The sequence below is a fragment of the Protopterus annectens genome, chromosome 4.part0 (assembly GCF_019279795.1).
Source record: "Protopterus annectens isolate FY-2018-M chromosome 4.part0, PAN1.0, whole genome shotgun sequence".
NCBI lineage: Eukaryota > Metazoa > Chordata > Ceratodontiformes > Protopteridae > Protopterus > Protopterus annectens.
In genome coordinates, this window is record NC_056733.1 from 429843501 (window position 1) to 429987679 (window position 144179).

Consider the following 144179-nt stretch of genomic DNA (forward strand, 5'->3'; position numbering starts at 1 on the left):
GGTTTTATTTTTATTTTTTACTAACAAACAAAGCATGACACGCTATGACCTACAACTATAGAACTATATTTAAGAAAACACTTTCATCTGAGCTTCATCAGGTCCATCTAACAGAGTGGTTTCCACTTTGATCATTGAACATGCCTCCTTTTATGAGGCTACCACCAGACTTTATTATTTATTCTGTTTGATAAACATGTAAAATGAGAAGCTGTATCTGTATCAGTCAAATATTCCTTGGAACCAAGTATGAAAGCTTTATTACAGAAATTTTTCCAGTCTATCACATGTAATATGAGAGGCTGTGCCCACATTTCTGGGGTTCATTATCTCCTGCCATATAATATGAAAGAGTAATATTGTCTTGTATAACAAAAAAGGTTTACAGTGTCTGTTTATAAGAAGCTGATATATATTATTAATGTGACCAGCCCCCATTCTTCTTCTTTTTGATAAAGACAGCCCTTTTATATGCATGTGAGGTAGTTACCTAAAGCTACACTAAGTGATTCCTATTTTTGAACAGTAGACATATCCAGAAAAATAGCATACAGTAGCAAACAAGTCACAATGCTCATTTATTACAGAGCGCATGGGGGTGCACAAGTAGGAGGGAAAAAAGTAAAAAGTGAGTAAAGTTGGAGACATCAGAACCTTTTATGTGGGCTTACTGTACCTATGGTATAAAAATACTTCAAGCGGTGAACTACAGAGTACACAAATACTTTTAGTAATGAAAGAATCTTAGATCTTCTTTGAGCATAGGTAAATTGTGCCTATGGTGTAAAGAATATAGTAGTGTGGAACACTGCCCTGGAACAACAATTTGCATTGTTGGAATTGGCTACTTGTTCTTCCACCTCCCAGAATTTCCTCCAATGGAACCTTCCACTATTGTCTGTAACTGCCTTTAAATAACTGACCTGTTGAATGTAATGTAGTAGAACAGGAATACTCATCCATCTACCTGATTAACTGAATAAACCACTGAAAACTTCAACAAGGTGTCTTGAGAGAGAGAGAGAGAGAGTCTCCTAGGTCTGCTAGCTAAAGTGATTTTATCTGGACCAGTCCTTTATACTCGGTTTCTTGTTAGTTCTGTCACCCTCTAGGTCACAGGTGGGATACCAGACTTAACTCAAGCTCTCTGGATTACCTATGTTTTCTGTTCATCCTTGGCACCCCCAAGGAATTATCCACTCAAGAGAATCACTTTAAGGAGATCACCAGTGATATGGAAATGGTAAACTCAAGACTTAAAAACCTTCTGAAGACACCTACCTGGGTAAACGTAACCCCGCACACAGAGCATGATGTCCATACAAACAGCTCAACAAGGGGCAACATGAATCATGAATCTACAGGCAACTTTCTCCTCATTGAGAAACAACTAAAAAGACTTAAAGGACTATACTGGGAAGAAATTTACCTAAAGAACAGTACTGAAAAAGATCTTATTCCTAGGGGACTAAACATGTTGAAGAAACCCACCTGGAACAACATGGAGGAGGACTTAATTAGAGAAAGGGACACAGTTTAAAGGGATGCTAGTCTGATGCCGATTGGGATCTTCCTTATACATAACAAAACCCAGCAGGTTTGAATATCAGCAGCATAATAAACCTGGAGAATATATGCAATGACAACCCTGACAACCCTAACTCCACTTCTAGATTTTTAGATCTTGGAAACAGAATCATTGATTTTGAAAACAAAGTTAAGGAGAAGAAACTGCAAAAAAGCAAAAGGGACCTAAGGGACAAGGAGGAACCACAAAACCATCATTCTTCAGTCTAGAGAAGGAGATACCCAGCTAGACACAGTAGTGGGAAACATTTTGGAAGGCAATGGAAGCATGGCAAACTTAACTACCTCCTCACACATGATGTTGGAACACAAGACAGCCTGAACACACACAATGCTGACAAGAAAGATTTGGAAGGAGATAGCAGGCAGGTATTTCACAAGTGTTACCAGGAACTTGGACCCGACTTAGGTTCACCCAATACCAACATGAGGCAACAGGACATGAGGAAAACACCACAGAGGGAAACACACACCAACCAAAACCACCAGACCCCAACAGGATGGCACGCAATGGAGCAGACCTTCACACCAACACAGAGGTCTCCACAAGGGCAACAACAACAGAGGAAAAGGTCCTGAAAAGGAGCCAGGGAGCTGAGGGATTTGGAGAGATTGGTACAACAGAAGGGACCCACCAGAACCAACAATAAAAAAGGACTACGATCGGGAACCACTCGACAAAACTACTGACTCAGCTAAAGCAAGGAATCTTAGGCAAGGGTCTGACTTTTATACCTTTTAACAGAAGTAACTTGGAGGAAACAGTGATAGATGTTAAACTGTCCCTGGGATTCAATAAACTCTGTGTTGGCTCTGTGTAGAGCTTACATGGAGTGTATCCGTGTACATGGCCACTAAGTGTCATCAGTAGCACGTACTGCATATTCATGATGCGCATAGTGTCTAAGTGAGGTTGTGTGGCACATACCAGCACAGTGGCTGCAAAACTTTGAAAAACAGCACGGATAATGAATCCGTGTAAGCCTCTATGGTCTGTCCACATCACAAACCACCAGAAGAGTATGCAGTCAATTCTGCCATCCCAAATGACTATTTGAAATCCACAAATCTAATCCCATCTTGTGTCCTTTTATTTTATTTTTTTTTAGTCTTCCTGCATGCTTGTGTGATGGTCCGCAGCACTTCCAGATGCTTATCAGGTTTGCCCAGCAGGACCACCCATGTATCAGACATGACCCAGACTTCTAAAAATAGAAACAGGATGCTTTCAATAAATATGAGTGTACAATGCTGTGCAACATGCAAACCCACTAAGCGGAGCTGCTCTATGCTCATACATTGGAAGACATAACAACTAGTAAAACAACACTGATGATATCACTTCCCTTGTGGTGACATACCTTATGTGTTGGACTAAAGTGCAGATGGTCCTGGATTCTAATACAGAGAATGCATTCTGTTTTTATATGATGGTTTGACATTGTAGCATATCCAAATAAACCAGTAATTTAAAGAAATAACTGTGAAAGTGTCTTGGTGATGGTGTTTGCTAGTATTTTTGAAAAATGTGCATGGTGCTTAGCATCTTACAAATATCAGTTTGGTTTTATATAAATATTTATACACTACAGGGTTTGGCAATACTAAGCGGCGTGCACCATTTTTAAATGCATCAAACTGTACAAAGTGCACACCCTCAGTAAGCACAAGTGATGGGAAGCCATGGTATTTAAAGGACAAATACTGTGAATTGCACTTTATACATTGAGGTCTGACTTGTTTAACAATGGCTGGAGCAGGTGAAGGTGTGTATATTAGAGCACAGTGCTGGGGTGTCCAGGAGTCCAAGGTTTTTATTGAGTTCCTGGTTAGGGATCATGGCCGATGCCTGTTGCAGGAGGACTATACTGGCACCCAAAACAAAGTGGAAGCCTGAGATAGTTTGGCAAGTGCACTAACCAGTGCAATTGGTATCCCCCGCACCAGTGAACAATGCTGTCATCACTATGATGACCTCTGTAGGAGAAAGAGGGATACCCTTGATCAGTGGCTCAGGGACTGCCAGCAAGGGAACACCCCTGTGATGTACAAGTATGATTTACATGTTTTACCTGAAAATAGTCAAGCTGGCTATGGTAAAAACTAGTATTTATAATTGCTTTTTCTTTTTCCTTTTTCCACAGCTGCAGAAGAGAGAGCCTTGAATGTGAGGTCCCATGCTAGGCAGCTGGAGATGATGAGACAAGCATGTGGTAAATAAGAATAATTATATAAAGCCCTCTTATTGCAGTCTTAACAGTTATGGATGGATTAGTAGCTATATTATACTTTGTCATGATTTTGGAAATGCATATCTGTCATCTTTTAATACTACTTATATCTGCTGAAAATACAGATTTAAGAATCACTGCTTGTGGAACGTTGTGGGGGAGACACAGGCAAGTCTGGACAGAAAAATGGGGAAGGTGAGGAAGCATTTGTGGACAGAAAAGACATACAAGTCAAGGATAGGGTCGGTGAAGGACATGAATGGGGGGTGAACACCTTGGTTGGGGTAGGGGAATCTCAAGCCTATGGACATCATGTTTGGTGACAGTGAGAATTAAGTCCCCATGCAATGGACTGTCATCACTGTCACCTGACTGTGCCAAAGGCTACTGTGTCTGACATTCTGCATCTCTTTGTGTTATTCATTATGAAGATGGAGAGCAGTGTCTCCACTCAGCATAGCTATGCACCAGTCGTGTGGTGCACAATCATATGCTCCAAAACTGGCAGTTCAGCTCAGGTGACAGAATTACCCCCTAGCTCTGTTCCCAGAGGGAACCACAGGCCTATCATCTGAGGCAGAACTACCTGAGGATGCAGGTAGGGCAGGGGCTGCAGGGAGGTGGCTTCCAGGCTGCAACCCATAAGTACTGGGCCTTGGTGCTTTAGCCGTGGAGGGAATGAAAACATTCCAGGGGATCTGTCCTAGCTTGCCATGTTGTACTAATATGAAATAAAAATAAAATTCAAAAAATGAAATACACAACACAAAATAATATACAAAATAACATTTACATAAAAAATAGAAACTAAGAATTATAATAGAAAATATTAGAAACATAATATAATAATGATATAAGAGTTCAAAAACTGTAGCAAAGGAACAAAAGCCCAGATGGGAAAAAAAATGAACAGAATCACTCTGATTTAGAGATAAGACCAGATTAGAAACTTTATTGTAGACAGGAACTCAGGTATAATACAATGTAAAACAATCCATGCATTATACAAAATTTTTTACCAAATGAGCACAAATTATGTATGAGCATTATGCTTAAAGTATGATATTACAAAATTTTATGTATTTATGTATTGTTTCAAGCTTCTTCATGTATTTATTTATTCACTCACAAAATATTTCTTGTTGATGTTTCTTTTTATTGATATTTCACATGAGTCAATATAGTTGGAGTGGTATTTTTTAATTGAAGTTAAGTTAATTAAAAAAAATTTTGTTTTAAATGGTGTATTAGTTTACATTGTTTTACACCTGAAGAAGGAGTATTTTGCGGAAAGCTACAGGTGTCTTCCTGTCCAGGTCTGTTCCTGTTTACTACAGTTATTGGCATCTGATAATAATGATATAATGATACAAAATGAAAAATAAAGAAGAGATGGGGTGGGGTGAGAGAAAAAAAAGTAAAGAACATTAGTAACTGCACAGGTAATATACAAAGCTCTCTACAAATAACAAACTATATTATTTTACATTTTACTTATAACAATAACAAATGGTAATAAATACCTTTATTCTATTTAATACTATCCTATTGTTAACACAAGCCACTATACTACAGATCAGATTGCATCCAGCAAACATTCATGCTTGCATATCTTGAACATATGCATGCTGCATATACAATGTTTACATTTGACAGCAGGCTATCTGGGGCACAGGTATAGAGGTCTTCCCTTCCACTGCTATCATTATGAATACATAACAGTACTCAGTGTTAGTGCAGACAACCTAAAACATTATTGCAAAGAGCTGCCCTTACATTTGGGGAGTGTGTTATGTGAACCACAAGCAGTGACCATCTGCAGCATGCTCTTGGTGTCCCTGGTGTATAGGTAATGATTTACATTGCAATAGTTATGTCAACTGAAATGTGCCCTGTATACTTTGAAAGTGTAGTTTTCTAAATGACAGCACCTACCTACTCTGTAATACTGGACTGTTGTTTTACTAAACATACTAATGCATTCACAATATTGAGCTACAATGGGAGAATGCATACTCAACAGTGATACAAGTGTGTAGCACAATAACCTGAATTTACTCCTAATGCAAAAATGACAGTACTGTTTTGAAGCATACACACCTCTTGCATCTCTCATCCTTCTTAGTCTTCCCTCACAGGCTTGTACATTTTGTATTTTCTCTGCATTAACTGTGGGAGTAATATGAACACACTAAGATCAGCAATCAGAAACAGATGCAGCTGCTTCATCATTCAAGCAGTGCCTATAAGTGATACTCACACATCTGTGGAGTGCCATCAGTCCTACATTTATCCATCCAATGTTCGAGAGTATCCCTCTTCCTCATCCTGAGGTCTCGGTAATGATTTCTACACTGTTCGCCAGTGTGGGGGATACCAGTAATGGTGGATAAATCCCAGGCCAAACACTTCCATACATCTGATTTGTAATATGATCCATGATAGTGCTCCTGCAACAACCAAGGACCATAATCATTCAATAGGAGTTCAACAAACACTTTGGACTCCTGCACACACCATCTTTGAGAAAGAAATCTTAAAACTTCACCCTGAATATCAGCCATGTGTAATGCAGACAGACACCAATGTACAATGTGTTATCCCACCAATTGTAGTTATAACAGATACTGAGAATGCGGAACATCGCAATATACAACATTTGAAAATGGTGCTGACTGCTTTCCATTGAGCAAACACAGGCAATGTGCTTGCGTGAGGCTAATTAAACGCAATATGTGAAATTATACAGATATCAAGAAAAAAACTGTCTCATCCATCATGAAAATACTTATTATATATGAGATACTTAGTCAACTACTAACATTTATCATGTGAAGTGGGACACCATCAAAAAGGTCAGGATTCTGCCATATTACAGCCCTGCACCTTAGCTATGACAGTCCTACACTCACAGCTGCTCCCAAAACAAGAATGAAAATAGACATGTCTAGGAGTCATTGCATTGCTAACTATTGCAAGGACACATTACAAAAAAATAAAGCTACATTCCTTGCATTTGAACCCAGGGCCATCTGAACTTAAAAGTGCACTTAACTCCTTACAACACATGAGAAGTTGCATAGTCTCTGGCTACATTTATATTTATTGTAAGGTTTATGCAGGTTCAATATAAGAAAATGATGTGATAACATGCAGAAAAAAATCAATTTATGATATATACAGTCCAATTTGTTAGTCTAGAGGGAATATGCATACATAGGTGTGCAATCCAGATCAACATACGATCTAGATTCATAGAAATGCATGACTGTCTTAAAGCTGTTGTTCTCACATACATCACTGTAGAAAGCAGTTAACAGTCATTCAGCATGCAAGCAACTTCAACAGGGAATGTACATTCATTTTGAAATAGTACATGTTAGATGTACATGTAGTTAAATGTGCAACTTGGAATATGATTCACTTATTCCTTACACAGGCTGTTATGATTCTTATTTTCAAATATACAACACAGTCTTAACATGTGTTCTTTAGTCAGTTAGCAATCATTGGACCAGTACTGTGGTACTGAGCGTGTGGTAAAACAAGTCTATAGTATTGCCTTTACAATGCTGAAGGATATTAAATGGGAATACGTTATTTAGTCACCAAATAAGCAAAGCCGTGTTAGCTAGCATGAACAAGCATTAACTGTTATTTTGTGGTTGTGGATCACAGGAATCCACCCCAATGTGAGCCTTTGAGATATCCCCAGAACACACATCTTGAGCATTTGGGAGGGGGGCACATATGAGATTCGTGTTAAATGGCAGGTTTGGCAGCACACATGTGGCTGATGATACACATACTGTTCAACATGACTTGTCAGTAGACTCGACCCTGTTCCTCACTTCCTGTTGTAATTTGTACATGACTCAAATGTAAGGCACACATTAATTTAGGAGAATGCGAGGCATTATACAACTGTAGCATTCTTCAGAAAATATACTCAGAACTAATGTGTACATTTGCCATGTTGTAGCATGCCATGCAGTGATATTTTGAAGATCATGGATGGTGATGCCTATAACACATCAAGTATGCCCCCTGCAACTCTGTGAAATGTCCAAATGACTAGGAATAGCATTTAAACACATACCTTACTTCCCAATGGGATGGGTTCCTGCACTTGTCTCTGTCTTCAAGTCAATACTGAGAGAGGTTACTCAGCTCCTCCAGTGTCTATGTGTCCTGCAAACCTTACACCTTCTCTGTGCATGGCTATTGCCAGCAGCAGCAGTGTCTTCAGTCTGTATTACAGACAGATATATTCCAAAAGCAGCAGATAATAACAAGCTATTTTTACCAGCTTTGTATCTGTACTCAAGTATTTTCTCACTCCACAAAAAACAAAACTAAAAAAGGAAATGGAGACAGCATGAATGCTTTTACATCTTGTGGACTAGCTCCACAGGATTGGCTGATTATCATCCAATTCAGCTGTGTATGGTGTAGTTAGCATCTCTGAAGCACAGAATAGCACACATGCAATCAATTATTGATGTACTCCATTACAGAAAGATAAATGAATAGTTGGGTAAACTGATGTGGATGAGAGTTAGTATATGATTGTAACCCATATACACATTTTGTCGGATTCACTTATATTTCATCAGTGGAGTATTTCACTCCATCAGGTATGTATTCATCTTGTAACCTACATAAAGCATATGCTGGAATGTAGATAACAATACATGCAAAGCAAATCTCAGTGCATTTCTTAGAAACATACTCATTACATGGCCTTCTTTATCAGCAATCTGAGAGGTTCAGAGGATGTAAGGTAGGCATAAAGTATAATGTTGTGTGCTAACTATGTACACATTTGATGAAAAGATCCTTTGTTAGTACTGTTAAAATTTCTCCATTGTTTCCTTAACAACATTGTTCCTGACCCTGTATTTTTTTTTTTTACTTGGGGGGTGTGGAGAGATATGAAGTCAACAGGATGGACTGACTGAGTCACACATATGAGCAGGTGCATCACAGAGCTATAGATATGATCCACGCCGCCAGGAAGTATGCAGCTGAAGTGGCACGTGATCTTGAGGTCACTGGTGGTGGGCCTTCAGCAGAGGATCCCCTCAACATCACAGAAGAACTCCTGACAAATATTGCAACTCAGGAAATCTCCCAGAATTCCAACAGCCAGTATGTCCTTGATGTGGGTGCTATTCCTGCTACTGAAGAGAATCGTCCAAGTAGGCTGTGTTAGATCATCAGTAGAATACGTTTGCAGTCATTCTGTAGATATATATATATATATATATATATATATATATATATATAATGTGTGGCAAGTTGCTTTTTGGTGGGCTGTAATTAAGATATACACAGGACAGATCCCAGTAATGCTTGATTCAATATGTTCTGGATAGTGGGTGCCACTCCTGCATCACATGTGGGGCTGCCAAGTATGCTTTGTTACATCATCATTAAAATACTGCTGCATTCTGTCATAAGTGTATAGTTGTGTCAAGCTGTGTATGTGTTGCTTTGGGGTATTTCAGATAGCTGCAGTTTTATGCTCCTTTAAAGGATGTTAGCCACATTCCCGATAAAATTTGTTTGAGCGTGCATATAGATGAGTAAATGTATTAACACCTGTTGTACAGTTAATTGTGTGGTGCTGTTGCCATTATGTCTTACTTTAATTTTCCGAGGACCATCAGGGATTCAACGTGTAAGGGCTGCAGCAGTTGGTAAGTGCACTACATTTTTGTCTGTAATGTATATATATATATATATATATATATATATATATATATATATATATATATATATATATTATATACAATATATTCCCACATATCTGCTATAATGTTCTCTCAGGCCTGCTGTATGTATTTCAGTACTGTTTGTATAGCTGTCCACTGCACAGATTTTTGCTGATTGTCAAGGATTGGTAATCATCTTTCGGGCCTGTATTTAAGATCATTGTAATCGAATGTCAGATTACTGTGACATCAGTAATGATAGCAAACCTTAAATTATATGACACAGATCCCACATTCAAACTGCATACCCTTCAGATATGTCATGGTGAAGCAAAACATGTTATTCCATCAGTTGTGCATGTTTCATAGGTTCATAGGTTCATAGGTTCATAGGTTGTTACTAGGCTATTGACCCTAGGGCCTATACAAGCCTAGCCATGGCAATTCCCTGGCTATTTCTTCCCAAAATATTTATTTCCCTGGTCCCCTGTCTAGCAGGGTGACTGATGTGATCCCCGGGGTAAATTTCCTATTTCCCATCCAATCATCAAGGTTCCTTTTGAAAAAGTGGATATTTCCCTATTTGGTGCTGTCCGTTTATTTGATTTATTGTGTCCATTTGGGCCTTTGCACTTGCCATCCGGGTGAAGGTTTTCAGTTTGTTTCTTGGATTTCCTCACTTCGCTGGTGGCGTTTGGGGTGTGCACATTTTGTGCTTGGTGTTCTGTGCTTTCAGGCATTTCAGTGCACCTACTTGATGGATATTTATGGATATTGGCCTTTCATCAATATTTTATTATTTGCCAGTTGGGTAAATAATGGATACTTCTGGTGTAAGGGTTATGTTATTATTTAAGACCATTTGGATCTGACTGTTTACTGTATGTACTTCTTTCATGAGGAACATTGGCATGCCATGTGGTTGGTACCATTGGTGCATCGAGGATTGAGTTATGTTTTTTCAATTTTTGAGTAGTATGCCTATTGTTTTTCTGCATACTCTATCGCATGGATGAAGATTTCCCATTTTTTATGATTACAAGGGCGTTTGTTTTGGCAATGCCTTTTCTGGATTAGGGAACCATCTTGTTTTCTGTAGTGAGGTACAAGCTATATTCTTTTCATCAAGAAATGCACTAAAATACATTGGTTCTTCTATATCGTGAATACCGCACTTGTACTTTTATGACTAAGCAGCCTATGTGACTTTTGTTACTGGGTTTTTCTATATCATGGATACTGCATTTGATGTACCTTTATGACTATGCAGCCTATGTGACTTTTGTTACTGGCGACATATAACCTCATGAACATACACTTTTTGATATTTTCAGATCCTTTAAGGGTTTGAGCAACATATTTGTTTTTTGTTTTTACGCTTTTTGTGATTTTTAAAGTCGCAGAAAAGTTTATGGTTTTTGATGTGCTTTTGACTATTATATTTCCTTCAGCCATCAGAAAAAAAAACATTATTACTGGCTTTTCTAAATTGTGGTTTACTTGGGGCTCAGTGACTATGCAATGACTATGCAGACCATGGGAATTTTTCTACAAGAATTATTGTGACCTCGTGAATATATCTTTTTCATATTAAGATATTTTCAAGTGTTTCAGCTATACTATTGTTTCTTTATTTTCTAATTGTAAGCAAGATATTAATATTTATGGAAGGTTGGTGTGTTTTTGCACACAATCTTTGCTCGTATTTTTGAGAAAGGTTACATATGTAGTGGCACTTGACTTTTGAAATCACATACCTGTGTTTATGTCTTTAATGTTATACATGCTATACTTGTTTATTATTAGTCCAGGTTCTATGGATGTTTAGGGGACACTGGTCTTTTTGTACTAAGGCCTCAGTTTTATATAATTTCCTTAAACTATTAAGGTGTTTTTTGATCATGATTCACATTTTGGTGACTACCTACATGATTTTTGTTAATTTCATTTAGTTTTATGTCAAATTGACCATTTGGGCTATCTACTTATGCGTACACCTAGTTACACCATTAGGAGTTTGCTCTAAAAAGTAATTGGGTGTTTTGTATTATACAAACAACAGAAATTGGTTATATAACATGGATCTTTTAATTATTTTAAAGGAGGACATTGACATGTTTTAAACTAACAGGATCCATACACAAGTGGGGAATTCTGAAACTAGGGACAATTACAGCTGTAAAGCCTTTTTTGATAATCTTTTTAAAAATATGAAAGCTTTAAGGTCATGTGTGTGGCATGTTAAGCTTTTCAAAGCTTATATGGAAAAAGGTATTACACCTCTGGGGTTAAGAATTAGGATTAAGCCCCGTGTGGGCCAACCAGACCCCACTTTGCTCACCACTTGGTCTAATACACAACAGAATTCCTCCATGGAATTTGTTAAAATGCTACATTCATTTTATAAACTTAGAGTTGATAGTCTTATTTCAGATGTTACCAAAATTTGTCAAGAGGCCACTAAATTTGAAAATTCACCTCTATATAAGGAACATCTTAAAAAACTCAGTGGTGATTTGTTAAATTTTGAAAAAGAATTAAGGGAATGGAAAATCCATAAATACAACAGAGACTGTCGGGATTACAGTGAGGGTCGACCCTTTGAACCCAGAAAGAATGTTAAATTTGCTAGGAAAGAGCATTTTACCCCAGGGCAGAAACGTAAAAGGAAATCCATTTTAAAGACACCAAATAGTGAAACATCAGGGGATGAAGGGTCATCCCATAGAGATACAGAAATGGACACTACCCAAACATCACCAGCACATAAACATAGCCTTTCTAATGAGAATATAATGAGTGTGGACCCTAACCCTTTAGGGGGAAGAGAAAACGGGGGGGGGGGACATAAACGCAAACCTAAATGTCATCTCAGGTTTAACGCTTCAGAGCATGTTACAACTTCTGGAACCCAAGTCGATACAAACAATGTCATAAATATTTAATCTGTGGTGTTATCTAAGCTTGAATATGTTGCATTAAATAAAGGGCTTAACTTTATCCCTGGCTTTTTTGTTTCAGAAAGCAGTTTTGTGGAAGATTTGTTGTCTTTCTGCAGATTACTTAAATTGTTTTTTAAGGATTCTGATGATACCAGAGGCTCTAATGAGGCTGGTTTCAGGTTTCATCCTCCTAATTTTATGCCACCCATGAACAAACGTAGAAATTTTTCAAAAATGTATTCTGAAGGAGTTGCATTTTGGTGGTGATTTTCTGGATGCTTTGTTACCTAACAATTTAAATCTGCAGGAAATGTCAACTTTAAAGAATCTTTATAATAATAAAAATTTGTTTGTCATTCAGGGGGATAAGGGAGGACCTACAATCGTTATGGATTGGTCTAAATATGAAGCTGAGGCTAATAGACAACTCCAGGATGGCAGATTTTACACGATTATGCTGATGGACCCTACTGTATGATTTAAAGTTGAAATTGACAATTTTCTTGATACAGCCGTTGATGAGGGCATTATTGATGATAAAACTTATCATCTTAAGGTAAAGGAGCCAGTCCCTCAATTTCTGTATTTACTCCCTAAAGTACACAAGAGTTTGAGTGACCCTCTGGGGCACCCGATTGTTTCAGGAAAGGGTTCATTAACTGAACCTGTATTGGTGTATCTTACTAAGTATCTCAAACCCTTGTTAACAGCTGTGAGGGCCAGAATTAAGGATACCACCAAATTTTTAAACATCATTAGTGACACACAATTGGATGTTAACTGGCTTCTTTTCACTTTAGATGTAACTTATTTATACACCAGTATCCCTCACTGGGCTGGTTTGATGGCCTTGGAATTTTGGTTGAATGAACTAGCCCTTTACAGCCCTGGGTTCAACACCTTCCTATTATGTTTGAGCATGTACTGACAAAGAATGCGTTTTATTTCAATGGTATCTGATATCTCCAGATGAAGAGTACGGCTATGGAGGCTTCTTTTGCCCCCATTTATGCTGACCTATTCATGGGTTATTTTGAACACATTATGATTTATGATAATAATCACAACATTTGCATGGAAGAAATTGATATATGGAGGTGTTTCTTGGATGACTGCTGGATGATATGAAAATCAGATAAATACTTGCAGGAATTTTTAGAGTATCTCAATGACAACAAATGGGGGATCAATTTTACAGTTAACTATGACAAGAAATCTATCTCTTTTCTGGATGTCATGGTAAATAAACAAGCGGATGGTACTCTTACTAGCTCTGTATATAGGAAACCCTTTCATTCTAACTCTTTGTTACATGCATCCAGCTGTCATCCAAGACACATTATTAGAAACATTCCAAAATCTCAATACATGCGTATTCGACATATTTGTTCTAGGGAGGATGATTTACTATGCTACAATGTTGATCTTACAACTAGATTTATCCAAAGAGGGTATTCTTCAATCCATTTGTCATCAGTTATGAATCAAGTTGACAAAATGCCCAGACATGAATTGTTGACACACAATCAACATAAATCTGGAGATGCTACCAATATTAGGTTCATAACTACTTTTGACAGAAGCACCCAGCGATTGGTTAATCTCGTACAGAGACATTGGGATATTCTATTAGTGGATGAACATCTTGGACAAATTTTGGATGATAGGTGTGCATTTTCTTTTCGAAGAGGGGTCACCTTTGGAGGTCACTTGAGTTTTTATAAATGTGTTTCCCTGCCCAATATTAAGTCCCAATGGACTCTGGATGGCACCGCTTTGATGGAGTGTTTCCCTTGTGGTCATTGTAGCTTTTGTAAACATGTGGTAAAAGCCAAGGAGTTTAGCAGTAAGAATACACCACGGGTCTTTGAAATTAAATCGTTGACTAATTGTAGTAGTGACGGTGTTGTTTATTTGGCCATTTGTAATTGCTCTGCGTTCTATATCGGACAAATGTCCAGACCAATGAAGCTACGCATTTCGGAACATCTTAGTAATATGAGAAATAAGGTCATTACCAATGCTCTATATAAACACACCCTTGTGCAAGGTACTGCTTGTTTTCGCTTCACTATCATTGATAAAGTAGGTGGACACAAATTTATTAAAGCCAGATGGCATGAGATGTTAACTAGGAAGGAAAAGGGTTGGATAATTAGACTTGGTGGACTTTTTACACCAGGTCTAAATGAACATCTGTAGGAAATTTTCAATGTTTCATGCATCATTTTTGCTTTTGTATGTATATTTGTTGTGATAGGGTTATTTTTTATTGGTGGAATGTATTTGTTTCAAAAAAATTTTTCAGTAGTTCTGGTGTATTTAATTAATTATTTATGAGCTACTGTATGTCATTGCTTATCTGGTGGTGCTCTAGTTATTTATAAGTAGGTAGTTTTAACCCACTTCTTTTTGACATAACTAGGAAGGAAAAGGGTTTGATAATTAGACTTGGTGGACTTTTTACACCAGGTCTAAATGAACATCTGTAGGAAATTTTCAATGTTTCATGCATCATTTTTGCTTTTGTATGTATATTTGTTGTGATAGGGTTATTTTTTATTGGTGGAGGGTATTTGTTTCAAAACAATTTTTCAGTAGTTCTGGTGTATTTAATTAATTATTTATGAGCTACTGTATGTCATTGGTTATCTGGTGGTGCTCTAGTTATTTATAAGTGGGTAGTTTTAACCCACTTCTTTTTGACATTGATAAAGGCTCTTTTGGGGCCGAAACCAGTCTGTCTAGTAAAAAGTGGATATTTCCGCATTTGGTGCCAGCCGTTTCATTGTGATGACCAGGTTTAGATCCCTGGAGCATGTGGCTCTGAGAGATTGGGATTTCTTTAAGTGTAGCATGTCCAACAGCTCTGGGTTTAACATGGCCTTGTATGTTAAGCAGAGATTGCCTCTGAGTAGGCGATATGCAATAGAATATAGCTGGAGTTTTTTTAGATGGTCAGTATAGGGCATCTGCTTTAGGCCTGTGATTCTTTTAGTGAGGTATTTCTGTGGCCTTTTCAGTTGTTGCAGATGTCTTGTGAGGTACATACCAAAGGGGGCATTGTTCTCTATAATGGGTCTAATGAGGGATGAGTACAGTGGGACAATGACCTCCTTTTTTCTGGATGACAAGACCTTAATGATGAGGTGTGTCACATAGAAGGATTTCCTGACTGTTGTGGTGATGTGGCTATCGAAGGTGAGACCACTGTCCACCTGTGTCCCTAAGTCCCTTATCACACTTCCGGTGTTTAATGTACTGCCACTTATGTGGTAATTCATGGGTACATGTTTTTTTCCAAAGGGGATAACTATACATTTTTTGGCATTTAGGTTGGGCCCATGGCTCTGGCACCAAGCATCTGTTTCTCTAAGGCCCTTTTGTAGAATATCCACATTATTTGGGGATTCAGTAATGGCTCCCAGTTTGCAGTCATCTGTAAACTTTGTTATCCAGAGTCCTTTAGTGCTGGCCTGTATTTCAGAGAAGTAGATGCGATACAAGAGCGGTCCCAGGACTGAACCCTGAGGTAAGCCACTTGTCACTTGTCTGGAGCTGGATTTTGAGTTGGCTACTTTTACAGTGTGGGTTTTGTCAGTAAGCCAGTTGGCAACCCATTGAGTGATGTAGGGATTAATGCCCAGCTTAGTACGTTTATCTATGATTCCAAAGTGAGGGATGGTGTCGAAGGCCTTGGCGAGGTCCAGATAGGCTGTGTGGACCACCTTACCCTCGTCCATGGCTCTGGAGACTGATTCGAAGAAGTCAATCAGGTTGAAGAGACAAGATCGGCCCTTTATGAAACCAAACTGGGTGGGGTCCAGTGTTTGAAGGTTGCCAATGTCTTTGTTTATAAGTTCCATGATAATGCGTTCCATGGCTTTGCAGATCAGGCTCGTCAGACTGATGGGACGATAGTTCCCGGGATCCAAGGTGGATTTCCCCCCTTGTGGAGTGGGAAAACTGTAGCTGTGCGCCACTCATTGCACACGAAGCCTAAGGTGAGGCTATGATTAAACATGACACGTAGGTGAGGTGACAGTTCATTTTGTAGTTCATGTAGTACACAGCCCGGGATGTCGTCTGGTTCCATGGATGCTGTATTCTTAGCTTTGGAGAGTGCGTTTTTTACCTGTGTGGCCGTGATTACCGGAATTTGGAAATCTTTTGGTATTGAGATGGGCCCTTTAGGGAGTGATAGGGGGTGAAGTTGGCACTGAATCGATCTGCCAGGATATTGGCAATATCCTTGGGATCAGTATATTTAATGCCATTCTGTTGTAACTCAGAGCAGATCTGACTATTGGCATTTAGATACTTGACATAACTATAGAATGCCTTGTGGTTGTCCTTGGAATCTTTGGCAATTTTATTTTAGTAACTAATTATGTAGGATTTTATGAGGGATCTCAGCTTCTTACTGAGGCTGTTAAGGGAGTATTTTGCATCCTGGGATTTTCCTCTTTTCTGTAACGGTTTCTTCCTTCTGCTGTATAGTTTGTTTATGGCAGGGGACCACCAGATTGGTTTGTAGGATCATATTATGTAACATTTGTCCATATTCTTTAGCCTTTGTACAACCACTATTTATGGCTTTGTCTACACTTCTTACTGTAAGTGGTTGACAGGTATAAATGTCTGTAATAGTGACAGCAGTGTAAATGGCAGCATAGTAGTGCAGGTATTAATATTGTCCCCTTTTTTTTATCTATTACAGGTGAACATGGCAGTAGTTCTGTGTCCCCTGCACCACTGCATCACCTGATGTCAGTGTCTTATCACAGTCTGATGATGATGGGGGTTGCAGTGGCTGAATCTGACACAGAAATTGACATCCAGCACCCACACTCAGGATCCCCAAACACAACCAGTATGCCTATGCATATCCAGTCCACTGATGCCACACATATTGGACAGTTGGAGGGTGAGGACATAGACCAGTGAAGTGTGGCTATCATGGCTTCAGTGTCTGTTGCCACTGTCCCTAAACAAACTGTTGGCAAGTTGCCACACAAGCGGATTGATAGAGGTGCTAGACAGAGGCCTGCTGTCCCTCCACCGCCTGATGCAGGTGTGTCTTCACATGTCACTTGATGTATGTTTAGGGCCATAATGGAAGCACAGGCACATTCAGAACATCACTCCAGGAGAATGCTCAGGGTTTTAGATGCAGCACAGTCTGACATCCGTGACTCCCTCCACCATGTTGTTGATGCACTGGATTGGTTCAATAGCACGTATGAACAGGATATGGCTGTGAGTAAGTGCACAGCACCTGTCATGGAATGCACATTGTCTGTGCTGGAGCATCTGTTGACAGGGGAATGTTGACCTTGTGGGCGTAGGTTAGCAACTACATCTGCTGAGAGCCAATAGGACATGCCTGATCAAGCTCCAGTAATGGTAGTATAGCTACTGCTGCATCAGAAAGTGTGCTGTCCACACGAAGACATAACAGGCCATGGGGTTGTGGTCCTAGCCATTCCTGTGAAGGGAAGATGTCCAGCAAACATCAGTCACCCTCAGGTAGTAGTACATCATCTGACATTGGGCGTGGAGGTGCCAGTGCAACTCCTGGCAGAGCCAGTTCTCATGGATGTGGACAAAGATAATGAACTGTCAGCTCTACCATGCATGGCTCGCAGCTGTTTGACATAAAGACACGGAGGGCAAGCACTGGACATGGCTGTGGTCATATAGACACTCACACACTAATGTCACATTGAGGGCACCTACTGTCACACATGCTACATTTACATGTTCCCTGTTGGCTGCTGCCCTTACTGACTCCCTCACACACACACACACACACACACACACACACACACACACACACACACACACACACACACACACACACACACACTAACCTTTTGTGTCAGCCTAGGCCTCCTGCACCCCCCAAAAAACACCCTGTGCAAATGATGACTGTGCCACATCCCTGTTGCCTGTCCTTTGGCTTCAGGGATACTAAAGATATGCGTCTGATGTACTAGCTGAATACCTACATTTAATATGTATTTCATATGTCCATTTGTGCTGTTTTCCTGATAATTGTAACTGTCAGTTATAGTATAGTTAGCCAGTTAGACAATTGCTAGCATAATAATTCTGCACCCCCAAAAACTACCCTTTGCAAGTGATGACTGTGCCACATCCCTGTTGTCTATCCTTTGGCGTTAGGGGATACTAAAGGTATGTGTCTGATGCACAGGGTGACTACCTTCATTTATTAATGTATTTTCTATGTCTAATTGTGCTGTTGTCCTGATTGTTGTAGCTGTCTGTTATATTGTAGTTAGCCAGTTAGATACTTGCTAGCATAATAATTCCTCTACTTTCTAGTTGATGCTTTTATAAGGCTTGCAAAGTCAGTCAGTGATGTGTCTCATTAATATATCTAACCTTCTTTTTCAGGATTCTTTAATGCTAACTTACGTGTGCACATCAACTCATTGGATTCTGAGCTCTGGACTGTATGTCAGTACTGCAGACAAAGCTCAAATTAGTAATACAGTATTATGTTTTGCTTTTTTCAAGCACATCATCATAAGTTCAGAGGCTAATAGGCTGTGAAAATGGTATTGTCCTGATGGTGTTTCAAACTGCAGTCGATACATCATAATATGATATGCAATGGCATATGTAATGCATACCCATGATTGCTACAGAAAGGGCCACCCATGTCCAGAGTAGAATCAGCAGTGATCCATGGCAGATAACATGTTCACTTCAAGTCTACCAGCCTGTGCTCAAACAGGTTTATGGATGTGCTCTGCTTGAAATGGAATCCTAATTCAGATGAGTGACAACGTTTGAAACATGTATGTATATACCCAGCATGTCCTATGTATGTCCTACTGTACATTGAGGTCCACAGAACAGGTGGCTGTGGTCTCATATGACTTAAGGATGTGCAGCATATTCATCTCATTTGGCCCAAAGATAGCCATGTAATGCCTACATAGTCTGGCTCAAAGCTATATATCTGATACTGCATACACTGACAGCTACTTCATTCTGCCCACAGAAGAGACATGCTTAAGACTCTCTGATGTTTTTTTACTCAGAGATGTTTATTTTTATTTTATTTTATTTTATTTACATTTGTTGACCGGGAGTGTCTGACTGGATGTAGGTCCATTTTCAGCGGAGGCGCGGGGAGAAAAGCTCCACAGTTAAACTATACAGACAGTAGTTACATTGGATTTACATAACAATTAACAAGTTGATTAACATAACAATTAATTAGATAGTTACAGATGAAGAACATAGTACATCAGTAGACAACTAGAATCTTTATCTGCGAAGTACATAACAGACATTAACAAATGTTACAATAAGAAGTTCCTGCTGTATAATAAGTACTAGGCTTATGAGCATCTGAGCTTGCTATAATCAAGGTAGTTAGTGGGGTGGAAAGAAAGGTAGTGGTTGGATGGGTTGGGTGATATTAGAGTGGGAGTTGCAAGGGCATAGCCAGCATGTTTTAGGTGCTTTTAGTAAAGTTTTGAAGTGGGTGCATGATGGTATGGAGGTAATTGTGGGTGGGAGGGAGTTCCATAATTTGGCTATGGTGCAAGAGAATAGTGCTTCACCAGCAGTGTTACTGGCTTTAGTGATCTGCAAGTGATTTTTGTTGCTGGCTCTTAGTGGTCTGGTGGTGCGATAGGGTTGGAGTAGATTCTGGTGGGATGGGACATTTAGTGGATGATTTACTAGTTTGTGGGTGAGTGAGAGTTGATACCATTGAAGGAGGTGAGGGAGTTCAAGCCAGCCCAGTTCAGCAAGTGAGAGACAGTGGTGACTATGGTAGGATGCCCCTGTGGCAAATTTGGCAATTTTGTTGTAGCAGGTCTCTAGCTTGTTTATATCGCATTGCCTTAGGTTGGTATATATTGGGGGGGGGGCATAAAGTAGGGTGGAGATAAGATGGGAATTTGCTACTGAAATCTTTGCTGCTTTGGTGAGAAGTTGCTTATTTCTGTATAATGCTCCTAGTTTTGTGTGGACTTTTTTATGGTCATGGATATGTGAATGTCAAATTTTAGTTTATTGTCTATTTCCATTCCTAGCAATTTGGTGTGTTCTGTTGGGTGTATAGTGGTGTTGTCTTTTGCTGTGATGTTAAAGTGAGAGTTGTTTTGAGTATGTTTGGTGGGTTGGAAGATGAGTGGTTTAGTTTTGTTTGGGTTGAGTATTAATTGGGCATTGGATAACCAAGTTTCAACAGAGGAAAAGGCTTCCTGTGTGACTTTTTGCAGTTTGGGTAGGGATTGGGCTGAGCAGATAATGGTTGAGTCATCTGCGTATTGTATGAGTGTGCCATGTTTGGTGGCAGAGGCTAGATTATTGGTGAAAATTGAGAAGAGTAGGGGTCCAAGGATGAATCCTTGGGGAACCCCTATAGAGATAGGTAGTTGGGGAGATATGTCATTCTGCCATACAATGGATTGTTGGCGGTCAGACAGGTAACTCTGAAACCAATTGGTGACTGGTTGAGAGAAGGATAGGTTATTGAAGACAGAGATGAGTTGTTTGTGTGGGACCATGTCAAATGCTTTAGATAGGTCTAGGAAAGTAGCAGAGGAGAGATAGCCATTGTTTTTATGCTGAAGGATAGTGTTAGTAAAGGAGAGTAAGGCAGTGGTGGAGCTATGGTTTGGTCAGAAACCATGCTGAATATTTGAAAGGAGGTTGTTAGTAAGGAGGTAGTCTGAGACCAGAGAGTGAATGCATCTCTCTAGTATTTTGGAGAGTGAAGAGAGAATAGCTATGAGGCAGTAATTGGTTAAATCTGTGGAGAGTCCGCCTTTGTAGAGGGGAATTATATGTGATACTTTCCATAGTGTGGGAATGCAACTTTCTGACAGAGATCGGTTAATCAAGATGGATACTGGGTAGGCCAGAGCATCAGCTGTGATTTGTAGGTATTCACTTGGGAGGTTGTCTGCTGCTAATTTGGTGGGCTTAAGTTTAGTTAAGAGTTTTTTTATGTTGGAGGTAGGAACAGGAGAAAAAGAGAAGGCAGTGGGGAGATTACTAGTTGAAGGTGTGGGTTGGAGGGGAGGGCGGTTATGTTGTTTAGCTAGTGATAGTATGGTTTGTGTGAAGTGTGTGTTGAATGAGGTAGCAATATTTTCGGAGGAGTGAGTGATGTTAGGAGGAGGGGTACTGACTTTACCTGGGTGGAGGATGGAGTTTATGGAGGACCAGAATTGTTTGGGGCTGTGTTGGAAGGAGTCTAGGGCAGACTGGTAGTATTTGAATTTGTCCTGTTTTATTAGCTTTTTGACTCGGTTGCGTAGTTCTAGGAATTTCTGTCTAGTTGAGGGTGTTTTGGTTTTGTGCCAGTGCTCCCATGCTTTATCCCTGTTTCTCATTTCTGACTTAGTGGTTTTCTGTAGCCATGGGGAGGGTTGTGCTTTGGTTCTGGAAAGTCTTATGGGGGCATGGTAATTAAGGATGCTCAGGAAGGTAGTATTAAAAAATTCAACTGCATCATCAAGACTGAGGTACTTTAGAGGATGCCAGTTACATTCTTTGAAGGATGAGATGAATGTGAATGGGTTAATGTTTAGTTTTTTACATTTTTGATGGTAGATGACAGATTTAACTTGTTATAGGTATTTTTTGAGTAGGAATGTTGGGGAGTGATCACTGATGCTATCTGATAAGTAGCCTGTTATATATGACTGGGGGCTCATACTGACTAGTATCCAATCCAGGGTAGTGTGCTTGCTGGAGTTTTTATTTATCCTGGTTGGTGACTGGACTAGATGGGTGAAGCCATGAAGGTTTACATGATGGGTTGGATGGTTGCCAGAACAGGACTGCCAGTCAATATTGAAATCACCTAAAGTTAAAGTTTCTTGGGGGAGATGGTGGGTAGACCAGCTGAGGAGGTTTTCTATTGGAGGGATGTTTTGTCCAGGTGGGAAGTAGCATCCAATTATGTTGATGGTTTTGTTTTGGTTTATTTTGAGTTTGGTATATATTATTTCTTCATTGCCTATTTGTGGAGCTGATGATTTTAAGATCTGGATGTTTAGATGCTGTTTAAATATTATAGCTACACTGCCTCCTTTCTTGTTTAGTCGGTCTACTCTTAGTATGCTGTAACCGGTTGGGAGGATTTGCTCAGTGGTAATGTGAGGTTTTAGCCAGTTTTCTGTCAGGATGACTATATCTGAGGAGTACAAGTCTATGGTGGCATGGAGTTCATGGACTTTTTTGGGTATTCTTCTAATATTTAGGCTTAGTAGAAGGAAGTCACTTGGCTTTCTATTGGCTGTGATATGGGAGAAGTTGTGGTTTCTAGTCTGATTATGAGGATTGGGGTTGGAGATGGTAGGGCCAGGGTTGGGGTGGATGTCTCCACTTAGGGCTAGTTTTGATGTGCATGAGGTTATTAGTTTTCTCAGTTTTTGAATGTTTGTTTATTAGGAAAACTGTATGATATGCAAGAATGCATGCAGTGAGCATAGGTAAGGTATGCTTGTACATGTTAGCTGAGGAGGAGTGATAGTGGTGAGAAGATGGAGTAGGTAGTGTTGGGTTTAGTGCTGTGGTTGGCTATTGGAAAGATGGGAGGGGTCTGATGTCTGTCAACTTCCTGCAGGTGTCTGGGACAATACTTACCAAAAGGAGGATTATATGCATTAATAGGGCTGATGATGTCTGTGTATAGGGGATTGATAACATTTTTGTCAATGTAATGCCTTTCCTAATCAGATATAAGATAGAGAGTGCTTTCGTCCCCACATTGGATCACAGTTACATACATTTGGCAGTCGACATGTGCTCCAAGGTATATTAATACATAACTGGGGAATGCTGTACTCTATTTTTTTTTTAAATAAGCAGGAACATATATTAACACAGGACATGGTGATTCCTGTTTGTGCAGTTGTTATAACACCCATGGCTTTGTCAGCAGTTATTAGTGGCAGAAAGATGTCTTGCCACACAACCTCTGCTTTCTTTTGGGCCTTTTGATATGTATATGGTGAGCAAGGGGGAGACAGCACTGACACATCTGTTACCACACAGGTGACAGCTCAGCTGTTTTTAGGTGAGGTCTCCCACTTTGACTGAGTATTGTTGGTCTGTGATCCGATTTGAAACCCACCTGTTAACAAAAGGTGTGATATTCACCTTGGTTAGTTTCTCATTAAGAACAAATGTTGGATTGCATTGAAGTGCCTGGCCAAGGCAAGATAGGATGAGTGCACAGCCTTGTATATGTCTCTGCTCACAGTCTGGATTTCCCACAGATTTTGCAGGCACAAGCTAACCATGAGAACAGCTAACTGGAACAGATCTACCGTTTGGAGGTCACATATGTCCTTTTTGTGAGATGCATGCATATTGTTTCCATTGCCTTAAAGCGAATGTTGAATACAGTTATGGGAGTATAATTCCATTTGTATTTTGCCTAGCCTACATTGTGTGGGTAGGAAATGGCTGCTGTATTCCATTCATTGTGGACAACAGCAGTACTCAGACCATGGATGAATATGGTGCCTAGTGGAGTCACTCACTGTTGCAGCACATGAAGAACACAGTCCAGAATGTCATCTTGTCCCATGGATTCCGTGCTACACATATTGGAGTGAGCAACTTGCTCTTTGTAGATACCATGGTATGGAGGTGATGATGCAAAAATATAGTGTTGTGAGGGGGAACACTTTACAGCCATCTGTGTCTGCTAGCAGGTGTGCAATTTACAGTGGGTCAGTGTATGCAATACCACCCAGAATTACAATACACATCCAAGCAATATATTTTATTTTGCAGATGTAAATGATGACATGCTTATGGTTATGCCTGGATTTGTGTCATAAATTATTAGCATAGCTGTTTGTTAGAAAAATATGTATTAGTGTATGTATTAGTAATATGCTTAGTACATTTAAGGTTTGAAAAGGGTTAACACATTTACTCTATTTCACACTGCATAAATCTGTACAAACTGCAGAAGCTTTCCAATCTTGTATTGTTATGAAATATGCGCAGTTATAATCTTTGCTTATGCTCTGGAAATTTACAGGGAAGCAGATAATTTCTGCTTGTGTCAGGGAAAATAATAAATAGATGTATCACTTGTATTAATGTTATGAGATTTAGACAAGGAGTTCTGCTTATGCTGTGAGAAAATACACAGCTGCAGAAACTATTGATAATAAGAACAAAGACTGCTTGAAAATATGAACTGCAATCAGCGTTTACTTGTGTCTAAGCTAGAAAAGTACCTTGAAATGTAACACATGTATTAGAACTACACAATAGAAGCTAATAGCAGGCTAAAGCCCCCAAGGTCAGGTTGTTTTTCTCAAATGTTTTTCATAAATCCAGTCGTGTCAGCAGAAAATCTGAGTAACATCTGCTGTAGAACAATACAGAAAGTTGTGTTTAATTATGTCAACTATAGAAAGCAATGTTTTGTAGAACAGTATAAGAACAGCATACTTCCTGTTAGTAGTTAGGCAAAATCCTGTATTTGCATGTTTTTGTCTCCTTGCAGCAAGTAATTAAATGCCATATCTGAACCTTGCGTGACTTGGTCTTTGAAGTTTTTTCCTTTGACACTGTTATATGAGATTTCTTCAAGATGTCTCATTGTTTAGGGTGCACTGAGGTGATTGGGTTCCCGGACCATTTTGACATGTTGAATTTGTAAACAGCAGCTTCTGTCACTTACTGTAGACTATAGTAATGACAGACATACACCAGTATGGATTGTATTTCCTGACAGATCTGTCTTTGAGCATATCAGGCAAGGCTGTGTGTATACATTTGTGTAGATTTGTAGACAAGGCATTAGGGTGTAACTTACCCCAGCTGTCAGTGTTCTTTGTGGAAACATGAACTTGGCTATTGAGTATTGCATCACTTAGGAAGATGTAATTACCTTGGGTGATGTTTTTGAACATGAGTCCTCCCTTAGGGAGATCATTAGATATTCCAAACTCTACACATACTGTTTTATGGTTGGATTAACAGCGCAGGCACTGCACATGTGTCATTACATTGTTCAGTCATATTGTTGAACAGGTCTGACATATTATAGACCCTTGTGGGGTGGTGCAACATTTCTTCCATGTCATTTCGGTTTGCAAAATCCATTTATGTTTGTGCAAGTGAGTTTGTCCTCCTATAACTATCCACATGAGGCATTATATGCACTGGTTAAAAAATCATGTCAACTAGTCTTGCAGGGGGAACAGATGAAAGCTGATAGGTGAAAATGGGATGTTTAAACCTGTGATCTGCATAGAGAATGATAAAAGGAGGGGTATATGTGATCTGAGTGGTATTTCTGGGGAGTACCTATGTTGTGTACATTCTCAGGTCCTTCTTAAGGTGGATCTATAGTTCTGTCATTAATCATTAAGTGTTTTAATTGCTGCTTGTTATGTAACAGAATGTATGACAACTAGCTAGAGCTGTTGGGGATCTGCTCTGCAACATAGCAGCAGCTGATTTTATTGGAAAATAATTGTATTGTCACTGCACATAAAACACAACAGAGCATGCAATACAATGAAACATTGTTAAAGCTCACATTAGGTCCAGAAGTAGTAAGCTTAAATAGAGACACCTACTATACATACTTGCCAGAAGTGTACAGGTATGATTTCTATAAAAACAAATGTCATCCTAATGTTCATAGTCATCTGGCTACTACCATTATGGGTTGCCACAGCACATCATCTGCTTCCAGTCCTCCTTTCCTCTGCATCCGCTTCTGTCACAATAACCACCTGCCTATCCTTGATCACTGCATCCATGAACCTAATATTAGGCCTTCTTGTTTTCCTCTTATCTTTCCACTCCATCTTCAGCATCTGACCCCAAACATACCCAGCATACCTCCTAAGCACATGTCCAAAGCAGCGCAATCTCACCTCTCTGGACTTGTATCCAAACCATACAACCTTGTGCTGACACTGTAATATATTGATTACTAATCCTGTCCATCCTCAGCACACCCAGTGCAAATCCTAACATCTGGAACTATTCCAGCTCCTGTTATGACTCCTGTATTTTTGTCAGTGCCACCATCTCCAAACCATATCACATAGTTGTTCTCAGAACACTCTTGTAGACCTTCCCTTTCAGTGTTATTGGTACCCCTCTGTCATAAATCACTCCTGACACTCTTCTGTACCCACTCCACCATGCATGCACTGTCTTCTTCACCTCCCTTCCACACTCAGCATTACTGTGAACTTTAGCTCCCAAAAATTTAATGTCATACACCTTTGCCAACTGTACTTCCTGCAGTCTCACCATTCCTGTATCCTCCCTCTCATTCACAGACATATATTCTGTCTTAGTCCTTATGCCATTCATTATTCATCTCTGTATAGCATAACTCCATCTCTCCAAGGTCTCCTAAATATGTTCTTTGATCACAATATTATCCACAAACATCATATTCCATGGGGTCCCCTGCATGATCGCTGTGTCAACCTGTCCATCAACATTGCAAAGAGATGTCATGATGTTTCTGTATAGCATGAAAGGAGTGTCACTGTTGTCTGTCTTATATTGCATGAGGTGACATGTACCTGTCTGCCACACCATGTGGGATGTCCCTCCTAGTAAACATCTGGTACAGCCATGATGTGTGCCAGATATGGGAGTCATGATAACTGCCAGGGTTGCCAGCACACACATTTAAGATAATCCTCTGGGCTCCCTACCTAATTCTGACCTTCCAAAAATACTATACTCAATAGATCAATACTCGAGATTCTCCAACTATAAATTAAACTTAGAGAAATCAACCATCTTTCCCCTGAACTCTTTTTGCCGACTACCTACCTCCCCCCCAAAAATCAAAATGAATCATTATTTACAGTACCTCGGTATTTCCTTTCACCAAGACCCCAACCAAATACATTTGAACAATATCTCCAAACTACGATCTAACATCCAACAAGATTTGAACAGATTTCTTGTCAAAGCTGCTATAATCAAAATGAACATTCTACCTCTACTCTATGTTTTTAATGCTTCTAATATAATAATTCACAACAATTGTTTTAATATTCTCCACTCATCTTTCTCCAAATTCCTATGGTCCCCCAAATAAATCAGAATTAGCTATAATAGACTAACTCTCCCAAAAGACAAGGGTGGCTTAAATCTACCTGACTTCAAACTCTATTACGATATTATCAATAGTAACAAGATAGTAACAGTAGCTGATTATGCTCCTAATTCATCTACCTGTTCCCATACATGGATAAAATTATACTATAATTATATTAAAACATTCAGCTTTAACCTCAAAGCTCTCCCCTTTCTGAATACAGAAACTCTGAAAAACTTCAAACTACAATCAATCATTACGCATAAAATAACTATTCTTCAGAAGGTTTTCAAATCTCTAAAACTTTCCATTGCTTTCAATACCTTGCAAACACGCTATCTCAACCCCAAGGTTAAACTGAACAACAAAATGATCAACCTTGATAAATACCCCCTAATCAGAGAGCTAACTATAACAGATCTCTTTCCTCTCAGAAATAATTCACTATCTGATATAAGGCTACATATGTCTCTCCCCAAATGTTATACAGTCATCTTGAGACAAATCCTTGAACTCTGTCGTGATACCTTGAAAGACACCTCTTTAAATCTAAATGATATTAAAGCCTGCAAATCCATATGGAACCTCCTTTTGCATAAGAAGAAAATGATTTCTAATTCATACAAACTTATTTTTTCTATCCGAAGCCAAAATTAAATGTTTTCAAACTACTGGAAAGACCAAGATCCCTCTATTTCCCCTAACCAAACTTCCTAAGCTATTCAACTTTCCTTGAAACTTAATCCCCTTAAAAAACTTAACTGTACCCAACTTATGATCTTAAATAATGCGTACCTCACCCCCTGCTATACTTTCTAAAATCTATCTCTCCTCCTCTCCCCTCTGTCCCCATTGTACCAATCACAAAGCTGACTTGCTCCATAGTTTTTTGAGCTGCAAATGCTGTTATAGACTCTGGTGCTCCCTTAGGGTAGCATTAGAAAAAAAGAGATATGGGAAAATGACTTTGTCTTAGAAATTTGCAATATTACATATCCTTCCTACAGGATTATCCAAACTTCAGACTCGTATCTTAATAACACTCTTTTCCCTTGTCAAACTTTATATCACCCTTAACTGGAAGGATAGATCTCTACACACTTGTGAATGGATTTAAACAACTTGCTACTAAACACTTACTTGCCCACAAATATCTGAAATACAACCAAAGACTTAGTACACACTTTACTGAGTATTGGTATACTTTATTTGACCTCATTCTACCTTAATCTCTGTTAACTTATTTACCTTGTTGGACATAAGGTGTATTTGTAAATAGTTATTTGTTGTATATAAGTCCATATTACTTTTATTGTTTTGGTTGTGCATTGTCTATTACCATCGTGTATTGCATTATTAAAAATTGTTAATAAAAGCATCTTAAAAAAAAAAGAAGATGATCCTTTGGGCATTGCACATGGCTTGGCAGTTGATGGAGAGGTATCCCTTGTGGTTAATGTAGATTCTACCCTGCTCACCAGGTGGTGCCTTGACCTGTACACTAGTGCAATCTATGGCACCCAGGACTTCAAGGTAGTGTGCTACATGCTAGAATTGTTGCATATTGCTGGTTCTTTCCTCTGCAGTGAGGGGAAAACATATGTGGTCACTGGCATGTATAAGCATAGCATCCAGGAACTGCTGGAGTATCCTGGATGCTGATGCCTGTGACACTCCCATAATGCCCCCAGTTGGTCTTTGAAAATTACTTGTAGCTAATATTCTAAGGGCTACACATACATTAGTTTCCACTGGGATGGGTTCCCCTTGGTTGGCTCTGGCTCTGAGATGAGGCCAACAGAGCTCACAGAGTTCTTGTAATGTGTCCCTGTCCAGCCTGTAGCACTCTACAATCTCCAGCTCATGTGGCACATGGTAGGTCACCCTAGGCCTGAGCACTATTCTCCTTCTCGGCCTAGGCCTATTGTCATCAGCACCAGCAGCATAGACATCAGCCTTGAGCACCTACAGATGTAGAATTGCTACAGCAGCCCCTTGCATTATGTTAGTTAAAAGTTCCAAGTCTCTACTCCAATGTTGTTGAAGTATCGAGGGAAAATCAGACTATAGGCTGTATGCATACTTTATACATTTCTTGATTAGGACCACCATCTGGTATTGGCTGCTTTAAATGACATTCACCTGCTTAGGGTATAATTGACAGGATTTAGAACTCCTGCTGCAGTGTGCTTTGTTGCACTCTGCACACCGATGTGCAGCAGAGTGCAGCTATGCACAAGGACAGAAAATCATGTAAAACATTTAATAATATCATCCCTATTGTCATGATATGTACAGAATATGCTAATTTTGGATAATTGCACTTCATTTCTATGACCTACAATGCCAGCACAGTATTATTAAAAGTTGATGTAACCCGTACTTGAACCCAAGGCTAATTGTACCCTAGTCCAACACCTAATAGTCATCATCACAGGACTAGAGGAGATCAGTTGAGTGCAACCCCACTTACCGGGTTAGCGAGATGCTCAGAAGTTGTCATCCATGGAAAACACACACATTTAGGAGTTTACACAGAGTGTAGAACCCTACATTTCCCTGCTTTTTGTGATTCAACAAATCCACTCATTTTTGCATCATTTACATAACTATACCAACAGCCTGCAAACTACATTAGCCACGTAAGCTGGGCAACAGCACAGGTGCACGGATTTAAAAATAGAATGCAGGGTATTATTGTAATTGTTGTGACAATATATCATACCAAACTTTGAAATTAGATTTGCACTATTGCTTTTAAAACATTTTGCACGTAGCGGTGCATTGTGCAAATTTATGCTAAAATAAAAATTATAACATTTATAGTGATTTTACACTTATTCCTGATCTTTTTGGACATCCTGGGCCAGTAAATGCCTGCATTTACTTTTTTATGGGCATTCTGTCCATATTTCAGGCCTTTTGTATATCATTGCTTCTGTGTAGGCTCCTGTACATGGAAATTTTTTGCCTACATTTCAACACAGACATGGAGCATACACAGTTGTGTGTATGGTTGTTGGATCGCTCCACTATATTGGTTTGCTTCATTAGCATAAAATTCATCTACTTATGCCAAAATTTACATGCCACAAAACTTTCTGTTGGTGCACGTGAATGTGCATGCTGGCATGCCTCTACACGGAGTTTACTGAATCTAAAATCCACTGTGCCCATGTTCACATCGTGCAGTGATGCGAACATAGGAAAAAATGACCACATAAACTTTATTGAATTTGTACCTGTATGCGAGGAACTTGAATCTCAAAATATTTTTCAGTGACAAGGATAAGGATGGAAGCAACACTGATAGAAATGACAATGGTATAAAATAGAAAAAGCCCAGTGACCTTTGCCCCCTATGCACTCCACCCTCAGTGCGTATGAGAGCAAATGTAAGGCTGATATCTGCAGGTCCTTTGTTAAATTACCTAGGACGAAGTTATACAACATTAGCAAAGAGGAACTGGATGCTCTAAAAAAATCTGAGCAGAAATAAGACTATCAGGATCATGAAGGCAGATAAGGGGGAAGGCATCTTAGTCACAGATACAGCTACTTGTAACTGCAAGATTGAAGCCATGCTTGACAATAACAGGTTTTACAGTAAGTGTGATTTTAACACTGTGAATCTGGCTATAATAATTTAAGACAGCATCTAAGAATGCTACATGAGGATGACTGACTAGATGCCAAGCTTTTTGACTTTTTGTTCACTCCACACCTAAAAATACCACAGCAAGACCTCCGTCAACTTTTTAGACATAACCATATCCAAGGACACTATAAAACAAATGCATCTCCAACAACCTTTTCAGAAAACAAACCAGGATTTGTATGTTGCTGCACAGTAGAAACATGCATCCCTGATCACAAAAAGAAATGTTATAAATCTCAGGGGATGCAAATTGCACGTGTCTCCAAAAAGCTTAGAGATTTCATTACAAATCTAATCAGCCTACACCAAGAATTCCTGGATAGGGGATACAGGAATAGATTACTAAACTCCATCCTCAGCCCCATCAGAACTTTAAAAGAGGTGGATGACCACATTTTGAGGGACCCCCAAGGAGACTCCTAGGGCTCAACAGAAACCAACACTGGGATCCACAGAAGGACAAAAGAAAAAGAAGCATGGCACTCATTTTTACAGCAGATTGTAAAACAATCAGAAAGAGCATGATTGACAGCTGGGTAATGATTATAGACAATAAACAACTGGAAAAACTGCTAGGACCTTATCCTTGTTTCGTATTTAAGAGAGCCGGGAACATTAGGGACTGGGTGGAGTGCAAATTCAGACTGGAGGAAGACAACAGAGGAACTTACTCCTTATGCCCCCCTTTATGCACTTACTGCAAATATATGAGCAACAAGGACTACTTTTGTTCAGTACTCAAGATTAAAATCAACAGCTGGTAATTGCAACACTGCTTTTGGCTGCAGCTGTTTTTATATTGGGAAAACTGAACAAATTCAAAATCAGGTAAGCACACCACCTGTCTGACATCAGACTCCACATCCTCAGAAAACAACTAGCAAAGCACTGCTGTGATTTCCCAGAACATGGAGGTTTACATTTCTACAACTTGTACAAGCTTACTATGGGTCCACTCGAAGGAAACAAGAATGGGACCTTGGAAAAAATGGGGTTGTGCTGGCAGATCAGGCTGGACACCCATCACCCCATCTGGTCTAAACTCAAGCATTTCCATTAAAAGTGTGCTTGCACTCAGGAAACTAATCATAAATCATATAGCTAAAATACCTAACCCAGCATTGGAACATAAACTGCTAATTAACCCAAATTGCTGCTGCTAATATGAAAAAGTCAGTCAAGTAATTACATTTGTAAATCACTGAATCTACATTACCATGGTTTATCTAGTACACTAGTGAAATAGAAACAAGTCACATTATAATTTGTGCATGTGTGTATATGTGTGCGTGTGTGTGTGTGTGTGTGTGTGTGTGTGTGTGTGTGTGTGTGTGTGTGTGTGTGTATGTGTGTGTTCATGTGTGTGTATGATCTCTAGATGTGTTCAAATCTATAAGTAACTGACGAGGTTTGAAACTTTTTTTTACCTCATGATGTGCACAAACCTAAACATCAACTTTCAGTTATTTGAAATTTTTTTTTTGTTACTGATTTGGGACTTAGGTCCTAAGAGTGAGAAAAGGTGGCCAAACTCTAGCCTCCCAGTTTGATTGACAGCCAACTCCCATACTGATTACACTAACCTCTTACATCACCAAACCCCACCCTGAGCCCCATGGCACCACCCCTCTCTCAAGGAATTGGTTAACTACCATTCCACCTGATCCCTCCCAGTTTCTAGACCTTTATCTAGCCAGGCACAGAGCTATCTTGTCTTCTTTTGCACTAACTTTGCCACCTGGAATTGAAGAGAGGAAGAATTTGAACAGAAAGCCCTCAGTAACTCCTAGACTCAGGAAGAACCTCAACAGTGAGCACCCCAGACCAGAGTGCCTTAAAACCATGCTCTGGGACCAAAAGGATTCTACCTCACACTGCAGCTACCCCACAGCAACCACATATAGATTCTGTAGCCACTAGGCCTGCATTTAACATTTCTATAACCTGCAGTACAATGAAAACTGTTGTTCCAGGGCAGGACTCCACATTGCTATATTATTTACACCATAGGCACATTGATTTTATCAGGGCATCAGAGTAGATGGATATTGTCTCAGTTATGGAACCACCACTTGCCAATACTGGTCTGTAGGGAGAATTAGACATTTACCTCATGATGTGCACAAAGTTAAACAGCAACTTTCAGTTATTTGAAATGTTTTTTTTGTTTTGTTTTCTGCTACTGATTTGGGACTTTGTACTAAGAGTGAGAAAAGGTGGACAAATTCTAGCCTCCTAGTTTGATTGACAGCCTACTTCTATAGTGATTATACATGCCTCTTGCATCATCTAACCCCATCCTGGGCCCCATGGCACCACCCCTCTCTCAGCAGATTAGTTTACCCTTCTACCTGATCCCTCCCAGTTTCCAGCCCTTGATCTACCCAGACACAGAGCTATCTAGTCTTTTTTTGCACTAACTTTACCACCTGGAGCCTGAAGTAAGGAGGAATCCGAATGGAAGAGCCCTCAGTAACTCTTAGACTCAAGAAAAAGCTTGACAGTGAAGATTCTAGATGGGAATGCCTTAAAATCATGCTTTGGGACCAAGAGCATTCCATGTCTCACTGCAGCTACCCACAGCAACCAGGTATAGATTCTGTAGCCACTGAACCTGCATTTAACAACATTTCTATAATCTGCAGTACAATGAAAATTGTTGTTCTAGGACAGAACTCCACACTGCGATGTTATTTATACCATAGGCACATTTTGCCTATGCTTAAAGAAGATTTGCGATTCTTGGGTTTACTAAAAGTGCTTATATACTCTGCAGTTCACCACTTGGTGGATTTTTATACCACGGGCACAGTAAGCCCACAGAAAAGGTTGTTATTCCCTTTTTACCTTTTTCCGCCTACTTGTGCACATCAATGAGCTCTGTAATAAATGAGCACTGTGACCTGTTTTCTACTGTATGCTATTTCAGTGGATGCGTGTACTGTTCAAAAATAGGACACCTAGTGTAGCTTTAAGTTGGGTTGGATGTTGTCGTAATGGTTAAGGTGTTTACCTCACAGACAAAGTACAAGGTTTGATTCTCACCCTTAAGGGAAATTGGCTAGGCTTAAAATGGCCTGCAAGGGCAGCTAGCTTAGTAGTTACCTATAAACCTATAAAGTGACAACCTCCCTTGCATATAAAAAGGGCTGTCTTTACCAAGATGAAGAAGAATGGGAACTAATCATATATATGAGCCTCTTATTAGCAGGCACTGTAAACCTTTTCTTGTCATACAAGTGAATATTAGCCTTTCATATTATATGGCAGGAGATAATGAACCCCGTAAAAGCAGGCACAGCCTCTAATATTACATGTGATAGACTGGAAAAAGTTCTGCAATAAAGATTTCATACTTGTCTCCAAGGAATATAAGCCCCACTGATGCTGGAACAGACTCTCATTTTACATGTGTTACAAAACAGACTAATAAAATCTGGTGATAGCTTAATAAAAGCAGGCATTTTCAATGATCACTTTGTTAGAGGGACCAGATGAAGCTCAGGTGAAAGTGATTTCTTACATATAGTTCTATAGCTGTTGCTGATAGTGTGTTGTCATGCTTTGTTGGTAAGCTAAAAATAAAAATAAAACCTTTTTGCTAAGAATGAGGTTCCACAGGCTGCTGAGCTGGTAAACCCTCACTGGTCTTTCAGAATTGGCTTCTTGTTCTTACATCTCCCTGAGTTTCCTCCAATAAGCTCCCACGGAACCTCCCACTATTGTCTTTAACTGCCTTTAAATAACTGACCTGTTGAATATAATGTATTAGAACAAGAACACTTGTCCATTTATCTTCTTAACTGAATAAACTACTGGAAACTTCAACAATGTGTCTTTATTCCTCCCACAAGAAGGGTATCAGAGAGAGAAAGTCTCCCTAATCTGCTAGCTAAAGTGATTTTATCTGGACTAATTCTTTATACTCAGTATTCTCATTATGGGTAATATATAATTACTGACCATGGGATGTGAAGGCCAGTCTATAACCCAATGGGATAGGGTATTTTGATCACAAAAAGAGAAATGGCTAGGCTTAAAGTGGCCTGCAAGGACAGCTTGTCTATTACTTAATCATGAATCAATATGACAATAGTCAGAAAGAAGCAAACAATAAAGGGTTAGACTACAGAGAAGACAGGATATTGTAACTTTCTATAGCTAATTTGTATTTGCATGATAAGCAATACAAATGCCAGTGTATGTGCAACTATAGTATTATTTTAAAGATATAAGTAAATATGCAGAAATAGGCCTAGGCACATGCAGACCAGCATACCCATATCTGCATACTCACAAAAGATTATTGTACACATTCATATAAGCACATTCTTGCAAACATAACCATATTTTCAAAAGATGTGAAGGAGAAATATTTACTTCGATTAGCAAAAGTTAGATTCAATAACTGCTCATAAAATGGTTTTCATTTATATTCACATCATGTTCTACCATAATAACATCTAGAAGGCTTCTTTTCATTTTCCTCTTAACAAATCTGTTTTCTAAACACAATGCAGTCAGTTTCCTTCTCTCACAACTACTTTGTTTTCCTAACAAATGCTTTTTCTTATGCTTCTAAAGTTTAATTAGTTAAACCTAACAAACAAGTCCACATGTTCTTCACATGTAAGGCTTGCGACTTACTGGCCTTACCAATGTATGCATTTTCCATGTTCCATAGATGTATAAGTATATCATATATACATAGATAGATAGAGAGATCGATGTGTAGATGCACATACACACACACTCTCTTTTATAGCTAGATAGCTAGCTAGCTAAATAGATAGGTGTGTGTGTGTGTGCGCGTGTGCGCGTGTGTGCGTGTGTGTGTGCGTGTGTGCGTGTGTGTGTGTGTGTGTGTGTGTGTGTGTGTGTGTGTGTGTGTCAGGACTGATTTTGAAAACTTTATTCAGTAAAGAGATGTGATTATAAGAGGAATTCAGCATCTTAAGAGTGGATGGCACATAATGTACTTATCCCAGTTTTTCAAAAGTTAAGTTTTATGATGAGGTTAGACATAGGAATGAAGGCCAGGCAGAAGTAATATCTAAGACGTTTGTAGGATGCAGTGTGTAATGTCCACAAGTTCTTCTGTAAAGCTTGTGCTTTCTCATTATCTTATTTTCTTTATAAAGAACTTCTGCACTTTGCCTAGTTGCATTAATTGAACATCTGAGCAGCTACTGACCATGCAGACCTATGAATATTTAATATGTGAGAGATGTGTCAGTAAATTAACTGTATGGCCAAGCAAAGTACTTTTGTTCATTTATTTACTGTGTGCAAATATTGTTCTACAGTTTCATGTTTGTTTTATCTGACTGCCTCCTTCTGTTGTAACATGCTTTCGGCCCAGGTTATAGCAAAAATGGTTTTGTGACCAGTTCAAATAACTGGTTTGTAATTAAAAATAAACAAAATTACTTTGTGGCCACATCATTTGGAGCTGTTTTGATGCAAGATGACTTTAAAAGCATCACAGCCCCATCAAATAAATGAAGGTACTTAAAATAATGTAAACACCAAAATTTCAATGTCACTAGTATCAAAAAAAAAATATTGAAAAAAAAGTGTTGACGATGAAATGCATATGCTCCGAGGCATAACCTAAAAGCATGCAACTAAAAAACAGTGTTTTGAGGAGGGGGCAAGCTCCCCTGCACTCCCTCTTGCTAAATGTGTATTCTAGTTCTGAGATTGCCGAATACCAATGAAAAAGCATATTCCCCAACTCTGGTAATGTAGTGATCTCGGAGAATTATCGATAAACTGTTTTTGTCAACCTCAGAGTTTCAGTAAAACAGCTGTTGACAATAACATCAGTCTATTATATTAATGTATCCTATATATATATATATATATATATATATATATATATATATATATATATATATGTATATTTAACATTTGTTTACTCGTAAAGTCTGACTTGGAACAAAGCCAATTTTTCAGCAAAGGCCCGGGAAAAAACACTCCAAATACATCTTTGTAATGTGGGAGGAAACCCACACAGATGCAGGGAGGATATGCAGACTCCACACAGAAGGCACCCCAGCCAAAAATCAAACCAGAGAACCTCTGAACCTATGAACCTATGAACCTCTTGTTGTGGGGCAACAATGTAACCACTGCACCACTGTGCTATATATATATATATATATATATATATATATATATATATATATATATATATATGGGTCTACTTCATTTAACTGAACGACCACATCACGGACTTTCACTTCGCCGAGATGGAAGGACTGACAAAACAGAAGACCAACATCTGGAACAGTGACTTTCCACACAAGGTAAGTATCCACTTGGCCATCTCAAAAACAAAATATAAACTGAACAAAATTAAACTCACCCATTTTGGGAGACTTCACCCCCCACACCCCCCTAACTAAATATAGCAAATCCAAGATCACACTACCATGGAGGTAAGGGGCAAAGTTCAACAGGATGGCCATGGGGATACTTATCTCAAGTGAAAGGTCAGTTTCTGGATGTCGGTCTTTTGATTTGTTGGTCCTTTCATCTCAGTAAAGTGAAAGTCGGTGATGTGGCCAGAGACCATATGATTGACTTTCGAAAAGCTGACCATGGGGAACTGCTATCTCTGTACAGTGCGGAATGGGAAAATTTCCTCTTCTGCACTATAGTGCGATCTCGGAGTTGGTATATTTAAGTTATGGGGGGTGTGGAGGGTGGAGCCCCCCCCCACAGGGGGTGCATGGGGGAGTGTTTGGTGTGTGTTATGTGTTTATTTTACATGGTCGGCTTTTCAAAAGCTGATCATATGGTCTCGGCCATATGAAAGTCGACTTTCTGAAGAGTCAACCATGTAAAGTAGACCCATATATATATATATATATATATATATATATATATATATATATATATATATATATACATATGCATACAAATATTAAAAGCATGGACATTAATGCCCTTCTAGGTCTTAAAAATGCCTAAACCAGTACTTACTTTAATGCAATTTGGTAGTCTATTCCATGCATCAGCTGCCTGCTCTCTCAGAGAACCAATTCATATACTTTTGTATGTCTTAAATCTTCTACATTGGATGTCTGATGATTCTGTACCACTTTTTAATAACCCCAAACATTCCCAGATGTAGTTGTCTCTAAACACCTGAATAAGATATTCTCTAAAATATATTTATGAGACACTGTACAAGTTCAGATATTTTAACCTTTCATTAAAAACTTAAATTTTCACATCCATGGATGCCCTTGGTATATTTCCACTGTACTAGTTCCACTTCACTCCTGATTGTTTTCTTATAAGGTTTCCATGTTGTCATTCCATACTTAAGTTTGGATCTAATGTAACTAACACGCAATGACTTAATCATTTCTGATTTCCTAGACTTTATAAATCTTTTTATACAACCTATAGTTCTATAACTATCATGAACTATTTGGCTGATATGATTAGAAAAAACTCAAAGCTGGATCTACCCATATATCCAGATCCTTAAACCAATCTACAGTTTCAATCACTGTGTGCTGTATTAAATTTTCACCTTTCAATTTTTGTGTCCCAAATCACATATGCTTAGTTTTTGATGTATTTATCAGCATGTTATACTCCTGTGCCCAAATGGTCAATTTAGCCAAGTTTTTTTTGCAGATATTCACTATCTGTAACACACACAGACTGTAGAAAACTTCAGATGAAAAAGATAGAGCTGAAAGATACAATCTAAACAAGTATAGGCCTAGGACAGAGCCCTGTGGGACACCATGATTGTAGCCAAGAATTTCACCTGTCTAGTTGCTGTATGATACTTGCCATGTCCTATTTGTAAATCATGCAGCTATCCATCTTATCAAAAGTACATCAGTATTTAGTTGATCTAATTTATTGATCAGTGTTTATGTATGACCCTGTCAACTGCTGAAGTTAAATGTATATAAATTGCATCACAGCACAATTTTTCAGTCATCATAGCTGTTATTTTATTAGTATAGAACATTATGTTACAGGTGGTTGTTGTTGTGTGTCTTTCAGCTTCTCCCGGTTAGGGGTTGCCACAGCGGAACTCCGGTCCGCTAATGATTGGCAGTAGATTTTTATGTGCCGAGTTGCCAGCCCTGACCCACTACCTTCAATGAAGGTATGCCCATTCACGCATATCCCCAGACAGAAGACGCTCTAGCTGAGAATCAAACGGGACAATGTCTTACTGTTAGGTGACAGCGCTACCACAGCACCAGCATGTTACAGGTGGTAAAAGATCTATTTTCAAATCATGCATACTGATATATGGTTTCTAGTCCCAGCCTTTGAAGTTCTGACAATAACTTATTCAGTATTACCTTCTCCATTACTTTTCCACAACATGAAAGTTGACATAAGGGTCTGTATGACTCTGGGTTGTCCTCCTCCCCTTTCCCTTAAAGACAGATTTAATAAGTGCATGTCTCCAACCTTGAGGAACCTCTCCATATTTACACAACCTAGTTAATATAATGGCATCTCTTTTTTTAATTTCTCCAAATCTTTTGGGTTTCTATTACCATGATGGGAATGGACTCCATTCCTAAGTCAAAGTATGATTAAAATTCATGAAATTAGTATTGTTTCACTTTTTGATATCAGCCAAAAGTGCTCTTTGTAGCACCCATAATGTTTCCAGTAATTACTCTGTCTGCAATTTGTATGGAGTTACATGTATTGGTAGCATATCTAAATATGATTGTAGATTCTTTTTTAAGACCCGTTGCTCCTACTACTGTTGGAACTATCTGGTTATCTTTCTTCCACATTGCTCTCATTTCTGCTTGCAAATCCTGATATTTTATGACTTTGTGTCTCTCTGTCCGCAGGACACTGTAGTCACTGGGTGTGGCAATTTCAATGATCGATGCTACTTTTGTCTTCTTTTATTGGACCACTATATCTGGTTTCTAGCAACTATCTTTTGAACTGCTGGTAATGGATGATCCCATGTGATGTAGACTTCATCATTTTCTATGATGCTTTGTGGCTCATGTTTCAAGTGTTTTTCAGCCAATTCAGTACCATAATGTTTGCACAATTCCCAGTGTAACAGTCTCGCCACATTATTATGCCTTTCTGTATACCATTAGTATGTCGCAGCCAGCAATGAGATGTGCAACTGTTTACAATTCTGTTTTATAAAACCTACATTTTTTTGTTTCTTCCACATGTTCAATGGACTTTATAAGCCAAAGTGTACATAGCCCACTATCTTGCACCGCCAATATAAACCTTTCATCTCGTGGCTCAAATTCATCTCTCCTTAACCATTCCTGCATTCATTCCTAATCAACATGAGATTCTTCCAGAGATTTTCTATACTTGTAACTATATTTATGCATTTTCCACATTTCTTGCCTTCTCATCTGATCCTTCACCTTATATTATTTCTTTTGTTTTTTGGCACATTCAGTTGCTGCCTATTTTTTATCCACTTGTGGTTTAATTTCCATTCCTGCTTGACACCGATATGCTTCTGCTAGCCTAAGCAGGGAAGTCATCTTAGATTTATTCTCCTCATGATTCAAAACTTTCACTACATTTGGGTCTTGTGAGGTCACATATGTGTGGAGTCAGACAATTGCAGATTTGTACATGTAATCATTTTCAAGGTGACAAATCCCTCCTTCAGAATGGAGAATATATAATCTTGTTCTGCACTGATTTTTATAAATCATTTGGTGAGCATGAAGCATCCTTCTTGTTTTCCTTTCTAATCTATCCAACATGTTTTGGGGCCAGTCAATCACTCCAAAACTGTAAGTTAGGACAGGAAGAGCAAATTAGTTTATAGCTTGGATTTTGTTTCTAGATGTCAACAGTTTTCAGGATTAATTTAAGTCTTCTAAAGTACTTCTTACTAAGTTTTATTCGCATTTGTTCATGTTTTATTGTTGATCCTTCATTAATTCCCAAATATTTATGCACTCCCTTTTGCTCAAGTTCTTTTATATCATATTTTTGTCCCAAACTAATATTTTTTGATGCTACAGTTTTCTTTAAAGGTTGCTTTTGCACATTTATCACGACCGAATTACATTCTTATATCGTCTGAAAAAGTTTTGACAGCTTGCAGTTGTACTTTCAGTTCCTCATTGGATGAGCTATACAGTTTCAAATCATCAACAAGGAGAAGATGAAAAGTCTTTACAGTTTGTTCCTTTCTAGGAGCCAAATTATAGCCATGGCCTAAGCTTTTAAGTAGACAGCTTAATGATATAAGGACAAGGCAGAATAGCAGTGGTGACAGAGAGTCACCCTGGAATATCTCCCTATGAATTTTTATCCCTAGAATAATAATTTGTCCTTTATCGTAGCTTAATTACAAAGTGGTCTGCCACTGTTTCATGGTCATTGTAATGCAGTTGATCAGTGTAGGGTGTATCTTATACATTTTTAAGCAGCACTCTTTTATCCATGAATGTGGGATAGTATTGAATGCTTTTTTGTAGTCAATCCATGTCATACTTAAATTCTTCCCCTTTTTACAGTTCTCCACTATGACTTTATTTAACAGCAAATGATCCTTTGTTCCATATGACGTTCTTTATTGCCCTTTTGTTCTATTGCCATAATTGAGTTTTCTTCTAAATGACTATAGACTCTGTCACCATCAATTCCAGTGTATAGTTTATACGGCATCGGAAGGCAAGTTATTGGTCTACAAATTTTAGGGTAGCTTGCAGGTTCATTCTCAAGTAGGAGCATTGTTTTTTCCTGTTGTTAGCCAGGTTGGTGTTTGTTCAGGGTGTGTATATAAATATGTCTTACTCATAGCTAAATCTTCATGCAAAGATGTTAATTCTTTTAACCAGATGTTATGTAATGCACCTGGGCCTGGGTTTTCCAATTTGATGCTTTTCTTAAATTTGTTTCAATCTCTCTGGCTGTTACTTCATCCCATTTCATATTCTGTACCTTTGAACTTCTTATTCTTTCTTTTACTTCTTCTATTAATTTAGCATCTTTGTTATGTTCCACAGGATCTTCATAGATAACTTCTCCAAAATGTATCTATTTCTTCTTTTTTGGTGGTCTTTCAATTCCTTTTAACTTATTTCCCAATACTCAATAAAACTTTTTTGGGTCATCAATAAATTGCTTATTTTGTACTTTCCCTTTATATTTATTTTTGTATCTTCTAAGTTTTTCCACCAGTGCTGAGATTTTTCGTATATTTGTGATAGTGCATGATAGATCCTGATCTGTTCTAATACTGGGCATTGCTTTTATCACATTTATCTTCTAATTATTTTTGATAATCTGTTCCCTCTTCTATACTCTTCTAACAGTGACACTTCTTGTCTTAGTTGTTTTATAGTTTTCTCTATTCAATACTTCCATGATGGTATTCAATTTCTTCCCTTTCTCTCCCTCACTACCCTGTGTTCCTGTGGTAGAACTTTATCAGTTATTAATTTAGCTGCACAGTAATATATCCTGTTTACTTTTGTTATATCACATGGGTCTCTATAAGCAGTCCTAATTATTGTGTTCATTTTTTTATCAAAAGTTTGACATTTTGGGTTTTATTGACCTTCTGCAGTCTATTTCTTTCATTGATCTTAATATGTCTATCTATCTCTATTAAGTCAAGTCCCTCTTCTCTTAGCTTGTTTTCCATTTCCTGCAGGCATTCTATAGAAAGTTCTATTGCATCTTCCTGTGGCACATTCTTTTCAATTTCATCCTGTGCCATCCATTGCTCTGTCATATGGGAACTCACTGGCCTATCACTCCTCAACATTAACTGTGTCAGTTTTCACAGTTTCCTGTTCCTTCCCTTGCCATCCAGCTTCACATGAATGTTTATACTCGTTTCCTGTGGAAGGCTCCAAAATATCTTCATATGGCACCTGACTAATTGCTTCCCATTCTACTGATTTCTTCTTAATTTGGATTTCCATTTCTCTATCTTTTTGTGGTGCTTTCTGAACTAGATTTTCTACACTGAATCCTTCACTTTGGAGGTACTTCATAACCTCAGTTTCGATTTTTTTAACTTTTCCATTGCTGACCTCCTTTTCTACTTTTCCTTTTTGCCTTCTTATTTTTTGGATTGTAACGTTTTCTTTGTCCGAATTCCTTTGTCTGTATTTCTCTTCAAATATCTTTGGTACTGCTCTTTTTGTATTAATTGGTTTTGCTTTCTCCTTTGCATAGAAATTAGACAATATTACCCCTCTTTTTCTTTCCCATGTCCACATTTCTTCTTCAGACATCTCCTGATCTTCCTGATTCTCCTTACTTTGGGGACTTGTTCCATCATGCTGTGATGTATCCTGTGATAGACCTTCTACATCAAATCCTTCACTTTGCAGGCACTTCAACTTCTATTTTTTAACTTCTACTTTACTAATCTGCTTTTCTACATTCCCTCTTTGTGATTTTTTTATTGTGAAAATTTCCATGTCTGGATGCCTTTGCTTGTATTTCTCTTCGAATATCTTTAGGGTTGCCTTTTTTATGTTGATTAAGCTGGCTTTCGCCTTTGCATAAATTTTGCACCATATTAAATCTCTCTTTCTTTCCCATGCCCACATTTCTTTTTTATACTTTTCAAAAAAATCTAGGTATTGTTGTTTATATTTTCACACTTCCGCACATGCTTCTTTTTCCAAACAGATCAAAGTTTCTTGGTCTATATACTGTTTTTCAAAAATATGTTGTATTAATGACCACACATTTTTATTTGAAGCTTCTGACAGTTTTTTTGTGGAAGTATTTTTCTTTCCTCTAATTTATCTCTTAATCTTTTTGTATATCTTGTGTCTGGAAATTCTGGGCTTTTTGCATAATAGTAATAGTAACAATACATAATTTCTTTCTCATGCTCAATAGTCCACTCTGTTGTCTTCATGGCTCTTCTTTGGCCTATCAGTTTTTGTGAATTTTGTGGACTGGTACTTCCTTCTACAACAGGGGGGGGCATCCTTCCCCTGGGACTGGCCTTGCCCCATTGTAGGAATGTTTCTGTATTTTGAGGATTCTACACTGTCATCTTTTCCAGTCCTGGCACCGGTACACCTACCAGGATTGGGAACTTTTTTATCCTGGGACTTCTGCACCCAGCTATCTTTTTTAATTTTTGACCTACTTCTATCCATGATATATGCTATATAAATATAGTCTATATATCAGTGTCGCCTTGGTGAAATTTTGTAGAAAACAGGGTCCATCTCGTGAAGATACTCACCAAGACTTGAGGATGAATTCAATTTCAACACTACTACTCTCCTTTGCTTGCTGACTTTTCATCTCTCCATTAGTACCATAAGGTAAGTTATTGCTGAAGTGTTCTCAGATCATTATTATTAATTCCACCTCCTTCCTGTGCTTTGTTTGTATCCAGAGTTCTTTTTCAGTATAATCTACTTTGGTTTCAGCATCTGAGGTTGCCTGGATGCCACTAGGACAATTTATCAACCCCTTTGTGGAATCAAACTGTTTTTCATAAAAATTTGTAAATATATTTGTAATCAGTTGTGCCAGAAAATAAATTTTAGAATCTACACACAGTTTATCAATTTGTATGTTTTTACTCCTTCCACAATTTACAAATCTATAAAATTGTTTTCTATTATGTTCAATATATTTATATACATTTTCTTCAAAATTTTCTTGATCTTGTCTCATTCTATGCTTAATTTGTTGTCCAGTTTGTTTATTTCAGTTTTCAAAGTTGTAGTTTGACCTCTACTCACTTTTTTATACTTCTTGTATCTCATCTTAATCAAGTATGTCATTCTTATAGAAAGACATCCTCTTGATGTTGTGTGCCCAGATCCTAATGTTAAACATGTTTTTGATTTTTTGCATTTAAACAATTTCTCTTTCAAAACTTTCCACATTCTTTCTGCAGTGTTTCCACTGAATGCATCACTCCAATTAGTTTTATATAGTGACTGTTTTGCTTCCATATAATCTATTGTTAATTTTCTGTGCATTGGTTTAAATTTTAGTCTGGCAGAATTACCTAGCACCAAATAATTTTTATAACTCCGTAATCACTGCACATCACTGATGATAAAACTTGACATGAAGTAAGAGTAATTTCTTTAGGAATACAAACAATGTCTAGTAGGTTCCATTCCCTGGTAATTTTTTTTTTTTTTGCAATCTGAAGCAATTGTTGTTCCTGAACATATGTTGTGAATAATGTCCTTACTAATGTTGTATAATGAATATAAATCCAGTCTGTTTCTGGTAAATTTAAGTCCCCAGCCACTATTATTCTTCCATCTTGTGTTTCGTGCAAGAAATGTATGAATTTCTTTAGGTCATCAGCACTTCACTTTGGTGGTCTATGCACTCCAACAACTGTTATATGGTTCAGGGTTGTTTTTATTGTCAAACTTACACAATCTATACTACTGGTGTTGTCACTGAACATGTAATAATCGCAGTTCTCATAATTATCTTTAATCCCTTTCATTGTTAAAACACCTTCACCTGATTTTTTGTTAGAATATCTTTTTTAGTAAAAACATTTATAACCTGACATTTCAGTTTTGCAGTCATTGTTCCTTAACCATGTTTCACAAAAGATAACAACATCTATCTTGTGGAAATATAGGACATTTTCCAATAACACTTTATTATTAATGCTCCTAGCATTACAAACTATCAAAAATGCATTAAATGTTGCCATCTGTGAACTGTTACATTTGTGACCTGGCAAAAATCCTGCCTTGTGTTTGTTAAATATCACAAAATAGCTGCTGCAAACGTTCTCTTCCCTGCTCTTGTCAAGTGCACTCCATCCTGTCTGAACACTTGTATGACCATAATTAGGCTCAGATGCTCTACACATTTCCATTTTTTAAAGAGGGACATTTTTTCATGTACATATTTACCCAAAATATCTTTTCATTGACGGTGACATGACTCTCATTTCTATATGTGATTTGTGAAAAATATATCCTAACACCTGTACAAGCTATGCTATCTAAGAGGGGTGTAAGTTCCCTAGTAACAGTCAAAGAGTCCTTGAGGATGGGATCATTTGTGCCGATGTGATTAAAAACAGATCCATTTTTCCTTATATTATGGTGTTCTAAGGCCTGCCTCACATCCTCTATTTTTGCTCATGGCAAGCATAAGACTATTCAATTTTCATTATCTTCTCTGCAAAAGTAAGTATCAGTTCCGCTAATAAATGAATCTCTAATTGCAAAAATATATATTTTTGACCAGCTCTGAAGAACTTCTAATTCAGTAGTATCTGTTCTATCAGTTGTTACATAGGAATGTTCTTCATCACCATTAGTCTTATTAATGCGACTGTTTTTATTGTTCATTACATTTGCAAGCAAACAATTCCCATCCAGTTGGTGTTGTACATCCATAGCTTGAGCCATGTTCTCAACCTCTGTCTTTCTCCTCTTTTTTTCTTACAGTAATGTTCTTCAATCCTTCCACATTCAGTTGTGATAACTTTATTTTCACCCTGCCCTTGCCTCTTTTTTCATACCTTCTCTTCCAGAAAAAAATGTTTTTTCTGCAGACTGAAGGGTTTTGTTTTTTTTTTACTTTAAACTTTTTTATTGAATTTTAAAACAAAATGAAATCAAGATATAACAATTAATAAACTAAAACAATCAAAAAACTATTTACAAGGTCCATAACAAAAGTTAATATTAAGCAAAACCATGAATACTTTTCAAATAAATCTCTAAGTTTTTGCCATAATAAATGTTGATATGTGATTTTTGATGTTCTCCTATAAATAATTTGTAATTCTTTGTTACATACACCCCCGGATTCATGAAGCTCGGCGCAAGGCCGGTGTAAGGCTTGCGCCGGCCGTGCGGTGTATATATGGAGTAGTAGTGCCATATGCATATTAATGAAGGCGTGCAGCCACCACAGCCACGTGCATAGGAAACGTGTGCAAGTGCATGGGGCGTAACGAAGATGCGGAGGGAGGCGTGTCAATGTCGGCTGTCGATGAGCAACCTAAACTGCTGGATATTATAGTCCGCCTGCAGTAATAATCGCACCTATCAGTGTCCGTGGAGACTGAAACGTATACAAAGCATGCAAGATAGTCCCTGCGAACAGAAAATGAAGAAGCAAACACAAATGCACGATAGAGAATAACAGGTCCCCACCCTTGAACAAATGACAGAAAAACCATGTGCCCATAGTCCAACGTAGTGTTGATAGCTATACCATGTGGAAGTGAAACATATCATATGCTAGGGCGCCTCCAGGAGGTACGTCCAGCCCAATGGAGAGGGTCACCAGCTGACCCATAATGTGAGGGAGGGTACATAGCTGTGCAGATGTGTCCATAACAAAATACACGAGGAGAAATGTAGATATATGTAGTGACTGTATGTCTGAATCATATCCCACAAGGGATGTAATAGTCACATACAAAAGGTACGTCTGTATCCCACATAACAAATGTGATAGGGAATAGAATACACATGTAAACGAATCAGGGGCATAGAAACAGCTACAACAATAAGGACACATGTAGGCCGAAAGGAACAGTATGACCCGTACCATCGACTAAGAATACCACCTGTCCCACTTTGCGAGCGACAGTACCGCTGCGGCCAGATGTGTCCCGACACAAGCTTGTAAACATGGCAAATGTGCAGAGATTATAGGACATAATTATCCCTCAGACGTCATGTAATAGTGGCATTAAACAGTTGTTCTCCACACGTATATTACATAAATGTCATAAGAAAAAGAATAAGCCACTGAAATGCTACAAGACTAAAGCTTAGATATAGGCAAGAGTTGTAAGTTCTATCTGCCGAACTGACCGTGGGTATGTGTCGGCGTGTAAAATGTGTTGTGTCCACCGCAAATGTTACATTGTGGCCAATTGAAAAGGTGGAAACAGTACCGTAGACTGTGGGGAGGCATTGCCCACAACAGTTGGATATGTGGAAGGAATAGCATGGACATAGGAAAAGGTGCCAACCCCCCAATGAGTACAACAGGTCTGCAAAACCCGGGAGTCATCGGTAGAAGCCAAACTAGTATGTGACACAGCCGAACGGGTAGCACCCGGGTATACCAACTAAGTAATGAAAGTGAAGTATGGGCGTGTACCCATGTGTGTGAGGTATAGCACGTGGGAAGCAAACATGGCAGGGTAGTCCACACAACCATAAAGTTACCCGACACCTGTAGGGCAGTCAATGTGCTACTCTGGCCGTGTCATTGCCCAACAACAAAAGTGGTGAGCTATCGGATGTGAGTAATCTGCATGTGAGGGGTGGATGGGTAATGGTAAAACCCGCAAAGGCAATACTGTGTCGTATGCAGAAAAGGTGAACCAGAGGTATAGGAGGGGGCAGCGGGTGAAGTGGACATAAACACAAACACATGGAGAAACAGCTGCAAGACAAGCAGATAGGCCATAGTGTAGAACACAATCCCACAAACATATGTATCATGTAAATGTGCGATCAAAATGTATAGATATGTCACCGTCACTTACCCACAGGTTAGTCCTGATGGAACTGGCCATAACAAATGCAACACACCTGGCTGCATAATGGGCTATAACACAAAAACTTGGTAGAGAAAACCACTTTATAAAGCAAAGCTTTTGGGCAGAACCCTTCTTCAATACTAAGTATTAGTATTGAAGAAGGGTTCTGCCCGAAAGCTTTGCTTTATAAAGTGGTTTTCTCTACCAAGTTTTTGTGTTATATCAGTTTTGCAGCTTGTTTTTTCTTGCATAATGGGCTACCCAGCATACCCTCCACATCACACAACCCACCCTGTAACAGAACGTCCACCAAATCCACCCGTACGTGGCCCACTGGTTCATTGCAGACACAGCTGCACATACTGACCCCTACGCATATGTAGTAGGTATTGTCACCCTAGGCAGTGTCAGGATAGCAAACCATGTATTCCCTGCATGTTAAACCTCCTGCACATTTTCATAAAGCCAAAATACATTTCGATATCGTTTCTGTGTGGAATGGTCCAATTTCTGGAATATCCCTTACGGGATAAGTAACCTGTGTAAATAGTAGAATGGGTATGACGACAAGGTGTCCAATCCTGTACATATCTGGACACAAGTCAGAACGTGAAGTAGAGGTCCAAGACACTGTCCAGACCTGAGTGGTCATGCATAACCTAGTACCCAGGATAAAACACCTTCCTGTGACACATGTGTCCCCACACAAATATGCGGGAGAATATATTGCACACTCGCATAGTGGCAAACGGCAGAAGGGTGAGGAAGACACCCGACATTAACAGGATAACCCTGATGAAGTGTGAGGGATACCTAGTGTGTGCCGGCGTGACCGACCATACCTGACAACCTGTGTGAGCTAGATATCTGGACAGAGCCATGAATACAAGTGAGACAACGATACAACAGCAGGTACAATATGCAAAGATAGCTGTTAGAAGTTATTCATGTATGTGCAGTCTGAGTACCCGGGAAGTCCACTGGGCGAAGAAGTGCCCAGTAACAGCGGAGGCCCGGGTAGAAAAGCTCCACAAGCAATACAAGGAAATAAAGGCTACATAATGTTAAAGGTAAAATACAAGAGTAAAAGGCATACAGTCAGGAAATACACATGCATAAAATGTGCATAATAAGACAGTGTAAATCCAGAGTTTTGTAGTGGTAATACAGAAATTTACAACAATGACATACTTGGAGTCAAGTGAGTGTCAGCTAAGTCTGGTTAAGCTGGAGGGTAGATAGGAGCAGGAGTATGGAGAGCTCAGAGGAGTGAGATCCCTAGAATGTATAACAGGTGCAAGCAGGAATATATCCATGTGGATGGATAAACATAGATATATCATAGAATGACAGTTTGCACAATGGCATTAATGTCCGGAGTATGAAGTCTGAAACTCAACTGTCTGCCAGCACGTCCAGACATCTGTCCCTAATGCCGAGCTATTGCTGTGCCAGAACACAACAGTGTATTACAGAGGTTCGTACCATATCACTCAACTGTCCAGATATTTGCAGAATGACCAGAGTGTTGGCTCATATTGTTGTGTGCCTCCGACTATCTGTGTCTGTCCAGTAAATAGGTGTGGATTGATGTCACGAAATAATGAGGATTAAGTATAACACTCCACATCCCGCAGAAGAGTCATGATAATGCAAAACCTAGTATTCTATCTATGTTATAAGCTTGTAAGGAAACTAGTTAAAATATGTCCCTTTCACTCTCCCCATCATGTAGGGTTTACGCAGATTTGTTGCTCAAAGAGGTTGAGAGGTATGGTCCGTACATATGTACAGTAACAACCCATGACATTTGTGTAATGTACAACTGCATACCTGTAGTCACAACATGTCCAAGAAAATAATCCCTGTATGAATGAATACAGGTAATAGTCAAATGTGAATGGGAAACCCCGCCCCCTCACCGTGGAGTATGGACCGTAACAACCCCACCCATAATATGCACAGCCAACAGAATAAGATCCTGATAGGTGCACAAACACATGTGTCTATAAATACAGGTAAAATGTTCATAATAGGGAGAAGCTCCCTGTCCACATGCTTCATCTGACATTTGAACTCAGCCAGGGAATTTCCGTTCACCAGGCGGACAAGCCTATACCCAGATCACTACATGAACACCCTGACAATCAGAAACGTGTATGTGATACGACTATATGCCCTGGTGTTCTGCATATACTCGGAGTGATTAACAATGCAGCTAGGGTCCACAGCAGTAGGCAATAGGGAATGTGTAATATGTAGTACCGCGTTTCTCACAGCAGGGGAATGGATGCCTGTGTTGTAAGTGAAGCGGTGAGGCATATGTCGATGTAGCTAAGTACTATGGGTATGCATGTCAATGAGGCAAAACAGCAACAGAATACTGTTTCCGGCATCCGTCCAACGTGAATGCAGTCCCGGTTGACCTACGACCACTGCAGATATCCCTGTAAAGTGTAATGAATGCATTCGTGCTGTACACACAGTTAAATACGTAAAGGTGAACCGTGTGTTTCACACCAGTCCGTAAACCGGACTACAGATAAGTAAGTGTTATGGTCAGAAGTATGAAAGTCCGCGCAAGCACACATATCTATTAAACAGATGTAACCCACAACATGTATATGCAAGTGCGCCTGTGCGTGTGTGATCCACTCACAGCATAGTAAATGGATGCTGTTTCCCCCACGTTATATATACATGACTCAAACCTGTTAACCCCGTAAAGTTTGAAACCGGACAAAGCCATGCAAACTACTGGTACAAATAGGGACAATTCCCAGATATGTGCCAGAACAAACATAGAAAGTGGATAGAATAACGGGTGTGTCAGTAGCATGGATTCTCTGAAGGGTATGCAGTCGTAACCTGAACTGCTTGCCAGTATTTCCCAACATAAGTCTTTAATGAAATGCCACTAAATTGCCAGATAGACACAAGGTTATGAAAAACACACCGAAGATAAATAGGCAACCAGCAGTACATTCTGCGACAATCTGTACAGTGGAAAGGTATGGTATGGATATAGATATATGTGTATACACATAATCCACAGACGTAAACCAAAGCAAATTATGAAATGAGGACTGTACATGTATATATGTATACACAACAAACATATGTCCCGTAGATATGACATATGTACATAAATAGGCCATGGCATAGCTATTATGGGTAGACAAACAGACATGCACGAAAGGTGAATAAACCGCTGCTTTCAAAACCATTGGCCAGAAAGTGACAGTCTGGCAAGTTCTACACTTTAAACATGAATATAGGTGTCCATTGCAGGACCCCAAAAATTGATCCATACGTAGTGTCAACCGTCATTGACGCAAAAGAAGTGACCTCAGCAAATATGATATAGCTGTACATGCAACAGTAGCAGGTGCAAGGGTAATAACACATGTGTTGATAGAATGTATGACGTATGAACTGATATCCGGAGAGTGGGGAGTGCTTATAAGTGTCTCCACACTTTAGTACTGCTCACATTAAACATGTGTAATGGGTACTGTGGAAGAGTCTCAGGTATGGGAATCATGGGTATGCAGAAATGGGCCTAGGTGTTATTTGGCACAGATTTATTAGGTCCGCCCCGTGGGAGTGATGTGGGTATAGCACACGCCTATATTCCCAATAATGGGGCAAACCATTCACTGGGTATTGCGTAAACCATTGTGGGAATATGCAGGGCCCTATATCAGTGTCATGTAGGTGATTATCATGGATGGACATGCGTATGACCAAGATGGTAACCATACCTGGCAAACTGTCAGAATAAGACAGCTGCACTAAGGCATAGTACATGAAATACAAATAGGGACTATATTAGATATACCCCAGACAAAGTCAGAACATTGATAGAATACTGGCGTAGTCAGGAATACGAATGTTATGAGTGTTACTAATCATGACATAGAAATGTCAGTCACTATTATCTAACCGCACAGTTCGTAATGCCTTGCCAGTAATTTACCAGAAAGGCACATTATTATGACAAATGTAACAAGAGCAAAGGTCAAACGTCAGGGCTTTTACCCATAATGTGTACAGGTGAGAGGTATGAAGGTAACCTGTCTAAAATACATGTACAGAACTATTGATACTAGGTGGACAGGTGAGAAGAAAGACGTCAGGACAAATGACAAAACATGTACAAGTCATAAGCATGTACTCCGACAAATGTGAATGACAACGTATGCCCTGTGAAAGTCAATGTGGAAGGTTAATAGACTCAAAAGAAATGTGTCCCTCAGGGTGTCATGCAGTGTCACCGTTACAATGTCCAGTCCCCCATACTCGTACATGAGCACTCGTACGTGAGCTCTGCCACTGACAGAAAGCACAAATACCGGCGTACACATAAGGTACATGATAGAATAATTAGTGTGGATAAGCAGCTGTTGGCCTTTGTGAGGAATACAACCCTCTGGGTGGGTGTGTCCTGCAATATAAATGTAATGGCATCTGGCCTGTGATGCCGCCATACAGTGTGTGTATTGGTGTCAGAAAATTGATATCTTGTATCAGACACATACTCCGCAACTGTACAGATTTACGCAGAATGTGCAGAGTTTTGCCTCATATGTTTGGTGTGTTCCTCTTAAAATCAGTACCATTCTGGCAAATTCCTGAGAACTGATGTCATTAAATAATGACAAACAAGTGGGTTTAAGACACCAAATCCATCAGAAAAGTTATACTAATGCAAAACCTATTATTGTGTCAACTATCTACGTTTGTAAGAGCAATATTTAAATTCTGCCCCTATGTGTCCCACTATCAGTTAAGGCTCTGTCCAGATGTTTGCTCTAGGAGGTGAAGTGGTATGATCAGAAACAGATACATGTGTGAGGAAACAGCATTATCGACTGCAAGATAACTCAGAAGGTATGAAAAGCGCTGCAGTAGGACGTTCAGTACTGTCCGCAGGTATGTGCTGACATGTCAAATGACACAGCAGTCTACATGAAGTACTTATAGGGCTGTCACCTTTACAAATGATGATAGTGGGACATACCCACAGCCATGCACACAGCACAAATAGACATACACACAGCAAAACTAGGCCATGATACATGAAGCCTCCGGCGCAATGAGTAGAGTGAGAGTACAGCAAGGATAGATGTCTGCCAAGCTATACAGCAAACGCCTGTAAGGGCATGTAACACCACCCGTAACATGAATGTTACACGGACAATGTTGGGATTTGCAACATACCCCATTGGTATGTGAAAGCTATGCAAATATGCGATACATGAAACAGTCAGCTGTCCATGCAAGAGCAGAGTTATGTGCAGAAATTATATGTATATATATATATATATATATATATATATATATATATATATATATATATATATATATATATCGCCAACACATAAAATCCAGCACTGCTCTAAATCTATAAAAAACACACTGAAGGAGCGAAAAACCTTTATTCCATAGCTCGCAGACAGTAGATAATCTAAGCATAACCTGAGTCCCCAGGTGGACGGGAGCATGTGCACACACACACACACACACACACACACACACACACACACACACACACACACACACACACACACACACACACACACACACACTTGGCAGGGCTGGGAATCGAACTTACACCTAACTACCCTATCACACTACAGCATGACGCATTTACAGAACGCGCTACCGAGATTACTAAACACAGCAGTCCCACAGGCATTCTTCTAGTGCGTGTCGACATCCGCACAGGCAAAGACTTCAGCAGGATATATCTGTGGTGTGAAGCGTCTAAAAGCATAACCTGAGTCCCCAGGCAGACGGGAGCATGCGCACACACACACACACTTGGCAGGGCTGGGAATCGAACTTACACCTAACTACCCTATCACACTACAGCATGACGCATTTACAGAACGCGCTACCGAGATTACTAAACACAGCAGTCCCACAGGCATTCTTCTAGGTGCGTGTCGACATCCGCAAAGGCAAAGACATCAGCGGGATATATCTGTGGTGTGAAGCGTCTAAAAGCATAACCTGAGTCCCCAGGTGGACGGAAGCATGCGCGCACACACACACACACACACACACACACACACACACACACACACACACACACACACTTGGCAGGGCTGGGAATCGAACTTACACCTAACGACCCTATCACACTACAGCATGACGCATTTACAGAACATGCTACCGAGATTACTAAACACAGCAGTCCCACAGGCATTCTTCTAGGTGTGTGTCAACATCCGCAAAGGCAAAGACATCAGCAGGATATATCTGTGGTGTGAAGCGTCTAAAAGCATAACCTGAGTCCCCAGGCGGACGGGAGCATGCGCACACACACACTTGGCAGGGCTGGGAATCGAACTTACACCTAACTACCCTATCACACTACAGCATGACGCATTTACAGAACGCGCTACTGAGATTACTAAACACAGCAGTCCCACAGGCATTCTTCTAGGCACGTGTCATCATCCACAAATGCCAGGACACTGGCAGGGATTGTATAGAGAGTGTACGATCAGACATAGTACTGTCCCATGGTAGACGTACACAAACACACGGCAGTGGTGTACTCGGGGCAACTATACATGTATGGAGCACTACAACAACAATACATAGACACAGTACGCACCACAGACAGTACACCCTTCAAGATAGTCACCCAGTGTGTACTCGGTTGGCATCCATCCTGACGTTGAAGATGGAAATTTGTTGCCTGGATGACCACCATGGCAATGCAGGATGTCAATGGCCATGCCCATGCACAGAGGGACATCACCGACACAAGGTGTCACTGGCCATGGCCACACACCTGGTAATTTACGTCAGTTCGGACTGTACTGTGTGTCGATCTACACAACGGCGTACTGGGCATGCTCACAAACTTAGCTGTTGCAAAGGGCAGTCTTGCATGCAGATGGAGTGTAAACACGGAAGGTCTCAGTTTGGACTGTACCGTGTGTCCATCTACACACCTGCGTACATGGACTGTACTGTGTGTCCATCTACACAACAGCATACTGGGCATGCTCACACACTTAGCTGTTGCAAAGGGCTGTTGTGCATGCAGATGGAGTGTACACACAGAAGGGCACAGTACAGAAGAGCACAGTAAGGTATAACTGTCCTCACGCACAGGGCGGTCACACACATGCAGTGACCTGTACACACACAGCTGCCATCACAGCTGTCACAGGTGCAGGCCACACACGTACACACTGCAGTGTATACTGTAGCTGTCAAGTCATCACCATGTCGTCGGTGCAGCAATACACAGCCTTACAGTATCACAACACCATGTGACACATGACCTCTGGGCTGTACAGAGGTGTACACCAGCTGTGCAGAGTACACATGTACTGACAGGGATCCAACAGGTGTTATGCATTGCAACGATACCAGTATACATGAACAGGTCAGCTCAAGACATACCACGGCCCTTACACAGCTGTGACACATGACTGTTGCTGTACACCAATGAACACATGTCTGGATATGTCATACATGTGATTGTGTGGATGTGTGCATGGACTGCACACACAACACATACATACATAGCATAGCCTTTGATGTACCTCGTGCATAACAGTGGCCTAAGCAATGCTACTCACGCAAATGGAAGGTGGGTCCATGTCTGTTGAATGCTCACACTACAGGGGGTAGCAATGTTGACCGGGACACATACCCTTGTACTGGTCACCTGTGACACCCGTGATATCATACCACAGTCCATGTGTTATGTATGTCAACACACATGTCCAACAATAGCAATGCATACAAACATGGCAACAGGAGACACATGTGACATCTGTACTGTGCATGCAGCAACCATGCATGTGCAGTGGCCGATGTCCGTAACATAGTTGCACCTAACTATGACATGCAGTCGCAATGCAGCACCATCATTGACACCTGTATATGGTGACATACACACAGCACGTATGGAGGGATGTGTGTACATAAAGTGGTGAACCACCTGTGTAGATGTATGTGTGCAGGGGGTGGCTCATAGTTGTGTCACACACCATCCTATCATGCCATGTGCAAACAGTACGCTATGTCACTGTTACGTGATGGTGCTGACATAATGCATACACAGCAGTCAGGTGTTACCAACTATATGTCACATGGCACCTGTAACACATACAACCTCCCGTGTGCATATAGCAGCACAATTGCCAGACATAGCGTTGGTTCACATAATGCAATCAATACCACTGCATGTCTATCAAACGTGTCATCATATGGCAGGTGTATCATTCCCAGCACTTCCATGTGTGTCCGAATGTGTGACCAGAGATGCCACATATCATGGGGATTATGTTCCAGTTGTTACACATCCCTGTACACCGTTGTAGAGATCTGAACATACGTCAGTGTGGGAAGCATAATGTCGGCCTATGTGGTGCATCACACACGTCGGCTATCTGTATACACATGTGTAGTCACCACAGTGTGTGTGTGTGTGTATGTATGTCTGGTGCTTGGTGTGAGGGTGTATGCTAATATACAGTGAGAAATGATCACTAACACCACGTGGTGACTAACCCGTAATGGTGATGCAGTGCACTACCCTGTTGATGCCATAGGTCCCAGCCATACTGGCTATCTGTGCATGTTCCTTCTCTGTGACATGTCATGTGGGTGCATAGTACTGTGAGGGTGATGACCACATAGGCAAGGGTCCCCACCTCAACACTATGGGGTGTGCGTTATAGTGGTGTACACCCCGTGAATGTGGCCATGTTCCAGTACTGTTACAGGGTCCTACTGCTACACAGTGTGGCCTCCAGCTACCAAGTGACACCTCACATCATCATTGGCCAGACCGCTGTGTACAACCCCTGCACCATGTCACCATACCTGTAATGTGTCCTGCTATGTATGTCACTTCACTGTCCAGTGTAGCCTGTGGCACTGACCACATGCATCAGGTGCAGTATATGTGCAGACATCTGTGTCATGTTGGTGTTTCCAACAGTCAGGTTGAGGGTACATGTAGCATGCTGATATTGCCAGACGTGCCTGTGAGTAATCCACAGTTACACGTAGGTACTGCAAACACTGCAACGTGTAGGCACATGCAAGTACAACATAGGAGGGAACCAGGGTATCACAACCAACATGGTGCTACAGATGTAACTGAGACACATACCATGAACACATCACAATGCATGCTGCACCTGAACTACATGGTATGACCGGTGCATGTCGACAGTACACAACCTATGTCACATACACATCTCTCAGTATTTACACACAACCACTGCAACATACACATCCCTCAGTATGCATACACAGGTAATATTAAATACACCTCTCACTATTCTGTTCACCCTGTGCATCAGAATATTTGAGCATATCCCTGCACCGATGGTGTGGATGACAGGGATGCGGCACAGGCTTCATCATATGCAAAGGGTGATATGTTTGCCAGGGGCATAGGCTGCACCAATAGATGACATCATGTGTGTGTGTAAGGGCTGGTGATTTGATTGGACATGTCTGTTCAGAATGCATGTGGATGTAGTTGAGCCCTACAGTTGTGTTTGCTGTGTGCGCATATGAATGTACACAGTTCTGCCATTTGTGTGGCCTACACGGGGTATAATTGACAGCCCCAGATTGTACAGACCAGGTTGTACAGCTCACTGTGTCCGTCCATGGCCACGTGACCTGTGCCTGCCTGGGGTTGCACGGGCACTACCAGGTGGAGGTACAGAGTGGCTACTGTCCGACGACACATGTCCGCTGGAACCATGTCCCCGCTGATAATGTCCAGGGCCACGTCCACGTGGCCTGCTGTGTCCTGGTGTGGACAGCACAGCAGCAGCTACACTGCTACTGCTACCGGCACTATGGGAGCAGGCATGTGAGGTGGCATGCTCACGTTGACCTACACTAGGTGGTGTTGCTGGCCTACGTCCATGTGGCCTACACCTCACTCCTACCAGATGTTCAGGCACAGACAGCTCATGCTCGCGGATTGCCATGCCATGGTCAAGGATTCCGACCATGTCCCCCAATCGCCTATCCAGAACATCATCAATCTGCTGTTGAGCATTTGCCAATGCCTGGATGTTGTCATTTAGGGTATGGATAGCAGCCCTCTGCAGCCTCTGCCCTTCTCTGTTCTGCTGTTCAGCACGTGCCTGTGCCACCATTACAGTCTGGAACATGTGTCTGGTGATACCAGCTGCTGCGCTCTGTCGTGCAGGTGCATGTCTGCCAGAGGTCCTCCTACGAGCAGCACTGGCCACATGCCTGTGTGGCACATCTGCAGCCATTACACTGACACCATGGTGTGTAGACACACCTTCTGTAGCCACCACACGTTCCTGTTCCATGCTAACAGATGCTGACTGTCCTTCCTCTATGGCCACTGGTGATGCGGTATGTGTTGGCAGCAGAACTGTGTGAGGGGAAGAGGGGGACATAGCTGGGATGTTAACCATTGGCACAGATTCAGCCCCTAACAACCCTGCCTGTACCTCATGCATATGTTCATCACCGCTAGTATCTGTGGGGACACTAACATCAGATGGACCGCAGGAGGGTAATGCACCTACATCACCTGTGAATGCAAAGACATACTGTAAAGTACAATAGACACAGACACACACACACACACACACACACACACACACACACACACACACACACACAGACAGACACACACACACAGACACAGACACACAGACACATACAGACACACACAGACACACAGACACACACAGACACACAGACACACACAAACACACACACAGACACACACACAGACACAGACACACAGACACACACAGACATAGACACACAGACACACACACAGACACACACACACAGACACACACAGATACACACACAGACACACACACAGACACACCATGCATGTGATTTGACAGATGGCATGCAGCATGCCTGTGATACAACAGATGGCATGCAGCTCAGACATTAATAGTGTTAGTAAGCATACCTCCCTGGGGTGCGCACTACAGCAAGCAGGTGTCATATCAGTAGCCATGCAGTTCACACAATCATGGTAGTATGCATGCATCCACGTGATACACCATGTGGCCCAGAACAGGATAACAGTACACATGGCTGACGTGACCTTGACATGTAATCTGCTGACATGTGCATTAACATGCATACATGTCTGACACAATGGTGTCCTGACACATGTACAGAATCATAATGGGCTTCACATTGCAGTGTTGTCTGTATGCCCTACAGATAGAATGCATGTTTAGCAAATGTGCATGAGCATGGGAGGGTAGTGTGAGCCGTCTACATTGCTATACAGTGTGAAGTACAGACACTGTGCCATTTCATGGCATCATGAGGCATCTATATTGCTGTAGAATGCATAATATGTACACATTGCATAGCCATAACTGCATGCTATGACACAGTCGTGATGTTCAACAGATCGTATATGGTAGACTTCAGTGACACCCCCAGTAGCTGTGCACAGGCTTTTAGGATGTCCAGTGTACCACATCAACTGTATAATCGGTCAACTAAGGCTATAATTGGACCATGTGTGGACAATGTGCAACAGGGTGTATACACATCCCATGTACTGTGTGGCTACATGTCTCTGGCCATCCCCCATGGCCATGTGTGCACATGTGTTGGCCAAATGTGTGTGATTGCCATCTATCTCACATGTCTGTGTTGTCCCATATGACATACACCCATAGATATCAGATATTTCACAATCCACAGGGCTATGCAGACAATGGGTTGTATGTTTGGTATGTGGGGTATAGGTCATGCGATAGTGTGACAATATTGCAGACAGAACACTACCTGTCTGGGACATGTCAGGTGGCACATCACAATGTGTGCACCCAATGCATGGGGCATATGACACAATGGTGACACCTGTGAGCTGCCCATATCACAGCTCACTGTGTGGTACTGTGTGCGTACCACACATGTTGTTCCAATGCATACTACATATGCCTCCATTGTAGAACACTTCCACCGTTGTATGCACAGCTGACCACACATGTCACAATGACAAGTACTGTGGTTTCAAGTTGGTGTATCATTTCGTTTGTATATATTGCAAATGGGTGGCCTGTGTGAATGATGGGTGATGCGACCTGTATATGGTGACTGGAACAAACTTCAAGTGTGCAAGTGTTAACTGGCCACATGGCAAATAGATCTACACTGTAACATGCAACAAAGACAAACCAGTACTGGATGAAGTGTCTCTTAAGAAAAGTCCTATTTGTATCCAAAAACACAAAAGTGGCACACCACGATGATTCTTCAGGCTTTAATAGAGAATTAAAAACATCAAACGAACAGCTGTAGGAAGGAGTAAGCGCTTTCACGTTTTAACAACGCTTCTTCAGACTTAAAATACATCTAACAAAATGTGTTCTTATATACTCATAGTTAATTGAATAATTAAAGCAATTAGAATAATTAAAACTCTATCACAGTCATCCCTTGTTAAAGGTGTATTGTTATGTTAGTAGCTTATATAAAAGACTATATCTTGTGACTGTATATATAGTAAATGCAATATACTTATATATTATACAAGACATATCTACTAAAATTAAGAATAGAACAATTTAAAATGATAATAATTAGCAGTACTAATATAAAGTAACCTACAACTTATAAGAACAAACTAAAAAATGGTGTCACATGTTTAACACTATCATACGTGGCATAGCTAAATTAATGACTAGAATAGTGTGTGAAGATAATAATAACAAAATTATTGAACATACACATATATATATATATATATATATATATATATATATATATATATATATATATATATATATATATATATATATATATATATATATATATATAAAAATATATAAAAAAAATATATATATAAAAAATGTGTATGTTCGTACATACTTACAGTGAATGTTTGGCTAAGTATACATGTACAGAGATAGTGTATACAAGTTATATTAACTTGTTTACTGTACATGTATGGATATTAATGACTATAGGGTCTCCCTTTTAGAAAAGGTTTAAGTGATATTTTATCATTGAGGCCATGGCCTCTATGTGCTTGTAGCCTTAATATCCATTTGTTTTCCTTTTCTTCAGTGAAGTTCTTTATATCACCAAGTCTATCTGTTTTATTGACTAGCTCAAGTACTTGAAACGTGAATTTGTGTTTAGATCCTAGACTCAATACATGTCTGGCTAAAGCATTCCTATCATCCTCTCTATTTATGGCATATATATGCTCCCTAATTCTTTCCCGTAATGTTCTATTAGTTTTTCCTATATAGAATGATTTACATAATGAACATTTTGCCAAATATATCAAGTCCCTGGATCTACAATCAGCATATCTATCAAACTTGAAATTATTACCATTAACAGGATGTGTAAAACTATTTTCTTTTGTTATATAGCTACATTGATTGCAATGTCTGCATGGAAACGTACCCTTCCTTTGTGTTAAAGGAGCTACCTTTATATTATTTTCATAGCAGAGTAACCTCTTGAGGGATTTCATGTTCTTATATGTAATATCAGGCCTATCACCTATAATATCTTTTAGCCTATCGTCTACCAATAACATTCCCCAATTATTAGTTAAAATATTTCTAATAGTATTATTCCTGTTTGTAAAAGGTATCACTATTCTATTCTTAACTGTTCCTGTCTTAAATCTTTTTATACTATTGACATCTTTGCCAGTCCTGTGTAGGAATGGTCTACCCCTACCCTCTCTTTCCAACAAATTATCCTGGAATATTTTGTTCAATACTTGTTTATTGTATCCTCTATTTAAAAATTCATCTCTTAGTGTCTCACATTGTTCATGATGTCTCATATCATCTGTTACTAGCCTAGAGACCCTTAATGTCTGACCTCTGACTATGTTAGGATAGAGGTGTCTAGGATGCATACTGTTGTAGTGTAATAGATTATTCTTTCGACAAGGTTTTCTAAACAAATTATTAACAGTGTTCTTATCTTTACTAATGAGAACATCTAAAAATTCTATCCTATCAAATGATTTAGAACATTCAAATCTCAGAAAATCAGTTGTTCCATTTATATAAACTAAAAACTGATCCAACTCTTCGGGTGTACCACCCCACAGGAGAAATACATCATCCACAAAATGTTTATACAGCTTAATATTCTCTCCAAAGAGTGCATTTCCTAAAACATAAGTTCCTTCCCAGTATGCCATCACAAGGTTTGCATATGAATCAGCACATGGTGTGCCCATCGCTACACCCTTTTTCTGTAAATAATAATTGTTATCATATAAAAAAACATTATTCTCAAGTACCAATTCTAGAATAAGCATCCATTGTATGACCTGATTATTAGGAATGTTTTTCTCAAGTAGTAGCAATCTCACATATTCTATCCCTACTTGATTTGGTATAGATGTAAAAAGGGAAACAACATCTAATGTAACCAGTAAATCACTGGTGTAGTCACTATGTGAATGTAAGTACTCAGCATAGCTGTATAAAAACTCCTCTGTGTCTCTAATTATGGACTCATTGTTATTTACTATCGGTTTGAATTGTTTCTCCAAATAAATAGACATAGGTTCAGTGGCCCAGCCTTTACCCGATACAATAGGTCTCATTGGGGGGGTCATATAAATTTTTGTGTATCTTTGGTAGACCTCTGAAGGTTGGAATGACTGGCTTATCAACCAAGAAATACTTGTATAGATTTTCATCTATATTACATAACAAGAAATCATATAACATCTCAGGAACACTTTTAATCACTTTATCTAAAGTCAAAGCATTCAAACAATGATATGTGTCTATTTCTTTCAATAAATCTTTCATTTTCATATTATATAATGTCCTGTCTAATACTACTACTGAACCCCCTTTATCAGCTTGCCTAATGACAATATTGGTGTTATTTTGTAGGCTTTTTAATGCTTCACGTTCAGCATGAGTCAAATTATAAAATTCAGGTTTAACATTAGTCATATCACTAGCTATTAAATCCCTTTCACAAGCTTTCTCAAAAGCCTCAAGTGCAGGGCATAACTGTGGTATAAACGTTGATGGTTTTTTAAATACATTTGCATCTTTCGTATTATCATTATCTGTGAATAGTAGTTTCAAGCCTAAATTCCTGACAGACATTTTAACATCTATAATAACATCAGCAATGTCAGCACTAGCAGCAGGTATGAAAGATAAACCCTTATCAAGTAGGGAAAGTTCATTTTCATTTAATTCATACCTGGAAATATTCACAGTTAGTCTTTCTGTATGGGACGCAGAATCTTCTTCTGGAATTCGAGCCTCTCTTCTGAGTTCTTCCTTTTCTTCACTCTGTTGTATGGTGACCATGCTTGTTTCCCTGCAGCCCGTATGGGGAAGGGAAAAGAGTGATTGTCCTCATTCTCTATCAGGCTATCCTCTTCATATGAGATGCAGCCGTTATTAGTTGTTTTGTTCGTACCTCTTGTATCTCTTATTTTCGGGCGGACATCAGCATTCGCTTCTATCTCCGCTGTTGACAATTCTGTTGTTTTATCATGCAAAAATGGATTAGTGTCAATCTCATTAATTATATTCTTCCCAGTATTTACTGTAGTGTAAGTAGTAACCACTCTCAGTTTAGGAATGGCATTCAAACTAGTAGAACAGTTGGTAATGTTTCCAGATGACGTCAGCATAATAGGTGTATCTCTCTCTCCATTCTCATGAATATTCATGACTTCCTTTCTTTTCGCCGGTTTTTCATTGGTGATTAAATCACTGCCCGTGGCTCCTTTGAATGTAACATTATTGTTCTTCCAAATGTTCTCTCTTGGCCAAGAGAATATCTGGCCTCTCCTGAAATCGTTGTAGTCTCTCTCCAGTTTTTTCTTCTTATCAGATTTTAATTTATTATCAAGCATTTTCACAGAGGTAGTCAGATCTTTAAGGAAATTTTCTATCCCATCTGGGTCGAGAAGGATTCTTAACTTCTTTTCCATCTCACTAATATCTTCCATTAGATTCTTCTCTATCAGTTGATATTGTTCTATTAATAACCTGATATACCCATAGCTGGTTTCCAGGTTAAGTTTTTGCCATTTCCCTAACAAGTCTGGGTATGTTGTGCCAAAAGTCGGCATCTTAAGAATTCTTAGTCCCCTTGGGACTATCTTGAAGCTGAGGCACGCCTCCATATGCTGCCTCTGCCATTGTATGTTTTTTAATTTGTGAAAGTTATTTTCTATTCTTCTCGTTAATTGCAGTATTTCCATGTTTGATGCTATGTTAGTAGTTTTACTTCCATCTGTTGCTAAATCTTTAAGGGATAATTTTAGCAATGGATTATTATTCATAGTGAAAAGTTCATTTAAAATATCATCACCAGTTCCAGATTCCATAATAAAAATTGATTTAAGAACTATGTTCCAGTACCAGAAAGAACACAACGGTAATGCAACAAAGACAAACCAGTACTGGATGAAGTGTCTCTTAAGAAAAGTCCTATTTGTATCCAAAAACACAAAAGAGACACACCACGATGATTCTTCAGGCTTTAATAGAGAATTAAAAACATCAAACGAACAGCTGTAGGAAGGAGTAAGCGCTTTCACGTTTTAACAACGCTTCTTCAGACTTAAAATACATCTAAAAAAATGTGTTCTTATATACTCATATTTAATTGAATAATTAAAGCAATTAGTATAATTAAAACTCTATCACAGTCATCCCTTGTTAAAGGTGTATTGCTATGTTAGTAGCTTATATAAAAGACTATATCTTGTGACTGTATATATAGTAAATGCAATATACTTATATATTATACAAGACATATCTACTAAAATTAAGAATAGAACAATTTAAAATGATAATAATTAGCAGTACTAATATAAAGTAACCTACAACTTATAAGAACAAACTAAAAAATGGTGTCACATGTTTAACACTATCATATGTGGCATAGCTAAATTAATGACTAGAATAGTGTGTGCATGCCAGAGGTACCTGTATAGGGGTGACACAGCAGTATGAACATTATCCATGACTGTATGACAGCCACAGGTTGCACTGTGCATGTTAACACATTCACCTGTGTAATAGAATATAGTATGCACATGTGTGCATACACAGAGTAGCATACTGTAGTATGCAGCATGTGTGTCCACATACATTGCATATGTTGTTACTTTACATAATGTACAGTGACACATGCAACTAAATGGGATATAATAGCCATATGTGCAGTACTGACTTACCAGGCAACTCCAGGCTCATTGGTTGGGAGACACCCACCTCCTCGATGGCAGTTAGTGTTTGTGGATGCTGTTCCCTGGGTGTCCCCAGACTGGCCAGTAGCTCTACGGTGTGTGTGAGTGGGGGCTGGGTTGGTGGCCCACCACCTGTTCCACCTTGTTCCCTGTCAATTGCAGTGGCATGCTGTTTTGCATGCCGTATCAAGTCCGTGCAGTGTCTGTGCACCTGCTGGTAGGTGCGGTTATGGCCACCCACATCGTTCACCCTCCTGCGTAGATCCTGCCACAGGTCATCCTGCTGCTGGGCATGCTGTGGCACATGGCTGAACAACAAGTCATAGTTCTCATGGAGCTGTGGGATGAGGACATCATCCTCCTGGCGGCTGTATGCTGGAAGGTGTGTACGGGGCATTATCTGTAAGACATAATGATGGTGACAGGTCACAGTTTCAGAGACGTACAGAGATACTGCTGCACATACATTTCTATGACATCTACTACATCTGCACAGTTATCTTTGCAAAGCATCATGACACTGACACGACTGACGTGTTTGTGTCACACACATGTCACACCCATTATGCATTGGATATCATCACCATATATGTGTGTCACCTCATTACAGTGTTCATACTCCATATGAATGCTGTCTTGCTGTGGGCATGTCTATTTGCCTGCACTTGTGTTCTTACCTATCTGCACATGCCTGGATGTGTCCACGGTAATGCTGTTGACCTTGATGCTGTGTATAAGTCACATATCAACACAGACACAGCCGTAATGGACTTGAGCAGTGACAATGCACACATACGCATGGACACCTGTACATGCATGTGTTTTGCCATATACATCTACACAGCACTGTACAACTGTTCAACATCCTGCCACGGATCACCTGTGTTGCACATGTGATAGACATGGGACAATGGCTAGTCAGACGTCATTCGCAGGGATGGTTATCAACCATAGCATGTGCGGGTATGGTTTCCAAGCTGTAACAGACAGCCATTATGCCACCGCAAGATGCATCAGTGCCACATTACTGATCCAGTCAGTTGATAGTACATCTACCATACGGCTATCACACCATGTATGACTGGGATGACATGTGCAGCTTTGATGGACAGGGTTGCATGGTATGGTGGGAGTATGTCACATATATGGCACAGGGATCTGTCCAGCCTGTGGCGATCCTAGTATTAGGATGGTGGCTCTCCATGACATATGTCTTACAGATCAGGATATGGACATGTAGCATGTCCATCATCATGGTGTAGCAAATGTCTTTCTGCAAGGTAGACAGCATGCTGCATAGTGGAGGTGAGGATTGTGAAGGCTGGTATCGCCCATCCACGCATGGCCATTACCCCTTAAAGGTGGTATGTGATCCAATATTGGTCACCACAGTGCTGTTTATGCCTGTCCAGTGATCTCCGTGCTCATGGATGGCACCCTGACATGACATGGGTACCTCATATGACTACCTAAGGGGCCTGGAGACATCACCAAGTCGGGGGTGCACTGCACAGCACCTTCCCTTACACAGTGTCCATAATGTTGACCACAGCCTAGGTAGCAGTTAATGGGTACAGGGATGTTCACCTAGCGGTGACAATGCTGGTATCATCCATCAGACTGTGCACATATGTCACACACCTCACCCACACAGCCCATTCTGTATGTTGTTCACAACACTGACACAGCTATACTCATAGGTCATAGCCATTCACAGCCTTACATACACAGGTGCCTAACATTTGTCTGTGTGGTATGGGCTACAATGAGGGTGGAGTAGAACACATTAACCCTGTTCTACTGTAGCTGGCACTGGTGTGATGTGCACATGTCACTCCTGCAACTTTTGTAGGTGTGAGTCTGTCAACAGGCCACTGGTGGAACACTCCTGTGACATACAAAGGTATTTGTAATCAAACATCCGTGCTGTCTTGTACATCTGTACTGCTAACATCTACAGTGATAATGGTTCATGGACATGCACACCATACTCAGCAGGGTTATAGTGCAGTGCCACCCATAATGACTGTCATCACCACTTGTGGGTTGATATTATCCAACACCCTATCTGTATTGTATGGTCATGCTAGGCACTTGTTCAGAACTTGTGAGCATGTCATGAGCTACTGATTAATATAGCACCCATTCCACACCATTTCCCACAGGTACACTGGCTGTCCTACATTTCCCAGCTTGCTTATGGTACAACAGCTGTTGTACACACGCACATATCCTGTGGGACATGGCTGTATATACAGGCATGTCCAACTGTCACGTACCAGTGCTGCTGCCTGTCTATATGATGGATATGTCGTAGATGTGGCAATAGAGCAATTGTCTCATGTACACATTCAATGCTCACCTCCCAACATACGACACTACAGCCTGTGGGGGATGCACTTCTGCAGCCGTGCTGGGGGCATAGCTCTCAAGTGTACCTCATTACGAGGAACGTACCTCATTTGGGGTCTTAAAAAGTGCATGTTCCTCAAGGTTCCACATTGAAAGGGTCTGTCACACATTCATTGTTGGAAATTGTTTAACTGCTAGCCATGGCTAAATAGATGGGAATCATATTAATTCATTAGAATATCTTTTTTATACATAAAACCAGCCTATTTTAGCCATCATATGCCCTTCCTAGTTGAAGCTGTTAGTAAGCCAGTAGTAAGTGTTCCACGTTTTGCCCATTTGTCACACATTATGAGGGCTAATGTTCCTCATTTTGGGGACAGGAGGTTGACAGCTATGGCTGTGGGTAATGCTGTCTCCAACCCTGACTGCACCTGACAGTCATGTGGGGATGTGTAACATTCACAACACACCCCACGCATCACATAGTCTCACATGATCGCCACCACAGGCCACACCTACGAGGACAACTTGTGCAGTACGTCTGCATACTCTGTGTAGGCACCAGAGGTAGCCTCCATCATGGAAAACAACATCACCCACTTATAGCCCACAGACTCATGTGTGCCCATCACATACAGCCAATAGGGAGTTATAACATTCACAACACACCAGTCATAGGTGACTCTGTAGGGAGTCACACTGCAGTTCCACACAGCAGGCTACACAAGGTGATAGTCGCTTACATCTTGCTGTCGGGTAACTAGTTCTGCAACATAACCTATGCACCCACGCAACACCTCACCAGGTACGATGTGACTGTCATTCTCCATGTTAGTGTGACTGCCCTGAGATGCCATTTCACAGACTACGTGTGCAGGGACATGCAATAGCTCACCAGTCTTAAAGCCCTGAGGGTGTGGGCCAAGCCCTGGGGAGCATTATGCATTCGTCCGGACACGATACCACTGTACAACGACTGACTGTGTCACTTCAACAGTTGCCTATGCTCCTATTGTCATTCCACAGGCATCTGGTATCTGTCCGCTTTGAATGACCTGGTCAAACACAATGCTGTGGCACAGATGACTTGCACCTGTCAGCCCTCGGAGTACAGCTCACATGTAAGGCTCTTGCTGCTTCTATACTGCCTGTCTTGCACAGTTTCCAATAACAGTCACTGGCAGAACGGGAACTGGCAAGCACGGCATGGGGTCATGTGACACAATGCTTGCATCTTCCTCTGTGACGCACACAGGCAAGGCACACCTTATAATGCACCACTACAATATCTCTGCAGTGACTGGGACCTGCCTCTAGGCTCTACAGAGCACACCTGCAATGACAGGTTATAGACAGACAATACCTTTCAGGCACATACCTGGACTGGCACACCCACAGCTGAGGGGTTCCCATATCCCACTATGTTGTGCACACATCCTGGCTAGTTACTTAGCACAATGCATCAGAGGTGCTCCAAGTGCAACTAACTGTGTCCGGGACCGCTATACACATTGTAACAGGCTACAGAGTCAACATCATACCCTACGGGTAACATACCTCATTTGTTGGTATATTGGACAGTGGGGCTCAGACAGCTACTACTGATGTGTGACTGACACTACCCCACACTTAACTGGGATAGCCAGTCATGTACCGACACATCCATGAGTCATAACCTCCACTCTGCTGGATCAACCCATACACACCACCTCCAAGACCAAGATTAACCTTGACATGAACACTACCACCATGTGACTGGTGTTACACCTGGGGTTATCCCCTCATTGGTGGATTCTGAACATATGCTAATCAACCTTGTTAGCCACATCCCGGCACCACACCCATCACAGCATACACAGTACATGAGTACTACAACACCTACTACAGACGTCTTCTGACAGTGGTTGTTAACGTCATGACACCCGTGCAGATGGACGATGCACATACAAATGCTGTAACATACCCCAGTGCACTTCATTAGCATGTACACAACTGCATGGATCATGCTATTCCACACAGAGCCATGATGGTACACAACTGATAACAGACGCCACTCTGGTGGTCATGTTCCATGGACATATGATGTACAACAACAGGTGTAGGCTGTTGCACAGTGGTGTACATTCCCATGGGTGGGGTAGCTCACTGGTCAGCCTTGATAAGGCCACAGGATCCCTCATCACATACTCCAAGACTAGCTACATAAACATTACTGCGACACATTCCGGGGTGTACCACCAGGCATTATGGTGGTATGTCAGTAGTCGATGGCAACACCCACATCTGCTGTCACATACAACAGTCACTCAGGAACATTATAGACCCAGGTGATGTTGGCAACATGCTGGAGGATGGATTCAATGCTAACATTACACCCTCTCACTCACTACAGGGCCACAATCCATACAGGAACATTGTGGTGTCCCTGTGGTCACACCTACACAGTACTAACCTGTACTCTCTATGTCCTGGGACACTGGCCCCATGTCACCTTCCAACGTCCCAGGCTTTGATGTCCACAAACCTCTGAATGACATGTCTCCCCACTAGGCCACCATATTCAGTAATAGCCTTGTTTCAGACATTGTAGACCCTGAATGGCACACAGCAGCATTTATCACAGTACACACAGGTGGCACCACAATGCACGAGTGGGACTATAGTCCTACATACCTGACTGGACTGTTCTGCATGGCTATGGGGCACATCATCAAGGACGTCATTCACAGAGACATTGTTGGGCTCCTGTCCTTTGATGCCACCCGGGTTGGGCTTGTTAGGGCCAGAGCATGGCCTCTACACCTGGTGGACTCCTTTCATACAGTTACCAGGGCAGTTGCTGATGGTACGGGAGTCCACACATCCTACATTGTCCTCTCATTGCCTTTCAGCACCATTCTCCATTCTGGTATTGACAACATACACATCCACCTGCACATCTTACCCTATGTCTCAGGATGTTATGCAATGTGGCTCATGGACAGGACATACACAGTGAGGCCAGCATACCATAGTACCTACTGCATGTCAGTTACATTTGGCATACCACAGTCCTCAGTCATAGGGCCCCTCATGTTCAGTATATGCTTCCCTGTGGTACAGGCTAGCACAGGGGACTTTCCCTGCCTAGCATTACAAACCCCTGCATACAAAGCACCATGATTGCTCCACCAGCTGATACTGACTCCATCCATATGGGTGTCACTGTGACAGATACCTGATATGACTATCATGGCGTCAAGCTGCATGACACAAGGTGCATGAACATCACCTTTGCATTACACTATTCACCCACTGACTATCACATGGGTGGTAGTCCCCTACATACATATCACATTGTACATGTTTGCAGTACACACATATGTCACACCCACTCCTGTGGTTACCGTATTGCCACTGTGGCGTGGATATCCTTCTACGTGGACACACTTATCTGTACTGGGTGTGTAGCTGGTACATAGGCACCCATTGTACCTCTGAACTCAAGACTTCTACACACATTCAAGGGTACACCACCCCATTTAGGGTGTACCTTACACAACAGCTACAGCTTTACATACCACAACATTAACACACCATGACGTTTACTGAGCCCCAACAGTTTAAGTATGTGGCTGCACTACGGACACCACATCTGTACACATTTGCATACTACATACTCAGGGGTGACCTCTGCTGATCAGACAGGGCCCATGTCCACAACATTATTAATGGATATATTCCTCATACGCGACATAAGCAAAAGCCACTGTGAGCAACATGCTCATGGATAAGTGCACACACGCCACCATGAGTGGGATGTGCTTGAGGGTTACATTCCCAAACCGGACACTCACCATGCTTTGGAACATGAGTCCTATGTACATCATGCAGGGACACTCAGTAGCACTGTTCATGTAATACCTCCCTTGGTAGTTGGGGGACACATGTAGGCCTGGGATCACTGCAGTGGCTGTACTGTGCAGAGGTGCAGGTGACACATGGCTCTGCTGTTCACAGGACACTACCCTAGAGAGGTGCCACTGGTGTGAACACTGTAATTGTGCTTACACATGGACTTGCCAGACTGCATAGTACCCCACTATGCACCTGTGAAGCTATTACATGTCCTTTGTGCATGGTTACTTGGTAGCCCTTCCATTTAGATTAGCTATCATGCTATTACAATGTCCCATGCCTACAAGCCATATGTATCCTGTTATTGTACATGCCAATAGATGATACCTTTGGTATGCATGATATGCCTGTTATGCTGTGTAGAATATCTGTCATATCTACCTACAATACTATACATTACACATATTTCACATAGTATCCCATAATGCAAAGCATACTTGCACAGCGGGACCACCTTAGATATGTCATTGATGTTATATGCCCATACACATGCATGCTGTGACAGTATATCAACATATACTATCCCCTGCTATGGCACGTACTTGTTGGACCTACCCTACCACTGACGGCGGGTTGTATGAAATTGTTCTGTTTAACAACCTCATGTAGCATCCCTTGTGGTGTCTGTGATGTGTACCTTGTGGCCCACTGCTGGACGCACAGTTTCTACAAGCGTTAGTATGCTCAGCAAGACATCACTACATAAATACCTTTTCCCACTTTATGCATTGCGGACACGTTTAATTAATGCAAACCAGGCTATACATACAGTAAAACTAATTAATACAGATCATGCTATACATAACCTTACATATCAGGTGTTCTACATACCTTGTTATCGTTACGGAGTTTCGTCTCTGTCTCTCTCACAGTGTTTCAACTGATATTCGGTATGAGCATACGGTTTGAATGTCTGGCAAGTCATCCTTATATACGTCGATACCTGTAACATGTGGTTTCATCCCAACAATTGGTGTTCCTGAGTGACTAATTACTTGCATATCAGCTGTGCAGCTACTCCATTCGCCAATTACGCGGCAACAGTGGAGTATAATTGTATTCTCCACTTGGGCGTTGCCTATTTGCCCTACCTTCAAGGAGACGGTCTGTTTTGTGTTTTGTTATGTGTAATTGCAACTGCTATGCATGGAGACAAGTATACTTTGGATTCATGACCCCCGTGGATTGTGTGTGACAGCTACAGTATGTGGTTCAACATGTGGGTGTACCTGTCATCCCAACGTCTGATAATGGACTATTGCAAACAAAACCTGTAACATGGCTGTTTGTTCCATTATACAATGCCTGCAATTTTGCATGACACCTTTAATTGTGTCTCTCACACGGTATGTTGAGGTTTCTGCAGATGTAATTGACTGACTGGATGTTTGTGCTGCTATTACAGTCTGTATTGCTTTAGTTTCTAGTGTGGGGGATGTCGGTGGGTGTACGTAGCATATACAGGTTTGTGGGGCTTGCATTTCTACATATTCCATATATATGTGTGTGTGGGCTCCATCCCTAATTAGAGAGATAACAGTTAGTAGACTTATGTTACGGGATTGTACATTGGGCCATTGTTAATTGGTTTCTATATCATCTGCAGGTGAGCTTGCTACTTATATACCTCCGGAATTGCAGCAATATATCAAGGGATATGTGTAAGTGACAGCTATCCCTTGTATTTCTGTCCCAGATATTTGCAGTCATTGCGGTTGTGTTGGTAAAAGAACCTGTTTGCCATGGGTTGCCACCTTTTCATATGGTCATTGCTGGACATTTGCGGGACACACAGCGGTGTTTACAGGCCAACACGTAGCCACGGTCAGTACACAGGTTAGCACATACTTTTATCCTCAATACATACCTATTGTTGTGGGACTTTGGCTACTTATCATATTGCATGTAACATTTACGTTTCTTACATACAGGCATAACTATTAAATACGACTATTACATTATATATGGGACATATTAATGTCCTATAATCTCGGACATTTGCCCTTTGTACTGTTTTATGTCAGGACACACCTGCCCAGGGTGGGGCTGACCCTCCTACTGTGGGACAGGTGGTAACCGTATGCCTACGGCTAGCTATACCCACACCTACCGTACTGATCTACCTCTGACTTGGCACTAACAGACACATGTTGCGGACACACACACACACATTACAGTCACATGGAGACGCACACGGCACCCTCAATGCACACATACACAGACTACGGCACTCACAAACACAGATGAACACAGTACCTACATGGACCGCAACACCGGCAGCAGTGACTAAATGTCCCTTCATATCATCATACTATTAATCGCGGCTGTACTGTTCCGGTACTGTGTTCTATCGGTCTTTCAGCCTCGTGGTTATGCATGTCGGTATGTTACACTTTCCATAGTTGGTGGTATCCTATTTATTTGTACCTCCAAGGTGTTATGAATGTCGTTGACCTATCTATATATATTTGCAGATATCGCTGAATCCATCTATATCAACATATATCACTCTATTGCCCTTTCTATCTGTATTATATATATGCATATGTGTACATATATATATATATATATATATATATATATATATATATCTATATATCTATATCTATATATATATATATATATATATCTATATATATATCTATATATATATATATATATATATATATATATATATATATATATATATATATATATATATATATATATATATATATATATATATATATATCTGGTGGGGAACGTGACAGGTACACAGCACCACCATATGCTTTAAGGCTCATGTACTGTTTAGGTGTTGACATTCCGTGTTCCACTAGCTGTTGTGTGTACAATGTTTGAGGGCTGCCTATGTAGGAGTCACACATTGGGCCACCTATACATTACAATTTACAGGTGGTCATGTTTGTGTGCCATCCATTTTACTGTGTGTGCAGGTGGAGAGGTGTCAGTCCGTAGGGGCCTACACTGTCAGAGTATGTGCTATACGTTCCCTCTTTGCCAAGGCGTAGACATATTGGGCATGCCTCCATCTGCCTACTGGGGCTGGCACAGTGTGTTCATGGTCTGAATCCCTCTGTGCCTGTAATGGCCTTGGCAATTGCGGTGGGCTATGAGGGCCTTCACCATTTTGTCCCTGCTGCAGCTGCTTCCGCAGGATCATATTATGTAGCATGGCACATACTATGACGATGTGGGCACACGTGCCTGGAGAGTACTGCAAGGCTCCACCAGATGTATCCAAGCACCGGAACCGTGATCTTAGCATCCCAAGCACACGCTCTATGATGATTCTGGTTTGTGCGTGTGCCTCATTATGGCGTTCTTACATGGGTGTGTGTGCATTTCTGATGGGAGTCATCATCCATGGCTCCAATGCATAGCCAGCATCCCCCACAAGATGGCCATGTGGGATGTCCCCCCTGACAAATATCTGATACAGCTGTGAGGCATGCCAGATATGGGAGTCATGGTAGCTTCCAGGGCTGCCAGCACACACATCCATGATAATGCCTGGGCATTGCACACGACCTGGCAGTTGATGGAGTGGAATCCCTTGCGGTTTATGTAGGGCCTACCATGCTCACTGGGTGGTGACTTGATTTGTATGTGCATGCAGTCTATCGCACCCAGTACCTCCGGGTAGTGTGCCACACGGTGGAAGTGGCGCATATTGCTGGCCAACTCCTCCTGAGTTCGGGGGAAGTATATCTGCTCATTGGCATGTGGTAACATGGCATCCAGGAACTGGTGTAGTACCCTGGATGCTGATGCCTGTGAGATCCCCATTATATCTCCAGTTGGCCTTTGAAAGGTACCTGTGGCCAGTATTCGCAGGCTTACACATACCTTCGTGTCCACTGGGATGGGTTCCCCTCTGTTGTTTCTGGTTCTCAGGCGTGGCCGGCACAGCTCCACTATTTGCTGTAAGATGTCCCTGTCCACCCTGTAATGCTCTACTATCTCCAGGTCATGTAGCCCCTGGTAGGTTACCCTTGGTCTGAACACTCTCCTTCTCCTCCTAGGCCTGTGGTGGTTGTCGGCATCATCCTCCACAACACCGTCAGTCTCTAACACATGCTGATGAATCACAGCTATGGCAGCCCCCAACATGTACATTTTAAAAGTTCCCCGTGTGTTTACACCTATGGTGCAGTATTTGAGAATACACAGGTGTGTGTAGGGTGCTTTCACACTTTATACTATTGTGCTGTGAACACCGATGATGTCATAGGGTGTGCATGTATGATCGTAGCTACAGGGTATCTTATGTGTTTTACTGCCGGAACTACTATTGTGGTGCCTTTGGTGTTGAATTACATTTGGCTGCAGTGGATTACCTCTTGACCTTCCCTTTACATTTCTGCATGTTGCACCTACCATTTTCTGGCATGCATCCAGCAGCCTACTTTCATTTGTACTTTCCTGGACCTGGCGTATCTTGCGTTATGTGTGCTACTGCCGGTCTGCTGTCGGTTTGCTTTGCTCTGCTGTGTCAAGTCTCCTATCTTTGCAATCCAATACCGCCCCTCCTTTCTTTGCATTCCAATGCCTCCCCTATCCTGTTTTGCAGGTTTCTGCAAGCAGACTTATCAGCTGCCATCGATTGGCCATCGTGAGTTGATTGGTGTTGATTGCTCATTAGTACTCCAATTACCCTATTTCAGCATTTCCTTCTTTTCTTCCCCGGACCTTCCTGTTTGTGCTATTGTTCGCAGCCTGTGCATCTGATTACTGGGTTTTGGGCATGTTTTCATCCCTGTACACATGCGCTTTTGGGCACCATGTGTGCTTTCAGCTAAACGATTCTATACCTTCCTCCCCACCCCTGTCCTGCAGCTTTGCTTAGCAATGGACAGGCCAGATTTGCATTGCTCCAATGTGCTTACTGCTACGGTGGCACACCCCTCTGCTGATGTCATGTATCTCCTCTGAGCCACTCCTCGGTGTTATACCGCTGCGCCGTATGGTACAACCTTCATCCGGCGGGACATTTGCAATTCAGTATTATCTGCCTCATTTGCATGGCATTGACTACTAATTCATAGTTACCGCGCCGGACACTATCGCAGGCCCTCAGCAATCCTTGCACCTTGGTTGTGGTGTTCCATGCCTACCATTGTGTATTATGCTGTAAACCTGATTTCTATTACATTGCGATTTTATGACATTTTTATATTATTTCTTTATGTTACAGTTTCCGCACACATGCCCTGCGGTTGTACTGTGCGTTACTGTGGACATGACATTAAATGTTGTTTTTTACATGTTGTGCATCTTTTCTTATGCCATTGGCTGCGTATTTCTCCATTGGCATATGTTAACTTTGTGATACATGGGTCTGGCCCGCTTCCATAGCTCCGATGTTCTGTTTGGGAAAATGTAAACCGTGTTTTTTGGTTTACATTTCTGTGGGCTTACGCTATGCCTGCACCACTTCATGAATCACTATATGCCTTCATTTGCATGATGCGACACTGCACATGGGGTGATTAGCATACCTAAGCCAAGGGCTGTGCAGTTCTGGCATACGCCGGTAGTGCACGTGGAATTGGATCGCACCTGAATCGCTCGACGGCCATATTTGGCATTATACCGCCTACGCTATGCCTGCGCCTGGCGCAAGCTTCATGAATCCCGGGGACAGTCTTTGCTAAACAAACATATTTTGTGAAAGAGGTAGACTGAAGATTTTGTGACAGAAAAATGTTAGCATTCCTCAATCAGTGTGTTACATAAAAAGTACCCTTTTTGGTTTGCATGCTCTTTGTTTTACAGACATTTATCAGTTTCTTTTTTTCTTTATTGTTTGTTGTGAACTTCTTCCTTTCTTTCTTTTTTTCTTTTATATGCTCTTAATCCTCAGACTGATGAATACTTGTATTCAAAATTCCAAATTTGTCAGTGGCATTTTCTTATTTTATAGGGGCTGAGTGATCTTTACAGAGAATAGACACATCCTTTCCTAAATGTGTTCTATTTGCTGTTTGCCTAACATTCCACAGGACTCAATAAACTCTGTGTAGGCTCTGTGTAGAGCCTACATGGAGTGTATTCATGTATATGGCCATGATGTGTTCTCTGCAATGCGCAATGCATATTAATGATGCTCAGGGCCCCTAAGTGAGGTTTCGTGGTGTGTCCTAGTAGTGTTTGCTGCAAAACCTCATAGAACAACATGGATAATGAATCTGTGTGCAGGAGAGCACCAATAGTCTGCCCCTATACCTTCCAACTTCTTATAGCAAGATATCTGTACAAAACCATTAAATAAAGGGGGGCAAGGGCCGTGAAATAGTGACATCTTGCCCTTATAAACATCTGTCATTATTTAGTGCCATCCATCCTGAATGATTACTACAAAACCACAAATTTCATGAGGGACATCACACAAATACCATCCAAAACCCTGGAAGAACTGGAAGAACTAGTTATATCTGTATAGTTTGGCTTTCCTCCTAACTTTTTTTGTATTTACGCCATGTTTGCATGATGTGCTGTGGCATTTGGCTATGCTTACCCCATTTGCACATTGGGACCACCCATGTATCAGACATGACCCAGAAATCCAAAAATAGAAACCGGATGCTTTCACTTGTTATTACTCAGAACTGCTGGGCATCATGGAAATCTGGTAAGAGAGGCTGTGCTACATGAATACCATCAATTTAACAATGAATACTAAAATACGTGACTACATGTAACAAGTCCTGGGTTCTAGTCCTGTGTAAGCAAACTTTATTTATACTGTTGTGACATTGCAGCTTATACAAATAAAGTGGTACTGTAATGAAATAACTGTGGAAAAGCATTGGTTGTAAGTTATTTTTCTATGCATTTAAAAAATGTGCATGCTGCTTAGCATCATGTAAACCAGTGCACTTGTGTGACCATGTTTGCACAATGTTAAGTGATGAGCAGCTTTTTCAAATGTTTCAAAATGGGGACAGTGCACACTCTCAGTAAGTCTACTTGGCAGGAAAACACAATATTTAAAGATAAAATCTGTGGGAATTGTACTTTAGATATGTTGAGCTCGACCTTGTGCAGCTATGTCAGGTGTTGGAGAGGTTGTGTGTTTCAGCACTGTGCTTGGGTGTACAGGAGCCCAAAGTCTTTATTGGGCTCCTGGTTAAGGATCATGGGCCACAGCTGATACAGGAAAACTATACAGACTCACAATATAAATCTGAAGCCTGAGATAGTCTGGCAAGACTCTTACCCCACATTGGTGAACAATGTCATCACCATTATGACAACCTCTGTCACAGGAAAAGGGATACTCTTGATCACTGCGTCAGGGATTGTCAGGCATGGAACACCCCAGAGATATGTATGTATGCTTTACATTTATTACTTGTAAAATATTCAAGCTGAATATGAAAGAAACTGGCATTCATAATGATTTTTTTCCCCTTTTCCACAGCTGCACAAGAGAGAGCCTCAGATATGAGGGTCCATGTGAGGCAATTGGCTAGGATGTGAGAAGCACATGATAAGTGAGCATCATTATATAAAGTACTATTATTGCAGCCTTAACAGTGGTAGACAGATTAGTTGCTATATCATACAGTTGTATGAACTTGTGAATGCATATTTGAACTGTAAAAGCAAGTATGCATGCATTACTCTGTAGCATAGCTTATAGTTGTACTTATTTCTGCTGTATATCTACATTTAAGAATCATTGTATTGGTCTATTCATTGTAGGATTCATGGTTGTCTGGCAAGTAATTTATACTGAAGTAAATAATTAATGAGTGTCAAAATGTATGTTAACACAAATCCTGTGCAACTATCCATGTGTGTAGCAGCAATATTTGAAATATGATCCTAGTAATAGGTCATTGTACACCTATTAATTTATGATATGTCAAGATATCCAGCTCAAAAAGGTGGAGTGGTATAGTTTGTAACGCAGAGAAACAGTTGCACATTCTATTATAACAGTGAGCAGGAGTCTATAAATTGTAAAAGGAAAGAGTGCTTGCATTATATTGTATTCCAAAGGAAAAGTACAGTATTACAGTAGTCACTGCTTGTGGGTTCTAATACCACACTCCTCAAATTTAAAGCTTATCTGAGTACAATACTGTTTTAGCTTGTCATCAATAAAAAAATACAGTACTGTTAAATAATCATCATTGTAGCATTTGAATTGCAGACCTCAAAACCTGTGTCTTGAATGGCCTGCTGTTTGGTGTAATTACTGTACATGTATTCCAATTAATAAACAAAAATTCTTAGCAGTTAGTATTGTTAACAGTAGAATGCAGCAGAATAGAATACTATTAATTGTAGAAAGCTTTGTATATTATGTGTGAAGTTACTAAGGTTCCGCTATATTTCTCTCACCCCATCCCCTCTCTTCTTTTATTTATTAATGGATTTCTTCTTCTTATTATTATTATTATTATTATTTATATAATCAAATTACTTATTCTTATATTATTTGGTATTAAATATTATGTATAATTTCATATTTCTTTGTTGTTACATACATTTTCATTTTTATGATTTATCATTTTGTTCATAATTATATTATTTTAAACTTTTTATGCTGCTTTATTATTGTTTCTCTATTTTTCGAATTTTCATTTAATTTGTTTTATGTTTTATTTAATTTTTGGTTTGAATTTTATTTATGTTATTACTACAGCACAGCAGGGTAGGCCAGTTCCCCATGATCCACTTACACTTGCTCCACCACCTGAAGCACCAAGGCCCAGCACTTCTGGGCTGCAGCCTGGCAACATCCCCCTACTGCCCCTGTCTTGCTGGACCCACAGGTAGTTCTGCCCAGGGGCCAGGCCTGTGATCCCCTCTGGGAGCAGAGGGAGAGGGAGTGCATACATCACCTAAGTGGAGTTGCCAGCAGTGGTGCATAGGATTGTGCACCAGACTGTGGGGACACACCTACACCAGATGGAGAGCCTGCTTTCCATCCTAGTATGGCAGACTGACTATATGCGCAGACATCAGCCACTGCAGTCAGTAGCACAGTGATGGGACAGTGCTGGCAGTCCAATGGGTGAGGACTTGAGTCATACTGTTACTGTGCTGACGTCCATGGGACCTTGAACCCCCCCAACCCCACCCCAGCCAAGGTGTTCACTCCCTCTTGTATCCTTCCTAAACCCCGTCTCTTGTCTTGTATCTCTTGTCTGTCTGCAAATGCTTTCTCTCCCTTCCAACATGCCTGGCCAGACCTGCCTATGTCCCTTCCCTAACATTCCAATCTCTCCTTAAAAAAAAAAAAAAAAAAAAAAAGGGCACCTGTCCCAAAAAGATTTCTTCCTATACATAACTTTCCATTTTGCATTCATGTCTTCTCGACACACTTAATTTAGTCCAATTGGTTTCACAATGCAATTATCTTGTTGTTTGTCACCCCTCTCTCTGGAGGTAACTGTCCAAATTCAGCTAATAAAATGTACATTTGCCCAGTTGTTACTGTTGAAGAAATGGATAGCTATGGTTCTTAACTATACCCTTCCTGCCCATACTTGCCTTCTTTTCACTTTATTTTTCCCCCTGCCTGCTCCCAATTTCACCACCTTCCTATCTCCCCTATTTCTTTTCATTAAAGAATCATTGTGTGATGGTGCGCAATGAGCAGCATCGGTAAACAAAGGTAACTGGCAGTAGGAACAGTGAATGTATATAAAAGTATCATACACACTTGTAAAATGTATGCCAACACCCTGTTCCGAACCCAGTACCATCTGACTTCATCAACAATGCATTAACCCATCCAGCCACAGACTCAGCTAATTAGCAAATGTATTTAAATAATCGATACTAATTGTCACATATTCTGAATAAAGCATGTTTGCATGATGTTGCACACCTTGCAGCATCACTCAGCAAGGCTGATAAAATATTAGTTAAATAATAGGAACATACCTGTCAACTTGCTAGAGCAATACATCTGGGCAACGCCATACTAAATGGAGGGAACAAAGGGCCATCACTAAAGTGACATGTAACTATTCCTCTTACAAACTTAGAAATGATAGAATAACAGGTATTTCATTATTATTGATTTACTTAAACAGCTGTTGTATGCCACAGTGCATTATTTTGCAATTATCTATATAATGTGTAAAATACACCTGCTACTCAACTGACTCTGTAGCACTATCTGTTAAGTGCATCAATGGTATTTTGTTTTGCTTCTGATGGTACTGGGTTCAAATACAGGTGTATTTATCATTTCAAATACTTGTATGTGTACATCAAGATTATAAACTGTGATATTCATGAATCTGTCATCAGCTGTGTATGCACTCAATGCAGTAATGATGAAATGGCTGGTTCTAGGTGGTATTGGTATCCAACATAAGCTAATAAGCTCATTTTTTACCATTGCTTCACAATGCTGCACATCATGCACCATCTCACAATGATACTTTAAAGAAAAGAAATGGGGGAAATAGGAAAGTGGTGAAATGGGGAGCAAGCAGAGGGAAAACAAAGTGAAAGGAAGGCAGGAATTTGCAGGAAGGGTGTAGGTAAGAACCATAGCTATCCATTTCTTCAACAGTAACAACTGAGCACATGTATAGGTTATTAGCTGAATTTAGACTGTCACCTCCAGAAAGAGGGGTGACAAAGCATAATTGTGTTGTGATGGCAATTGGACAAAATTAAGTGTGTCAAGTGGATACGTGCAAAATAGAGACCTAAGTATGGGACGATATTTTTTTACAACAGGTGTCCGTTTTTCTTTTTTTAAGGAGAGAGAGTGGACTGTGGGGAAGGGGCATAGGCAAGTCTGGGGCAGGCAAGTTGAGAAGGTGAGGAAGCATTTGCAGGCAGACATACAAGATAAGAGACAAGGTTGGTGAAGGACACAAGAGGGGAGTGAACACCTTGGTTGGGGTGCAGGGATTATGAATCTATGGACATCATGTTTGATGACAGTGAGAATTGAGTCCTCACCCACTGGACTGTCATCACTGTCAACTCACTACACTGATGCTGCAGTGTCTGACATCTACATGTCCTTGTGTTTTTCAGGATGATGATGGAAAGGAGTGTCTCCACTCAGCATAGGCGTGCACAATTGTGTGGTGCACATTCCTATGCACCAGACCTGGCAGTTCAGCTCAGGTGACAAAATCACCTCCTCTGCTCTGCTCCTAGAGGGAATCACAGACCTATCCTCTGCGGCAGAACTACCTGAGGGTCCAGGTTGAGCAGGGGTGGAAGTGGGGTGTTGCTAGGCTGCAGCCCCAAAGTGCTGGGCCTTGGTGCCATAGCCAGTGGCAGGCATGTAGGCAGACCATGAGGAACCGGCCTACCCTGCTGTGATACTTACACATCTGTACAGTGCCATAATTCTTGCATTCCTCAATCCAATGGTCAAGGGTATCCTTCTTCATCCTGAAGTCTTGGTAGTGATTCCTACACTGTAACACTGAACAGTTCCTGGGTCAAGCTATTCCATGCATCTGATTTGTAATATGATCCATAATAGTGCTCCTGCCACAGCTGGCGACCATAATAATTCACTAGGTGTCCAACAAATGCTTTGGACTCCTGCACACCCCACCTTTGAGACCAAAATCTCAGAACCTCTCCGTGAACACCAGCCATGTGTAATGCAGATGAAAACCAATGTATAATGACTGTTCCCACCAATTCCAGTTATGATGGATACTGAGAATGCATATTATTGGACTTTGTAACATTTGAAAATGGTGCACGCTGTTTAGCATTGCACAAACACATTGCCCATGTTTGCACAATGGAAAACAATAAAGTGAAGTTTCTTATTACAGATGTTATCATATTTTTACATAATTGACAATATTACTGTGTCATCCATCAGGAAAATACTTAGGATATGAGAAATACTAGGTCAACTGCTATAACTCAGGGTGACTATAATATAAACTGGGACACGATTGAAAAGAGGCAGACGTTTGCTGTATTAGAAGCCTGTACATAATCAATGGTTGTCCTACACTCATTGCTGTTGCCGGTAGAAGAATTAAAGAATACATGTGTAAGTTTAATTACATTGCTATGTAATGCAATGACACATTAATAAAATGCAAGCTGCAATCATTGCACTAGAACCCAGGACCATGTGAACTGTAGGCCAATACTTAACATCTGCAGCCACAGTGGAAGCTACATGGAAATCTATTACATTAATAATAATCCTGAGATTCTCACTGTTACAACGCAATGGCAGTTAGCAGGCTTGCACTATGCAGATTGACAACACCATTTATGCTACGAGCAGGAACTTGCAGCAACATGCAAACAATGGTTCCATATATTAAGATAAAAGCAAGTGATAATAGGCAGCATATGAAATCAATGTATCACACACACACTACTAGACTATGTAACTACACAGGAAATATCCCTTCATAGTTCTAAAATCCAATTCATCATCCAATGCACATGCCAAACACAGGATGGGTGCCTTTAGCCTGTGTTTCAAACATACACCTTTGCAGCAAGCATTAACAGGCATCCAGCACCATACCTCTCAACGTCTTAGAGCAAGGAGTCTGGACAAAGGCACAAATAATGGAGGAACAAAGGCATATAAATAGGGACACTCTTTAACTATTGCTCTTACATACTTAGGAAATGGATAGAATAACAAGTTGTATATTAGCATGACCTTTCTGAAGGATATGAAGTCTGAAACTCAAATGTGTGCCATTACTTCCTGACTTCAGTCCGCAATGATTTGCCAGTGATGTTACAGAAAAACAAAATTGTATGACAAACAGACCAAATCCAACATCTGGACATTCTGTGAAAGTCTGTACAGTTTGGAGGGATGCTCAGCACACAATCAAATTGAAAATAATCTACAGCTGTAATAAAATATTACATGTTACCTGTACATCTAGTGAAGTGTTTCACTTTTACAATACTGTACTTACGGATTACACTCCCTGTTACAATGCTTGCTAGCAAATATACAGCACTATTTTACATGTCTGTATTCCTTGGCCATTCATCAGTTATCAGTCCAGTAGTTTGGGACATACTGTGTGTACACCATTCAATATCATTGCATTTATAATGTCAAAGGATATTAACTGGGAATAATATGATATGCGGCTAGCAACTAAGGAAAGACAGGTTGGATGTCAGAAGCAAGCACTGACTGTTCTTTTGGGGGTGGGGAAGCAAAGATGTGTGTCTGCTGTGGCACTAACAAGACTGTGTTGGTCTGGTTACCCTACATGTCTAGCATCCTGCCTGTTGTATGATTTAGTTATGGTTGATAACTGTCATCTCTAATGCATCTCTAATGGAGATGTATAGTGATCTCGGAGGATGGTTTTAGCCTCCTAGGTGTTGAGTCAGTGTGCTATGGCTTGTCTCATGGCCAATGCAAACATTTACTGAACATGGCTATGTCTGCCTACAACAACACCTGCTGCTGATTCCTCCTATGAGTCATCATTGGCCTGTGGCTGTGGTGAGCTTGGCATTGTCAGTAGGATGTGTTCCCTGTCCTGCTGATGATCCTGCTGTAGCTGTTTCCCATAGGTTAATTCAGGTAGCATAGTATATACTATGAGCATTGAGGGACATGTCAGTGAATTATAATGGTGCCCCTGGCCAAAGGTATGTAGGCATTGACACTGTGAGTGCAGTAGCTGAATAACATGCTTTATAGCATTACTGTTTGGACTGTGTATCTCTTTACAGTGTGTGTATGCATCTCTGATGAGTTTCCTCAGCCATGATTCCTGTGCATACTATGCATCACCACCTAAGTGAGCCTTGGAGCTATCCGCCATAGCACACATCTGGTGCAGTTGGGGAATGTGGCACATATGTAAGTCGTGCTAATTACAAGGGTTGCCACCACACAAATTCCATATAATTCCCATTATATTACATATGGCTTGGCAGTTGTTTGAATGGTATACCTTATGGTTAATGTGGACACTACCCTGTTCCCCAGGTGTTGTTCTCTTGTGTACATGACTGCGATGTATGGCACACATTACTGTAGAGTAGTGTAATATATGCTGTGACCCTTTCCTCAGAACTTATGTTAAAATATATGTGCTCTCTGCCATGTTGTAACATAGCATGCAGGAATGTTCAGGAGATACTGGATGCTGATGACTATGAAACACCAAGCATGTCCCCTGGTAGTCTGTTGAAGGTACCTGTAGCTAACATACTAACACATACTTATTTTCCACTGGGATGGATTCCCTGTGTTTGGCTCTGTATGTGACTCCAGGCTGCCAGAGGCCCCACAGTTCCTCTACTGTGTCGTTGGCCTGCAAGGTCTTTACCCTCTCTGCCTATGGTTATTAGCAGCAGCAGCAGCATTGCCTTTGGCCTCTAGGACATGCAAATGTATGTAAATTGTAGCTGCTATTAACAATCTGTCAGTGCTTATGTTGTATTTGTACTCCGCTATTTCCTCACTGCATATGTAAGAAAGGGCATGGTGTCTACATTGATGCCTTATATCTTGTTGAGTAGCTCCATGGGATTGGTTGATTAGCAATCAGTTCAGCAGTGCATGCTGCAATTAGCATTTCTGAAGCACAGATTAGGTCAGATGCAATCAATTAGTAATGTACACTGTTATAAAAAGGCAAATGTGTAGCTATGCAAACTGTCTAGCTAGGCAAGCCAATGTGGATGAGAGTTATATCAGAATTTAAACTCAGTTACACATTTAATATGGAACAGTATATTTCGGCAGAGGAGTATTGTACTCCATCAGGTATGTATCCATTTTGTTACTTAAATAAAGGATATGTTGACATGTACTTAGGAATGATGTGAAGTAAATCAGTTAAGCATTTGTTTGAACTGTACTCATGACATGGCCTTGTTTACCAGCCATTTGAGAGGTGCAGAGGATGTAGAGTAGGCCGAAGGTCTAATGCTGTGTGATAATTATGCACACATGTTTCATGGATAGGTCCTTTGAGAGCACTTTTGAGTTTACACCGTTATTTTGTAGGCACACTTGTCCTTTAGCCTGTTATATTTTTTTTTTTTGGTGGGGGGGTCCCTGTTATGGCACAAACTATAATGGACTGTTGTGATGAGTGTGTGAGCATAAATGAGTATTTGTTATGGCACAAAAAAGTATATGTTTGTCATACTACCCTTCTTGGTTTGCAGCCCCAGTGTTATTTGTTGACCACTGTTGAATCTTTAAATTGTAATCAAGTTATGAATACTGAGAGCTTTTCTGTACTACCTTATCTGTACCCAGTTTATTTGTACTTATGTGATCCTTAGATGTGTTATCATTATTTTGTCTTTCAGTAAACAAATGCCCACTCGCCGTAGGCCCCCATTTTCTGAGACAGAGAATGACCTAATCTTTGAAGCATTAAAGTAACATCATGCAGTCCTTATGTCCAGGGAGCAGGCCAATATGTTGCAGTGTGCAACCCTGTGGGATGAATTGGTCCAAAATGTAAATGCAACTGGGTGACAGAATCACAGCTATGAGCATGTGTGACCCAGAGTCACGGACATGATTCATGCTACAAGGAGGTGTGCTGCTGAAGTGGCATGTAATCATCAGGTCACCAGTGGTGGGCCTGCAGTAGAACAACCCCTCACTGCCACAGATGAATTATTGGCAAATATAGCCACTCAGGTGACCCAGCAGTCAATCAGCCAGTATGTTCTGGACACAGGTGCCAATCCTGCATCTCTGGAGGAGCTTCCAGGTAGGCTTTGTTAGATCATCAGTAAAATACTGTTGTATTCATTGTATAATAGTGTATATAGTTCTAATGTGTGGCAGGTAGCTTTTTTTGGTGGGGGTATTTAAAATAGCTGCAGTTTTCAGGTCATTTAGAGGTTGTCAGCCACATTCTTGTTAATGTTGCAGTTACTGTAGATATAGATCATTAAAAGTATTACCCCCTGCTATACTTTTAAATGTGGTGGTGTTGCCATTACTCCTCCCTTTACTTTTTCCAGGCCCATCAGGAATCCACGGATCTAGGACTCCTGCAGTTGGTAAGCAGAATACATTTATGTCAGTAATGTAGAAATATTCCAACATATCTGATAAACTGTTATCTCAGACCTCCTCTGTGGATTGCTGTACTGTGTGCATACTTGTCAACTTTACATATATTTGCAGAATGTCCAGATATGTAACTCATACCTCTGGCCCATATTTAAGATCATAGTGATTGGGTTGCAAAACTATTGACAGGTCATTAAAGATTGCAGACATAAAATAATGATAGATCTCACATTAAAAATTCAAACCACTCATAAATGTCATGGTGAAGCAATACCTGCTATTCTATCACCTTTCTAGGTCTGTAAGAGCAATATGTCACAATGACACAAATTCTTGGGCCTTTGTCCACCCAGTATTCACGGCTTTGTCCACATTTCTTGATCTAAGAGGTTGAGAGGTATAAATGTCTGTAATAGTGACAGCAGTGTAACTTGCTTAACATATATTGCAACATAGTGGTGGAGGTATTAATGTATTCAGGTTTTCCTTTCTTTTATCACAGGTGAACATAGAAGTGGTTCTGTGACCCATATACCACCTGATGTCAGTGTCTCATCAGACTCTGATGATGATGATGGTGGCCAAAGTGAGGCACAGCTGGGGGTTGGAGAGGCTGATTCTGACACAGAGCATGACATCCAGTGACACCCTTCATTATCACCAGACACAACCAGTATGCCTATGCATACCCAGTCTACTGAGGCTATAGATATTAGACAGTTGTAAGGTGAGGAAATTGCCAGGGAAGTGTGGCTACTACTGTCCCTTCAGTGACTGTTGACACTGGCCATAGCCAAGCTGTTGGAGAAGTGCCACATAGGCAGATTGATAGGGGTGCTCGGAGGATGCCTGCTGTCATTCCCAACCTGTTGCAGGTGTCTCATCACATGTCACTCGATGTATGTTTTGGGCTGTCATGGCATGTTCAGAAAGGAACTCCAAGAGAATGCTCAGGGTTATGGATGCAGCACAGTCATCCGTGACTGCCTTCACTGTGTTGTTGATTCCCTGGATCAGTTGAATGACATGTTGGAATGGGATGTGTCTGTGAGGGAGTGCAATGTATCTGTCATTGAATGCACATTGTCTGTGATGAAATGTCTGCTGGGAGGACAGCATCGGTCTCGTGGTCATAGGTCAGCATCTACATCTGTTGACAGCCAATGTGGCCATGCCCAATCACACTCCATGAGTGGCAGTACATCCATTGCTCCAACAGGAAGTGTGCTGTCCACACCCAGATGTAGCAGGCCATGAGGTCAGGATCCTGGGTGTTCCCATGAAGGGAGCACATCCAGCAGACATTGGTCACCTTCAGGTAGTAACACAGCATGTGACCTTGGGCGTGGAGGTGCCAGTGCAACTCCTGGCAGAGCCAGTTCCTGTATTTGGGGGTGGAGATGGTGAACTGTCAGCTATACCATGCACTACTCATAGCTGTCCGACATACAGGCATGTAGGGCTAGCACTGAGCTTGGCTGTATTCATGCAGGCACTTGCACATCAATGTCACATTGAGTGTAAATACAGACATGCACACATTTAACATGGCCCATCGTGCCTGCTTCCCTTGGTTACTCACACACATTCTTGCCAGCCTTATGTGTCAGCCTAGGCCTCCTGTACCCCCACACAACACTCTGTGCAAGTGATGATAACATCATCCAGATCCTTTTTGTCTCTCTTTTGGAATCAGGGATACTATAGGTATGTGTCTGATGCACAGAGTGACTCTCTATATTAATATGACATTATTACATCTCTTTTTGCTTTTGAACTGATAATTGTACCTGTCATTTAGATTGTACATAGCCATTTAGACAGTTGCTAGCATAATAATTTATCTACTTTATAGTAGATGCTTTTGCAAAGTCTGTGAATTCAGATAATTAAATGTGTCTCATTAATACATCTAACTTTCTCTTTAAGGATTGTTTAGTACAAACGTATGGGTGTACATCCAAAGTCAATCCATCAGATTCAGAGCTCAAGACTGTATGTCAGCACTAAAGAGTAATCTCATCAGAATGGTAATACAGTATAATGTTCCTTTTTGCTTGTACATCGCCAAAGGTTCTGAGGTTCATATGATGTGGCTATGATATTGACCTGATGGTGTTTAGAAGCATAAGCCATTACATCACAATTACATCACAATATAATATTAAAAGTCAGATATAATGTATGGCCAAGTATGTCTAGCAAGGATCACCCATGTCCAGGACTGAATCAGCAGTGACCCATGGCAGATAACATTTTCACAGCAAGTCATCCAGCCTGTCCTTCAACAGGACAATGGAGATGTTCTGCTTGACATGGATTTGAAGCTTACTGCAGAGGAGAGTTAACCTTTGAGAGATATATCTGTCTCTCCAGCATGTCCTATGTATGTCATAGTATACATTGGGGTCCCTGGAACAGGTAACTCAAATCCCAAATTACTTACACATGTGCAGCATTTTCATTGCATCAAAGCTATCTATATGATACTACCCACAGTGATAAATACATCAGTCTACCCACAGAAGACACATGTTGGAGACCATCTACTGCTTTATTACTCAGACATATCTGAAGTTTGTCAGGTTGGTGCAGGTGTCTGATAAAATATATTTCAAAGAGTGGATTATATTCATTAATATGGCTGATTATGGATGTGTATAGGGGATTGCTAACATATATTGCTATTGATTTAATGCCATTGCTAATCAGATGTAAAATGTAGAATGTGTACCTCCCCAGAGTAGACCCAGGTTGCAGTTGACATGTATTTCAAGGTCTATCAATACAGAAGTGTGGAATAGTGCACTCATGGTTATTTTATAATAAGCAAGAACATTTATTATTACCACAGGGTATGCTGATGCATTTCTGTGAAATTCATGTAACACCCATGGCTTTGTCAGCAGTCATTAGTGGCACAGACCATCTGTTTTGTTCAGGACTTCTGCGACATATATGTCAAACATGAGGGGCTGCAGCACTACCACACAGGTGACATGTCTGCTGCTTGAGGTGAAGTCTCACACTGTGATTGAATGTTGTTGGTCTGATGCCATTTGAAAACCAACTGATAGCATAGGATTTGATATTCATCTTGATTAGTTTCCCTCTGACAACAAATGCTGGATTGTATTGAAGGCCTTGGCCAGGTTATGGTAGGATGTGTTCATAGGTTCATAGGTTCATACTAGGCTATCTGCCTGAGGGCATTTACAAGCCTAGCCCATCATTTTGTGGCTTACGCCACCCCTTTAGTATGGGGAACTATACCCCTTATTTTGCTGTGCCTCTGTCGAGCAGTGACACTGAGGTAATCCCTGGGGTATATCTGCGATTTCCCATCCATTGGTCAAGATTTCTCTTGAACAAGGCCAGCGAGGTGCTCTGCCTCACATGTACCGGGATTTTGTTCCACAGCATAGGGAGTCTTTGGGTGATGAATCTATCCCTCCAGCACGTCCTATTAATAGCCATGTCGAGGTTTAAGTCTCCCGCCCTTGTGGCTCTGATGGATCTAGATTTTTTGAGGTGAAGCATATTCATCAAATCTGGGTTTGACATGGCCTTGTATGTTAGGCAAAGGTCACCTCTGAGCAAGCGGTGCGACTGAATAGAGCTGGAGTTCTTTCAGTCGGGCAGCATGGGACAGATTTTTGAGACCCTTTATCCTTTTGGTGAGGAACTTTTGTGGCCTCTCCAGCTGCTGTAAGTGTCGGGTCAGATACATTCCGAATGGGGCATTGTACTCAATCATTGGTCTGATGAGTGATGAGTAAAGGGAGACTATGACCTCCCTTGATCTAGATGAGAATCACTTCATGATAAGGTGGGCAATGTAGAAGGTCTTCCTAACTACTTTAGCTACATGGGTGTCGAATGACAGACTACTATCAACCTGGGTCCCCAGGTCCCTGATAACTTCTTCTGTGCACAGTGGATTGCCACCTATTTGGTAGCTAGGGGTAACCTTGTTTTTCCCGAAGGGCATTTAACTTTAGGCCGTGGCTCTGGCACCAGTTATCCGTTTCTGTGAGACCCTTCTGAAGGATATCTGTGTCAGATGTGTTTTCTACTATGGCGCCCAGTTTGCAGTCATCTGCAAACTTTGTCAGCCATAACCCTCCTGTGTTTGCTTGTACTTCGGAAAAGTAGATGCCAAACAAGAGTGGGCCCAGGACTGAGCCCTGTGGGACACCACTTGTGACAGGCTTTGAGTCTGACATGGCGCCAGCAACTCTGACCCTGTGGGTTCTGTCACTCAGCCAGTTTGCAACCCATCTTGTGATATATGGGTTAACATTTAAGCTGATGAGTTTTTCAATGATACCCGAGTGGGTATTGTATCGAAGGCCTTAGCCAGATCGAGGTAGGCTGTATGGACTGCCTTTCCCTCATCAATGGCTTTGGTGACTGTTTCGAAAAAGTCAGCCAAGTTTAAAAGGCATGATCTGCCTTTGACAAAGCCAAACTGGGTTGGATCCAAAGTCTGCAAATTCCCTATGTCTTTATTTATGAGGTCCATTATGATCCTCTCCATGGCTTTGCAGATAAGGCTTGTCAAGCTAATGGGCGGTAATTTCCAGGGTCGGTGGAGGCACCGCCTTTGTGAAGTGGGACCACAGTTGCAGTGCGCCACTCCTGGGTATATCCAGAGGTAAGACTTTGATTAAACAGCTGTCCTAGCTGTGGGTTTAATTCCTCATTGAGTTCGTGGAGCACACAGCCGGGGACACCATCAGGTCCCATGGATGCTGTGTTTTTGCTTTGGAGAGAGCAGTTCTCACTTGGGCGCTGGAGATGTTTGGGGGCTGCAATCGTTTGGTATAGATATCTCTCCTTTGGGGGTGAGGGGAGAAGTTTGCACTGAACCTGTCAGCCAGTATGTTGGCAATGTCTGTAGGATCAGTAATCTTCACATCATTTTGAACTAGTTCTGAGCATATCTGGGAGTTTCCTCCTAGGTTTCTAACATAGCTAAAGAAGGCCTTATGATTGTCTTTTGAGTCTTTAGCTATTTTTCTCTCGAAATTTGCTTTGGATGATTTTATGAGAGCTCTTAGTTTTTACTTATAGTGATCAAGGGCGCCTTACCTTTTAAGGATTTTGCTCTATCTTGTAGTAGCTTCCCTTTGTTGTAGAGTTTGTTTATGGCTGGGGTCCACCAGACTGGACGCTTGCCTTTGGTACAAAGAGTCTTTGTTTTGCTTGGGATTGCCTTATCCATGCAGTCCTACAGGTGCTGGTAGAAGGCATTTGTAAGTGATTCAGCGGCTAGAGTACTGTTTCCTACTGCTCGGGGCCTTAAAGGAGACCACACTAGTCTTTAGAAGTGTGAAGTCGGCTTTTGAGAAGTTCTTTACTGTGGTCTTTTTTATTTCAGGTGGGGGTGGGATGAGGACCTCCAGCGAGATTAGTTTGTGATCTGATCTCACCAGTGAGGGTATACCGTGTTGAACATTGTGCTCCCATGTTCATGATGATGAGATCAAGTATGTTATCTCCTCTTGTGGGGATGGTGACTAGTTGTTCCATGGCATTTGAGTTTATGAATTCCAGGAACTTTTGGGCTAGTGTTTGGGCTTGAGTAGTGTTCCCAGTCTATATTAGGGTAATTGAAGTCACCTAGTATGATGGTGTTTGGTGATACATTTATCCCTCTAGTGTTTTCAGGAAGGCCATGTGAGGTTCCTGAGTTTGTGAGGGTGGCCTGTAACATGCTATAATTTGCAGAGCAGTCTTGCCTACGGGTTAATTGCACCTGGATGGTCTCCGATGCATCGTGCATTGCCACCAGTCTTGAGGTGTGGGTGTCCTTGATGAATATGGATACCCCCCCTCCTTTCTTGGTATTGTCCGGATTTTGGGGCCGGAACGCATGATATGAGGTAAAACCTGATAGCGCTGGGGTGCTCTCAGGAGCCTTGAACCAGGTTTCTGTCACAGCACAGACATCGATGTTCTCCATACTGAGAAGGGCCTCGAGTGCGTGCATTTTGAGATTTAGACTTCTGGCATTGAGCAGCATTACCCTTAGTAAAGTGTGCACATCTTTGACTTTGTGTATGTCTCTGGTCACAGTCCTGAATCTCACCAGGTTTTGCAGCCACAAGATACCATTGAGAAAACCTAACTGGAACACACCTAATGTTTGTAGGTCACCTATTTCCTAGTGTCTGACATGCATGCAAACTGTATCCATTGCCTTACAGCAGAGGTTGCATAAAAGTTATGGTTCTATAATTACACTTGTATTCTGCAAGTCATCTCTTGTATGGTTGGAAAATGGTGACTGTATTCCATTCAATGTGGACAACAACTGTATTCATGCTGTGGTTGAATATTGTGCCTAGTCACTCTTGAAACACATGAAGAACACATGCCGGAATGCCATCTGGTCCCATGGAGAGTGTGCTCCTAGTCTTGGGGGGGGGGGGTAGTTATAACTTTCTCAGTGTAGATACCACAGTTTGGAGGTGCTGTTGCATACATGGTTTCTAGTAGGCTTGGTGGTGGCAGGGGGGACACTTTTCAGCCAAATGTGTCTGCTATCAGGTTTGGAAGTTACACTGGGTCAGTGTGTGAGCTACCATACACAACTGGATCCAAATACATCTGAGTTATGCATATCAGTTTGCAGATGTACATGAAGAAGGCATTATGGTTATCCCTGGATATATTGTGTAAATTATTACCACAGTTGCTCTGTGAGGGTTTTTCAACATGTCTTATTTGCATGTTCACACTGAGGAGAGTGTCCTTCCAGTTCTGGATTGTCAATGTTGTATTTGTAAACAGCAGCACCTTTCAGTTACTGTATAAATGTAGTAATGATAGACATCCACTGGTATAGTTTATATTTTCCAGAGGATCTTTGAGTCTATCATGCACAGTTGTGTGTATAAATTTATGTAGATGTGTAGACAGGGCATCAGGGAGTAAGTTACTATAGCTGTCAATGTCCTTTATGGAACCTGTGTCCTGGAAGTTGTTTAGACCATTCCTTAGGAGGGTGTGGTTGCCTTGGATGAAGTCTGAGAACCTAACTCCCCATTTGGGGAGTTCAGTAGCTATAGCTACTTTGAAACATACTGGCTTATGGTTGAATTAACAGTGCAGGCACTACACATGTGCCATTACATTGTTCACTCATATTGTTGAGGTACAGGTTTGGAATATGAGGTAATTGTGTGGGTGGTGCACTATGTCTTCCATGGCATTTCAGTTAACAAATGCCAGGTAATATTGTGCAAGTGAGTTTGTTGTCATATAATTATCCCGATCAATGGATGAATACTTTCACTCACCCCTGCCTGGGTTGTTTTTTTTCTACATTAATTGTTCCATGTAGTAATATATAGGCTATGTGGCCTTCTTTGTTTATGGGCAGTGACCTCTTAATGGTGATAACATGTAGGGGTTTCCTATCCACACTATGCTGGACAGAGAATAATTCCATATAGTTATCTTGTCTAAACAGTCTTGAGGCATACTAATCTTCAATGTAAATAAATATGACACCTCAAGTTGTTCACACAATTTCCATTTGCTGTCTGATTACTTGGAAGGCATTGTAGCATTGCAAGGGCAAAGTACTTACTGCAGCCTTGAACCAGACTGCATAGACATCAGCATCTTCACTGCTAAGAGTACTTAAAGACAGTGCGGTTTAAGATGTGAACTCCTAGGTTTTAGCAGCATGGCTATTACTTTGTTGGGGGTATACATTTTCACACCGATTATTCTGTTTTTGTGACCTTCCCTTATAAAGGGAGTATGGTGCAGTCAAGTGGCTTAAGTCTGGCAAAGCAGTGTGCTCTATTCACATGTCATCCCACACTGACAGGTACTGTATAACCTTAGAATGACATCAGAAACTTAGGCAAGTTCAGAGAATCTGTTGTTTTTTATATAGTGGTATCATCCTAGGCAAGGGTATAATGCTGCTCAAACATAGAAACACAGCTGGCTTGGACCCATATTTAGATCGCTCAGTCATGTGTATGTGTTTCATATATTTCCTATAGGCATGTCTCAAGTTGTGCATACCAAGAAGAAGTATGCTGAATTAAGAATTGGACTTGTTGACAGATTTGATTACACATCTGTTGTGACTACTATGTCTGCCACACAGCTGACACTAAATATATCCTTGTTTAGTCTGGTGAGTGGGACATCTGTATGTCTTACTATACAGCCAACTATTATGAAAACCTTTGGAATACATGCACATTGCCTTAAGCACTTCTATGGTGAGATAGTGGTGATGATATTTCTTATGTGTCTTGTCTGCTTCTAGCTTGATTATGTTTAGGATGTGTCTGCTGTTTAGGTTAGTTTGTGGGAGTAGCTTTGCACATGATGGTTGTGTTGGGTGCTAATTATGAGTAGGAGTAAAGGTGTGTAAACGGACAACTTGTTTTGTGCTATCCTTCTGGAAGCAAGGGAGCACTGATTCCAGATTCCTACTATAGCTGGAGTGATGTAGGAGATACAGGTTATTCAATGCAGATTAGGCATTATCTGTACTGAGTCAAAAACTCATGTCAACTATGCTAACAGGGGAAACAGGGAAAATAATCAAAAATAATATGAGGTTTGAACCTTGTGTCTGCATATAGCATGCAAAAAGGAGGGGTATATGTGATCTGAGTGCTAGTTTCAGGTGACTAATCTATGAAGCATACATTATGAGGTCCTTCGTAAGGTGGATCAATACCTCTGTTATTGATATATGTAAGTGGGTAAATTGCTGCTTGTTATGCAACAGATGTTCTGACAGCTAGATCTGCTCTGCTATATAGCATCAGTTGTTTTTATTTGAAAGCATGTGTATTGACATTTCTGCATGTATGAGGACAAAGTGTTATAGCCTCTGCACACAATCCAGTGAAGGTAATAGAAAGACACACTTTTAAAGCCTAAACTGAGTCCAAACACACTCATCTTCAAATAGCTACTCCTACTGTACACTCCTGCCGCAAGTGTACAAATGGGGTTTCTCCAAACACAGATGTCATCTTCTTATTATTCTTTTGGATAATACTATTAGGGCTCACCACAGCAGATCATCTGCTTCCATTTCTACCTGTCCTCTTCATCTTTGCTCTGTCACACCAATCACCTGCATGTCCTCTGTCACCACATCCATAAACCTTGTCTTAGGCCTTCCTATTTTCCTCTTACCTGGCACTTCCATCCTTAGCATCATTCTTCCAATATACCAAGCAGCACTCCTCAGCACATAGGATCATAGGAGGTTACTAGGCTAATGGCCCTGGGGCCCTTACAAGCCTAGCCAAGAGTTTAACACCCCCAAAAAAAACATCAGTCAGCACCTGTCGCCCATGTCAGTGAGGGACAAAAGTGGAACCCCTGGGACAAATTTGTGGTTTCCCATCCACTCATCAGGGTTATACTTGAAGAGGGTCAGTGGGGTACTCTGTTTGATATGTATGGGAAGTCTATTCCAGAGATGGGGCAGCCTCTGAGACACAAATCTGTCTCTCCAGCAGGTTTTGTTGATGTTGCATATTAGATTTAGACCTTTTGAGCAGGTAATGCATGAGGAGTTAGACTTACAGATATGGAGCATCTCTAGTAGGGCAGGGTCTGATACTGCCTTATAGGTGAGACATGGATCACCTCTGAGCGATCTGTATGATACTGAGTAGAGTGATAGTGATTTGAGCCTGTCTGCATAGGACAGGTGATGGAGGCTATGGACTCTCTTTGTGAGGTATTTCTGTAGCCTTTCCAGATAGTGCAGGTGTTTGGAGAGGTACATTCCTAATGGGGTGTTATACTCAATTAGAGGCCTAATGAGGGAGGAGTACAGAGAGGTAATAACCTCCTTTTTTCTGGATGAAATCCCTTTACTTATGAGATGAACTTCTCTTGGCTCTACCTTTCCTTTTTGTTTAGTATATATATATATATATATATATATATATATATATATATATATATATATATATATATATATATTTTTTTTTTTCATGTGTATTTGCTTTTTGATGGGTGTGTACCATACCATGTAATTGCTTCCTATTGTGGGGGACACCTGACATCTGGGGCAAGAAAAACTGATGTAATGGCATCGGCTGCATGTTTTATACTTCTGACGTCATGGAAGACCGCATCCAATGCAGAAATCCAAAGACACTGGTATTCAGGCCAGCTGAGGGCTACCTGCAGGCAGATAACCCAAATATGATGACTGCAACAGTGAATACACTTGAACATTTACATTTATGGTAAGTGTACACAACTGTACTTTCCCGCAGTTGTATTACATGCATAAGGATGCATTTGGGAGTGCCTTGCTCGAGCATGATTCCCAGTCGTAAGCATCCAGGACGCCTGACCACTTCAATCAGATGAAAGAGAAATGTAAATGTTTACAGAAACATCTGGTGATCAGTCCTGTCATGATTTCTTTGGACAATCAATATTAGTACATGTCAAATGACAAAAAAAGCTTTATATTTAGTAGATCTGACAAGAGAGTCAATATTTCTGCTGTTGTAGACATCAGCCCCATTAATTGACAAATCTATGTACTCCAATATCAAGATGATGTTAATAAACAGATTGAGTAGCCCTTATGCATTATCATTCCAAACTCTTGCACATGCCTTTTGAATAAGTAAGCTTGCCATCCATTATAACCACTAAACCATTTGATGCTTGTGTCAAGGTTGGCTGCTGCATGCTCTGTTATATGGCATACATGATTTGGGATTCATTTCCAGATATCAGCTTGCTATTGCAGATTGTTGGAGTAGCCTAAAGTATATGGAATGTCCTGCTAAGGATTTGACCAGCCATCCTAATAGCTTCCAGAGCTTTAGGGCACTTTCCATGCATCCTCGCTTACCCATACAGTTCAAGGAGAGTAGTATGCAATCAGTGGATAGGGCTCCTGAACTTTAGAACTTTCTTACTGTCAAAATACACTTTTTCCTGTGGGTTTTTGTGATCTGTTGTCTTGTGCTACACTAAGGCTGGGTAGATAATTATTCTATTGGGGAATACCTTCCACTTCATTTTTGGGGGGAAAATGTGATTTTTCTATCAGTAATATTCACTAAAGGCTAGAACTGATGCTTTTAGTTGTTGTCGCTAAAAAATTACCTCAGATCTGACATATGTTGATTATAGTTCCCTGTGGGAAATGTCTTTCAGATTGATTTTTATGAGAAAAAGTTTACTTTTTGATCAGATGCTGTGGCTAGGGGGTAGAACTGTGTTTTTTGGAGCTGTCATTAAAAATGGTTGTCTCAAAACTTTGTCAGGCTGTTTTGCAGACTATCCTAAACTCTGCTATCCACTTGTCATGCACCTTTTTCCGTAGATGGATGGTCCTGAGTCCCCATGTTTTGCGATGGTGTGTGACTTTTCTGTCTGAAAGTGTTTGGGACAGGGGCTAGTGTGTTTGGTAGTTGTCACTAAACAGTTTTACCACAGAACTTGACTTTTCTGTCAGGGGGTAAGACAGTCTCATCATAGCTCTGCTGAACTCTTTATGTTGCAAGAATTTGGACCTGGATCCCATTAAATCAAACTTTCCATCTGTGAACTGCAATAACAGTTACAGAACTGTAACAAACCCTCATCTTTGTAAATATCTATCTAGTAGTAGTGTTTTTGCTTGTTCTAATTATTTAGCTTAATGGAGCTTATCTCCCCGGGCCTCTACTGAAAATGGACATGTATCCAGTTGGACTAGCCCAGTCAACAAATGTAAAATAAAAAAAAAAAATAAATGAACCAAGTAAAAGGCTTTTCTGACCACTGCCACTACATGATGGTCCACTACATGTCCAAACCAACACAATCCCACCACTCTGTCTTTGTATCCAAACATGAGCTGACACTCTAATATGTGGTTAATTTTCCTCAACACACACACAATTCAAATTGTAACATCTGGGACTCTGGCAACACCTGTTATGACTCCTTTCTTTTTGTCAGTGTCACAATCTGCAATCCATATGACCTAGCTGGTCTCACTACCATCATATAGACCTTCCCTTTAAGTCATATTGGTACCCATCTGTCAGAACTCACTCATGACACTCTTCTCCACCCACTTCACCCTGCATGCTCTCTTTTCTTTGCCTGGCTTCCACAGTCACCATTACTCTGAACTGTCGATCCAAAGTATTTCTCATCATATGGCTTTGCTAACTGTACTCCCTGCATCCTAGCCATATCTACACTCCCTCTCATTCACACACATATATTCTGCCTTAAACCTGCTGACCTTCATTCCTCTCCTCTGTAGAGGATATCTCCACCTTCCCAGGGTCTCATAAACCTGTTCCCTACTCTCAATACAGATCACAATATCATTTACAAAAATCATAGTCCATGGGAACTCCTGTGTGACATAATGTGTCAACCTGTCCATCACCATTGAAAATATGTTTCTGCATACAATAACAGGAATGTTACTGCTGTCTGCCTTATACAGGATGAGGTGACATCTACCCGTCTGTCTGGCCAGTGTATGACCATGGCCTGTTGTGATGTATACATATCCAATAATCTGATATCGCTGATGACATCAGCAGTGTCTTTTGAAGACAAGAGGACAGTGTCCCTTGGCTTCTGTAAAATGCTCTTATGACATCCAACAACAGCTCATACACACACAGTTGACTGTAGTGAGAATAGAACCCCTACCTAAGTTTATGTACTACAGATCAGAGTACTTAATGCATTCACCACAGCACAAGTCTGACCTTAACAGAACTGCAGGTGATCTTATGTTAGACGACATCAGCAGACCACATGGAAGAAAAAAGTTTGGAAGGCTGCCTTGACTGGATATTTGTGCAAGCACAAAAACAGTGCAAAACCATGCCATTTGGAAAGTCAGTGTAGGATACACACTTACATCATTCTTTATCAGGTTAATCACTTGTTAACAGAGGGGGTGGAGCTAGGAACTAAAATTTCTATTTAAGGAGTAAACTAAAACATTTCAGAGCTTTACCAGAAAGGCTCATCCAGACTCTGCTACACTTTGCTGTGAAGGAAAGGTTAGTTTGCTGTTATTTTTTGTATTTCTGTATTGCCTTTCTATATTTTGAATACTGTAGTTTGTTTTCTTTACCTTGTGTTTTGCTTGCATTCTGTTTTAACAGCATATTAAAACTTCAAAAGAGACCACAGCTCTCTCTGTTCTGAGTCAGGCAGAATTTTTCCCTCCCACCCATTTAAGTTGTCTTGTTAAATACCACTGTCTTTCTAGTTGCCCGCCTCTTATGTTAATCTGACCATATATCTCATTTCTCTCTACTTTCACTGGCTTATGTGAGTAATCACAAAACCATCACTTTTGAAATCCCACCACTTCAATTATTTAAATTTATTGGCCATCCTACAGTATTTCATAGTACCAAAATACAAAAGTAACCACCCCTTTCAGTCCATCTTGCTGTTTTAAAAATAGTAACTCTCCACTAAACCTTAACTTTTTAAACAGGTAAAACTCAAGTTACCTACTTTCATATCTAACTTCTCTAGTGCACAGTGCAGAGTGCATTCTTTTCAATCTTACCTTTAAGCATCCCTGTTACTAGCACTTTCTCTAATACCTAAAAAGATCATCTCTACTTGACTCCAAGTAGACTTTTCTCTATCTGTTAAACCTAGCACTTGCTCCTACAGTACTTATTACCTTGATATGGCACTCTTATAGATAGCACCCCAAAAAGGCAAACCCCCATTTCTCGGTCACCCACGTCCCCTGGAATCTCTTTTAAAGTTTTTTTGTCTAGTCCTTCTAGCATGTCGAGGGATCAGTTGCTAGTGTCCTCTCCTGCTCAGCTGGTGAACCTGGGAATATCGAGGCAATGTTACAATTGCCTCATGTACACAGACAACCCTCTCCTCCTCCCACAAAACACAAATACATGCGAGAGATGCAACTATACGGCCAAACTGGAGGCTGAGCTCTCTCAACATAGGACTGGCAAGACCAGTCAGGAGGAGAAGGTTACCACACACACTATAGACCCAGTCTCACATAGTACCATCACAACCTCAAATCATACACATAAACACACAAAGACATACTCGGCGGCTCTGATCAAAAATCTACCAAAACAGCAGAGGCCACCAAAGCAGACACCCAAACAACCACCACCTCAGAACACAACACCTGCAACACATAGACCTTACAGTCAGAGTGTCAAACAGTCACAGCCCTTAAGGCCAAACACAATGCCAGACACACTAGTCATTGGTGACTCCATAGTCAGACACACTGACGTCCCGCTCACCAGACTGAGTAAGGAGAAGGTCACAGTAAGCTGCCTGTCGGGCGCTAGAATCCGCCACATAACGCAAGCACTCAGGTCTCTCAACAGCAGGTACAAATACGACTCAGTCATTGTCCACGCTGGTGTAAACGACCTGAGACGTACCTCCTTGGACTACATGAAAAGAGACATTGAGGAGCTCTCTGATTATGTAGCCCAAGCAGGTATGACCCTGACCTTGAGCAGTATCCTACCTTCACCAAGAATGATGCCACAATACAGAGATAAGATGATCAGCTTTAACAATTGGCTTAAACTCTGGTGTCATTCAAAGGGGATCCAATGTCTGTCTGCCTGGGATGACATGCTGGACAAGCCACGCTGCTTCAAGGGACGGCTTGCACCTGTCACCCTGGGATTCCGGATATTGGCAAAGGCTCTTGCCACCCCATAGTGCCTTTTTAGGCAAGGCTCAAATTCTAAACCTACCACCCTAGAACACAAAAAAGGAAAAAAACTAAGGGTAATGCTGCTCAATGCCAGAAGTCTAAATCTCAAAATGCACGCACTCGAGGCCCTTCTCAGTATGGAGAACATCGATGTCTGTGCAGTGACAGAAACCTGGTTCAAGGCTCCTGAGAGCACCCCAGCACTATCAGGTTTTACCTCTTATCATGCGTTCCGCCCCAAAATCCGGACAATACCAAGAAAGGAGGGGGTATCCATATTCATCAAAGACACCCACACCTCAAGACTGGTGGCAACGCACGATGCATCGGAGACCATCCAGGTGCAATTAACCATAGGCAAGACTGCTCTGCAAATTGTAGCATGTTACAGGCCACCCTCACAAACTCAGGAACCTCACATGGCCTTCCTGAAAACACTAGAGGGATAAATGTATCACCAAACACCATCATACTAGGTGACTTCAATTACCCTAATATAGACTGGGAACACTACTCAAGCCCAAACACCCTAGCCCAAAAGTTCCTGGAATTCATAAACTCAAATGCCATGGAACAACTAGTCACCATCCCCACAAGAGGAGAAAACATACTTGATCTCATCATCACGAACATGGGAGCACAATGTTCAACACCGGAAGTATACCCCTCACTGGTGAGATCAGATCACAAACTAATCTCGCTGGAGGTCCTCATCCCACCCCCACCTGAAATAAAAAAGACCACAGTAAAGAACTTCTCGAAAGCCGACTTCACACTTCTAAAGACTAGTGTGGTCTCTTTTAAGGCCCCGGAGCCGGCGGAAAACAGTACTCAAGCCGCTGAAACACTTACAAATGCCTTCTACCAGCACCTGCAGGACTGCATGGATAAGGCAATCCCAAGCAAAACAAAGACTCTTTGTACCAAAGGCAAGCGTCCAGTCTGGTGGACCCCAGCCATAAACAAACTCTACAACAAAAGGAGGAAGCTACTACAAGATAGAGCAAAATCCTTAAAAGGTAAGACACCCTTGATCACTATAAGTAAAAAACTAAGAGCTCTCATAAAATCATCCAAAGCAAATTTTGAGAGAAAAATAGCTAAAGACTCAAAAGACAATCATAAGGCCTTCTTTAGCTATGTTAGAAACCTGGGAGGAAACTCCCAGATATGCTCAGAACTAGTTCAAAATGATGTGAAGATTACAGATCCTACAGACATTGCCAACATACTGGCTGACAGGTTCAGTGCAAACTTCTCCCCCCCTCCCCCCCAAAAGGAGAGATATTTATACCAAGCGATTGCAGCCCCCCAAACATCTCCAACGCCCAAGTGAGAACTGCTCTCTCCAAAGCAAAAAGCACAGCATCCATGGGACCTGATGGTGTCCCCGGCTGTGTGCTCCACAAACTCAATGAGGAATTAAACCCACAGCTAGGACAGCTGTTTAATCATAGTCTTACCTCTGGATACGCACTCCAGGAGTGGCGCACTGCAACTGTGGTCCCACGTCACAAAGGCGGTGCCTCCACCGTCCCTGGAAATTACCGCCCATTAGCTTGACAAGCCTTATCTGCAAAGCCATGGAGAGGATCATAATGGACCTCATAAATAAAGACATAGGGAATTTGCAGACTTTGGATCCATCCCAGTTTGGCTTTGTCAAAGGCAGATCATGCCTTCTAAGCTTGGTTGACTTTTTCAAACAGTCACCAAAGCCATTGATGAGGAAAGGCAGTCCATACAGCCTACCTCGATCTGGCGAAGGCCTTCGATACAATACCCCACTCGGGTATCATTGAAAACTCATCAGCTTAAATGTTAACCCATACATCACAAGATGGGTTGCAAACTGGCTGAGTGACAGAACCCACAGGGTCAGAGTTGCTGGCGCCATGTCAGACTCAAAGCCTGTCACAAGTGGTGTACCACAGGGCTCAGTCCTGGGCACTCTTGTTTGGCATCTACTTTTCCAAGTACAAGCAAACACAGGAGGGTTATGGCTGACAAAGTTTGCAGATGACTGCAAACTGGGCCATAGTAGAAAACACATCTGACACAGATATCCTTCAGAAGGGTCTCACAGAAACAGATAACTGGTGCCAGAGCCATGGCCTAAAGTTAAATGCCAAAAATGCATAGTCATACCCTTTGGGAAAAACAAGGTTACCCCTAGCTACCAAATAGGTGGCAATCCACTGAGCACAGAAGAAGTTATCAGGGACCTGGGGACCCAGGTTGATAGTAGTCTGTCATTCGACACCCATGTAGCTAAAGTAGTTAGGAAGACCTTCTACATTGCCCACCTTATCATGAAGGGATTCTCATCTAGATCAAGGGAGGTCATAGTCTCCCTATACTCATCACTCATCAGACCAATGATTGAGTACAATGCCCTATTCGGAATGTATCTGACCCGACACTTGCAGCAGCTGGAGAGGCCACAAAAGTTCCTCAGCAAAAGGATAAAGGGTCTCAAACATCTGTCCTATGCTGCCCGACTGAAACCACTGCAGCTCTATTCAGTCCCTCACCGCTGGCTCACAGGTGACCTTTGCCTAACATACACGGCGATGTCAGACCCGGATTTGATGAATATGCTTCACCTCAAAAAATCTAGATCCGTCAGAGCCACAAGGGCGGGAGACTGAAACCTCGACACGGCTATTAATAGGACATGCTGGAGGGATAGATTCATCACCCAAAGACTCCCTATGCTGTGGAATAAAATCCCGGTATATGTGAGGCAGAGCACCTCGCTGGCCTTGTTCAAGAGAAATCTTGACCAATGGATGGGAGATCGCAGATATACCCCAGGGATTACCTCAGTGTCACTGCTCAACAGAGGCACAGCAAAATAATGGGTATAGTTCCCCATACTAAAGGGGTGGCGTAAGCCACAAAACTATGGGATAGGCTTGTAAATGCCCTCGGGCAGATAGCCTAGTATGAACCTATGAACCTATAAAGACACACACACACCAGTTCGACTGCAATGAGAATAGAATCCCTACCTATCTAGGTTTACATACTACAGATAAAAGGACTTAACGCACATTCCAAAGCACAAGTCTGTTTTTTAACAGGACTGCAGGTGATCTTATGATAGATGACATCAGCAGTTCACATGGGAACAAGAGTTTGGAGGCCTGCTTTGACTGGATGTTTGTGCAAGCACAAAAACAATGGAAAACCATGCCACCTGTGAAGTCAGATTGGGATACACACTCCCACTTTTGTTTATACACACACACACACACACACACACACACACACACACACACACACACACATGCACACAGTTGACTGCAGTGAGATTAGAACCCCTACCTGTCTCTGGACTACAGATAAGAGTACTTAACCCATGCATCACAGCTCAAATCTGAACTATTTAGGACTGCAGGTGAACTTATCCTAGATGACATATCCAAGCCATGTATTCAACAACAGCTTGGGAGGCCTGCATAGTCACATTGCTTCATAGTGTCATCTGAGGTTAGTAGCTTAGCAGATGAATACTGTTTAGTAGCCTAGTTGTGTAACAACAATACCCTTATTCAGCCTGTTTGTCTGTTTGCATTTAGATGAGCAAGCTTATAAGCACCATCAGTTGGCCCTGTCCATAAGGGAGAACACAACATCATATATTACAACTTGTATAGTTGTTGATATATGTGGAAAACTCAAGGTGACCCAGGATTGTTGTGCTTGTTGGTCTTGTTGTTGGCAGGAAAACAAAGGGATGGCTTTTCAATATATGTGCATGCACTTATATTGTGCCCTGTATTTTCAATGTTTCCACATGTAGTCTTAAGGGAGACAAGTTGTCTTAGAATGATAAGGCACCATACCTTTCAACTGTCCAGATTTGCACATAATGTCCAGATGTTTGACTCATATTTTAGTCAGTCTCACACACTACTGTTGGTTTCTGGAAAATCAATGGCAAATCATTGAGAAATGATGTCTGAAAATACTGGCAGACATCTGAATTTCACACTTCATATCCTTCATAAAATTCATGCTAATGTAATGCCTGTTAATCTACCACCTTTCTATGTTTGTAAGTACAATATTTAAAAATGGTCCCTATTTTTGGGTCTTTATCCCCCAGTTATTTGTGGCTTTGTCCTGATTACCTGCTGTAACAGCTTGAGAGGTATGTAGCACACTATGGACATATATATGTAGCTCGAGAAGCATCAGATTTGGTCTATAGTTAACTAGGTGTACATGCATGCACCTTTGCCTTTTTATTTTTTAATGTTTGTGCATAGGTAAGCAGTGCACAAACATGAGGCACATTGCTCACATCTGAGTCTTACTATTATGTAATATATACCTGTTACTACAACTCACTCCTATCTCTAATTCAGGATAGGATTTTCGGATTACTAATGGCAATAATTAAATGTATCTGGTGTCTGTTGTGAGCAGGCAGACATAAATCCTAGCTTAATGCCAAAAAATGCAACTTCATCCCCTTTGGGAAAAACTAAGTTCCCACTAATTACCACATTGATGGGAGCCCACTGAACACTGAAGGCATTATAAATCTAGGGACACAGGTTGACACCAGCCTCTCCTTTGACCACCACATTGCCACTGTGGTCAGAATGTCCTTCTGTGTGGCACATCTCATTACCAAGGGTTTTGCATCCAGGAAGAAAGAGGTCATTATTTCTCTCTACTCTTCCCTCATTAGACCAATCATAGAGTATAATACCCCATTTTGCATGCACCTTACTAGACACCTGCAACAGCTGGAGAGGCCACAAATGTATCTCACGAAGAGGATCCTAGGCCTTAAACACATCCTACATGGACAGACTCAGAAACTCTAGCTATTCTCTGTCTCATTTCATCTAGTAAGAGGCAAATGATCTCTGCTTGACTTACAAAGCCATGTCTGACTCAGCACTGTTATACTACAATGCTACATCTAAAGAAATCCCAATCCCTCCACACCACATGTTCCAGAGACCTCAACCTCATTACCACAATCAACAGAACATGCTGGCGGGACAAGTTCATAACCCAGAGACTGCCCATGCTCTGGAATAGACTTCCCATATATGTCAAGCAGAACACCTCACTAGCCTTCTTCAAGAGAAATCTTGATGAGTGAATGGAAAATAGAAAGTTCACCCTGGGGATCACTTCAGTGGTTCTACTTGATCGAGGCACTGGGAACTAATGACGGGCTGCACAATGCCAGGTCACTTCTCTGGGCTAGGCTTGTAAGGGCCTCAGGGTCTACAAACCTATGAACCTATTTCCCCTTTCACTGTTTCTGCACTGCTGTGCTCCATGCAAATCAGCTAACCCTTATTAAAAATGTTTTAAACATGCAGCACATCATGCAGATGTGGAATTAAGACAAATTTGATAACAGTATGGGACACAGAGCCACAGTCTCTAAAACACAACCTATGCTAGTTCATATCCAAAACCTCTACTTACATTAGGATTTGAACCCTCAACAGCATTACAGCTTCATCACAGAGGATACCTGCCTTAATCTTTTTGGCCACAGAAGCAACTTGTCAGAACAGAGGGCATTCATCACACAACCACCTGCATAACAATGTACACTGCTATGCATGAGTTACCTAACACATACAATGTATGATCAAATCTGTAGTATTCTCCTGGTCATGTGGGGGATAATACCTGTGACAAACACCCATATACCATAGGTTTAGTGATAGCACAGATGAGTTATTTTATGGCAGGTACAAGGGGACACCCCTATTTTGGTGGGGTGGGGGAACAAACCACATCCACTGTCATGATACAGACAAGTCTAAGGTCAGACACTGCAATGTGTAGCCTCACTTTCTAACTTCTGTCTTGAATGATGTACCAGTAATCTGCTGCAGTAGGACTGCATGACAGTTTCATGCATGAGGCCAACTAATTACAAATGGACACATACTAGTAAAATAGTGTAAGTAGTCATGTTACTTTAATTCTCTACAAATACAACAGTATTTACTTGCATACTGTACCAAGTTCATTGATACAAAGGATATATCATAATACTCTACAAGACTACAGTGTAGGTTAAGGGCATACCTTGCAAATGCAGCAGTTGACACAGCTGTAGTGCAGAGCTGACTCTGTCGGATGCAAGCAGTACACAGCCAATACATGGATAGGTACAGGTCATGTGAGTTGCCTGGCATAATTTTTAATGTATGTGAGTAGGTAAAGGTATTAGTCCTTAGGCCCCTAAGGGATCAGTGAATGGGCTATACATTGTCTCTTAGCCAAAGCAAGGGCATACTCTGAATGCCTATATCTGCCCACAGGGACAGCAGCTCAAGGTTCCTCCTCCAAGTCCTCCTGTGACAGTGACTGTGGTGATCTAGGCATTGGTGGGGGATGTGTGTCCCTTCCCCTTGCTGATCCCACTGCAGCTGTTTCTGCAGGATCAGATTGTGGAGCATACCACATAGTATGAATATCTGTGTATATGTGTGTGTGGAGTATATTGCAATGCTCCACCGGATATATCTAGGCACTGGAACTGTGACTTCAGAAGTCCAAACACACTTTCTATGATGTTCCTAATTTGTGCATGCATCTCATTATGGCATTCTTCCATGAGTGTGTGTGCATTTCTGATAGGTGTCATCATCCAGGGTTCCAGGGCATAGCCAGCATCCTCAAGTAAATGGCCCTGTGTGATGTCCCTGCTAGCAAACATTTGATACAGCTGTGATGTATGCCAGATATGGGAGTCATGATAACTGCCAGGGTTGCCAGCACACACATTCAAGTAATCCCTTGGTCATTGCACATGACTTGGCAGTTGATGAAGTGGTATCTCTTGCAGTTAATGTAGATTCTACCCTGCTCACCAGGTGGTGCCTTGATGAGTACATGAGTGCAATCTATGGCACCCAGTATTTCAGGGTAGTGCACTACATGTTAGAACCATTGCATAATGCATACTGGCCCTCTCCTCAGGGGAAAGGGGAAATGATATGTGCTCACTGGCATGTAGGAGCATAACATCTAGGAACTGGAGGAGTATCCTGGATGCTGATGTCTGTGACACCCATATCATGTCCCCAGTCGGTCTTTGAAAAATACATGTAGCTTGTATCCTAAGGGCTTCACATACCTCAGTTTCCACTGGCATGGGCAGTTGGTTCTGGCTCTGAGCAGAGGGTGGCAGAGCTCACAGAGTTCTTGTAATATGTTCCTGTCCACCCTGTAGCACTCTGCAATCACCAGGTCATGTAGCACCTGGAAGGTTACCCTGGGCCTGAAGACTTTTCTCCTTCTTGGCCTAGACCTATTGTCAGCAGCATTGACTTCAGCCTCTAGCACATGCAGATGTAGAATAGATGCAGCAGCTCCTAGCATTATCTCAGTTAAAATTTCAAAGTCTCTAATCCAATAGTCTTGAAGTATTGAGGGAAAATCAGCATGTAGGCTGTATGCATACTTTATACATTTCTTGAGTAGGTCCACCATATAGGATTGGCTAATTTAGATGGAATTCACCTGCTTAGAATATAATTAACATTATTTAAAGGTCCTGCATCAGTGCGCAGTAGTGCACTGTGCGCACCAGTGCACAGCAGAGCACAGCTGTGCATAATTAAGGTAAACCATGTAAAAATTGTATATTTTCATCCCTGTTGTCATGAAACATACATAAAATGCTAATTACTGCAAGTTATACTTCATTTGTATAAGCTTCACTGTCAGAACACTATGAGAGAAGTTGCTATACCTTGTACTTGAACCCAGGACCATATGCATTCTAGTCCAATATCTAACACCTGTCGTCAAAGGAGTAGTAATGTAAATTCTCATAACTGGAGACTATTAGCAGAGTGCAGTCCCACTTACCAGGTTTGCATGATGCCCAGCAGTGCTTAGCAATACTAATTGAATGCATCCAGTTTCTATTTTTGGATGTGTAGCTCATGTCTGATACGTGGGTGGTCTAGTCATGCAAACAAGGTATGCATTACCAAAACCCTTTGTGGCAAGTGATGCACTGTGGAAACATGGGCAATACACCCCAAGAAAACAAAAAGTGATCCAACACACCCCCCCTGATGTCATCGACATCCATTGGAAACATAAACACCATGTAGGAGCTTACACAAAGTGAACTTCCTTACATGGTTCCTGCTTTTTGCACTCATTTGCATAATAGCCATGCTGACAGCCTGGAATCTATGCAATTAGTTGTTGTGTAAGCTGGAAAACAGCACAGGTGCACGAATTTAAAGACATGCGGCAGGGTATTACTTTACCTATTGTGACATTACATTTTACTCCTCTTTCACATGACATTTCTGGTATTCATATTTAAACTTTTTGCAGCAGCTGGCACATGGTGCAAACATGAGGTAAAAATAATTTAAAGTCATACCAATCTGACACCTCCCCAATGCTTTCAGACATCCACAGTGTATACATCGCCCATTATAGGTGTGTTGTTACCTTTTCATGGGCATTCTGTCCATATTTCTGGACTTTTATGTGCCTTTGCTTCTGTTTAGACTCCTGTACATGGAAAATTTCCACATACACTACCAACATGGAATACGGACTCTACACAGTTGTGTTTGAGGTTGTTGAATTGCTCCACCATTCCGCTTCACTTCATTAGCATAAATGTCAGCTACTTATGCTGAAATTTGCATTCCATGAAAGTTTCCGGTATTGCATGTGAGTGCGTGTGATTGCACCCTGCTACACAGAATTTACTGAATCTAAAACTCGCTGCGCACATATTCACATTGCACCATGACACACACAGAAAAATTGGCCATGTAAGCTTTATTGAATTTCCACCATTATTTATCTCATCAGTCCAGTCATTAATGTATGTACAACAGTCCTCCAGGTCATGCCAATTGTACAAATGCAATCCAATTGTCATCAGTAAGTCTAGATTTACTATTAAAAATGGTAAGCAAATTAATCAACTTTTAACATGAGGAACACAAATCACCTGAGTTAGCAGGTGTCACCTTTTAATATATATAACATTTATTACACTGTACAAAATATTTTTGCTTTAGCAAATTATTAATGGCATACTCATTTAAGGAATCCATATTCAGCTGCAAATGAATAAAAAATTCTAAAAGAAAAGAAAAGAATAATTTAAATCAGTTACCACAGAATTCAAAATGAACTTAAATCAATTTCTATGAGAAAAATTGCATAAAAAATATACAACTAAATATTAAATTAAGCACAGTAAAGTTGTTGCTCTGAGAGTACAAGTTGAGAAAGTCACACAAAAGCTAGAATTCCTTAACATCACACACAAATACATGGCAGTAGCTTTTACTCACTATCGCTCGCAGTTGCACCTCTTTTTAACAGTAAAAATCAATAAATCACAAACCTAGACAGGATTATTTAGATATGCTCTGGTTTGTCCTCTCTGCACTCTGTGCAAAGTTATAGCTGTCTAGGCTCATTGGGATGGCTACAGTTTGCCTGTCTAAAACCTATCTCTTTCTAACAACTAATAGTGAAAACTAAAGGTAAAACAACAAAATGTAAATCAAAGTAAATCTACAAACTATCTCTTCCTTACTACAGAGAAAAACAGTTGTAAAGAATAAAATATAAAGTCAGATAAAAATCTTCTGTTACCAAGCTACTGCACAGTCTGCACAGTGAATCACAAATCAAGACAGGATTGTTTAGCTGAAGTCTGCTTGTGTGTGTGTGTGTGTGTGTGTGTGTGTGTGTGTGTGTGTGTGTGTGTGTGTGTGTGTGTATGTATGTATGTATGTATGTGTGCACGTGCATGTGTGTGCGTGTGTGTGCACGTGTGTGTGTGTGTGTGTGTGTGTGTGTGTGTGTGTGTGTGTGTGTGTGTATAGATAGATAGATAGATATATAGATAGATAAGTAGAATCATAGTCAATGGATCTAGCTCATTCATTCAGGCTGCACTCTCATGACTAAAGATACCCCCCCCCCCCTCCCATTATTAGTAAAACATAAACCCAGCCCATTGTCAAGGTTTATTGCCATACTGTCCATGCTTGAGCAGAAATGTTAACAGACTCTTGGCTTAAGATATACTATTACGTTACTATAGGAAATATATTTGTTCATATACTAACAAACTGCTACTGAAATTAGACTGTCATTCAGACTGAAGTATTACACATTCTTTTTGAATGCGATGATTCTGTTTAACACTAAAGACACAGTTGTGCTCTTTTTAACCAATTTAAATCAAGTAAGTGGGAATTTCACCTCAGTGATTTCCTCTATTTAATGGCCCATAAATTAACACCTTTCCCTAAATGCCTGTATTTATCCAAAACTGCAGTTCAAACAGTTATTACACACCTAAGATATTTATCCACAGAGATTTTTCTGCCTTCAGCAGAAATTAATTATTGAGGCAAAAGTGCAATTTTTGCTGATCAGAAGATCTAAGATGAACTTTTTACTGAGTTTATTAAAATGTAATTTGAACAGTGGCACACTGTACTGTAATAAAGATAAACTATGCAAGTTTAAACCTAATATATCTTTATTTCCCCATAAGCAAAACAAATCTACTCTGTCATCTGGGTTCAGGCATGATTTTGCCACCAACATGCACATGCAGAGGAAATTATAACTCCATCAAGTAACCTGTATCAATAAAATTTCAGACTCTGCAGTCCCTTAGAAAAACAGTTTTTCATGTTCTAAAGAAATGAAGTCAAGTATGCAAAGGAAATGGGGTTGAATTCCAATAATCTCTTAGATTGCCTTGATGAAATTGGAATCCTGAGTAGTCAAATGAAACCAAATAAAGTTTACTTATTTTATTTGTTTAACTGTATTGTAGGTAGGCTGATCTATGGAATGTTTTCATGTATGACTTAAGCCGAAGACATGACAGTATCTGTTATCAAATTAAAATAGTATGAGGTTACGTAAATTACAGTTGGTTAGTGTCAGTCAGGTACAAAAAAGTAAGTATAATTCAATATTGCATGTTAAAGCATCATCACAGAGCAGGCGTAACAGCTAAGGAGGGAGATGAAACTACAAAAAAAGAGAATATGCCTTTACCAGACATTGTCTGGCCAAGGCCAGGATGTTGCACAGGATAGAAGTGAAGAAGGAAGTTCAGGGGAATTTAGTAGGAATAAAAATACAAGAAAGATATGCATCTGAGCATATGGTGACAGCAACGCTGGTAGAAAAAGAAAATGAAGAAGATGAGTGAATATGGTAGAGGTTGACAAGTTACAAGTGGCAAGATTGGGGAGGAAGCAGCAACTACAGAACCTGATGGAAGGGATTACAAGGGAAAACAAGAGACAGACAAGAAACAGGGAAACACTGGCATGATGGAATAAAGTTTACCACAAAATGAGAATCATCACAGCAAACTGGAGAGGAAGAAAGAAAATGATTAAAAAAGATTAAAGAGTTGAAAAGGGCACTTTCAGAGGTCTAACATACGCTATGGCAAAAGAAATGTCATGGGAGACCCTTAAGATAAAGAAGGAGAAATAAAAACTGAGATGGGAAGTAAGATAATAATAGCGGAAATGGAAAAGGGGTACTGAAAAGATTACTAGTGGGTATTGAGAGAGGAACAAGGAAAACACCTGGAAAGGAACTACAAAAAATGGTGAAATGAGGGGCAGGAGTCACAAGATTAAGAGGAAGAGTTGGGTGAAAGACAGAGAAGGAAAGAAGATCACATAAGCTTTCTTGAAGATTACATAAACTTTCAATGACTAGTATCAGCAAATAAACAAAGAAGGAAACAAAAATAGTGAATCTGAGGACCATGAAGTGCTATAACAGATTTTGGGTGGGTGGACAGAGTATTCAAAATGATGGAAGAGCCAGTACAAGAATATGGTATGCTGGGAAATGAATGATGGTTGTACAGTATGCTGAAAGAAAAATGGACAGAAATGTGGCTTGAATAATGTTAAAAGCAGAAAAGAGGAGAGAACAAAATGTGCTATGGGAAAACTGGGAGGGGCAGGTAAAGGGCAGAAGTAGAAAGACCTATGAAGATCTAAAAGAAACTGCCAAAATCCATGGAAAAAGTGACAAAATGGATGAGAAAGTGAAGAAGGATGGTGGACAAATGGTGGTAGAAGGTAATCAATGTAAGAGATGTGGCAGAGACACAAGACGGCAGATAGGGTGCTATATGGGTGTTACCTTATATCAAAAAGCTAACAAATGAAGGCTGCATAAACTGCTCTAGATGTAGAGAAGAATAGGTCAGAATGTCCAACATGTTGGGGGGGGGTGTAGTTGCTCTGAAAAGGTATAGAAGGAGGCCATATAGATATGGTCAGATGTATTTGGAAAGACATAATCCATGGGAGTTCTTCTTATGGGGAGTAGTGAATGAAGAAGAGGGGTTATAGAAAACAAGTAGAAGACTCATCAGAGTACTGGGGAGTTCAGCTAAAAGATATTATGGTCTTAAACTGGAAAAAGAGTAAGCCATTGACAGAATATAGATTTCTGGACATGGCAAAAACATGTATAAAACAGAAGAAAATGGTGGGTACAAATAAGGAACTGGATGTGCAGAAGTAGTATGAAGCAGAAATCAATGATGAAGGAAGGAGGGAGGAGGGGGAAAGCTAAGTAAAATATAAATGTGGATTGCTAGCATAGCTTTAAGTGCCTATGCATGATAGTTGCACAATATAAAATGTGAAAAAAAAAACACATGATAAGGAAAAAAGTGTCTGCCAGAAACTCTAGAGCAAATGAAATGGCTGGGAAAGGCATACTCTATCATCATGGAAGGCCTGCGTCACTATCACATGATCTCATTATTACCTGAAGCCAGTACAAATGCTTTAATCATGATACACTTAAGGAGGATGTTAATGAGGCATTCAGATAGAGGTAAGTATGGGTGAAGCATGTGGGGGTCTACTTTAATTAAACGAAAGTGGAATCCGTCGAATACGAATCCGTTGACACATAAACAGCAAAACGCGGAAACATCAAATGGACTAAATAGCGAAATTGGAAAAGGCCAGTTGTCATAGTTGGCCCGTCTGCGGCATAGCTCCATAACGTAAGTGTGCGATAGTTATGGACCTTAGGTTTAGGGTGCGGGTTAAGGTAAGTGCATAGATAGGTAATGTATGTAAGGCATACCTCTCAACCTTGAAACATCAAAAAACTGGGCAAGGCCCATGAAAAATAGGTACAAATTTGTACGCTGTTTAACATAAAATTTGCATACATAATTATGTAACCCCGCCCCTCCGGTGGAATTGTGGGATACCAACTTTTGTGCAAACTGAAGAACAGACAACCAAAATATGGCACCAGATCAGAGTCCCTCTGCAGCCATTCCAATGTCCCATTACTTGGCTACTTTGCTCCACTTACCATAAACAATAATGTGTGCATACTGCTTTACTTCTAAAATGATTATTTGGATTTTATTTTTACACTTTACAGCGCAATATACAAACACCAATAGACATCTGTTAAACAAAGCAATACAGTCTCACAATGAAAATAGACTTGGCATTCAACCTTCTCTGCCCTTGAAACTCACATTCATTAAAATTGCATTGAAACCTACACCACATCCAAAGAAAATGCATCTGGCCAGTGGTGGATAAAGATTACTTTTGGGTTGTTTTCAAATCATTGGCCCCTTGCACACAAAACAAGAAACTTACATGTGTTCTTTCATACATCTTCCTTCCTGACTTTAGTAAATTATATTCCTTGTATAATACAGCACACTTGTTAGACAGAGCACATTTTAAATGTATTGTTTGAACATTTTTTCAGTAGGCAATGAAACGAAATGCATGAAACAGTAATGACAAAACTGCCCAATTCAGAACAGTTCCATCATAAAAGTCTACTTACACACACACACACACACACAATATACATATAAAAATAGAATGACAGTAGTGTAAGGCATAGGCATCTTGCACAGCTTCTTGCACTCATTTTCAATTTAAGCTTTTTTTTTTGGGGGGGGGGCAAAAACACCAAAAACCAGGGACACATTTTAAACATTGCGTGTATAATTTTGGAAAGTTGCTAGAATAAAATGTTGCGTTACTAACATGCATTTCATTGATAAGTCTTGAACACACGACTCTGAGCACTGCCATCAGAACAACATACCACTATGCCAAATAAGCAGCTTGTTTCCCAAAGCATAGGAAGACTGAAACTTAAATGGCTATAATTTAGTGAATTCACTTCTCACTTTTCACCATAGTTCTCAACCTCTTAGCACAAAAAACCTGGACAAAGCCAACAATGGGGGAATAGAGCCCCAAATTAGGTACAAATTTCAAATACTGATCTTATAAACTTAGAAAATTGCTAGATTAAAAGGTTTTTGTTACCATTTATTTTCGGAAGAATATGAAGTCTGAAAATGCCTGTCATTACTCAATAAATTCAACCTTCAGTGATTTGTCACAAACATCCTAAAACCACACAGAGTTTATGAGGAACAGAACAAAACGAATTCACAAGTGGTGGTGGCTAGGGACATTTGTTTTTTTTACCCTCTATACCCAGGGTACTGAGTTTGAGCCAGAGTACCTCCAGCCGCCAGGTGTATTATAATGGGGGTATTTTCACACACACACATAGATTTAGATATTAATGTAGCTATAGATATTTTTAAATATCTATAGTAGCATAAAATGCTGCAACTCACTACAGGTTTCTACTGAAATTTAGTGGAACAAAGGCAGATTCTGGCCTTAAGAAGGTGAGAAAATAAGGGTTAAAGAGAGAGAATTAAGTCACTCCAAGTTCACACACTCTGTATATATAGATCACTGCTGTAACACAGTTTACCTTCCAGATAAGAACACAATTCAAAGCTTTATGCTAACGGCTCCAAATACTATTATAACTATGTAGGTAGCTTCTCCTAACAGCGTCTAAACAACCTTTCTTTCTTTTCATCTTCTGAATACGTTAAGTAAATGCAGACCATTCTTCCAGACACAGGGTAGTCCTTCAGACTGCCTTACACCAAACACTCAGTGTGAACTCTGGCCTCCACTCTTCAACTTTTCCCAAGACCTTGCAGGCCATGAATCCATCTCCATCTCATGCTTCTGCTTCTCATATACTCTCTGGGAAAACACATTGCCAATTTGCCACGTGTCTATCTTCAACAAGCCCTCTAAGAACTGTCTTTACATTTAATAAATCTTGAGCTAACACTTAGAAGATTATGTTTATGCAATTATTCAAATCCAAATGCACTAAATATGACAGCAAGGTGAGGTATGGTATGGCTGTACAGAGCATTTCATTTAAGTGCTTAGTAATGTGCATTTTAAATTGTATAAATGTTTTTCAGCATTCGCTCTGCAGTTGCCCTCCATTATGTGTGCTATCCATTCTGTTGTACAAATAACAAGTTGCCATACTAGAATGTTCACTTAAAATTTGCTGATAGAACACCTTTAATTTTTATAAATACTTTTACAATTAAAACAGTTGCCACTTAAAAGCATCCAGCGCCCGCGCGTACACACACACACACACACACACACACACACACACACACACACACACACATACACACACTCCATTTGAAAGCAAGCAGCAGCATTTGAAGTTTCCACCCCATTACCTTCTCATTCCACAAAATGTCTGTTCAAACGAAAAGCAGCAGCATTTGAAGTTTCCACCCATTACCTAACAATCCAAACTGACAGGCTCTAACGTCCCTTACAATCCAAACTGACAGCCTCTAACGTCCGTTCGAACACATTTCCCGATGGCGCATTTGAAGTTTCAGCCCAGCCGGCATTTGAACAGTAGCCCGCTTGCAGCATTTGAACAGCCCAGATGGAAATTTATGCAGAGCTTAATTCCGAATGGCTGGTAGCACCGACGGCGCTGACGTCATCGAGCATGGGATGACGTCAACCAAAACAGTGCGAAATATAAAAATAAAGTGAAAAAAAATCAGAAATGATGGGGTGTCACTCAGGAATCGTGGCACCTCATCATTTGGACCCAAAATTCTGTAAAAACCGAGTAATTCGGGATGGTTTGGAGGTCTGATGTAAGGTTTAGTGTAGGGTTTTGTTAAGTGTATGTGTGTGGAATATTTACTTTGTGTGGGTATAGTTCTGTAGGGTAAGTGTGCGGTAGTTACAGACCTTAGGGTTAGGGAGGGGTTAAGGGTAGTGCATAGAAAGTTGTGTATGTGGGGTTTAGTGTAGGGTTACAAGTGGGGTTTTGGTGCTTTAATTTAGGGTTAGTAGTAGGGTTTTGGTTAGTGTATGTATGTGTTTTTTGTTGTGGTGTTTGCATAGGTAGTATGTTACGGGAAGTGGGGTTGACAGACTATTGCGGTTTTGATGTTTAAATTTTGCGGTTTTGCATGTTCGACGTTATTGCGTTTCGCTGTTTATGTGTCAACAGATTCTTATTCGACAGATTCCGCTTTCGTTTAATTAAAGTAGACCCAAGCATGTGCTGGAGCAACTATGCTTCCATACAACACATAGTTGCACAGCAAACATGCATTAAGAACTGAAAAAGAATCATACATGTGTGGGATGGAATAAGTACAATTATACAACAACCCCCCATTAATAGTCCAAAACATGCATGCTGATTGGTCAGAGTGAACATTGTAAATCAGACTTATACTAATGGAAAAAGGTCCGGTCGCCCGGACTTTTTCCATTAGTATAAGTCTTTTTTTTTTTGGACAGCAACGGAGAATGGAAGAGCTCTGTTGCTGTTATCTCGCTATGTTAAACGAGTTTAACATAGCAAGATATCGTTTAACATAGCGAGATATCTTTAAAAAAAGCAATGGAGAAAGGAAGATCTATGTTGCTTTTTTTTAAAGCTATCTAGCTATGTTAAACTCTTTTAACACAGTGAGACACGTTTTTAAAAGCAACAGAGATCTTCCTTTCTCAGTTGCTTCCACACACAGCTCTGATGTACTGCGTAACCATATGCATGCGCAATACATCAGAACTGCCACAGAATACTGGACAGCTGTGGAAGGGCAGCAAGGAGGCATTATACAATGCCATTATTTAAGAAAAGTAAGTATTTTTTTAAATAATGTCATTGTATAATAGCAATAACCCCCTTCTGGGTGTGGGTAATGCTGGATTTACCCATGCTTGTCTTTGTCTGGCCACTCGAGCTTCATCCTCATGACCAAACCACACCAACCGTGGGTATATCCAGCATTATCCACACCCAGGCGTGTGTTATTGCTTAATAAAATGTCTAGGTCAAAACTCCTCTCCACACAATTTAATTTTATCACCAACAAGTACAAGGAGGGTGCATCTATGTAACAGCAGCTGATGGACAGCATTATTTTTGAAGTTACAGTAAGAATCACCTACCAGGAAAAAGGATTAGTACTAAGAAATGTGTCAAGACTGAAACAACAAGAGCAATGCAAATGTAATAGCTGCACTGTAGAGCAAGAGACACTGATTCCAGGAAAAGCACACAAGAGAACTAATTCTAGCAATATACAAGGCACCACAATAAGCATTATGTGCAGTTCCCAAACATTATAAAAGTAAGAGATATTTGTCAAACAGGGATGACAGCAAAGTAAATGACATGATGAGGATTGAGAGGTTGTCCAAGTAGGAAAGATTAAGAAAACTTTATGATGTATGTTTTGAAGAAGAGAAATGACATTAGAGCTACAGAGCTCAACAGAAAGAATGGGACGAAGCAAAAACCATGGCTGGAAGCTACAAATGATTGGGTTCAAGGTAAACAGGAGGAAGTTCAGTTTCACGAAGTGGACAATTTATCACTAAATGAAATGCACAGTGGGATGGAGACTTGACATTAGAAGGGTTTGATTAGATGATTGAGCATTGGGGGAGCCAGGGAGAGAAAAGAGTGAATGGGGTGTGGCCCATTTGCCTCCAGTGATGTAAGGTTGTGATTGCTTGAGAGCACGCACTGGAATGTATGTGATCTCCCTTATGGAGATGGAGAGACTATTTCATGTGCTTCTGTAAGGAGGTTGGGGGCTGCATGATGGCAATGTTCCTTGTGGAAGTAGAAAATGCTCAAACAATCCCTGATGGCTGTCTGAATGATGGCAGCTCCTGGTTGACTCTTGTTCCAGAGATGGTGAATGAATGGGTCAATTTGTCAGGACAGAGTTGATCATCAACAGTCAGTGGGGCAAAAGTGCAAGAGAAAAAATTCCACAGAAGGAGTTAGAAAGCTAGAAGACAGGGTGCTTCAAACAATCAAGGAATAGAAGAAAAGGAGACATAAATGGGGAAAGGGACAACTTTGATGAGCTGATTATAACAACTAGCAGACTTGGAACAGGTTGAACTTATTCTGACATAGCAGAAGGTTTATTTGCTTAAAAATGTTTTTAATATATTCTGTCAGTACCATATGGAAAATACAGTCAGCTATTATACACATCAGAAAGCGAAAACACAAGTTCTGACCTGTAGGACATCTAAGTATGGATGGGGCTTGTTGCACTTCATTGCTGAAAATATTAGTTCACCTTGGAGGCTGTGCTTAACAGCAGCTCCTTCAATGCATTATGTTGACTGCTCATCCATTCAAGGCTTCCCCATGACAATGTCTTGGTCTCTGCAGCTATATGACTTTTTAATTTGGGCTCTCTGTAACACAATTCCAAAATGTAAATTTGCCTCATACTTCATTCCCTGGGGGTACATACCTAGACTGGAATATGAAATTTAACCTACACAACATTTCTTTATTTATGTTAGCCAGTAGTGTCAGCAGAACAGGTAAAGTCTGATGTCTCCATTAGTGTAAAGGACAAATGTATATATGGTTAGAATGGGTAGTCTTGATAGGTGCTACGGAATTCAGGCTCCAATGGAAGGATTGCTTCAGTGTCACCTGAAGAACTGCAGATAATTTTAATCTGTCACACTGAATGGGTTTACTAAAGCATTTCTGATAAGGCTTGGATGTTTACATGCACATGTTAGGATAGGACAGATATTCTGCTGGAATTCTCATGAGTGGAGAAATATATGTAGATCTTCTCCACTATCTTTACAGTAGTCACATATCAGAATAGGTAATAATAACGTTTGTTCTATAAATGAAGAAAACTTATTAATAAGAACAAATGCATCACGTTACTTCTGCATACTTTTCAACTGTACATAGATTTGTTTTACAGTGATTTTTTTTTCCATTTAGGTTCTTCAAAACATTCTCTTTCATAGAAGAACTGAGTTATGAGACAAAATGTACAGTCAATGCAAACAAACAGTAATAGGAAGAGAAACTAAGCAGAGTATTAAAAAGGCAAAATGTTCCTGGTGTTCAATGTATAGTTGCATTGTATATGATAAGGAAATAGCTAAATTGTAAGAACAGTATCTTCTTACTACAAATTAGCAATCCAGGAGCTCTGTGTTTGACAAATGAAGCACTGCTTTATAAAATGCATATTTTCAGCTTTGCCTGGATATCTTCAACATTATTTTGTTTTTGAGTAAAGGTTGTGAAATGTACACTGTATTTACAAAGATGACAACAAATGTGAATGTCTTGACTTGGTTCTACTGTATGTGAGCAAGGGTGTTTACAGCTCTGAAAGACTAAATATAACACACCTTATTAAGTTAGATCTGTTATGCATACAGCTCTGAAGACTAAATCCTTCAAACCTCATACTTTAGTGTTGTTTGTGACCCCCTTTATACATTTATTATAGTGTCTTACTGTAAAAATCTATAATATTCTGTCACAGACTTATTATACTGCTATGAACTGCTTCATTGATTCTTTATATATTCAGACTGAACCAGAAAATGAGCAGGAATGGTCAATGCTCTGTCCCAGCCAACAAAAAGTTATTTCTCCATTTGTTGGAAATTTGCCTTCTGCAAAAACATTTTTTACTCCTTATCCAATGTTTCAGCTTATAGCATAATGCAGTTTCAGCTTCTACAGCACAACTTCCCCCACAAACCCATTATACAATTTCTTTTCTGATACGTGAAGCTACATACAGGGTGACAATGTAGCATGTGAATTACCATGAATCTCAAGGAGAAATGAAATAGTATTCAAAACATTTTTATTGAAAATAATAGGTTTAGGGGGAATTTAATAAAGCCTACATGGTATTTTCTACCATGTAGGTATCGTAGCATGCTGCTTACATGAAAGTAAGCAGCTGTGCGATCCAGCAAGTACTGCTGAGTGGCACGCACAAGTGCTCCAACATGGGAAGTTCCGTGGTATGCAAAGCACATCATAAAGAGGTGAACCTCATGCAAATGAGGCAAGTAGAGCAATCCAGCAAGCAGACAGGCATCCCTGCAGACCCCATGTTGGTGTTGGCAGTGCACATGGAAAAATTCCATGTACAGGATTTCAAACAGACAACATGGGCTGTAAAAACACAGGTAGATGGACAGAAATGACATAGCACATATAGATATGAGCAAAACTATCTACTGTGTGTCCAAAAATGTAAGGGACATAAGTTAAAATAATTTTTTTTTTTTAATAATCTGGGCATATTTGCACAACATGCCACAGTATGCAAACATGCATTTATGGAAAAAAAAAAAAGAGTGGACAAGCCACAGTTAATACTATGTGACAGAAATGTATTATAAGACCCTGAGTGGAGTATCTACAATGGTGGAATGGTGCTGTTGCTAACTAGGTAGGGCCTAGAACTGTGCAATTTCCTGGTTGTGTGCAGCGATCCCTATGCAAACGAGATGGGGTTACTGAATAGCACAAAAGGGTATTCTTGTCCACGTATCCCTTCAGTGGAGGCACAGAACCATGTCGGTGTTCACAAAAGAGGTTGCTGACATCAACAGGGGGTGTGTCTGAGGACTTGTAAGCTCATTGGAGCTCAGCTGCTCCTGTTTGTGCAGCATACCACTGTGCCCAGCATGGAGGTGTTCACTGACTGCTAAGCTTTATTTACCTTTGGGGCACATGTTTCCATGTGTTTGTGTGGCACACTGCTGTGCTGAGCATGACCTTACAGGGGAGTGTGTACAGTGACTGCTGAGCTTTGTTTACCTTTGCGGTGCTTGTTTCCACATGTTTGCATGGTGCACCACATTACTGAGAGTATCTAAAAAGCAATGATGTAGTAATTAGTTGTGACACTTGTTTAACTTAAACTAGGGCTGGTAAATGATGCTAATGACATACTAGGCAGGTGGGATGCATCATAGATAGACAATCACACAGTCAGCAGCTAAAGCAGAGCACTATAAAGGATGCATGCACCCTACAATCTTATTTTTCCCCCATACTCTGCACCATTAGAGTACAGACTTGAGAATTTTAAGTGAACGAATGCTAGGGGCTGCTGCAGGTCTGCTACATCTGTATTTGCTAGATACCGAAGTCAATGCTGCTGTTGGTGCTGTTGACAATAGACCTAGGCATAGAAGGAGAAGAGTGTTCATGTCCAGGGTAACCTTCCAGAAGCTATGTGAGATGGAGATTGTAGAGGACTGCAGGGTGGGCAGGGACATACTACAAGAACTCACTGAGCTCTGCCACCCTCAACTCAGACTCAGAGCTAACAGAGGGGAACCCATCCCAGTGGGAACAAATGTATATATAGACCTTAGGGTAATAGCCATAGGTGCCTTCCAAAGACCAACTGGGGACATGATGGAGGTCTCACAGGCATCAGCATCCAGGGTACTCCACAGTTCCTGCATGCCATGCTACCATATGCCAGTGAGCACATTTATTTTCACCTCAACCCTGAGCCGAGGGCCAGCAATATGAAACGCACAAACTGGTAACATAATAGAGTATGTGTTTAGGCTGCTGAAGTCATGGTTCCGGTGTCTCAATATATCTGGTGGAGCCCTGCAGTAATCTCTAGCCACATGTGCACATATATTCACAGTATTTGCCATGCTACACAATATGATCCTGCAAAAACAGCTGCAGCAAAATCAGCAAAAGGAAGGGATACACAGCCCTCCCACCAGAGCCTAGGTCACCACAGCTACAGGAGGACTCAGAGGAGGAGCTCCTTGATGATGTTCTTATAGGCAGATGTAGGCATGCCCAGTATGCCCTGGCATTGGCTAAGAAACAACGCATAGCATATTCACTGACAACCTAGGTCCCTAGGGACTGACATTGTACTCCTACTCACATACATATAGAAAATGTGTTGATGTCAGGCAACCCACACAACCTGTACCTATCCATGTATTGGTTGTGTATTGCTTGGATAACACAGAGTCATCCCTGAACTACAGGTCTCTCAACTGCTGCATTCATAAGGTAAATGTCTAAGCTACACACTAATTGCAAGGATAACTATAATATATCATATATCATATTTATGGATCTGCTGCTGTTATGCAAGGAAATATAGTGGGCTAATTGTACAGATGTAGCATCCACATGGGACTACAGATACCCAGATACCCAGATAGAGCCCACAGTGTAAAAGTAGCTGACTCCAAGTCAGACTGCTAACCAGTCATGAGTGTAGTCCCACAGGGTTCGGTCCTGGGTACTTTCCTGTTTGGTATCTACATCGCTGAAGTCCAGGCCAATACAAAGGGACTCTGGCTGACAAAGTTCACAGACAATTGCAAGTTGAGAGCTATTATTAACTCCCCAAGTGATGTTGAAATCCTACAGAAAGGGCTCACTGAGACTGATGACTGGTGTCAGAACAATGGCCTTAAGCTCAATGCCAAAAAATGTGTCATCATCCCATTTGGGAAAAACCCATTTCCCTTGAATTACCACATCGATGGTAGTCCACTGAACACAGAAGGCGTTATGAGAGATCTGGGAACACAGGTTGACAGCAACCTTTATTTTGACCACCACATTGCCACTGTGGACAGTCCTTCTATGTGGCACATCTCATTACTAAGGGTTTTGCATCCAGGAAGAAAGAGGTCATTGTCTCCCTCTACTCTGTTTCATATCACCTACTTAGAGGTGATCTCTGCTTGGCTAACAAAGCCATGTCTGACCCAGCTCTGTTAGAAATGCTACATCTACATAAATCCCAATACCTCTGTACTACACCCTCCAGAGACCTCAACCTCATTATCATAATCAACAGAATGTGCTGGAGGGACAGGTTCATAACACACAGACTACCCATGCTGTGGAGTAGACTTCCCATACATGTCAAGCAGAGCACCTCACTGGCCCTCTTCAAGAGAAATCTTGATGAGTAGATGGGAAATAGAAAATTCACCCTGGGGATCACTCCAGTGGCTCAAATTTACAGAGGCACTGAGAACTAAGGTCGGGTGGCACAATGCCAGGGTAATCCCAAACAAAGCTTCTCAAACATTTTGGAAATATAGAGTATATTTAGAGCATTTATTATAACTGTAATTGCCTTAAAATTGCTGCAATGCAAGTGCTCTGGGTTGCACTGCATCTGAAGTGTTTGTGTGTGTTTAGCTGCTTTTCTGTATATATAGACTTCTCTGTATATGTAGACTAGCTACTTATTCTGCTGTGTTACTGCCTCTTAAATTGTTTTTCAGTTGTGCACTTGCCTTGCATCATTTAAAAAAGTTTTAAATTGCTAATTTTGTAGAGTTTTAATTGCATTTACTGTTTAGGACTACACACTCAGCTTTGCTTGTCTCAGGACTTTATTTTCTGTGCTCAGAACTATCCAGACCTTGCTGTGGTAGAGGGAAGTCCTACTGCCTACCAGTGGGACTGGTGAGCATTGTACTGCCTATCTAATGCTAGAGGAGTGGTTTACAGCTCTGAAATTGTAATTTTATTAGCCTTTTTGGGCTGATTCCTATCCCTTTCAACTTTCTGGCTTAAAAATGTGTGTGTTTGCACATTTTTCACATCGTGCAGCACTGCGAGGCTACAGTTAAACTATTCCAGGTGCCAGAAAGTCTGTTCTTCAAATTTTCCCTTAAAACTAGCTGGTTTCTCAGTAGTAGCACTAAAATCTGAACCCCTGTGACTAGCACTTGCTCTAGAACCTGCTGGAAAGAACTAGGCAGCCTGAAACTGATACAAGCACTCAGCTCTCCTTGTCAATAAGGAGAAATTAATCATAGGCACTAAACAGCCTATAATTGCAAAGTACCTTGCAAAGGTAAGGGAAAACAGCTCTTAAACTTTAAAAAAAGCACCTAAACAGGCATGTCTAAGGGTCAGCTTTCGGTGATTTCTCCTGTCCACCTGGTGAATCTGAGCATACTGTGGCAATGCGGCAACTGCCTCATGTACACAGACAATCCTCTCCTCCTACCACCCAAAACTACAACCTGCAAGAGATGCACTTACATTGCCAAACTGGAAGCAAAGCTCTCTCCGGCCAAGATTGTGCTAGACAGTCAAGAGGAGAAAGTTAATACCTGCATTACACCTCAAGCAACTCATAGCCCTTCAAAACCCACACCATCAACACCCACATAGCAACAACATAGCAACACTAAACCCACATATGCGGAGGCCCTTAACATTAACCTGCCCAAGCAACAAGGACCTCCAAAGCCAAAACGCAAACAAACATCAGTCACAACCAAAGTGACACATAGCTCACAACACCAGTGTGCCACCCAACAACAGCCCCTAAGGCAAGACAATGTACCCAGCACTTTAGTCATAGGTGACTCTATAGTCAGGCACACTGATGTCCCACTCACCAGGCTGAACAAGGAGAAAATTACAGTCAGCTGCCTGTCGGGTGCCAGGATCCACCTCATAACATATGCACTCAAGTCACTCCACAACAAGTACAAATATGACTCTGTCATTGTCCATGCTGGAGTGAATGACTTGAGACATACCTCCCTGGACTACATGAAAAGAGACATGGAAGAGCTCTTGGATCATGGGACCCAGGCAGGTATGACCCTAGCCCTGAGTAGCTTCCTGCCTTCGCCCAGAATGATACCACAATATAAGGACAAAATGATTGACTTCAACAATTGGCTAAGCTTATGGTGTCATTCAAAGGGGATCCAGTATTTGTCTGCCTGGGAAGACATGATCGACAAACCACAATGTTTTGCCAGAGATGGTCTGCACCTGTCACCCCTGGGATTCAGGTTACTGGCTAAAGCTCTTGCCACCCCTATAGTGCCTTTAGGCAAGGTTCAAAGGATAAAACCACCACCGTAACAGATACAAGCATGCAAAATCTGAAGGTAATGCTACTCAATGCTAGAAGTCTAAACCTCAAAATGCACTCTCTCAAGGCACTCCTAAAAATGGAGAACATCGATATCTGTGCAGTAACTGAGACCTGGTTCAAGGCTCCAGAGAGCACCCCTGCAATACCAGGCTACAATTCTTACCACAATTTTCGGCCACAAAACCAAGACTGAAATACTAAAGGTGGAGGAGTGTCCATATTCACCAAGGATATTCACAACTCCAGGCTAGTTGCCCAACACAATGCATCTGAAATTCTCCAGGTGCAACTAACACTAGGTAAGACTGCAATCCAGATTGTAACTTGCTACATATCCCCCACCATGCCCCAAGATTCTCACTACACCTTTCTAAACATACTGGAAAATATTAAGATACAACCAAACACCCTAATACTGAGTGATTTCAACTACCCTGCCATTAATTGGGAAAACTACTCGGGTACCAACTCCTTTTCCCAACGGTTCTTGGAATTCATAAATTCCAATGCCCTGGGTCAACTAATCCATTGTCCCACCAGGGGCTCCAATATCCTAGACCTGGTCATTACCAACATGGGAGATAGATGCTCCACACCAGTGATCACCCCCTCAATGGTCAGGTTTGACCATAAGCAAATCATCCTTGACATCCACATCCCACCCCCACCCCCCAGTAAGGAAACCTCCTTATAAAACTTCTCCAAAGCAAACTTCATGCTACTGAAGTCAGAAGTGACAAACTTCACAACACCCACACAGATGGGATCTGGAAGTTCGACTGCAGAATCCTACACTAAGGCACTGAACGAGCACATCCACTCGTGCATGAATCGTGCCATCCCAAATAGAACCAAGATGCTCTTCTCCAAAAAAAGGAAGCCAATCTGGTGGTCCCCTGCTATAAACAAACTCTACAACAGAAGGAAGAAACTGTTGCAGAAAAGAGGAAAATCCCAGGATGCAAAAAACTCCCTCACCAGCCTCAGTAAGAAGCTGAGATCCCTCATAAAATCCTCAAAAGCTAGTTACGAAAACAAAATTGCCAAAGATTCCAAAGACAACCACAAGGCATTCTATAGTTATGTCAAGAATCTAAATGGCAATGCTCAGATCTGCTCTGAGCTACAACAGCATGGCATTAAATATACTGATCCCAAGGATATTGCCAATATCCTGGCAGATCGATTTAGTGCCAACTTCACCCCCCTCTCACCCCCTAAAGGGCCCATCTCAATACCAAAAGATTGCCAAATTCTGATAATCACAGGCACACAGGTAGAAACCGCACTCTCCAAAGCTAAGAATACAGCATCCATGGGAGCAGATGACATTCCAGGCTGTGTACTACATAAACTACAAAATGAACTGGCACCTCAACTAAGTGTCATGTTTAATCATAGCCTCAACTCAGGCTTTGTGCCCACTGAGTGGCGCACAGCTACAGTTATCCCGCTCCTCAAGGAAGGATCTGCCTTGGATCCTGGGAGCTACCGTCCCATCAGTCTGACAAGCCTGATATGCAAGGGCATGGAATGCATTATCATGGAACTTATAAACAAAGACATTGGCAACCTTCAAACACTGGACCCCACCCAGTTTGGGTTTGTGAAGGGCTGATCTTGTCTTCTGAATCTGATTGACTTCTTTGAATCAGTCTCCAGAGCTGTGGGTGAGAGTAAGGCAATCCAAACAGCCTATCTGGACCTTGCCAAGGCCTTCAACACCATCCCCCATTCTGGAATCATATATAAACTTACTAAGCTGGGCATAAATCCCTACATCACTCGATGGGTTGCCAACTGGCTTACTGATAGAACCCAGACTGTAAAAGTAGCCAACTCCAAATCCAGCTCCAGACAAGTGACAAGTGGAGTACCTCAGGGTTCAGTCCTGGGACCACTCTTGTTTGGCATCTACTTCTCTGAAGTACAGGTCAAACACTAAGGGACTCTGGCTAACAAAGTTTGCACATGACTGCAAACTGGGAGCCATTATTGAATCCCCAAATGATGTGGATATTCTACAAAAGGGCCTTACAGAAACAGATGCCTTGTATCAGAGCCATGGGCTCAAGCTTAATGCCAAGAAATGTATAGTTATCCCCTTTGGAAAAAAGCATGTACCCATGAATTACCACATAGGTGGCAGGACACTAAACATCAAAAGTGTGATGAGATACTTAGGGACACAGGTGGACAGTGGTCTCACTTTCGATAACCACATTGTCACAACAGTCAGGAAATCCTTCTGTGTGGCACACCTCATCACTAAGGGCTTTTCATCCAGAAAAAAGGAGGTCATTGTCCCACAGTACTTATCCCTCATTAGGCAAATTATAGAGTATAATGCCCCATTTGGAATGTACCTCACAAGACATCTGCAACAGCTGGAAAGGCCACAGAAATACCTCACTAAAAGAATCACAGGCCTAATGGTTAAGGTGTTTGCCTTACAAACACAAGGTGCAGGGTTTGATTCTCACATGGGATAATTGGCTAGGCTTAAAATGGCTCATATGAGCAGTTAGCTTAGTACTAATCTATGAACCTATGAACCTATGACCCTAAAGCAGATGCCATATGCTGACCGTCTAAAAAAACTCCAGCTATACTCTGTGGCATATCTTCTACTCAGAGGTGATCTCTACTTAACATACAAGGACATGTCAAACCCTGAGCTGTTGGACATGCTCCACTTAAAGAAATCCCAATCCCTCAGAGCCACATGCTCCAGGGATCTAAACCGTGTCATCACAATGAACAAAACATGCTAGAGGGATAGATTCCTGACCCAGAGACTCCCCATACTCTGGAATAGTCAAGCAGAGCACCTCATTGGCACTCTTCAAAAGGAACCTTGATGATTGGATGGGAGACAGGAAATTCACCCCGGGGATCTTGTCAGTCGCCCTGCTAGACAGGGGCCCAGAGAAGTAAATATTGTGGGATGAAATATCCAGGGAATTGTTATGGTTAGGCTTGTATAGGCCTTAGAGCCGATAGCCTAGTACCAACCTATGAACCTATGAACCTATGGGCTAGGCTTGTAAAGGCTCCAGGGCCCTTAGCCTAGAACACTATGAATAGCATGTGTTCCTTAATAGTCACTAGGCCTCATGGTTGGAATATTCACTACATCAGTCAAGGGAGATGTTAAACAGTAGGCTCACATGATATTTGGACTACTGTATATCCCAGCAGATCTTGTGCCATTGTTCCCCGACCCCAACACAGGCAATGTACCCTACAACTGCTTTAACAGAAAATCACCTATGATATATCAGTGGACCAGGCAATCTCAGGGTTGTAACTTAGATGTTCTCACACCATTGTATGTCTCTCTTCACGCAGGATAACAATGTACATATTTGTCCTGTTGATTGTGTGATTCAAATTCACCACAGTATAAAGAAAGCCCATCAAAAGGATTGTCTTCTTTATAGAAATAAAATATTTCTCACTCCCAAAACTAGAATAACCCTAGGCAATGCCTACCTCTTCCCCAACATCTTCTATAGCGCACAAATCTATACTAACCTTCAGTCTACACTTCTCTCCAAACTTGAATTTACCTACAACAAAGTGGCTAGATTTACTGCAAATTTACCACCCAAATCTCACCACTGTCTGGCCCTCAAGTCACTACACTGGCTTGAGTTTCCAAACCACCTCAGATTTACCCAACGTGTCACTATCCACTCCATTCTCAACAAACCATCCTCCTTTCCTAGTCTCTCTTCACTAGTGTCCCTCTACACTCCCAATCGATCATTAAGGATATCAGATCAACATCTGCTACACATTTACAGACCTAACAAATGTGCAGGACAGAACTTATACAGCTACTTTCCAGCCATCCTCAAGAACAAGCTTTCCTTGACTGTAAGAAGCCTACCCCAGATCCATACTTTCAAGATCTCTAAACACTACCATACCCACCTCACTACGTTCCCCAGCAACCTCCCCGCTTGAACCTAGTACACATCTTGGTCTCTTCACACCTCTCTCACCTTCCCTTCATCAGCCTACTATCCATCTCATCCTCCATCCCTACCACCTATCAACCCCCTCTTCCCCACACACCTTCCTGCCACCCCTTACCTTTATACCTCAAGTTCTGCTGTCTGCTATCTACCTCTTGTCAGTATGTATATAACCTCTCCCAACTCTTCACAGGCCACCTATTTCATATTAGGACCCTCACAATTGCTAATCCACAAATCCTATCAACTAATTATCACCCCTCTACACTAACTCTGCAAACTCCCCCAAATCCCACTGCTCTTACCCCCCCTACTTATCCTACTTACATCACCCTCAACTACCCTCCATCTGCTCTGACTCCATTACAACATTAAGCTGCCATCAAACTGTATCTGTGTTAAAACTCTCACCTGTCTCCCTATTTATATGCAATTAGCAATCATAACTCTATTCATGTATTTAGCAAAATGTGTGTTCTACCATTTTTGCATTCTTCTATTGTGTATTGTGTAAATAACATATTTTTTTGAATTTTTGTATTATTTTACTGTATACTGGAGCTTTTCTCCCCAGGCCTCCACTGAAAAAGGGCTCTGTCCCTGTCGGACTATTCGGGTCAACAAATGTCAAATAAAATAAATAAATAAATAAAATGAATGACTCCTCTCTGTCTGGTGATCTGAGTGGTTCACTGGACTAGGGAAGATAGTGTGGGTGATGGTGTTGATGGCTCTAATCTGGAATTACTCACATCTTTTGGAAGTGAGGTAGTATTATGTTGGTGTTTTCACAGACTGTCATACCTGTTACTGCAAGAAATCTGGACAAAGCCAGTAAGATTGGTGGGACAAATCTCAAACATAGGGACAGATTTCAAACATTGTCCCCATAAACCTAGAAAGTCACTGGCAGTAAAGGTGTTGCATTAGTACATATGTTCTGAAGGATATAATGTCTGAAACACAAATGTTTGTCTGTAAGTAGTATAGTGTAGTGACGTCAATATTCAATACTTCACCAGAAGATCACAAATGTATGAGGAACAGACCAAACATATGAGGCAAAACAGTGGACATTCTGTGGAAATCAGGATGGTTGAGAGGTATGCAGATGCAGACTGGCAGTCTGTTAGTGGTGTAACATTACCAACCGCAGTTACAGATTAAGTACAGCACACAACAAGGGAATGCTGTGCACTGTTTGAAGGAAGTGCAGTACTGCAGAAACAGGGGCAGATACTAATGTCTGTAACAATATAAAATCCCGGACTGGAGTACAGGTAGGTATAGACTGGAGTCACCTTATTAGTACTGACAGTCCCAGTGGGCATGCCCATACACTTAGGTAAAATGAGCGCAATCCTGCTGCCCTTTCATCAAAATGACCTGCTATATATAAATGTCTATACATACAAACATTTGTATACATATCCATCTGTCACTATCTCTCTCTCACATGCATAATATATTTATTGCTATCTAGTGTTAAATAGATATGTGCAGATATATGTATATATATATATATATATATATATATATATATATATATATATATATATATATATAGCTATATATATTAAAAGGAGACATACATGACCAATATATCTACAAAAACATATACATATCATACACAAATTTCATCTACAGTTATATATAAATCCCTGTTTTATACATAAATATGTGTGTGGATGTCTGTATTGTCCGACTTACCCTAATAATGGTGAATAAATCTCTACTATCATACAGCCATAGTGTTGCTTAAAGGATCCAAACTAAGGGTGCAACAGTACAAATTCCACTTACCCACAGAACCCTGTGCCTGCTGGATGTCACTACATAGACAGACACAGGTGAGCAGGTGATGTAATGTATAATGTTGCCAATGCATGTATGGACAGGGCAGCTTGTTCTTGCCCACAGGTATGCCTATGTAACTGCAAGCAGCCACATATGGCCATACTGGTAACTATACATACATAGCTAAGATAATTATAGGTATCCCACTGCTAGGATACTAGATGCAGATATCACTATGAATCAATATCACACTGCAGGCCACAGATGCTGATCAGCACAGGCCTAGTTTGTGTAATGCACAGTTACTGTGCCTGTAATGATAAATGCAACAGACTCAACATGTGGCATGTGCGATAAGTACTGTGATCTATAGTGTATAAGACTAGATAGGTAGGGGTTTAAATCTCACTCTAGCCCACTGTCAGAGTGTGTGTGTGTGTGTGTGTGTGTGTGTGTGTGTGTGTGTGTGTGTGTGTGTGTGTGTGTGTGTGTGTGTGTGTGTAAAACTAGATGTAAGCTGTGGTGCATGCAATAAGTACTATGATCTATAATGTGTAAGTTTAGGTAGGTAAGGGCTCTAATCTCACTTCAGCCCACATGGCATGATGTTGGTAGCCTAGACATATGTAGGGTTTTGCAGTGTTTTATCTGTAGCAGGTGATGTGGTCCCCCCAAAGGACTAACCACAACAAGACCTGCGTATGCCATCAAGCATATGTCCTGACATGATAGTACTAGCAGGCATGAGGTGTGTTGCATGCCCCACATACTGTGATCTGCAGTATATACAATTACATAGGTAAGTGTGCACACCTACATACAGCCAACCTACACTATGTGTGTGCCTTGGAGTGTCCTGTATTCACTGATTGGAAGTGGTCCTAGCCTCAATGTAGCCATGTTTTTGTGTGATCCTGTTAGAGCATTTTACAACATGTCATGATACCATGGGACGTATGGATTGAACACAGAGAGTACTGTAGCCTTCGACTGTCACTGTTCAGAAAAATGTGAATGCATTCACTGTTGTACAACCAATACCAATAGGTTTGGGACATACATCCCAGACTGGCACTGGTATACTGACTATGACTGTCATCACAGCTATCATTGTTTGCAGTGGCACCCTTGCCGTGTAATTACACAGGCATATCATACAACTGTAGCAGCTACACAGGTGGTAAGGTACACCAATACACATTGTAGAGAACATGTCCTATGGAGTCCATGTCAATCTGTCTGCAAAATGCTTTGGAGGGGATGTGTATGGCTCCAGAAAGAGAGGTGTCAGTTCCCACTGTGTGCCTCCTGTATATCCATGACAGGACTAACATGTGTCACCTGTGCTACACACCAACACCATCAGTGTGGTATGCATAGTACATGCTAGTGAGACAGGTATATAACACAGGCAGTACACCCTACATGACACAGGTGTCCTATGCATGTCATGCACACATTTGCTGTGACACACATCATGTGCACGTTACACACTGGGATGCAGAACACAGCAATCATGGGTTTAAAGCCGGGCAACTATTGGTAATGGACACAGGATATATGTAAATGTGTCATCTCCATCAGTACCCTGGTGGCACTTATGAAGGGTAGAATACCTTCTCATGGGTTAGGGATTCATGAGTATGCTGAATGCCAACATTGTCCCTGTTAGTCTGTTATACACATATGAACCTATGGAGCCATGCAGTTATAGTACTGAAACTTGCTGACAACATATGTCCATTGTGCTGACATGCCATCCTGTGCTGCTTTATTTTTGCTGTGTACTCATAGGTTATCCCAACAGATTCCTGTAACAGAAACATAAACATGTCCATGACACACCTGTCATTGTATAACTATACAGCCAATTCAACATCATACAACATAAGGACCACATAAGGTACAGAAATGTATGTGATGTACACATGGCAAATGCCAGCACACAGTATCTCTCATTAACCACTACAAGTTTCATGGTGAACAAACACATGCATTACACAGGTACATGTTAAGTAATATAGTCACCCTGTGCATCAGACACATAGCTGCATTTCCCTGCATCAATGTTAAGGATGACAGGGATGTGGCACAGGTATCATCACTTGCACAGGGTGTTGTTTGGGAATGCAGTAGGCCTAGGCTGGCCCAAATAATAGACAGCATGTGTGTGAGTCAGGGAGGATCATGTAAGAAGGACAATGGAGATGTGCTGTGTATGTCTGTGGTGACCTGTATATGACAATGGTATGTGAGTGGGTGCATGTACTCAGTCAAGCTCACTGCTAGCCCTACATGAGTGTATGTTGAACACCTGTGGACCATGCATTGCAGAGTTGACAGTTCACCCATCTCCAGCCCTGAACATGAGAACTGGCTCTGCCAGCAGTTGCACTGGAATCTCCATGCCCAAGGTCAGAAGTGGTGCTAGTACGTGATGGTGACTGCTGTCTGCTGGGACTGTGTCCTCCACAGGACCTCCCAGGACCATGAGCCTATGGCCTGCCATGTTGTGATGTGGACTGCAAGCACCCCTCTGTAGTGCTGGAGGTACTGTCATTATGGAAGCACGATGGTGCATGGCCACATGGACTGTCAGCAGATGTTCTTACCGCCCTAAGTCCATGGGTTTAAAGCTCAACTCCAACCAAATGTTCTAGCATAGATAATGTGTGGTCCAGGACAAACACTGTCTCAGTTCACCATCTGTCCATGGCATCAGTCAACCGATCCAGGGTGACCGCAGTGTGGTGGAGGCTGTCACAATGTCAAACTGTGTGCCATCCATAACCCTAAGCATATGTCTGGTGCTCCTGTTCAGAATGTCCCTGTGCCTCTATGGTGGCCCAAAATATGTTCTGGGTGACCAGTGATATGACACTTGCAACAGGTGGTGGATGGACAGCAGGCCTCCTACAAGCACCCCAATGTGGGACCTCACCAGCTCTCTGGCTGTGGCCACTGTCTACACTCACTGGAGCCATAGTTACCACACTTTACTGTTCAATGTCTCCACCCTCTGACTGTCCAATATCTGTGACTTCCGGGGATAGGGGATGTGTGGGCATAGAGACTGTGTGCAGTGGCAATGGGGGCAGAAGAGTGAGATTCAGCCCTGACTCTCCCAGCTGTGTCTCACTGTGGCCACCATCATCAGTGTCCAAGGAGACACTGACATCAGGTTGTGTAGGGGGCAGAATCCAACCCCCATAGTCACCTGCAATAACAATGAAAAATGCAGTACATTAATACCTGCACTTTTCTGTACAAAATGCATCCAAGACTCCTAACAATGAAGACCCACAATTGCATTAGTGGTCAAACAACTTTCTTCTCCATCTTCGTCCACAAAGCACTACCTCAGAACAGAATTCAAATTCAACTCAAGACCTTTATAACCATCACTTGAGGTAAATCACATCAAACATGACCAGTAATAGTTACCATTTACTTACTCAGTATGACATTATAGTTAAAAAGAAAACAACACATAAAACCCAGTATAACTCTCTTCACAATTATATGGAAATACACATCTCACTGCCTAATGTATTTGCCTTCAACCTGTTATATTTTAAAAGGCATTTTAGATTCATTGCCTCATTTAAACCAGGAGCCTTATCTGCTATTACCTGTAACTGCCAAAGTGTATCTGTTTGCTGAACTACACTCCTGTGAGTACCCCATCTCAAAACATTAGGTACCTCCTCCAGACTGGCAATTAAAAACATCCTACACTGTCTACACACATAATTATGTGTACATAGGGCATTACTCTGGCCCTTAACCATACTAGACTATAATTGTTCATTAACAAAACAAGTGTCATACTTACCAGGGGCAGGACCATGGCCTTGGGCCACACCTGATGGGCCTGTAAAAAGTTGAAGGCGGGGTAATGTCAGTACTGCTGCATGTTGCAGAACAAGGCAATATGCCCAAATATCTCACATTTGCAGTAACTACTCTGTTACGTGTTGTATTGGTCCCAATCTGCATATGAATGTATACCTGAGGTCACAGCCCAAAGACCTGACCCCCTCATGAATGTATCTACAGCCTGACACACTGACTGCTACAGTATCACAGTGCTGATTACAGTAAGCTTACCTGCATGCTCCTCAGCTGTGGAAAATGTGGCACCCACCTCCACGATGTACAGTGTGATGGTTGCCTGGAAGCTGTCGTGTGTGCCTAGGTATGCAAGGAATTCCTCAGTGGCCAAGAGATGCTGTTCCACTGCAAGCCCTCCACCAGTGACAGCATGACCCCTGGCTATATCTGCTGCCTGTCAAAGTACAGCATTAATCATATCAGTTACCCGGTGTCAAACCTGCTCATATGTCCTGCCCTCCTACCCTAGCATTAACATCACAGGTCTGACCACAATGCAGCTTGCTGTTCCCTATTATGTCTCCCCCTGGATAGCAGGATGTCATGATGCTGCCTTAGTCCTTGCAAGATTATCTCATTCTCTACATCCAAGAAGCGTGGGTGTCTTCTGTGGTACATTATCCCTGAAAGACAACACAAGGGAAACACATTACAGGATCAGATATGTGGATGTCCACTATGTACACGTACAGCAAAGGCACAATGGGGCCCTGTCCTCTGCTTGAGTATGCATGGCATAACCCACATGGCATAACCCACAGTGTGACAACATAGTACATATGTGGATGCAACCAAGATAGTACCATTACAGAGGTATTCCCTGTGTGCCACGATAGCATCTGTGTATGATCATACACCCAACACTCCAGTCCACTGTAGTGTGTCCCCTAAGGTCTACCACACAATAATATGTCATAGGAGCAGTGCCAGACAAATAGCAGTGTGCTATAACAACCACTATATAGGAACAGTCTGACAATACCAGTGTGCACACTAACAGACAATGCCACACTGATGTATTGTATGTCCCCTGTAGGTGTAAGTCAGCAGGGTATAACTGACATGTCATTACGACAGGTCTATGATCAGCTTACTGCTGTAATCCCTATGCCCCATACCTCTATCCTCTCATCTGAATCCTGTTATACAAAAAACAGTTATATACACATAAGAGTGCAGTACTCTTTTGTTGAACTGTGTGTCTGGTAAAGTTTCACAAAGGCGTTCTCTGTGTGAGTAAGGTTTCATACATAATGGTTTTCCATAGCCAGCTGCCTGCCTTTTAAACATGCTCCCCATTAGCAGGTGATTACCTCTAAACTAATCTGTGGTTCTGAAATGCTAATTGCAGCCAAAGCAGCTGAACTGCACTATCATTAGCCAATGGCGTGCAAGCACTGTGCAATATATAAGGCCTTCATGTAGATCTGGGCCCCTTTCATAGCTGTTGAGATGGACACAACTGGGGTGAGGAGACTACATCATCTCAAAGGGTAGGTCTGTAGCAGAGACCTTTACATAGAGCTGTGTGTACCACAGGCTGCAGCTGCTGCTGCAGGTAGTAGACATAGGCACAGAGTGTTGACACTTTGGAGAACAACATGCTGTAGGTTTATCTGTGTCAGCTGTGTCACCCTGTTGTAAAGGCAGCACCAGGGTGAAGGTACCCTTTACACTCCAATTAAGGCATGTGTTTAAGGTACGGATTTTAGGCAACTGTGTCAATAACAGCATACTAGGTGACATATTGTACTGCTATACAGATATGTGACGTGTGTCCCTACCTGCAGACCTGAGATTTCATGCAGTGAAAAGCAGCTATTTAATATGCAATGATTTGTGTGGTTAAAGAATGTATTAGTGATCCATTAATTGTTGTCTTCACAATAATGTAATTGAAGTGCAGCACAACACTAGATTTGAACCCACAATTGTATGTGACAAAATGCAATGTCTGCAAAGCATTTAACAGACTGCAGTACTGAGTCACTGCTGTAGCAGTTGTACTTGCAAGATATATGTGCACACATACAGGCTGTGACAAACATTTTCTACATCCATCAGTATGTCCATGGCTTTATATGGATGTATTTCTGCATCAGACTCACAGTTAAACATGTATTTTGCCATGAGTGCCTTAGCAGGTGACTTTCTACATGTTGCTGATAAAAGGGCACATTTACCTCTGGTCAGAGGCCTCAGGAACATCCATTATCATGTGGTTGGTTGTCTAGTATTGTACTATTGCTCCAGAATCCAAGGTGCACTCCCATGTTTTCCATTACTGTTTACTCCAGTTTGTGTGATCTGGCTTAGCATGCAGATCCACTGAAACAAACCTAATGACTGTATTTGGCAATTACTATGTTTTGTTTAAACCATCTGCTTTAATTAAGAGTTGCATTGCATGGTAGGTTAATGGAGTGTGCTGTAGGTGTGATGAGCTTGGATTCAAAACATGGCAGAGGTGTTTATTTTGTACATGTGACTTACAATGTTAAAAACACATATACTCATTATAGCCCTATTTAGCTGAGCTAAGCAAAGCTGCACGATGTAGTGCACCACACAACTCTGAGCTAAAAATATATAAAGAAAAGAAAAAAGTGGTATTAGAAAAGTGGTGAAATGGGGGCAAGCAGGGGGAAATACATATTGAAAGGCAGTGAGGTATGTGCAGGAAGGGTGTAGGAAAGAACCATAGCTATCCATTTATTGTAAAGTAACAACTGTGTAGTTTGATAGATTTGTAGATGAATTTAAATTCTCAGACCCCAGACAGAGGGGTGAGGACAACAAAACTCCATTGTCAAGCCAATTGGACTGAATTACGTATGCCCAGTTGACAGGTGTGTGAAATGGAGAGCTATGTATGGGACAATATTTATTTTTTTGGGACAGGTGCACATCTTTTTTTAAGGTGAGAGTGGAATGTTGGGGAAGGGGACATAGGTACATGTGGAGGAGCTAAATTAGGTAGGGGAGGATTCATTTGCAAACAGACAAGACAACAGATATGGTGGTGTGTGACACATGAGGGGGTGAACACATTTGATGGGGAGGATGCTGTAGAATCTGAATCCCATGAACTACCACATAGGTGGTAGTCTATTTAACACTGAAAGTGTGATAAGAGACCTTGGGACACAGGTGGGCAGTAGTCTCTCATTTGATAATCACATCACCACAGTAGTCAGGAAATTCTTGTACATGGCACACCTCATCACAAAAGGTTTCTCATCCAGGAAAAAAAATTGGTCATTGTTAACCTCTACTCGGCACTCATTAGACCCATTATAGAGTACAAGACCCCTTTTGGTATGTACCTCACAAGACATCTACAACAACTGGAAAGGCCACAGAAATACCTCACAAAGGGGATTGCTGGCCTCAAACAGATGCCCTATGCAGACAGTTTCAAAAAACTCCAGCTTTACTCTATCGCATATTGGCTACTCAGAGGCGATCTCTGCCTAACATACAAAGCTATGTCCAACCCAGAGCTGTTGGACATGCTCAACTTAAAGAAATCCCAATCCCTCTGAGCTACATGCTCTAGGAACCTAAACCTTGTCACCACAATAAATAGAACATGCTTGAGGCATAATCAACCACATTTTCCAAAATATAGTTAGTTTAACAAAATATGTTAATATGAAATCGGAATAAAACATAACAATAATCAACTACATTTTTCAATCATATAGTTATTTAACAAACTATGTTAATATTAAATCATAATATATTACAATAATTAATAAATTAACAAAAGGAGTGTAGAGAGAGTGAAAAAATATTCTATTTGTGTGATTGCAGATTATATCCCTGACAACACTGGTCATACATACTTCTACAGGTGAGTACTGACAGTTCTGATTATAGTGACTACAATTCTCCTGTAGTTGATGTAGCATGTACATACCTGTCATGCTGAGAGCATGATACAATAAGGGGCAAGCACTAACAAATGCAGGTACAGAACTACTCAGAACAGTTTTGCATAATGTGGACTTATATAACTACCAGGGCGGTCTGTAAATGGATTTGGTAATACATTGCATTCCAGGTAATAATTTATCTGGTAAACATGTGATAGATGGATTAGTCAGTTCTAATTACATTACAAGAAATCATGACACTTGAGAGGCATGTTTGTGTACAGTAATTAAACTAGATAGCCGTCATTGCTTAGTTGGCAGACATGGGAGCAGAACCCACTAGTTGTGACCACAGGGGACATCTGCAAATACTTTAATAATTGACTGCAGCAGCATAGTATGGACAAGTAAGAGATACACCCATACTGGGATTACACAGTTTTATTTCTGAATCAACAATGCTGATGCACACATTCTTGCTATTATGTGTAACAATCTGTGAGATCTAAACACAATATATACACTGAACATGTAGTGCTACATAGTACTGGATGCAAACCCAGGACTATGTGTGGCAAAATGTACAGTGCACAAGGAATTTTACAGATTGAGCTAGTGAGGCATTTCTGACTACAGGGTGATTGATACTTTGCCTGGAGACCACTTGCAAACATACTATGAATTCTGCAGTACAAGTTACAGGACATTCCTCTAGCATTCGAGTACTGTTACAGTGTTTTACTAGACTCCAGTGTCAACAGAACACAAATGCATGGCATATAACCATGCTGCATATGTTACTACAGCTTTATTTGACTTTCAACAATACAGGTAAACACATATTACTGTTACTGGTTTGCAATATCTGTGAAGTCCACAGACATAATATCTAGCTGTGGAGTGGCCTAACTCACCCATATACCTTTATTACCTGATGTCTGTGGAAGAAAAAGCATTATGTGACTGGTACTGGCCTAAATAAAGCCTTGAACAGTACTATGAATTAAGCAATACAGTTTGCAGCCATTGGCTTTACATTCTACAGCTATTACAGTGTTATACTTGACTGCAGCAAACATACCTTACAGACTCAATGCATACAGCTCTACTGTAATGGTTATGACAAGACAGTTCTGATGTACACCATTTTCCTTGCTGTTATTGGCATTGTTTCTTGTTTTTATTGCACTACAGTTGTTATTATTCTTTTATTGTACTACAACTTTAATTCCAACTTTATTGCACTACAGCCCTAATTCCTGGCATGAAACTTGACATTACAAGCTCTTTCAGCTGCAGCTGTTGGGAGAGAGGCACACCATTATGCATACTAGTTTTACAGACATATCGAACCCATTTGATTGAAAGACCATAAAATCGAACAGTCAGAATAGCAATTTTTTCCCAGGGAAAAAATTTGCTGTTCCGACACACATACACACAACACAAGCACACCAAAATAAATAATCCACACACATACACTTCACAAAACCCTACACTAAACCATACATACACTACTAGCTATCTACTTACCTTAACCCAACCCTAACCCTAAGGTCCGTAACTACCGTACACTCACCTTACCTGCTCCCTAACCCTAAAGTCCCTATCGCACACTCACCTTACCCACTCCATAACCCTAAAGTCCTTATCACACACTCACCTTACCCATTCCCTAACCCTAAGGTCCCTATCACACACTCACCTTTGTTCGCACACTTACCTTAGCCCGGTCTGTAACCTTTGTTCCACAGTCAAGGAAATAGCGAAGTTGCAGGAACAGCCCACCGAATACTTTCCCTAGGAACATATTTGATATTCTACGGCTTCACTATTTTCAGCATTCGGTGCATAGGGTTCGATATTAAAACATTTGAAGTTTTAAGACTTTGATGTTATAATATAGACCCCTTGTGGGGCATTCTCTACCCTTGCTTCTTTTACCCAGGTGTCCAAGGTTCCCCTCTGTTATCTTTTCAGGTCATCATGGTGGTGATTACACTGCCCACCTGGCGGAGGATACCAATAACACTGATGAGTTCTCTGGCCAGCTGGTCCCAGGCCTCCGCCTTACACTCCAAGCCATGGAAACTGCCCTGCAGCAGCCTATCCTCTTGGGTTTTCACAAGGAGCCTAACCATGACCCTGGACTCTTGAATGCCCCACTGCTGCACCCAAAGGCTCATACCTTTTCCAACACCACTAGCCATATTGACAGATGATAGACTCCAATGGTTTCTGAAGAATTCCTGCCTAGTGTGCCTTATATAGGCTGTTTTCCCACCCTTACACATCATTGAGCAACATTCAAAAAAGTGACGTGTTGCTTAGCAGAGCACAAACCAGCCAAGCAGAGCTGAGCAGCATGCGAACACATGCAATAATTGTTTAAGCAAAGCTGAGCACCGCGCAAACATTGGCAGCTAATACCATGTTTATGTGGTGCTATGCAGGTTTGAGCACAGTTGTGCAGAGCACAGCAGAGCTATATTTTAATATCTTGTCCATAATATGTGCAAC